This window comes from Periplaneta americana, chromosome 14 (genome assembly GCF_040183065.1).
Source record: "Periplaneta americana isolate PAMFEO1 chromosome 14, P.americana_PAMFEO1_priV1, whole genome shotgun sequence".
In the NCBI taxonomy this organism is placed as follows: domain Eukaryota; kingdom Metazoa; phylum Arthropoda; class Insecta; order Blattodea; family Blattidae; genus Periplaneta; species Periplaneta americana.
The window spans coordinates 79831975-79976153 of record NC_091130.1 but is presented as its reverse complement, the minus strand read 5'-3'; positions in this window follow the sequence as shown (position 1 = coordinate 79976153).

The window sequence follows — 144179 nt, the reverse complement described above, 5'->3', positions numbered from 1 at the left end:
TACAACTAAAAACCAGAAGTACTGCACAAAACGAAAATTACATAATCAATTCAACGACTCTGAAACAAAAGATACCGATGGAAGGTTATGATGTCATAGATGACGTCACAAGGTAGTTATAATAGTTACGTACCACTATGTTGTTTTTTTTTAATTTACGATTTCGTTACATAGGCCAATTTATGGAGTTAATTGCATTAAATTAAGCGTACTATATAATATTTCGTACTCACCATTCTGTTTTATTCATCATGCACTTCGACTATTCCTTCATTAGCATAACCTGTAACTAAGCTTAAATTAGTTTCACTACTAGCTATTTCTGAAGTCATGCCATGAAGCCAACATTATTAAGCACGATGTTTTGCACAATTTAAAATTTACAGTCTTTAAAGCAAGTGAAGAGTCCACTGCAAAAATGATGGTTGTCAGTGAGATGTAGTTTTCCAGGAAATGAAGTTATAAAAGCAAAGACTTATTACTGCTATAAGAAGGATTTTAATTATTAGGTAGTTAACCCATTATTTTTTAGCATTATTACGAATTATACAAACATAACATCAAATAAACCAGCAAGATTTCCAATTACTACAGTAATATTACTAACTTAAATGCAAAGACTGAAGGATAAGAATCCTGAATGTCACGTATCATTTGCATACTCTGCCACATTAATTCTTGCTGCACTAATGCACGGGGTAAGGTTAATGAATAATCAACTCCAAATATTTCATGAATCATTAATGTCATCATTAATTTAGTCTGAAATATTTAATACATTATCTTAAGGTATAATGGGACCGGACTTGACATTTTCTACAGTTTTGGGTCAATTGTTTTCAAAATTTGTGGGTTGGTTCTATGTATGTGTGTGTACGTGCGTGTGTGTGTGTGCATACCAAATTCCAACAAATTTAACGCAATAGTTCCTTCTATATTAATTATTTTCTTATTTTATCAAACTTAATCATGCGTAAATTCAAAATGCCCCTTGCGGGACTATAACTGAAATTATGTTTTAAAATTTTTTGTCAGGAATTTACATTTCATAATTATTAAAAAACTACGCATTGATTTTAAAATTTGAGCACTGGTGAAAAACATACAAATTTTCTTAGGAGTGGAATAATGATTACTATCACGTGTTAATAGAACTAAGGTATTCTTAAACTAAGTTCTACTAACATGTGAAAGTAATCATTATTGCTTTCCTAAGTTATATAGTGTTAAAAGTTACGTAATCAAGATGTATAAAATTTTTTTCATTTGGGATAATTTGTTTTCGTCATCTGTTCTTTTTAAGTTAAAATTAATTACATGAGAAGTATTTAATCAAGAGTCAATTCCATGCACAGTTTTGTGTATTGATATTCGTCCCTCCTCTGGCAAACTAGCGAAAGTTAAAAATTAGCGACCCTGCACTTAAGGTCTATATTGCACTATTCAATAGTGCAATATAGACCTTAAGTGCAGGGTCGCTTATTTTTCACTTTCGCTAGTTTGCCAGAGGAGGGACATTATAGAGAGTATTCATCCAAAATTGCATGTAAATTGGAGCAAATTGAAACGGCGAGGGACCATTTGTATGATGAAAAATGTCGTTTTAGAAAATGCAATTTATTAAAAAATGTTGTTTTTTTTTTTTCATATTGATTGTTTCAGAACTCCCCAGCACCATAACTTTTCTCTCCCTTCTTCTTCTTCTTCTTCTTCTTCTTGGCTTCCTCCGCCGTTTTCGACATCCTCGCCATCCTCTTGGAATCAGTATTTCACCTCTTAATCTCATACAGCCTCCTCTTGTTTCTCCTCACTGCAATCTCTTGTGTTCCTCTTGGAAGATTCTCCTGTTTGACAGTGGTCTTGCGGTGTTGCATGGCACTGCATCCCATATTGCACTCTTCAACAACATTGTAGGTTGCTATGTCCAGCCTCTTTTTTAAAACAAAATTTTCCTTTGGACATTTTCGCAACATTGAAGCGTGCAAACTTTCATTTTCATTTTGGATTGATTATGGTGATATTAGTTCCTACAAACATCAAAATATGACAAAAGAGACATGCTTTGAAGCATGTACAGCGAATACTAAGGAAAATTTGAATATAAGGGTCGAAAAATAAAGACATTACTTACAATTGAGAGAAAGTGGGCGTTGCATGTTTTAACCCCTTAACGCAACATTATATAAACGGCCGACAATTTTAAAAAATGGCGGATAGAGGCAAAATATACAAGAAAAACATAGACAAATATGTAAAGTCATCTTTTATGTAAAAAAATTGAAATTTTTTACCATTTTGGTCAAAAATTCAGTCCTAGAGTTCCTTAACAAAACAAAAAAGTTAGTTAATTCCTTATCAAATTGAATTCCACCTGGCATTCTGTCTTCTCATTTATTTTCAAGTTTGCTGTAAAAATTTGTATATTTGGCCCACAAAATTGCATAAGGTGTTGAAGATATTTATATTTTCTCCACTGACTATCATCATTCTTTTGGTCTAGTCGAACGACATCCAGAGTTCTTGTCGTGTACAGCATTTCTTCCTTTGCCTGTAACTCACAGACTAGCGGCATTCTTGCCTTCACATAATGACTAAATAATTCTATGTCATCTAATGTATATGATGTTATCATTAACTTATTTTCGATTAAAAAAAAAGTGACAACCATCAATCTTGCAGTGGACTCTTCAAGTATTATTTGTAATAGCAGTCATTTTCTTACACTCACTACATTATAATTCGAAACGAAAATTCACTTTTGATGATAGTTTATAAGTTTTAAATTTCACTTGTTTTTCACTATGGACACAATGCTTTGGTTCTTCCGATGGAAGTAAGTTTTATCCTCTATAACAGCGGTTCCCAACTTTTTTCGACTCGCGAATTCCTTCCACAACGATCTGAGTTGGGTGAACCACTGACTTTTAAATATACATACAGTAGACATGCATAAAATTTAATTCTAAGCAAAAGGTTTAATAACCTTAAATTAACTTAATCCTTACCGGTAACGGTTAAAACCTATAGTTACTCTAGTTAGGCTTAAAAGTTACATAACATGTAGGCCTAGCTGCAATAATAAATACAAGTTTTCATTGTAATTACTCACCTCTTCCTTGGTATTCAGTGAGAAGGTTGCGCCTGCTTTACATGGCACAGAGCTTTGAAGTCAGGAACCACAGAAGTTAAATAAAGTTTCAAATCACTTTCAGCACAAAGTCTGTTTCTGTATTTATTTTTAAATAGGCATATGAAGGAAACGACTTTTCGCACAAATATGTGGATGAAAAGGGTAATAAAGCCGTTATGGCTTTAATCGCTAACACTGGGAACTCCTTTAAACTCAACCAAAAACCAATTAATGACAAAGATTTATAACTTTTCTGTAACTGAAAATCAGTGAAAATTTCAAGAAGCTGCTCTTTTTTATCTACACTTAATGTGGATTCTAAAATTGTTGACTCTTCGAAGGGATTGCGAATCCAATTGTTATTATTGGACATAGCAGGGAAATATTCTCTGAAGGTTTTCCAATTCCCTTCAAATGTTCTTTAACCATGTTCTTGACATTTTAGTCCAAAGAAAGATGATTTTCCACCAGGAAGTCGTGAGGGGTATCAAAGCACTCAGTTTGATTGCTATTGAAACATGTTTCCCAAAAATTAAGTTTTTAATGAATGATTCGATACGGTCTTGCACAATATAAACATTTATATTTGACCCCTGAAGAGATAAGTTTAAACTGTTAATCTTTGAGAAAATGTCTGCCAAATAAGCTAAAGTCTGAAGCCAGATTTCATCTTCCAGGCACTTTTCTTGGTGAAAGTCATGGCTGGTGAGAAAAACGTAAACTTCGTCTTTAAGCTCATACAGTCTGGAAATAGTTCTACCTCGAGATAACCATCTAACTTCAGTGTGAGACAATAAACACTTATAAATGCTTCCCATTTCCTTACAAAGCACTGCAAAGATGCGGGAATTTGTAGGCCAAGCCTGAATAAAATTAATTATTTTCAATGCATCGTCCAGCACACATTTCAATCCATCAGGCATGCGTTTAGAAACAAGAGCCTGTCTATGAATGCAACAATGTGTCCAAGAAGCGTTCGGCGTTACCGATTTCACTTTGGCAACACAACCCAGCATAACACCCTGTCATAGATTTCGCACCATCTGAACAAATTCCTACACAGCGAGTCCAGTCTATTGAAATTTTCGCGAAAGTATTCGTCGGTTAACTTAAATGTATCTCCTTAGTTCTCTCTTTTAAGGGTTTGCAGAATAGTAGATCGCTTCTCTTCTACAGACTCTCCATTAATATAACGGACGAAAATTAACAAAATGACTAAATTGGCAATATCAGTGGATTCGTCAAGTTGAATTGAAAAAGGACTGGTACAAACTCTTTCCAAAATTTCAATTTCGACATAATTTGCCATGTCTTTAACCCGGCGGTTGATCGTATTGTCGGACAACGGTACCATATTGACTATTTTGTGAAAGATTCTGCAAGCATGCAATGTACTACATATTTATACATGGTCGCACTAAATCTTCAGCTATTGAATGAGGTTTTGCAGTTTTAGCAATTCTGTACCTAACGCGATAAGACGCTTCAAGAGCATTCTCATTGTCACTGTTTGCAGCGTATACGTGTAGGAAGCCATTTGGTGTTGGTGGCTTGCAGTTACAGATCTTTAATTGCTGACATCTTTTGTAGCACTTCGTTTGGAACTCTGCCCCTCAGTGATAAGCCTAATATCCTTCTCAGCATCTTCCTTTGGCATATTTGGAGACTGTTACGAAGTTTGGCAGTGAGAGACCATGTCTGACACCCATATAACAGTACAGGAGTTACACAAGTCTCCAATATTTCTATTCTGAGATTTTTGCTGAGTGTTCTCTCCAGTATGATGAACTTGAGAGTCCAGAATACCTTCAACGCGAGAGAAATCCTTCGTTTTATTTCCTTCTCTGTCTTCTGCTGAAAGGAGACTAGCTGTCCTAGGTATACGTATTCAGATACGTATTGTAGTTCTGCACCATCAATTATTATGGGTGACTCCGGCCCATTTGGCTTTACTTGTGTCTTGGTCATATTCATCAGGAGGCCTGCTGATCTGCTGGCGTGCATAATTATTGGAGCATTGACTGAAGTTCTCTGGGTGATTTGGCGAACAATACGATGTCATCAGCAAACCTTAGATTATTTAGTCTGCTGCCGTTGATGTTTATTCCACAATTCCTGTTCCAGTTCAGTTTGCGAAAAATGTTTTCCAATACACGTGTGAATAATTTTTGGGAAATTGGGTCTCCATGTCGCACTCCTCTTTTGAGACTGAATGATCGTCCTTCGATCTCCGTTTTCACTTTGGCACAGCTTCGATGTTACATAACTGTAAATCAGGCATTCGCGGCAAATATTAATTTACTGTGGAAATAATGTGATAAATTCTCGATGTTACACGTAGTAACAAGGGTCATTAAAGAGTTAATTTAATGTTAAAATAATAATAATAATAATAATAATAATAATAATAATAATAATAATTATTATTATTATTATTATTATTATTATTATTATTATTACAATTCAGCCGAAATGAAGGAAAAAATAATATTCCAAAACTCGAAACCCGCCATTACGGAAAAGTTTTGGTGAACCCCTTCAAATATTTTGCGAACCCCCTGGGGGCTCTATAAAACCAAATATTTTTTTCTATAGTAGCCTACGTAGTGATGATGTTATAATGTGTATCCACGTTAATGTGTGTTGTATATGTTGAGCATGTTGCACAGTTTCACTAGTACCGATACTTTCTGCCACAATATACGCATTAATGGAAGTCTAGTACTGACAGCACGTAGGAATTTAAAAGTTTTCGACCAATTTCATAGTACTTATAGTGCCATCTATTGTTTCGTAAAAAAAATCGACGTAAATAGGTGATTTTGACGATCGCTTTGTAACTTGTCTATTTGACTTAATGGTTAAGGTATTGGACATCTGCTGAAATATAAAGGTCCTTGGTTCGAATCCCAACGTCGGAAATGGTCAGTGAATAAAATGTAATATATATATATATATATATATATATATATATATATATATAAGTAGAGTGTAGGCCTAATTGTGGATATGTAAAAAAAAATGTAAAAACAGAGAAGGTAAGAAAGAGAGAAAAGAAAGATAGAAGGAAAGGAGAGAGGTTAAATAGACAAGGATGAGAAGGAGAAAATAAGAGAATAATTTTAGTTAAATACTCGTAGGGCGGTAGTAGTGACGTCATCTATGATATCATACCTCTCCATCGTATCTTTAAAATTACACAAAAGTGTTCACAGATGCTGTCTAACTTCTGTGCACTTTGCTATTATAATCCACTGCAATATGATGACACCTAACCGTTACATAAACCTGATTAAATGGTTTTCTAGAAAGCTTTATCCAAGAAATGATCTGACAATTCTATAAACACGTTACAATTAGAAACTGCACTAAGAACATTCTTTCAAATAATAAGAAATGCATGCTTTCCTGGTCATGTTACAATAGTAGCATATGTTCGAAAAATTAGTTGCGGCGCAGTATTTCACCATTTTCTTACTATTTCCTTTCAAGTGTACTTATATTTATTCATACTCTTCCAATAAGTACGAACTACTCGCACTCACGGCGAAGCATCAATTTCCTTTACCAAACATCAGTTCAATTTTGTACGCTACACTAGCGCCGTTGATGTCTCTAGTTATATATTACAAACTCTTTGCGCCAGACCATAAACATTTCACATTAAAAATGGAAGAACGGGGATTCAACTTTTGATTTTAATCGGTTATTGTTAGTTTCAAACGGCTGAACTTTGTGTGGGCAGGTAACGAGGATGGCCACAAGCTCCTTCATCCTGCTCCTTGTGACGCTCCACATATGTGCAGCAGATGAGCGCGTCATTGCGTCCTGCGTGAGGAATGTGATGGTACGCTACTTCACCCCTGACAACCCCACGATGCTGCTGATGCCGAGTGTCAGTATGAGCATAGTCAAGCGACCTCTTGCACCTCACGTCCCCGTACATCCTGCGGACGTTCTCCTGCCGCTCATCCAAGATGCAGTGCACGGGTCCGTGTACATTTACAATCCTGATGACAATGACATCACCAACACATTAGAAACTCCTGATCCACGTGTTATAGTTCGTCAATACATCGCTTTAATCTGCATCACTCCGTCGAAAAAATATTTGACTTTCTCAGAAAGCAATGTATTACAACATGCACTAAGCATTACGCAGATGGGTATTAAAGTAGACAAGGGAGCACGTTTCGTTTTTGTATTCTACGGACATTTTGGTCCTACACACATGCCAAATACTATCTATTTACTTGGAAAGTGGCTTGAAATTTATAAACTGTTCAATGTAGTGGTCCTAGTTCCGAACTTCGAAGGTGAAAAAGCCTTATCAAAGGGAAAGGACAAACGAATATCCTCAATCGATATTCTGACATGGTTTCCATACGATCGACTTCAGAGCTGCGGAAAATACCGAGAGTTTGTTATATTGGATCGTTGGGTTTACAAATACACCAAGAGATTTTTGAGTGGAACTGACTTGTTTCCAAACAAGATTCCTAGAAATTTTTATGGTTGTACTTATAGTTCTGGATTCCATCTTGCGATGAATATGTCTCACATTGTTTTGAAACACACAGAGATCATATTGGAGGAAATAGCAAGGAAATTGAATATAACGATAGGCCCAGGATTTCCTGATGTTAGTTACACAAACAGGATGGAATCAGTTATCAACTCAGTCTTGCAGGTCACTTACCCTCATTTCTTTTCTAGATTGAGGTGGTATGTGCCTTGTGCTCAACCTGTTCCTCGGAAGGGAAATTTCATAAAAGTCTTCACACTTCCCGTATGGATTGGAATTTCTTTGGCAGCAATATCAACTGCAGTCGTTACAAATATGTTACGTAAAAGCATCGGGCATAAACAGGAATGGGGTTGTTACGTGGGATATATAAACTGTTTCTCCAACATTTTGGCAGTAGTTGCAGGAGTGGCAGTTTCAAAAATGCCCAAGACTTCCAAAATAAGATATGTTCTCCTCGTTTGGATTCTGTATAGTTTTGCTGTAACTACAGTATTCCAAGCATTTTTCACGACTTTTCTAGTTGATCCAGGATTACAGAAACAAGTGTCTTCTGTACATGAACTTATCAAATCTCGATCGCTTCTGAGTTTCCTGGTGCTAGATTCGTACCTAATGTGGTGTGACACGAATATGTCTATCCCAATTGACAGATGCTATAGTATGAAAAACACGGGAAGCTCGTCGATGTCAGAAGAATATAATCCTGTCTCTTTCGTACTGCGTCCTGACATTGATGCAGTGTATGTAGACGAATTCGATGTCAAAACCGCGCTGTCGCTTTTACGTAAGGACGAAAAGTTATGCAGTACTGACGACGGATCTCATTACAATTACATAATGATAACTGTTACGACATACAGCATTTATCTGCAGCCTTTGAAGAGAGTGCTGCTTGGTATGATTGAAACAGGACTCACGGATAAAATAATCACAGACGTTATGTACAATTATACAACTGTAGCCTATTCCAACAAGAGTAACGGACAGTTCGAACTTGTTAAGACATTCATACAAATCGTTTCAGACAACGGCAATTATACCACGACACTTAAGGACCGAAATGAGTATTTTGTATTTGACTTGAGTCACATGAAACTATCATTTATATTCCTGTCAATAGGACTTGGCGCAAGTGCCGTGGTTTTCATCGCTGAGTTTGCATGTCGCAAATGAATAGTGCTTCCACTTATTATTATTATTATTATTATTATTATTATTATTATTATTATTATTATTATTATTATTATTATTACTTTCTCGCTACTGCAAGTACAGAGAGAGGGAGAGAGCATTACAATGTAAACAAAATTAATTTCGAAATATTTACGGAAACACATTATTTTGATGATATCTGAAACCAAAGACTTAGTTTTTGGAAATTAAGCGCTTGTCTTTCTGCTTTCTCTGTGCTTCTCGTAATGTCTGTGTATACTATCGTGGCGGGATGAATTACAGGTGGACCCATGCGCATGTTCTACGTCTCTTTCCACTAGCTATTACGTCAACTGGACTGCAAAATAAGTGGCGGACGTTTCTTTTGTATCTCTGCTCAATCTTATAACCTGATTCATTATTTGGTGAGACATTAACATTGCATTGTATTGAAATCAGTTGGATACACAAAATGTCACTATGTAACATTGTACTGTTCACGGTTGTCAAAATCACGACTGTAGAAAAACCAAAGCGAGTGAGATAATATATCTCAAGTTTACCGAAAAATGAAGAGTTTTATGCTTGAAAATGCCAGTAATGCTTAATTTTGTAGCCTTCTGGGACGAAATACGATTCCTAGCCATTACGGTACTCCTGTATGAATCGAGGACAAATGCACCATAAGTAGTAGGCTATATTACGTCATATTGATATACTTATTGTTTTCAGCAATAAAACTGCGTGACTCTTTTGTTTGTCACATTTTGATCTTTATTATTACTTAGCTGTTATAAGTAAATTATGGACAGGATTAATGTTTTCAACAGATTAATATCTTACAATTTATTGTTCTACTCAGGTCTAGAATTAAGAAGTATATTATCAAATTTGTGTTATTTCGAACTCGCTTATTTTGTGGTGTCATAAGCTAATATGCAGGCAAATAATTGTACAACAGATTATCTATAGTAATTTAATATATTATAATGAACTGATTTTGGTATGTCATTGTTATAATTTTGAAGTTATTTTAAATTAATGAAGTACATTTATTCTACCATGTGTGGTGTGGGAGAATATCGAAGTAACATCCAAAAATGCAAATATAGTAACAATTAGTACTTTATATGGACCCAAATAAAATTTAAGTATGTATTATCGTGGCTCAACCAAATTTGTAATACAGAGTCTTTCATAAGCAACAAGTCTATCGAAAAATCAACTACGTTGGATACTTTTTTGAAATGATGTTTATCCCCACGAGAAAGAACTCTTTCCGGTGCCGTAAAGTCGATTTGGAAACAAACACTCGCTCCCCCCGCTACCAGAGGGAGCTACTTATCCATGTGTAATGTGCATCTAATGTCAACTTAAAATGATCTGGAGCATGACCTTCTATACGCCAAGGACTTAAAATGACTTGGAGCATGATTTTCTATACGACAAGGATAATGGCACACGGCCATGCCTATATACATTGTTGTGATAGACTGGAATGATAAAATGCCACGCAGCCGCTTAACCTCATTGCAGAATAGGAAAATTGCTGCCTGGTTTGAACTTGGAAACAGTGTCGCTCGAATTAAGTGTTATTCCGTAGACGAAATGTTTCCAGGCAGGTGGATCTGTCGCACAGGCCCAATCCGTTGGCCTCGCGATCATCTGATTTGACTCGCCTGGACTTTTTCTTGGAATTCATTAAGGATCGCGTCTATTCGACTAAGCCACACACCATTTCTGATTAGTTGAACGAACTGAATACACGATACAAATGGTTATGCCTGACATGCTCACCAGAGTCCATGAAGAGTTGATACGTCGCTTACATTTGTGCATTCTGCAGAAGGGAAGACATTTTGAAAATTGTACACCAAAATTTGTCAACAATTGAGGCTCTTTTTTACATTTATATGCTTGATAAAAGTTTAAAACACTAACCATTGTTTCGTTTAATAGCTCTAGCGACGAGGCGAGGGGAGGGGTTTGTTTCCAAATCGACTGTACGGCACCGGGAACAATTCTTTCTCGTGAGGATGAACATCATTTCAAAAACTTATCCAAAATAGTTAATTTTCGATAGATTCGTTACTTATTAAAGACCCTGCAGTAATTAAGTAATAGGAATGTGTACCTTACAGAATAATTAATATTTAATAAGTGCAGCGTCTATATCTGTAAAATTATTTCATCTTTCACTTTCATTTGATGACGTAATAACGCAAAGGAATTAAAGACATCAGTCCCGTGTTTGATGTGGGAAGATAACATTTAACTTTCAATTATTATTATTATTATTATTATTATTATTATTATTATTATTATTATTATTATTATTATTATTCTCATCACAGTTGTTTCCGTGGAACAGAATCGTATTTTCATGAGTTTTTTTCGTAAATGACGAGTATTTTTTCTGAACTAAACATATAATATAAATGGAGTAAAAATTAGTATTTGATCTTGGAACTCACTGGAGCTGTTCATTTTCTGTGTTATCTGAGTAATTTTACAAAGTGTAAAGTACACGAAATGGCGTTCCTGTGTTCTTCATTCTGTATTTCTTAAAATAATATTTGTGTGTCACATTAATTTTCATTTGTTTTTATTTGTGTAAACCAGACGTGGGCATTTAAAGAGATGCGCCGTACTACTCTGATTGCTGCAACACGCATCACCTGTTAACGTAATACTCAGCGGTGGATCGCGTGAAGTATTGAAACACGGAACGTTAAGTAATTAAGCAGGACATACACAGTTTTCTACAAATGTTATTTTTATGAATAATGACAATGAAAGAAAACAAATTTTCCAAAACAAATATAAACTAGCACTGGCGCCTATGATGGGCACCCCTACAGTGATGGGCACATTAAATTATTTATGGTTGTAATAAGGATATGCGGCTTACAATTAAATTATTCTTTGTACCAAGTGATTCGCAGTGCTGTTGGCTTACATTCTCACACATAGTCTATGTCCTGAGAGGGTGTGGGAAGCTTCAGTTTAAAATACACTGTCCCCATGTGCATGTTCATGTTTATCGCAGCTTAAATTTAATAATTTTTTAGTGTTCACTGCTGTTGTAAATAATGTTTATAGGTTTCGTTGTTCTTTGTATTGTACTGAAACCTTGATTATTAACTCCGTTGAATGTATCTCAGTAGATATAAGTGGTTTTAATGTTGAAATAACGCATTTTAGTGTCTTAATGACCCATGCCCATCACTATGTACTAAAAATCGCATGATATATAATTATGGGCACGGTATGCCCATCACTATTTCTTGCAATTTCATATAATACAACTTCTTTATCATACATAACTGTAGTACTTGTTGCGACAAATATAATATTTTAATTTGAATATTCTAGAACTATTCCAAACAGTGATGGGCACAGTGCCCATCACTATATAATTGTAAGTGCCCATTACTAGTGCAATGACATAAAACTGATAGACATAGGCTACTAGTCCTTCTTATTTAACCTATTTTTAATCACACGTTACAGCCTAAGTCGAACTCTATATTCCTATTTTTCTTTAAATCTCAGAATGCCTAATCTTGGAAAAATTAAGTACTGCAACTGCTGGCATCAGTTGATGCCAGCAGTTGCAGTAGTTCGAGATGATGAGAGGATTAAAACATCTGAGAACAAGTTTGGTGTATCAAGATCAACACTCCAACGGTACATTAAGGGGCAGGATAAATCTACATTTGGTCCCAAGTCTGTTCTCTCTGTTGGTGAGGAGATGATGTTAGTAAATAATTGCCTAATCTTGGAAAAATTAAGTACACTAAAGATCAGTTGATGTCACCAGTTGCAGTAGTTCGAGATGATGACAGGATTAAAACATCTGGGAACAAGTTTGGTGTATCAAGATCAACACTCCAACGGTACATTAAGGGGCAGGACAAATCTACATTTGGTCCCAAGTCTGTTCTCTCTGTTGGTGAGGAGATGATGTTAGTAAATAATTGGTTACTGAACTCTGGTAGAAAAGGTTTCCCTAGAAGAAGAGGAGATATTTAATTAAGTATCCAGGATTCTTGAATTCAAATAATAGAGTTAGCCCTTTCAAGAATAATTTGCCTGGAAAAGAATGGTATGAAGCTTTTCTCCGAAGGCATCCTGTTGTTTCGTAGCGAACAGTGGAAGTTGTGACGATGGCGAGTTCAAATTTGAGTGAAAACAGTATAAGAAAATGTTTTCTAGAAACCTGAATCAATATTAAAGGAGGAAAATATGTTTGATATATTGTAAGATCCAACAAGGGTGTTTAATGGCGACGAAACTAATTTCCAACTTTGCCCTAAAACTCAAAAGATAAAGATAGTGATAAAGAAGCCCTTACAGGCATATTCACCTTTTCAGCTGCTGGATTTATGCGCCCTCCAATGATAGTGTACAATTACAAAAGGCTGTCACATGAAATAGCAAAGTCAATTCCTGATGAATGGGGAATTGGCCTCAGTGAATCCGGATGGATGAAATCTGAAGTTTTTTTTATGAAGTTGTGGGCAGTATTTTTCACCTATTTCTTTTCAGAAATAAAATAAAATTACCTGTTATCTTATTTGTGAATGGGCACAAAAGCCACATGACATTCCAGTTAAGTCAGTTATGCATTGAACTCAATATAGTTCTTATGGCTTTGTACCCCTAATGCAACTAGAATACTACAACCTGACGATGTTGCTGCTTTCCGGCCTATCAAGGAGGAGTGGAAGAAAGGGGTTTTAATTTGGCGGCGGGAGCATCCTTGTTAAGCCCTCTCAAAGAGAGACTTTTCACCAGTACTAAATGAGGTACTAAAGACTTGCGTAAAACCTGACACACTCAAAAATGGATTCTGAGCAGCTGGTCTTTTCCACTGGAATCCCAACAACATTGACTTCACAAAATGTTTAGGAAATGAGCACAGTGGACCTGAAAATCCACAGTTAAGATATTCTGAAGGAGTTATTGAAGATAGACCTAATCAATCTTTGACTTTTAGAGAATTCTGAGAATTAGAGAAGTTGTAGGAGATGAGCGAATGTCCAAATTCAAAAATTTTGGAAACATTGTTGAACAGGAAGAAAACAGCGAAGAGTTCTATGTTCTCTTTAGACTGTACGAACTATCTGCTAAAAAGAATGAAAAAGATTTTGAAAGAAAGGGGAACCAGAAGAAATAGCGGTTGGTAGCATGAAAGTAGTGACAGTTAATGAAAGAGATCAGTCAGAAAATAACGAATAATTAATTGAAAGACAGTTAAGCTGTCAAAATCAAGTGGATGCAGTATAAATAGCATGTAACGAACATTTCCAGACAGAAGAAGTAGGTGCTAATATGGATATTCAATGAGATAATTTACTGAAGACACCAGAAAAAAATCTCATTCGTAAAATTGAAAGAATGCCATACGTTTTAACATCGAGGAAATGGAGCGTTCTTTTTAGGAATAAAGAAAAGAAGAAAGGAAAAAGGAATAAAGAAAAAGGGAAAGGAAGATGGATAATGGAGGAAAAATAGCTAAGCCTAAAATAAGTGTTGATTCAACAAAACACGTAAAAGACTGAACTGTCAACATTGAGCTCTCAAGAGAATCCAAAAGACAGTAGTTTAATAATTGTGAGCTTTTCATATGACTGAAATGTCATATTAGCAACTACAAGTTCTGGTACTGTACAAACATATTAGAGAAGAGTAAGGACACTTCAGAACAGCCGAATAAGCTGCATTCATCAGGACTCTGTTACACATGCGGCGGGTGTTTAAATAATGAGTGGCTTGGTATTTCCTCTAAAAAATGTCTTAAAGTATTTCACAAGAAGTGTCTTCAAAACGAAATCAGTGATAAGGATTCAGAAGATGAGAATGTATACTTTTGTAATAAATGTGTAAGAGAATTAGACGACAGTGAAAGTGATTAAACCTAATAGATTGATGTAAGAAAGAAAAACATTTAGATTCATAATTAATAGAGGCAAGGGCATCCTAGAAGTTTAAAAAGAAAAAAATTAGCTTTAATTTCAAGGTATATGTCTCATTTTTTTATTAAAATATTAAAGTGCCCATCACTGTATACTTAGGTGCCCAAGTGAGATGCTGGAGTGCCCATCACTATGTTTTTCTTCTATTTCAATATTGATGTAATTTAAAAATAATCAGACACATTATTGTAAGTTCTTTCTTGTGCAGAGGAGTCACAAATATATTCAGGTATTTACAGAAAAAAATTAGAAAAATATCTCAGTAAATTAGATGTTCCCAACCAAATACTTGTTGTAATGTGCTTAAAGTGCCCATCACTATATACTTTACCCTATTTTACAAAAAGCTGAAACATAACTGTATTTCTAATTTAAACAATTACTGTAAAAACCTTATAAAATGATATAAAACGCACAATTCCACCACAGTTAAAAAGTAATGCCATAATCTGAACCTATTTGTTTTGAAAGGGCATTAGTCACTAATTTGCATCCTTTGAAAATAAAATTAAGAAACTAAGGAAAAACAGATTCTTAACAAAATATCAAGCAGATTACTAAGAGACAGAATAACAACAATTAGGCTATTTTTTAAACTTCTTACTGTAGTTCTTTGTTGTTTTTGTCAATTTACGTCAATTGACTCATGCCCTTAAAAGAAAGGATTCGTTTATTCTTCGTCACGTAAATCAGCAAGTGTTTCAAAATTTGGAGTTATGTCAGACATTGCAATTGTGAGCTGATAGAATAAATTTTCGTCTGAAATGCGTGATCTTGATTTGGATTTTACAATGGCCAACTGAGAAAAAAATGTTCACAAATAAAGGTTGAGCCAAACACAGAAGCAATTTTCATAACAAAACTCCGAAGATGTGAATATTTTACTTTGCAAAGTTGTTTAAGCTTATATACATCTAAACCAACCATATTTGTGCACTTGCACTTCGGGTTTCGCGGCCAGACGCGCTAACCGTTACTCCACAAGTGTGGACTACTATTGTTATAAAAAATAAAATAAAAAAACTTTGTTCCATTAAAACAAGTCTTTTCATAATGTCGCTCAACGTGCTAGTAAAATTTTGTAGCATAATAAGTACCTAACGCTTTCCCCTTCTTCGCAACAAAAGAATTCATTTTTCCATTCTTTGTGGAAATAATATTTTTGGACTTTTTTACTTCAGGAGCTTCCTTAGTGAGCGACATTTTTTTTAGTGAAATCCACCGCTGACCGCCAGTGCTTCAACCGGTCGGACAGGTACCCCAGCTAGGGGTGTGGAGGGAGGGAGATCACGTCCTTGCGTTCGACTCCGTTCGACATGTACTACTGATGCCCACGTCTGGTGTAAACAATTATGCACAAGGGGTAAATACAAACAATAAAATTATCTTAGTACACAATCCACGCTATATTGACATTTGTTTGGAGTGATTTATTAAAGAATGTATTCAAGACGAATTTATAAATATGATAAACAAATTATCCTTGCACTAGGAACGGATGCTCTCTGGACCAAATGATTGTATTTTAATTGTTTTGATATAACAGAAATTAAGAAACTTGTTAGAAGAAATATCCTTGCATTCAATGTATGTCCCCTGGAGCAAAATAATAATTTCAAATAAGAAACATGTTAAACGATTTATCCTTATACCAAAAACGGATGCTTTCTGGACAAAATGATCGTATTTTAATAATGTAATTACTTCATAGTGCCATCTGGTATTGTATGAGGTTATTTTGACTGATATACCCATTGTTAATTGTTTTTATTTATAACAATAGGCCAAAACTGACCGAATAAATGACTAACGCCCCGAAGGGTGGAGGTTGGGGTTTGAGATGGCCCGCAAGCCACAAGTTGTGCTGAAGATGTTACTTCGCTAATTATCCAGTATGGAGTACTGTGCACTACACAGAACTTATATCGAAATTAAATATATAATCTTCGCAGTGATCACATCATGTCTCTAGAGTAGTGTGTTTTAATTTGGAAATTATTTTCAATAATTGAAGACCTCCCTCGAATAACGGTGTAACCAACAAAATACTACTTTTATGTTATGAACGAAAAACGTCTGATAGGCTCTTCTTAAGTTATGTAACATTACAGCTACCAGTATAATCTTGTTTGAGGGTTCATTCAATTATTAGATAATAAATAGTAACATTTCAAGTTCATAGTTTTGAAATAACAGAAATTGTTTTGAGATTACAATGGAATAAGGGTGTATCATCAATTGAAAAACAGATTAAACGTATGAAAAAGAACAAAATGAAAGATTCATTATTTCTAAGGACAGTACAATCTCATGCTCATAAAACATAGGTATCACGTGCTCAAAATCACTGCATAGCAGGAAAAAAACTAAAATATTGAAAAAAGTTATGAACGAAAATGAAAGATTCTTTATTTCTAATGGCAGTTCAATCTAATGTTCAGACAACATAGGCAGCACATGCTCTACAAAGGAGGAAAAAAAATATAAGAGAAAAGTTATGAACAAAAATTAAATATTCTTTATTTTTAAGGGCAGAACAATGTAATGTTCATAGAACATAGGCCATCACATGCTCAAAATCATTGCAAAGTAGAAAAAAAAGTAAAATGTAAGAAAAAAGTTATCAAAGTACAGCATATGTTATGACACTACTCCTTATACTGTAGTTCAGTGGTAGTTAGCACTCGCTGAAATGTGCAATGGGTACGTCGTGCAACAGGGAGAGATAGAGAGCATACCCGCTAGCAGCTACGAGAGCACTATAGTGCACTGCGTTTTCAGCGGGTAAGAGAGGCTAGCCCCAGCGTGCTCTGTGCTGACGACCACTGCTCTAGTTGGAAACAGGTAAATCTATGTAGAACTTGCGGTGCTCAATATCAGTAATGAACTCACACATGTGTGTAAGATCTAGTTTCTTCTCTTTTTTGATGGGTAAGGGACCTTGATACGCTGTTTCTTGTGAAATGGATACACAACCTATGACTGTAAAGTCCCATGAGATTTTCGCACATAAACGGAAAAGGGATCATTTTGTGAACATTTAAGCCACATTGCTTCTGTTATTTTAAATTCTTTGGGATAAGTGACATTCTTGTCCATCGTATCAAAATTTTTGAAGTCCTCTGATTGCATATAAGTAACCTGGAATGGATTTGTTGGTCTTGCGGCCACTATCACTTCAACCCATTGGAATGGTACATAAACTTTTGCAATTCTTTTTTGTTTTTCTATTAGTGCGAAATGTGTCGCAGGGCAGAAAACTGTGTCCACTGCACAGAAATTTTTGCTCTACGGTAGAAAAATATCTCCACAAAACAAAATGCCTCAGAAGTGACATACATCTATCCGACCACACAATAAGACTTCTTGTTTCCCTAGCAGATAAAGGTTTGAAATTTTGCATGATATAGGAAAATGAACAAGAAGCAACTTCAGAGGCTCCTCGATCTGCAACTCCCTCATGCCATAAATGCATAGTTACTTGACCAGAGCCAGCATTACTAACACAGTAGTTGTAAGTTGAGAACTGTCTCTGATAAAATACATTAGAGTGTGTTAACATAGGTGAAAATAAAACCTGCTGCATGTCTGCGCATAAGACTACGACACTAGTATTTTGCCTAGCTATTTCTATGTCCTCCCTCAACACAGCGTAGGCTTGTTCTGCTTTCCTGTGGTGTAAGTTTGTTTCAAATTCAATCCTTCTTGTCTCTTCAGCACTTGTAGCATTAGAAAGTTGTACAAAATATCTGTCACATTTTTGACATGTGTCTGATCGTGGAAGCCCAAATTTTAAATTGAATCTAGATCTAAACACATCTCTATATTGGTGAAGTGATACATGGGTGTCTGGATACTTTTTCTCAAACATTGAATGCATTGTCGATACATTTAAACCTGGTGGAAGGTAACTGCATATAATTTTTTATGATATAGTGACTTTCCTGAGTAGGAAATGACTGAATATGTTGAACAATCAAGACAATAGTTTAATTTGTGGTACGATGAGGGCGATTCATATCCTTACCTCTTTGATCCGTTAATGGTCCATTGTTTTTCATTTTGGCTTGCAATATTTGTATGCGTTTCGAGCTGATAGCATATACCTGAAGAAGAGTCTTTAAACACACTTGCACTCTCTTACTTCGAATGAACAGAAAATACTTGAAACTACATTGCCTATGTGAGAGATTTTCTTCTCTGTAACGTCTTCCAATGTCACACAATTCAGTGCACTGGTGAACAAGAAATGATGACTGCTCATCGTGTGTCTTATTATAATAATCCGTAAACAAGCATAGTTTTGTGTCATGGTTGAGAATTTTGCATCCTGCATATTTACATTTGCAAACAGTTTCCTGAAATATCAAATATACCATACAAACTTAAACTTTTCAATATATGTATAAATTAAGACAAATTTATTTCATTTTCACTTAAATTTATACAATGAAATGCATTAACATTTCAATCTCACCAACATTACGTCTAACTTACAGAACTAATTTTTTGTATTGTAATAATAATGAGTAGAATAATTACTACATTATGCATTTGTCTGTATGTTAGGAATGACATCGGAAACTTTTGTATACAGTGCGGGTATTAAACATAAATGAAGACTTTGTAATGATGTTACATCTTTATTCCACTTAAACAATTTGGAGGTTGTTTTGCACGTTTCACTATACCATTCCTTGATGAATACTCCTTCCCATGCTCCTTTAATGATTTCCTCATGACATCCTTCCATTCGTCAATGTTAATCTTACGTTTACATCCTTTATTTATAGTTTTTTTTATACACTGGAGTTACCACAACAGAGTAGTTGGCTGCCATCTCGACAGATGTTACATCTTTATTCCACGGACCGCTATTTTCAACTATCTCTAGCTCATTTAGTATTACGAGTATGATCTGCAGATCGCAGCATTACATAACACATCGATGTTGCGTACTGTTTCACCTATAATCCCACTTAAGCAAAATTTGATGTTACACCATTATTCGAGGGAGGTCTTCAATTTAAGTACGTTTTTCTCCCCGTGTGTAGTGTGGAAGGATATCAAAATGTTACCCTCTATTGTAGTAATAAATATTGTGAACCATTTTGTAAGTTTTACCCTTATTATACTACCTGAAGATCACACTACACAATTGTACCTTGCTCTACCAAAAAGATTGGCAGACAGCTTCCAGATTCCGTTGCCTGCTAAAGGAGCGGAGTGCGGTAGGTATATGAATTATATTTGCTCTTCGTTCATTTTAGTGGATAAGTACAAGTTGAACATGAACAATTTCGGGTAGTATGCTCTGAAAAATGTACTATACGTTAACGTTAGGTATTCCTTTTCATACAACTTACTTCAAATTCCAAAAGAAAAGTCTCATTTATCCCGAAAAATTTCAGCCTCAAGGCGAAATGAAATACGCAGACTTAATATGAATAAGAAAGAACGAAGTAACAATGTAAACATTTCAGCGGCTAGACTGAGAATCTAGCATTAAACGCTTTAAGCGACTTTCCGATAGTAGAGTTCGAATTTACCAGGCTCGAGAAAGAGAAATCAGTGCTGAACGTTCTCAGAGAATTAACGAACAACGAGAGAGTATTACTAGAACTAGAGCGTAGTCGAGAGATAATGCGCAGGAATAGTATGTTAGTATTCCAATTAGGATTCAAATATTCATTATGCTCATTTAAATGGTATTCTTTCTTTCTTCCTTTCTTTCTTTCTTTCCCTTAGTTTATCCTCTCCCTTTTAGGTTCATTTACACGACCCTCGCCACACGGGCCTTACACGGCCGCGACCTGTTGCGAGAGGAATTAATCTATGGATCACATACATACTGACCACACAAGGACATGGAGGGCCTCCCCGGAAGAGGGATCAGCACAACATTTAAGACATTACACATCATTCACTCATACATATGAATGGATTAAGGGAAGGATCGCCGTCCATGGCCGGACTTTCAAGAGGTACAATCCCGGCATTTGCCTGGAAATAACTGAGGAAACCATGTAAAACCTCAGTTAGGATTGCCGGCCCCTGGGATCGAACCCCGGACCTCCCGAATGCAAGGCCAGCCCTCTACCACTCCGCTAGCCCGCTGGGTAAATTGGATAAAATATCGCAATAAATTCAATGCAAAGAATGTGTTAATAAGTCAAAAGGATCACGCTGCGCTGCTGGAAAAGCCGTTTTTCCTGAGATACAAGATCCCCGGAACCCATAAAAAACTTTCTTATAGAAGTACCCCCGTTATCAACACACTTCTAAATTAACATAAGACAGTGCACCACGTTATTATAAGCTAAACGTCATCATTTGGTGTAAAAGATATACATAATGGAATTTTGTGCCAACATTTGAAGTCAAAGGACAGGCTTTTCATTTAATTGGAAGCCTTCTTCCAGCTTTTAGTTCTTGTAAATATATTTTGCTGGCCAATTGTCTGTTAGATCAATAAATATAGTACCAAACTTAAAAGTAGAATTGACTGAAGAACTCCAAAAAGCATTGTATTAAAATCACAATTCCATTCATAGTTTTAAATACAAATTTTAAAATAATTGAGGAGCAAACGGTTTACAATAATTGAGTCCTCTAGAATCATAAGTTACAATACCCCCCAAAAAAATAATAATAATAATAATAATAATAATAATAATAATAATAATAATAATAATAATAATAATAATAATAATCCTTTAACAATTCATAAACTTATAACAAACAAACGATTTTACTTAAAAATAGCCATTAATATTTAAAAAGCTTTCAGGAATGTTCGTCCAAGACATTTGGTCCAATATATATTTTCGTCCAAAATTATTCGTCCAAAGTAATTAAGTCCAATAAAGTAGGCGCAAAACATTTCCGTCTAGGTCACCTAACGCAAATCCAGATGAAATTAGGAGACAAGGTATGGAAGAAGTACAAAATGAAGAAGTTTTAGTACAAATGACCGACAGGCGTAATGTTAAAAGACAACCTACAGGAAAACAGAGCAAGACCGGTAATACCACGGACAACGTTAGAAGTTAAACCTAATCATCCATTTTGCTGTAACTAAATCAAATCAACAGTTTCTCTGTATGTTAGTGCGAGAAACTGTCCCGAGGGTTATTAATATTTTCAATTGAAAGCAATATGCGACTACTTGCAGCTAGTGACAGCACATAGAAAAAAGTTTCCAGACAATTAATGCAACTCTTCACCATACAAAATATGATATTTATACGTAACATATGGGTTGTGTATTTCCTATGTTATATGCGTTGTCTTAAACTGAAGAACTTTTCAGCATAGAACAATTTTGAGTTACTCCCACGTTATGTTGTTTGAGACTTCGAAATGGATAATATCAATGCTCTCAGGAATTCCCTCCCCAACTCAAAATAAAAGGATACCTTTTCCATTTCGACCAGTATTACGGAGAATACGTTTAAGAAAGCAGTAGCCCTACCTAACTACAATGAGTTCAGAATAAGAAAAAAAGTTGGCATTTATGGGATTGTCTTTTGTAACCATAGAAGACATAACTTCTACTTTTGATGAACTTCTAGAAGATCTGGATGAAGCAGTGATGGAATTTGCTACATACATAGAAATATTCTACATTCGAGGGAGACCAGCAAGACTCTTCCGCCTATGTTTCCCCCAGATTTATGGAATATTTTTCAGGTAGCTCTAAATGGGGGACAAAGAATAAATAAGTTTGTAGAAGGCTTTAATTCGGGGCTGTGCAGCAAGAGGAGATTCTACTCTCTCACGGGGAGCCATATGATTTCTCCTCATCCCCTTTCTTCCCCGCCGAACATCGCACAGCGTTGATTCAGTAACGGATGAATATTAAGCATCCCCGTTTGGAGACTGGTTCCGCTTCCGATGCCCAGCCCTGCTTTAATTCAAAGCTGGGAAAAGTAATTGTATCATTCGAGAGCAGGTAGTCGTCGAGAACAGGTTGTCTTAGAGAGCAGGTAAAATGGGTTGTGAACTAGCAGTGTACCGGGCGAGGATCGGTACCTGGGCGGCGCGGACGGTGAAGTGGATCCCGGCAGCTTCGGACCAGGGGAGTGCGGAACCGACACTGAGCAGTTTTGTGATCCTTATACTAGCCATGCTGCTAGTAATTGGAGGAGTGGAACTGAACCCAGGACCTGTAGAATCTGTGAAGTGCGGAGTATGCAGAAACAATTTGAGGACTGGCCTTCTGTGCGTCACTGTTCGACGTGGTTTCACTTCAGCTGCCAAAAACTCAAGAGGAACCAGCATATTGAGGAGAACTGGCGGTGTAAGGAATGTATGAGGGGCATAGCTGTTGAGACCACGGACACAGAAATTGAGTCACTGAAGAAAGAGGTGGTGGAACTGAAAGGAAAGCTGCAACAGACGGAAGAACGACTGAGAGAGATGGAAATGGAGAACAGGCGACTACGCGAGGAACATGGGGAGGCGAGCGAGGAGAAGCAGATATTGGTGATAGGAGATTCCATGGTGCGACATGTGGAACAGGAAAATAAGGACCTCGACGTGCTGTGCTATCCGGGGATACGAGTCGATGAAGTGAAACACAAATTTGAGTAACAGGAGAAAAGGGACAAGAAAACTGTAATATTACATGTGGGGACCAATGACCTGAGGCGACGATTTGAGTACGTTATGGGAGATATGTACGACTTGGCGGTAAGGACGAAGGAGCTGTACCCCCAGGCTAAGATAATTATCAGCGGGATAGTGCGGCGAAGAGATTTTCATTGGACTTGGATTGGGCGACTCAATGAGGCATTTGACTGGGTGGCAGATAGAACGGGAGCAACATTCGTGGACCCAAATTCGTGGATCGGTAACGAGGACCTGGGACGTGATGGAGTCCATCTAAATCGACGAGGAGCGACGGGACTAGGAGCGCTGTTCTCGAGGGCGGCGACAACGCAGAGATGCAACGACCGGGAATGACGGCGGAAAATAGTATGTACGAGTACTATTACAACGGCGGAGGAAGCGGCAACGGCGACGGCAACTGGAGAGACGGAGACGGTATCGGCGGCCACAGCGAAAACAACAGGGATCACCAATATTATGTCATGTAATGGTAAGTCTTTAGTAGTGCTGCAGGTAAATTGTAGAAGTATTTATAATAAATCAATTGAATTCTGGAACCTAGTAGATTCGCATAATCCTGACGTCATAATAGGAACGGAATCATGGCTTTCCAGCGAAGTAACAGACTCAGAAGTATTTAGAAACGATTATGTAACATACAGACGCGACCGTGTAGGAACATGGGGGTTTTTATATGTGTAAAAGAGTGCCTGCAGAGAGCTGAAAATTGTAAAGACTCGGAGTTCGAAATGTTGGGTATAGACATAGTGGATGATTATTCGCGAAACATATTACACATCATCGGTTTATACAGGGCCCCGAAAGAAGGCTTGAACGTACTGAGTAAAATAAGAGATATGTTGGAAAATAGACAAATTCGCGGGCAGTATGTTATCGTTGCGGAAGACCTAAACATGCCCCAGGTATACTGGCAGGGTACAATACAGGGAGAGATGAGTCAAGCCCAGTCATTAGTAAATTCACTCATCTGGAAACATAACTTAATTCAAGTAACAGATAGGGCGACAAGGGGAGATTCCTTACTAGACATATTTCTTTTAAGACCCTCAGAAATAGTCGCAGGTATTGAAGTGATTCCAGGTATTAGTGACCACGACGCGGTAATTCTTGAAATATTATGGAATGCTAAGTACGAGCAAAGCGGAAAAAAGAAAAAAATATCTTGCAATATAACAAAGCGGACAGAGAAGGTTTCCAAAATTATCTTAGAGAAAAGTACTCATTATGGGTAGTAGTTACTTTTGGAGCACTATTAATCCGATCCTGTTAAAAATATTAAAACTATCAATACCATGGGAAATAATAACGTTAGAAAGAAGAAACTTGGTAATTTATATATTAATACCCTTAAAAGTGTCTGGTAACAATTATTCCAGTAGTATTTTAACATTTAAGCTACGAGTACCCTTAAAAGCCCAAAGCACCGTCGTGGCATAGCTTAGGAGGTAACTTGTTTAACTGCTGATCTACAGTTGCGCTTGGGCGTGGATTCGATGCCCGCTTGAGCTGATTACCTGGTTGGGTTTTTTCGAGATTTTTCTAACCATAAGGCGAATGTCAGGTAGTCTACGGCGAATCCTCGGCCTCGTTTCGTCAAATACCATTCGCTATTTCTTCGACGCTAATTGACTTGGTACAGCGTTGTTAATAACCAAGTAAAAAATCTAAATATCATAACAACACCCAACTGAGAGCAATTACGATCCTATGAATCTGCTTTCACTCTTAGTAATTAGATTTTCTAATTCCATAACAAAACGCGTGTGTGAAATATAGTCTTGAATTAGGCCCTACATTGTATTCCGTTCATAAATTCTCTATGTAACGTTTACTCCTATATGAAATATTGAGCTACAAGTACGACATAATCATCTACAAAACATACTAAAGGACTGAAGGATTAGACAGGATTTCGTTCAATTACATCCGTTTTCATGAATGTCCTCATCAACAGATATTATAAGAAAGGCAAAAGAAATGAAGTCATAAAATGATATGTGAGAAGAAATCGCAATCTAATTATTTCAGAAAAGAAGTAGATAGTTTTGGTTGACAAGGCGCACTTTACAGTAATGTGATGGAAATCGATAATAAACACACGACTCTACCCCATCGTAAAGAACATCACACGGTCGTTACTATGTCTGCGGAAATGGTTGTCAATTTGGTAGAAGGTTTCCTGTTAACAATATTGCATCTTGATATGTAGTAATGTGTTATTTTCTAGACCTGGAAACGTGGTCTTGAAGCACACCACAAGGAAGGTTTCTTCAAGCTTATAGGAAGATGTTTGAGGGAATTGAATTCATCCGGAACTCTTCATTTTTAATTTGCATTTGTTGCTGATGATGATTGTTAGAGAAGTATAAGGCAAAATATCGTCATCGTCTTCGTCATCATCATCATCATCAAAATCGCTTTCGCCAAACCAAAACCGACACTACCAACTTCTACATTGAGTAAATCTTTAAGGGCTATACTGTTCACAATCAATGTGAATTATGTTCCCTTCTGTCTTGAGGAAGGCCAGCACTTTTTGTACCACGATGTTTTGAAATTATCTAGTAGGTCATATGTGTATGCGTAAGGGTAAATTAGGGTCTATTGGACAGTCGGGCATGTTGGACACTTTGTACTTTAACGTGTTACCTCGCCACTTGTGGGCACCAAATTCTGCTAGAAGTAAATGACGGAAGTAGCCCCACTCGTGGCGAGGTAACACGTTAAAGTACAAAGTGTCCAACATGCCCGACAGTCGAACAGACCCTAATTTACCCTATTTAATATTTGTTTTTCTCGTATCAATTATAGGTCTATAACTTATTATTAAAACTTCCTACAATTGTAGATTATCAAATTTGACAAAGTGTTCCGCACATAACATGATGTAATGTAAACAAATGTAGCTTTATTCAAACTGCTTGGTTTCATGAGGAGGGAAAATGCGTACAGTGATGTAATTTATATTTTACATATTGTATAAAGGATTTCGTATGAAATATAGAGATATTTAATGGTCGAAATGACTAAATCGGTGTATTCATTATAAGGGATTCCTAGTTTTTTTAAGGAAATTCAGTACAGATTTTGGTATTGTCCACCTTGCTTGTATTAGCGTCGTGCATTACGGGCGCAATGTTCGGTTTGCGTTTCTCAAGAATGTCGAAGTTCGATATTCGCCAATGTTCGCTCTACAGAAGGAGGTCTACCCTGTTTGTCCTATCTTCTTATAAAAATATTCGCCGTCCTTCACTCTCACCATTTCACACTCAAGAATTTCAGCACAGATCTTCCAGTTAGTTTTTCACACGAAATAAGAAGTTTGTAATGAATTGGTTGCCTCTCTCTTGTTCGAACATTGCAGGACACTTGCTCCTGTACCATGTCGCTCAAGGAGGGAAATGAGTATTATGTTTTACACTTGTGTCACATGAATATGTCATACATACTGCTCTCAATAGGACTTGACCAAGTATCATGGTTTTCCTGGCCAAGGTGGCATGTCACAAATTAATACTATTCCTTTCAAAATTATGTTGAGGTCATTAAAAATGTTAACTATTGGTATTTCGGTTCACATGAGGAAGGAATTTCGATATATGGGTGTGTATGTGTGTATATGTATGTATGTATGTATGTATGTACAGTATGTATGTATGTATGTGTGTATGTATGTATGTATGTATGTGTGTATGTATGTATGTATGTATGTATGCAATAGCTTTAAAAATGTTTTTCTTCTTGTAAACGAAAGGATTGTGTACAGAAGTACCGTTTCAAGATTCAAGAAAACTGATCGGAGCATTAACGTTTTCACTAATAAAAGTGACAGGGGATTCATAGGTTCCCTATAATTGCGTGAAATGTTTACGTCCTCGGTTGTGTGTTATTGTGACATTTAGATTTTTAAGGAACTAATTATTTTAAAAGGATTGTCAATGTGAGTGGGAATGAATTAAATTCAATACAATTTATGTGTTGTATTATTAACGATTATTTTTCATTTATTTCTGTATTATTTATATAGGCCTACAACATACAAGGCATTCATTTGAAAACGTTCCAGTCTAAAGAACTACGTATTTAAATTTAATTTAATTAAAACATAAAACAAGTCAATTTAGATATTTGTGGGGGAAATTTAAAACCAGTGTTAATTACATTTTAGGTTTCATGCTTTTACCCACACGCCCCTTTGAGATTTAGAATGGCACTACTGTATTATGACACTTAAATCTGAAAGAGTATTCAATTATTTATACACCTTCTTCATTTGTTTCACATTTTTTCACTATAATTATTTATTTACTGTGCCACCTTTGGTTATCTTAAAAGTTAATACTTTACATTATCGTTTTCGATACATGTGTATCATCTTCAGATGTAGAGTATTAGGTAAACATTTATGATGAAAACCTTGCCTTATGGTATGGAACTTATTATGATTTTCGGATCTTGCTAAAGTGAATTGCTCTAACTTAACCTAATTTGGTCTATAATACACATGTTACATTAAGTTAAAATCATTTGCAGTCCATATAGTACAATTTAAAAGAATTAAAAGTATTTAAAAGTGATATAAAACTATAAATAGAGAAATATAAAAAACGTTGTAGAACACTTTAAAACACTGTAAGCACTTGTAGGCTGTGTGTGCCAGTTTTTAACATCGTTAGATGGGGCTGCTTCTGTTGATCTTGATTTTAACAGCGAACTGAAATGGAGTACTGTTTATATCACTAACATGTACAGCTGTCAAAAGAAAAAGTGGCCGCTCTCCTGAAACCAAGTTCCCTTCGGGTATCTTCGCTACAATTCGGAGACAGGCGATGTTACATGTTGTTGCACCACGTTGCCTGATACCTACAGTTATAATTGAATTATACTGTGTGTTATTCGATAGCATAATGGTAGCGTTTAGGCCTCTTATTCATGAGGTCCTGCGTTCGACTACAACCTCGTGCTTTTTATGTCCTTTTTTGTTCTGTTTTTGAGAGAGACAAACTAGACATAATGGCTCCTTTCTCTTTTATGATTATTTAAGTAATTAACATCAGCTTCATTAATATATTATGCCATGACTTTATCATTATCATTATGATATTGTGGCTGCAAATGGAAAGAAAAAAGATTTTATTCTCAATAAAAATATCTTTCGTGGCATAAACATAACAAATTTACTGGCGTAGGCCTTAAAACATTCAAACAATTAAGCGTTCAAAAAACCAAACAAAAAGCCACAATTCAATATTTAGTCTATCTTCCTCTTATCTCGATCATCTTGCAGTCGAGTGGGCATGGAATTGATTAGTCTTTGCAAATAGCGACTGTTCTTAGACACGATATTCCAGGCATTCTGAACATACATACATAAATGTTCTGTCCATGGGCAGGTCTTTCATTGCAAACCCAGCAATCTCCAATCTTTCCTATTTTCTGCCTTCCTCTTAGTCTCCGCATATGATCCACATATCCTAATGTCGTCTATTATTCTTTTCAACCAGAGACCCAACCAATTCCTTTTTCTCTTTCTAATCAGTTTCAGCATCATTCTTTCTTCACTCACTTTTTCAAACACAACTTTATTTCTTATTCTGTCTGTCCACTTCACACGCACCGTTCTTCTCCACATCCATATTTCAAATGCTTCAATTCGTTTCTCTTCATTTCGTCGTAATGTCCATGTTCTTTCCCCATACAATACCACACTCCACACAAAGCACTTCACTAGTCTCTTCCTTAGTTCTTTTTCCAGAGGTCCGCAGAAGATCCTTCTTCTTATATTAAAAGCTTCCTTTGTTCATGTTTGCAGTTTTTCTTGGGAAGGATAGGCCTAAATGCGGTAACATCCCGTTGCATTCCGCACACCACTATCTCTTTCGCATCTTATTAAATTCCAGGGGGCCCAAGCGTGGAGATGAGGAGAGTGGATTTGACTAATTGGGCCCTCCGGACTTCACCGAAAGTCACGGCAAGGGTTAAATATTAATTCTATCAGGATGTTTGACCCGGTCAGAGACCGGGAAATCTAAATTAGCCTTTGCCCCCCGCATCCTGGACTAGCTGCTACGAATCATCAGAAAATCTTAGAGTGTGATTAGGCCAATTTTTCCGAAAATGTTTCCACACTTTTGCTCTCGTAGCTCAGCGGACGAACGTCGGAATTTAGATGTCAACGTCTCAGGTTCAATTCCTCGTTACTCCTTTTCATTTTATTGTGGTTCAAGATAGTATAATGTAATAATACAAAAAGAAAAAGTAATACCAGTATTATGCAACTGGATTTTTCCAAACCTAATATTAAATTTATGTTATTTATATCGCTAAAGAACGATTACAATATAAATAACTTGAATATTATTTATACAGTATCACTAAAGAACGATAACAGAATATAAATGATAAATATCGGTTTGTTTAATTAATATATTGTGAAAGAACAAAACAATATAAATAACTTGAATATTGTTTTATAATGCTAATGAAGGAGAACAGAATATAAATGATAACTTGAATATTATTTAAATCGCTAAAGAACGATAACAATATAAAAAACGTGAATATTATTCATATCGGAATTTCACAGATTTATTACAGATGTATTTAAGAAATTGTAAAAGAATATTAATTAGTAACAGTGTCCTATTTATTCTTCTTGGAGCCAAATTTGTAACTTTTAAAAGTGTGGTTACTATGTTGAAGTGTATGTGTTGTAACGGATGCTTGATTTGTTATGTATGTGAGTCAGTTATGGGATACTTGATGTCGTCGCAATGTCGTAATTATAGTTTGATTGTGTTTGTGTGACTATTGTGTATTAATTTATGATGTATGGTATGGAAAGCTGCATATTTGTGTTATAGAAGTGTTACGTATGTGTGTTGTTAATGTTTTTGTATGTTTCAAATTGATACCTGATATTTGTTTTGCAATCGCAATGCCTAATTTACGGATTGTTTATGTTTTGTTTACATCGCGTAAGCTAATTTAATTTTCTTTTCCATTTCTCTTTATGCCTATCTTTTTTGTGTATAAAACTATAGCCCTAACATACATATGTAAAATAGGGCTAACCCCCATTGGAGATACAATAATAAAAATTGTTATTCATATCGTTATAATACGATAAGAGAATACAAATGATGACTTGAATTTTATTCATATCTCTAAAGAACGATAACAAAATATAAATAACGTGATATCCATAAAGAACGATAACTGGATATAAATGATAATTTGAATATCATTTACATCGCTAAAGAACGATTAAAAAATAAAATGAAAACTTGAAGAAGGCCCGAACCCACGACCTTTAAATCATTAAACAAGCACTCTACCGCTGGTCTACGAGGCGTAGATATGGAACACTTTCATAGTTCCGGAACTCCTTGTACAAGCACATGCATCGTGTAACATCGCCGCGACCCGAAGTGGACTTTGAAAATATTCGCTGTTCACGAGTGCGGCCACTTTTTTTTTGACAGCTGTACATAATTATTAACGATGTGTATTATTAAAGCATTTCATTCGATTTTGGTCACTAGATTGATGTGAAAATCATAGATGTATGTTGCTATGCTGCTATGTGTCGGTGGTTTGACGTTATTGGTACAAAATGGATGTTTTCGAGTCCATGAGTTTAATACAGCCTTGCGTGTCTGTAACAATATGCGTAAATATTAATAAATTGAATTGAAATTGGCTGGTGTTGTTTTAATTAAAGTTTGGTTGAAACTGCTTCTGGTAGAAACTATTGCAAGAGAATAACTTATGATTTGACGTGTGTTGAACTACTCCTACTTGATGCTTGGCTGATATTATACTGGTGGGCTCGCTCACAATATTTCTTAGGTTACGTCGTCTGATACCGGAAGTGGAGGGGGAGTTGGTGGAGCCTGTGTGTGTGTGTTTGTTTGGGCGGGAATAATTTAAATAAGTTGAAAAGTGGATTGTTTGTGTTAGCTATTTGTTCGTTTAGAAGGGGTTTTCCTGAGTTGAATTCTTTTTGATGTGGAATTGTTCAGCTGTTTCTATTGTGGGATCATTTGTGATTTTTAGTATTTTCAAAGTTTCGTTTATGTTTGTTAATTCATGATTCTCGTCTATGAGGTGTTGTGCGAATTTGGATATGTTCCTATTGTAAATGAAATCGGAGGTATGTTCGCGGAATCTTATTTTGAAATTGCGCCGGGTCTGTCCTATGTATGTTTTAGTACAATTTTTACATCTTAATTGGTATATGCCACTGTTTAGGAGGGGTTCGTTATTGTTGGTTTTATTGGGAATTATGTTATTTAATTTGTTGTTGGTACGGGGGGCTCGACAACATCCATTTTGTACCAATAACGTCAAACCACCGACACATAGCAGCATAGCAACATACATCTATGATTTTCACATCAATCTAGTGACCAAAATCGGATGAAATGCTTTAATAATACACATCGTTAATAATTATATACATGTTAGTGATATAAACAGTACTCCATTTCAGTTCGCTGTTAAAATCAAGATCAACAGAAGCAGCCCCATCTAACGATGTTAAAAACTGGCACACACAGCCTACAAGTGCTTACAGTGTTTTAAAGTGTTCTACAACGTTTTTTATATTTCTCTATTTATAGTTTTATATCACTTTTAAATAATTTTAAATCTTTTAAATTGTACTATATGGACTGCAAATGATTTTAACTTAATGTAACATGTGTATTATAGACCAAATTAGGTTAAGTTAGAGCAATTCACTTTAGCAAGATCCGAAAATCATAATAAGTTCCATACCATAAGGCAAGGTTTTCATCATAAATGTTTACCTAATACTCTACATCTGAAGATGATACACATGTATCGAAAACGTTAATGTAAAGTATTAACTTTTAAGATAAGCAAAGGTGGCACAGTAAATAAATAATTATAGTCAAACATTAATAGCTTATCGGCATACCACAATATGAAATTCACATTTTTTTTTTCTTTCGTCGCCTGGCAACCTGTATGCTTGTTATCGTTGATTAGAGCTGAAGAGAACAAAACTACAAAGAGTATTTTGTTACATATTATTTCAGGTAGTAATGTAAACAAATATTAAAGAATATTAGGGTTGTGTAATATAAATCTATTCTTTGAAAATTTAAACCAGGATAGACGATAACAATGCGTAACAAATTTTAATTTATTTGTACGCTCGGCATGTGATACATGTTTTATAGATAATTTAAACCTACTGAATACAAATATGACAATAAAATTAGTTGTTAGTTATGGTTTTTGAGAAATTTTAGAATTTATGTATTTCAGAATACTGCTTTATATAATGACAATAAGGTTAAATACTCACTGTTCAGAAGATTACAGATTTTTTTTCTGCATTTTCTTTTATATTGGGCATCAGGTACATCACGAGCTAAAGTCCAACAATAGTATCCTAGCATATTGATACTCCACTGATTTTGGTACCCTTTTTTCCATAGTTGAAATTTCTTGATGAAAGCGCTCACCATGCTAATTACTGAAATCGTCACAATTCTCGGAGAAAAACTCAAGATGGGAGTGAAGGCAGTAAATATCCACTGTTGAAGAACTGCTTTCGTATTCGAAGGCTTCAGAAGGACCAGCTTCTTCTTCGGCTGATGAAGAAGAATCATGAACAAAATTAGTTGGAGGTTTTGGCACAGGCAATTCAGACCTGCGAGGGACTGGTCGGATGGCTGATGGAATGTTTAGATAGGAGATTGTATGTTTGCTTTTAGATGTCATACTCTGTACTAGAAGAATCAAACAAAAGTAACAATCTATATTATCATTTGCTAGTTCCCTCCAAATCATTGGCACGAAAAACGTCGTGGCACGAATTTTTTTCCCCTTTAAGTGGTATTGTAAATTTGCGGTACAAGTTTTGCAACAAATATTAGGAGCTCATTTTTTATCACAAATCGCCTACTTTGCACTAGAAATACAATTCGTATCCTTTTTGAGTTAATGGGAGTTAATTTTCATTTTTGTTTAAGTGAAACGAACTCACCACAAATATAGCAGAAACTCTCGGTTTTGTTAACACACTTACAAGATATTTTGCACTTATCCCGTATAACATAATCTATTAATTATCATTAAAGCACACTTTAAAGAAATACACGTCTTGTACAGAATATTAACATCACGGAAATCTCCTGGTAAACTGAAGCGATTTCATAAATGGAATCGAAAAGGGGAATGAAATAATTTCAGCTTCTAGAAGTGGTTTTGACAGGGTGGTCTATTGGAAAATATAAACTACAGAATTTTATTAAAACGTACAGTGAAAGAAATACACATTTCAAGTAAAATCAGGTAAACTGAAGCGAATTCATACAGCGAACCTGTTTCACTCCGTTCAAATAGACTGGTAAAAGGGCAATAAAATAACTTTCGTTTCTACGAGTGCTTCTAACATGGTGGCCTACTTATACTAATTTTGTTTTCACATAATGTGTCGTCACATATATAAAACAAAATAGTTACACAAGAAATACGGTCTTTTTTTTTAATAAAATGAATAGAAAATTAATTATATTTTGCATCTCGAAAACCCTACTGATTGAACATTTTGCTTGCTATTTTTTAATTCATGAGGTCGAAATTAGTAAGAATATATTAGTTTTATGTCTGGCGCAAAATGACTGTAGACCAGTGTAATTAAAGCGGAAGTTTGGATTTATGTTATTTATATATGGTTTTAACGCTGTGTTATGTAGAGAGTTCCGAAATACGCTGTGTTACTGACTAGCCAACAATGGAGCATATTTTGAACATTAATTTAGTAAATTAACTAAATTGAGGAAATTACCCAATATACAGTGTTTGTCCATTCCATAGCCAACTGATAATAACAACAATCCCCGTTGCCAGGCGAGGATAGAAAAGAAAATATGTTAAATAAATGAATGAGGTATATAAACAATTGAATACTCTTTAAAATGTAAGTATCATAAAATATGAGTATCATTTGAAATGTCAAAGATGTCCGCGTAAGGGGTGAGAGAGTGAAACCTAAAATGTAATTGACACTGGTTCTAAACTTCCAACTCGGTATCTAAATTGAGGTATTTTTTGTTTAATTTAAGTTTACTTGAAATAAAGAAACTGGGTAGATTTGAAATGAAAGTCCGGTATATATATATATATATATATATATATATATATATATATATATATATATATATATATATATATATATATGTTTACAATGGAAGTACTGTGTTTCATTTGAAAGTGGTTTGTTGAAGAGTGCTTAATAACATAAGAGAAATAAGAAATATAATGCATGCATGCATGAAAATAAGTCTGTACCTAAGAGCCATTAGTAGGGGTCTATAATAAGACAAATGTGGAATATACACTAAATTCATGCGAGAAAATTAGTCTTTAGTTCTCTCTATCAAATACCATTTGAATTCAAGACAGATCCGTTGCTAAGAATATGACGTCAGAATACTGTGACGTAACATATTGCCGTTGCTAGCAAGTGACGTCAGATGTTGAAACTTCCGTAACGTTTTATCCATTTGACCCCGACCATAAACTTCTCACATTCAAAATGAAAGAACGAGGATTCAACTTTTGATTTTAATCTGTTATTGTTAGTTACAAATTGCTGAACATTGCATGGTCAGGTAACGAGGATGGCTACAAGCTCCTTCATCCTGCTCCTTGTGACGCTCCACGTGTGTGCATCAGATGAGAGCGTCATCGCGTTCTGCGTGAGGGATGTGATGGATCGCTACTTCACCCCTGACAACCCCACGATGCTGCTGATGCCGAGGTCAGTATGAGCGCAGCCAAGAGAGCTCTTGCACCTCACGTCCCCGTACATCCTGCGGACGTTCTCCTGCCGCTCATCCAAGATGCAGTGCACGGGTCCGTGTACATCTACAGTCCTGACGACAATGACATCCCCAACACGTTAGAAACTCCTGACCCACGTGATATAATTCGTCAATACATCGCTTTAATCTGCACCACTCCGTCGGAAAGATATTTTACTGCCTCAGAAAGCACTGTATTACTATATGCACTAAGCATTACGCAGATGGGTATTAAAGTAGACAAGGGAGCACGTTTCGTTTTTGTATTCTACGGACATTTTGGTCCTACACACATGCCATTTGCTATGGATTTAATTGGAAAGTTGTTGGAAATTAACAAACCGTTCAATGTAGTGGTCCTAGTTCCGAACTTCGAAGGTGAAAAAGCCTTATCAAAGGGAAAGGTCCAACGATTATCCTCAATCGATATCCTGACATGGTTTCCATACGATCGACTTCAGAGCTGCGGGAAATACCGAGAGTTTGTTTTATTAGATCGTTGGGTTTACAAATATACCAAGAGATTTTTGAGTGGAATGGACTTGTTTCCAAACAAGATACCTACAAATTTTTATGGTTGTACTTATGGTTCTGGGTACTATATTGCGATCATTGTATCTCCTATTGTTTTGCAACACACAGAGATCATATTGGAGGAAATAGCAAGGAAATTGAATATAACGATAGGCCCAGGGTACCTTGAAGTAAGTTACACAAACCGGATGGAATCAGTTATCAACACAATCTTTCAGGTCACTTACCCTCATTTCTCTTCTAGATTGAAGTGGTATGTGCCTTGTGCTCAACCTGTTCCTCGGAAGGGCAATTTCATAAAGGTCTTCACGCTTCCCGTATGGATTGGAATTTCCTTGGCAGCAGTATCAACCGCAGTCGTTACAAATATGTTACGTAAGAACATCAGGCATAAACAAGAATGGGGTTGTTACATGGGATATATAAACTGTTTCTCCAACATTTTGGCAGTAGTTGCAGGAGTGGCAGTTTCAAAAATGCCCAAGACTTCCAAAATAAGGTATGTTCTCCTCGTTTGGATTCTGTATTGTTTTGCTGTAACTACAGTATTCCAAGCATTTTTCACGACTTTTCTAGTGGATCCAGGATTAGAGAAACAAATTTCTACTGTAAATGAACTTATCAAATCTCGATCGCTTCTAAGTTTCATGAGCCCAGATTCGTACGGAAAGTGGTGCGACACGAATTTATCTATCCCAATTGACAGATGCTATATGAAAAACGCGAAAAGCTTGTCGATGTCAGGAGAATATAATTATTTGGCTCTGGGATCGCGTCCTGACATTGAAGCAGTGTATGTAGACGAATTCGATGTCAAAACCACTATGTTGCTTTTACGTAAGGAGGAAAAGTTATGCACTACTGACGACGGATCTCATTACAATCACATCATGATAACTGTTACGGCTTACAGCATTTATCTGCAGCCTTTCAAGAGAGTGCTGCTTGGTATGATCGAAACAGGACTCATGGATAAAATAATGACAGACGTTATGTACAATTATACAACTGCAGCCTATTCCAACAAGAGTAACGAACAGTTCGAACGTGTTAAGACATTCATACAAACCGTTTCAGATAACGGCAATTATACCAAGCCACTTACGGACCGAAATAAGTATTTTGTGTTTGACTTGGGTCACATGAAACTATCATTTATATTCCTGTCAATAGGACTTGGCGCAAGTGCCGTGGTTTTCCTTGTTGAGGTTGCATGTTGCAAATAAACACTGCCTCCACTTATTATTATTATTCTTACTTTCTCATTACTTCAAGTACAAAGAGAGAACATTACAATGTAAACATAATTAATTACGAAATATTTCAGGAAACACATTATTTTTATGGTGTCTGAAACAAAGATGTTGTTATGAAATTAAGCGCTTGTCTTTCTGGTTTCTCTGTCCTTCTCGTAATTTCTGTGTATACTGGGACTCCTGTGAAATTATTCGAGGGTTATTGTTTAGTTTCTGCCAGTGAATTTCATTATTAATCTACGTATACTAATACTAAAACGGTAATCTAAACGTTTGCGATAATTTTCGCTTTCATAAAAATAATATTGGTGTTAACATGTATAATCAACTAACCTGAGACAAAATCGCAATTTTTACATTTTGTGTTTATATGTCTGTTCTTGAAAACAGCATTTGATTCGGTAGAACGTGAAGTATTGTTGTAGATGCTGTGAGAGGAAATAAATGTCGTTATGAATGATTAAAGCTTTATCAACAATATACGAGAAAGTAGAGTTTTGTGTAATGTACGGTCGTGACAAAGTTTCGGAAAATGTGGCTACCTGTAGAGGAGTTAGAAAAGGTGCATACTCTTACTCCTTCTTTTTAATACATTCGTAGACGACATACCAGATATGGTCGATAAAATCGAATCTGAAGCTCCAAACGTAGACAGGATCTTCATACCTGCACTGTTTTATGCAGATGATCTTATTTTGATATCTCGATCAATTAATGGACTGGAACAGGAACTTCATTGCTTGGAGAGTTATTGTAGTCATTAGGGTATGACAGTTGATATAGACAAGACCAAAACAATTCATTTTAAAAATGGATCTTTATATAGCAGGGATAAGACATGGATATACGTTGGGCACATATTGAAAAATGTGACATATTTAATATATTTAGGGGTTACTTTATCATTGAATAGAAGACAGACTAAGCATATTGACATAACGAAACGCAAGTGCGGGATAAAGAGTGCGGAAGTACTGAAATTGATGATTAAAGTGTCAGATATTCCTACAGTAACATTAAAGTCATGTATATTGTAAAGGAGAGAACTTTGGGGTTGGGAAAATGCGGGAAAATTAAATAAGATACAAACGGATTTCCTGAAACGAACACTTGGCATTGGAAGAAGCATAGCTAATTGCGGGGTGTTAAAATAGTTTGGGCTTCAAAAGGAATCAATTGTCATGAAAGTCAGGGTGGTAAAATAATGGCTAAGAATTATATTGGGGACCAATCGCTTTTGTGGGTGATTTGTTGTTACAAAGTTCAACAAAGAGAGTAGTGGGGAAAAGAATAGTTTTATAAACTGAGAAAATTTACAATCAGACCTCATGCTTAACTGGGGGAGGAGTGATTTTGTAAATTTTTGTAGCAAAGATAGTAGAGCAGGCTTGACGTGCCTAAAATTGGCGGAATGGAAGGGAAATAAAATTATCAACCAAGAAGGAGACCGCATCTTCCATTAGACTATGTGTGGAAAAGAATTCTTGGGGACACATTTTAGGCCAATGTGAAAAATTAGAACATCTCCGGAGAAAAAAATATCTACCACCTTCGATGCTAAGTCGGAATAGGGGTTCGCTTGCATGTCTTGACCTCACGGGGAGTAGAGTATATGAACAAAAATCTAGATTGTTCCTCTTGAATTCTTAGAACATCAGCTGGTGAAGTGTATAGGCTAATACGAACTGACGAACGGATTATGCTAACTATTGAATTATACACTTTTATGCCCGTTTGTATATTAGGTTCGGGTAATAATAACAGTTTTATTTTCCCTGGCAGAGTTAAGGCCATCAGGCCTTCTCTTCCACTCAACCAGGATCAAATCACATACGGGTATGTGATATAATTTGTTTTGTTCATACAATTTTCATTTCTGTGTGTTTTATGGAGAGTGGTTGGATCTAATAATAGGCGAGGGATGAAACCTACGAAGTAGAACTTGTTTTGTACAGCAACTATGGTCAGAAGACCAGTGCATTGGTTTGAAGGGCAAATTCTGGCAAATGTAGTGCATCAGTATGTATAATATTGCTGAATAAATCAATGTGTCTGACTGTCCGTCTGTCTTGTCACTCAGTAATAGGTGAATCGATTTGTATGAAAATTGGTATGTAAAATTAATCAGTTTCCGCTTAGATTTTAGGCTGTGTGACGTTTGAAACAGTAAAGTTTCATACGGAGCCTTATGCAAATCTCTCTTATTATTGATTTATTAGTAAAACGTTACATACCGGTAACAAAAGTTCCCTTAAAATGTTTCAAATAAGTTTCATCTCTTGCAAAATGTTGATAGCATCAATATTTAACGAGATCAATTAGTTTTAAAATAGCAATGCCTTTCAAGTCAGTGCCGCCTCAATCAGCCTGATGTAATAAAGTGAAAACGAATCTGCGTTTATTTAAGGCGGCCTTCCACAACAAACGGAACATAATATTCATTTAACACCATTTTTATATGAATATAATTGTATTTCATGATATATTTATCGGGGGTTTCAGACCACCCGTATCAGCCTTTTTTCTCGAAAACTATATGATACTGGTTGTTCATAAAAAAATTGATAACCGAAACCTATGTAAAGAATCGATTGGTGACAGTACCATTTCCCGTAACAAACCGGCAGTAGGGGTACTTGTGGTCAACTTTGAAATTTCAAATGGGAACGTGGGTCATTAAAGGTGCCATTGGAAACTACTTTTAAAAAGAAACAACTTTTACTGAAACTTTTTTTTCTAACTTTTATTGTTTACTCACAAAGCAACAAAAATGGTATTTTCCGAGAAATGTTGTATGTTGTTAATGCACAGTTTCCCTAGAAAAGATTGAGACGATTGAATATTCTTAAGTCTCAGATGTAAGACACTGCGCATGATCGGAGACCAGAGCACTGATACACAATATAACGAATATCGAGTTACTTAGATTCAGGCTATTTGGTTTGTTACGAACATCGTTCCGAATTTCACTTTAAACACTGCAAAAAATATGGTAATATGACGTAAATAATAGATAAACATATAGGCCTACATAAATCGTGTAGTTAAATCGACATTGGATCATCATGACTAGATCGACAATCCGCACAGAAATCAAAACTTTCGTGTCGTTTCAATAGCTTAGACGGTAAAACTTCTGTGTGATGTGTAGAAGAGTGCGAGCTCGATTCTTAGTCTACACAACGATTATTTTTTGTCTAAATAACGTTGAAATTAGAGACCTGCGAAACTGCGCACACAACCGGTTTAGATTCGACCGGTTGGAGCTCAACCGACTACGATGAACATCGGGCCGAATAACTCGGTTGTCGAGCGATTACGCCTGATGTATTGCAGAGTAGACAGAACATCAGGCGCATTTACATGAAAATAACGTTTTTCGCGTACACAACCGGAGTAACAAGGAAATTTACGTTGTCTTGTTGAAAAAAAACTGTTTGCAAGTATTCTTGCAGTTCATTCGACACTATAACACATATATTTTCTTTATTATTCTGAACTTGCAGTAACTTTATAAGTATTGTTTATATTTTAAACTTTTAGAGTTTTACTAATGAAAGTTGCGTATAGATATGTTAAACAATGTTATAGTTTTTCACAGAACAAGACGTCCACAAGCCATGTATATTTTTCTTACCAATAAACGCTATATAGCTGGCGTTTTTCTATACCAGTGTTAAACAGTATACGTCATAACTTCATCATTTGATTACGTCGTAACTCTTTCTCTACACATATTGACTGAATCTTGTTCGATTTGTATAACCCAATGATCGATATTACATAAGTTCATGTAAGATCGCGAATTATTCAGAACACAAATCTCACACAGAAAGAAATGGTAAGGAGGAAGAAAATACGATCTCCAAATAACACCAGGTACATTTCATCATACAAAAACTCTTTAACATTTTCTCAGTAGGCTATACAAACAGAGTAATAATATTGAAGGATATTTATTTTGTTTAATTACAAAAATATGTGTGCTTCAAATAGGAATACAAATAATTTGACACTTTAATAGATTTATTTTTGTATTTCCAACTTGCAGTAATTTGACTAGTAACAAATAAATGAACAATGGACACAGTGACATCGAAGGAAATAGACGTAATGTATCATGTGAAATATCATAATGTAAACATATTCAAAAATATAATTACAATTCATTATAAAACAAAATAAGAAAGAAGTACATACAGTCCATTCTGACCTTTGTACTTTAAACTAAAAAGAAAATGTATAGGCCTACCTCTAAAACAATAGTTGTATGCTTTTTAATTATTCTAAGCAGTTTCAATAATATTTATTAAGAAATAAATTTAAAAAGATAAACAGTAATGTTATTTTCAACAATAAGATTACTTTGGCTCCCAATGGTTGTTGTTCTGTACAAAATAAGTATAATTTACACATTTCTAAACTACGAATAACAAAAGAATAGCAAGGTTTAGAAACAAATCATTCTGTATAGAAAATATCTACTTCAGAGAAAACAAGTGTCATTCAAAGAATTATTTTATTACACACGTGCTAATACCAACTATTTGATGTTCACAATTATTATTAGGGCCTATTATCATAGACTACGTGATCAGAGTTGACTTCTTGTGTTTATGTATTAATAAATCTCTTTTACTAGTCTGAAGTTACGCTCGGTGGAAACACTTATTCATGGAATGGCCAATATTCGTTTCACAAGTGTTGCTAGAGAGGCTAGAGTTGTTTGGTGATCTTTCCATCAATTTAGTACGTAGAAAATGAAATGAGCATAATGTATAATGTGAGATATAATACATAAATAAATCCAACATAGAATTACAATTAATCACAAAACATAAAATTAAATAATTATTAACTCTAATGCATTCCTCCAAAACAGTAGCTATTCATATACAGGGTAGAAGTGAAATAACCCTGCAGATTGTACGTGGCGATAAGGTTCACTTAAATGAATGGAAAACCTATATTACGTTTAATTCGCTAGTCATAGTAAACATACTAAAACATTGGTTGTAGTAGGTTTCAGAAGATATAAAGTTATATTTTTTGTTTTAGTTTTACTATTGATCGAGTTTACTGTTTTTAAGTGTGTCATTATTGTAATATTATAATTCAGTTTTCTAGTGTAAGCAAAAATTACAACCTTGGTAATTTCTGGATACCGAAATTTTTTTTCTGCAATTTACGCTTTACAACGTCTGTAGTTTCACGCTGCATGCTGTTTGTTCCTCTTGATGATCCGCATCTATAATATCTGGATGGTTCACTGTGATCTTCATTTTATACGCCAGAGCCGTCCACCCACAGAGAGATCGAATCAACTCGAATGCAAGTTAAACCGAATACTGAGGCAGTATGCAAGCAGATGTACATCGCATACTGCCTATAAAGCCAGGCGTTCAGTAGCGCTATGTAAGTTTGTTCGGTTTTCAACCGGTTTTGCAGGACTCTAGTTGAAATAGAGTTTTACAAAGTCCTCAGATTAAATGTTAATGATCGCAAATAATACAAAATTACCAAATTATAATATTATAAACGTTATTTTAACGAATGCATTTACACCATTTATACTACATTCGATGTACTAGTCATGATTCTATTAATAATAATAATAATAATAATAATAATAATAATAATAATGATAAGTAAGAGCAAACAATTACAATTTAATTTTAAATAAGACAATTTGAATGGAAGAATGATAAATATAGAATGAAGAAAAATTGCTACATTAAAAATGAAATAATGATAAATATAATGGAGAAAGTTGCTACATTAAAAATAAATATTCTACAAAGGTAATATTTGAAGAAAGATCATATTCTAGAGACAAAAAGCAGTCTTTCTGACAATTAGCTTTTGAAAGGCTGTCAGACATTGACTGACAGCCCTTTACACTATGAACACTAAAATACGCTATTTTCACTATTACACTATCATAAAGAATGAAGGCTTACAATGATTAAACATTATTTACACTATTGTACACAATTTACAAAATAAGTAGCCTATAGTATTATAAAACAAATTCTCTTGCTTTTCAATACACAACACTGTGTATAAGTTCAATACTTTAAATAATGTTTGATCATTGTATGCCTACATTCTTTATTATAATGTAAATAGTAAAAATAGCGTGTTCCAGTGTATATAGTGTAAATAATTTAAATTGTAAATATTAGTGTAATTGTTAAAGAGTCCACGTTTTATTCTGCCACACTTAACGGAACAAGAGTCGCGTCAGCCGAAAGTGGAGTACCTCGCTTGCTATAGCACAAGCGTCGTCTACTTACAAACTACAGTAATACCGTACTTAATCTTGTAGACTCCTGAGACAAAGTACGGTTCCTAGTCATTACGGTACTGTTGAGTGAATCGAGGACTGTGTACAAATGCGCCATAAGGTAGAATTGAAACAGATTCTTATGCAGAGAAAGTTTCATATATGGAGTACAGTCGAAACCAAAGATAAATGGGCGATACGTACTAGTTAAATTTAATGATATTTGAACATAATAAAATTTGTTATGAATAGTTTTAAAAAAATTGCGATTAATATGGTGTCTTAAGTGAATATTTCATACAAGATTAATACAAAGGCTGATATTATATTAATATATTGCATATTGATATACTTATTTGATATCAGCAATAAAACTGCGCGACTCCTTTGTAATATTTTGGTCTTTGTTATTGCTTAGCTGTTATAGAATTTTATAGACAGGAGTAATGTTTTCAATAAACTAATATCTTGCAATCTATGTACTATTCAGGTCTATAATTAAGGTGGCTATTCTCAATTGTGTTAATTCGAACTCGCTTATTTTGTAGTGTCATAATATACAGGCAATAAATTATGGAACATTAAGCAAATCTAGCTTTCAGATAAAACTCCCTGTGAGCAGACTTGAATGATTTGACGGGAAAAATTGTTCCGGCCAATTTGAAGGGAAAAATTGTTCCGGGCCCGGGTATCGATCCCGAGACCTTTGGCTGAACGCACCAAGCTCTACCGAATGAGCTACCCAGGAACATCACCCGACACCGTCTCAATTTTTACCTGAAAGTTAGATCTGCATAATATATTTATTACTGTAGGTACTTTAACAGAAAACCACAATTTCAAGTCACACAGAGTTTGTGTGCAGTCGATGTGGGTTTGTGACATCTTGTCAGCCTACTCGATTTATGTGAATATAAAGGGAAAAATGGAGACGGTGTCGGGTGAAGTTCCTGCGTAGCTCAGTAGGTAGAGCGTTGGTGCGTTCAGCCAAAGGTCCCAGTATCAATACCAAGGCCCCGCAACAATATTTTCCTTCAAATTATTGAAGTCTGCTTCAAAGGGAGTTTTACCTGAGAGCTAGATTTGCATAATATATACGTTACTGTAGGTACGTTAACAGAAAACCACAATTTCAAGTCACACAGAGTTTGTGTGCACTAGATGTGAGTTTCTGGCGTCTTGTCAACCCATTCGGATTATGTGGATATAAAGGGAAAAATTGAGACGGTGTCGGGGAAAGTTCCTGGTTAGAGCATTGGTGCGTTCAGCCAAAGGTCCCGGGATCGATACCCGGTCCCTGAACAATTCTTCCTTTCATATTATTCAAGTCTGCCTCACACGAAGCTTTGCCTGAAAGCTAGACTTGCATAATATATACGTTAATGTAGGTACGTTAACAGATAACCACAATTTTAAGTCACACAGAGTTTGTGTGCACTCGATGTGCTTTCTGGCGTCTTGTCAGCTCACTCGAGTTATGTGGATATAAAGAGAAAAATTGAGAGGGTGTCTGGTGAAGTTCCTGGGTAGCTCATTCGGTAGATCGTTGGTGCGTTCAGCCAAAGATCCCGGGATAAATACCCGGCCCTGGCACCATTTTTCCCTTGAAATTATTTAATTATGGAATAGATTACACTGTGCAGCAATTAAAAACTTTTTTCTATCCTTTGAATGAAACTATGTGATTTTAACTAAATGAGATACGCTGAATTCATTTCTCAAATACGAAATGTTTTAATAGATACCATTTTCATTGTACAAACACTTCTTTACTTATATAAGTTTGTTTCACTAACAAACAAGAAAAGTGAAACATTTGAAAAAGCATTTGAACATGGCTACAGCTTTCTTCCGTGGCCACTCTGGAAGATTGCTGATTTCAGCCGACCATTGGCTACTCTGGGATCGCTGACTCAAGAGTTGGGCATGTTCGGTGTGCTTAGTATATATTGAAACATTCATTATGCTAGGTAGGCCACCTCAAAGAAATTGCAGCGGAAACTAAATAGAGATTCTGATGATGATACTGATGGTAACAACTATTCACTTGAATAGGCTACTTTCATTAGTTTAAATCCTGCTATATTGTCAACACATCAGCTGAAATTGAAAATAGGAACAACAGGAATGCTAATTCATAATATTATAAACATAAAAAAGGACTGATAAATGGTGCTCGATTCCTCAGTCACCGAATAAAAACACATTACACGCGGAGATGTTAAATGGAGAATCCAAATGGATAAGAGTTAGAAGATTGAATGACATAAAAATGAAGATTGAGAACACGAAACAGCAGGGAACGATGAAGGGCCACAAAGGAATTTTCCATTCGGATATTTTGTACCCTGAAATATTCTAGTTTGAAGAAATAGAATTTGTGGAACGTAAAGACTTAACACAATAACATACCGGTAGTGTAAAAGGCCGTCTTTTTATTGTGGACTTATGAGCTTTTGTAAGTATACGATATGCTATTGTGTTTTCCTTATGTGAAATTACAATTTAGAAAGGTAGCTGTAAATGACCGTGACACAATATTAGGTTAAAATTTGTCTTTTCTGTGCAAATGTGTAATATACAATATAGAATAGAATACGAAAGCTACACATAATGTAACTCAATTTATGAAATAAATTATATTAGCGTTTTGAGTTGCAATGGAAGAATTCGCTTACGTTTTTCATTTCATAAAATAGCTCTAACGCTGAATGTCATGTTATGTATTATTCCGTTGATAAGTAGTATACAAAGTGGACTGTCGTCAAGGGTTTGAGGGTATGGAGGCCCTGGAGGGGCGTGGCCAAAGGAGGGGTGGGGGAAGTAGGCGTGGCGTTGCTTCGTCATGGGTTGAAACAGAAGTGGGGGAACTCAATTTTGATTGGTGCATGGAGGGAGGGTCTCAAATGCGATTGGTTAATGGGGTTGGAAGGGGATTGTGATTAGCGAATGAGAATGGAGACCTCATGTATGTAAGTGGTCGTAAACGGTGGTTGGGTGGGGTGATCCGCGTGTGCAATTGGATAATGGGAGAGAGATAATTTTGGGGGGGGATGGGAGTGTTGAATTTCGATTAATTGTTGGTATTACAACATTTGATTGATAGTGAGGAGAGGGGAGGAGTTGTGGTTGCCCCTGCGTGATAGTAATTCACCTTGAAAGAACTAGGTCACACGTGTCAAAAGGAAGGCGATGTTTCGAATACGCATGTTCCTGTGGGTCTTATTTGACACTTGTATTATTTTTTTTCGACCATCGCCTGTTCCCTGGCCAGTTGAAAATAATTTTCTGTTGTGAAATATGTATGAGTATGTATTACGCAGTCGGTTTAGCCATCTGTGTGAGAGGTGAATCCCGCACGTGGAAGTGAAAGTGAGTCCTCGACTATATGACATTGACTGGACGCGGCTGTCTGAAGCACGCAAACAGTAATTGAAAGAGAAAGTATATCACCTTGGTGGAAGTAAAACAATGCATCAAATCGAATTCAAAAAGATGAAATAGCGGAAAGGTTAGTAGAAATGAATAAAATTACTCAAATATGTGGAGAAAACTCAATTCTCACTTCAAAAATGACCTATGATTATTAGAAGTGAATAAAATGTATAACATAATAACAATGGAGAAAACTCACTTCAACAGTCACCTGGTTGCTGTATTTAAAGAGGCATAAATACATAAAGTTAGCATGATTTATACTCTATCTATGGCTGGAAGTAAAATCTTTTACCTGATTCCAGACATTCGCGGAGAAGACTGTAATTTCTCACAGCAGTTGTTAAAAGTACAAAGGGATATACATAAAAAGACTTGGACTTTTCACGATAGATTGACGCATAACCACAGTCAGAGAAAGGTTTCAGTAAGGCAGAAAAATCTTTCACCTTACTCCTTCCGCAGAAAATTAATAATAATAATAATAATAATAATAATAATAATAATAATAATAATAATAATAATAATAATAATGATCAATCTTTTTCCAAAAATAAATGGTGTTTACATTTATAATTACACATCGTAACGCATAAATCTAATGCATGAGTCTTATCAAAGTGCAAAATGCTCCATGCACCATATTGTAAGAAACTTTTAATATTTCTTTTTAATTATATGTTCGGAGAAGGTATATAAATAATTATAAGTATTAGTTTATTATGGGGATTTTTGAAATTTTGCTCAACAAATATGTTAAATTCTAAAGCAGAGTACTCACTTAAATGTATCTTTAAAATGTCTTGCATTTCATCAGTAATGCATTCTCAAATATCTTTTAATTCACTCTCATGATTTGTTAGATTTAGAGCACATTCACGGAGCAGACTGGTAATTCTCACATCAGTTGTTAAAAGTACAAAGAGATATACAGAACATGTATAATTAACCATCCTGAGACCACAAATCGTATTTTTGACATTTTTGTTTGTTTGTATGTCTGTCTATGTTACCTTTTCACACAATAATGGCCGAACCAATTCGCATCGAAACTAAAAACAAGTTTATGCACAAGCATTGTAAGTTTATTATGAGTAAATAAAAGTATATAAAATATACTATTCTTATTATTTAAAGACGCTCATGCACACATCTTCTTTTACATGGAGGTTCATAAAATCCAAGTAAATGCTCACTTGAATAATTACCTATAATTACTAGTCAATCTCCAGAATTAATAATAATAATAATAATAATAATAATAATAATAATAATAATAATAATAATAATGGTGTTTTTATAGGTACATCTAACATTGAAACATACGATTAGCTGTGTGTGTTTTAATGTCACAATGAATAATATTCCCTATTTGTTGTGCAAGACCGCCTTAAATAGATGGAATCATTTTCGTAATACGCTGGATGGGTACAAACAGACATACCCCATTTCTTTATTTTACTTCCGTATTCAGACTACGAAGAGTGATACAAATGTGTTTCTTATAAGTGAAGCTAACATTGAAACATACGATTAGCTGTGTGTCTTTTAATGTTGCAATACTCTATCAGTCATCTCACGTTACAATAAGCTCAGTGATAGTATGTGAAAACTACATCACAATAATTCTCGTTATGTTTAATATAGTATTTTAGTTAAATATAAAAAGAAGTGGATCAAATTCTCCCTGTTGGCTTAAAATATAAGTCTTTAAGTGGAAATTATTGATTTATAAATATATTATGATACACAACCGAGAGAGTTTGAGATTCGCTTCTGGGAGATCATGGGTTCAAAGTATCTGACTGAACTTTTTCATGGTTTCCTTAGATGCATATTACTATTGGCTCACTGGAGCGGAGTTATTTTACAAAGGAGCAATTTTATCTATATGAGTCGGATAGAAGTGAAGATTGAATTTACAGTACGTAAGGTACTCTTTTATAGAGTAGAATTATTTCAACCTGAGTTACTAGTACGAAGGACGAAACTGGTAATTAGAATTAGATGCAATAGTCTATAGTGCGATAATATGCACATGATTTATAAATAGATTATGATACACAACCGAGAGAGTTTGAGATTCGCTTCTGGGAGATCATGGGTTCAAAGTATCTGACTGAACTTTTTCATGATTTCCTTAGATGCATATAACTATTGGCTCACTGGAGCGGAGTTATTTTATCTATATGAGTCGGGCAGAAGTGAAGACTGAGTTTACAGTACGTAAGGTACTCTTTTATAGAGTAGAATTATTTCAACCTGAGTTACTAGTACGAAGGACGAAACTGGTAATTGGAATTAGATGCAATAGTCTATACTGCGATAATATGCACAAAAGAACTGAAGACTGTATCGAAATGAAAGGTCACAATTTTAAAAAAATTGTTTAAATACCGGTATACATATTATGATTATTTTTCAATTTAACTTCATATCTGTCTATCGGGATGTTTGTTACCTTTTACACACAATAATGGCGGAACCGATTTCTATTAACATTGGAATATTATTTCGTTTTTTGCACTGTCTTTGTTGATTACTCCGAGTACACATATAACATATTAATGACTGCTGATTAGATGTAATGAACTTACATTAGCCTACTGCATAATCATGTTGAAGCTCACATCCCAGCCACTCGACTGTGAAAGAGACACGTGTGAGAATACCACATAACTCATGAACTTCCTTTAGATTTCTCAGTATGGTATTGAGTTCTCAAGGTCCATGTGTGCGTTGACTTTTACTTTCACCGCGCTAACCATGATCGAGAAATGGATAGAGAAAGTAAAATAACGAACTGTTGCATTAGCGACAATTTTGAATGCTATCGTTAAATATAAAAAAGAAGTGGATCCAATGCAACAAGTTGTCTATAGCAAAGAATAGTTGGTTTGATGAGGATGATGTATTGAAATAAAAACAAGTTTATGCACAAGTACTGTAAGTTTATTATGAGCAAATAAAAAGTATATAAAATATACTATTATTATTTAAAGATCTCTTGCACACGTCTTCTTTTACATGGGGGTTCATAAAATCCATGTGGCACTCTATTAACACCATATTGTAATACAACACAATCACATATCCAACTACCACAATTTAAATCTGATTATTGTTTCATGAAAATAAAGTCCCCACCTCTGTTTGGGGATTTTTTGTTAAGACTAAAGTACTTTAAGTAATTACAGTCACATTTCCAGCTATCACAACCACAATTTATCACAGTTCTGGAATTTGACGTTTCTTCTTTCTCATCCTCCTCCACATTCCAAGTACGTATAATCATATTACCCTTTCCTACATTCCAGGTATCTGATACAACATTCGCTTTTCCTTTCAATGCTTCTGGTTGACACCGACTGTATCTAACGCTACTGAAAACACTGTGGTAGCTCCTTTATTTATTGCTCAGGTGTTTCCTTAGATGCATACGATAATATATATGTACCTAATTTCATTTTAATTTATTTTATTTACATAAAAATGATGCAGAACCGAGAGAGTATGAGACCCGCATCGAGGAGGTCACGGGTTCAAATTCTGTGGCCGAGTATAAAGACAACTGCCCTTCCGCTCCACTCCTAAGATGTTAATTCCAACATTATCGAATACAACCATCATCTACACCTTATTACCTATGTTAAAATAAAACATGTCTGACACCGATTGTATCTAACGCTACTGAATATGTACCTAATTTCATTTTAATTTATTTTATTTACATAAACAATGATGCAGAACCGAGAGAGTATGAGACTCACATTGAGGAGGTCACGGGTTAAAATTCTGTGGTCGAGTATAAAGACAACTGCCCTTCCGCTCCACTCCTAAGATGTTAATTCCAACATTATCGAATACAACCATCATCTACACCTTATTACCTATGTTAAAATAAAACATGTTTGACACCGATTGTATCTAACGCTATTGAAAACACTGTGGTAGCTCCTTTATTTATTGCTCTGGTGTTTCCTTAGATTCATATGAGTAATTTAGCATTGAGCTCACTATTTTAAAAAGTGTCACGAAATAACGTTCCTGCGCTTATAATTTACCCATACTATTCGTTTCCCATGTTCCTTAAAATAATATATATGTACATAATTTCATTTTAATTCGTTTTATTTACATAAAAAATGATGGTTATTGCTCTGGTGTTTCCTTAGATGCATAAGAGTAATTTAGCATTGAGCTCACTATTTTAAAAAGTGTCAAAATAATAACGTTCCTGCGCTCATAATTTACCCACACTATTCGTTTCCCATGTTCCTTGAAATAATATATATGTACCTAATTTCATTTTAATTCATTTTATTTACATAAAAAATGATGGTTATTGCTCTGGTGTTTCCTTAGATGCATATGAGTAATTTAGCATTGAGCTCACTATTTTAAAAAGTGTCACGAAATAACGTTCCTGCGCTCATAATTTACCCACACTATTCGTTTCCCATGTTCCTCAAAATAATATATATGTACCTAATTTCATCTTAATTTATTTTATTTACATAAACAATGATGCGCAACCGAGAGAGTATGAGACTCGCATTGAGGAGGTCACGGGTTCAAATTCTGTGGCCGAGTATAAAGACAACTGCCAGATTGGAATTTACATGTCATGATTCATCACCACCTCAATTACCAATACGATAAACATTAATCAAAATCTATAATTAGTTATGGTTACGTCACCTTTCTCGGGGTTGATTGCTATCCCAACATGAACATCTGGCATGGTTGCACAACCGACCTCTGGAGCGGATGCTGTCCCAATGGTGGCGCCAACATCCAGTCAAGTATGTTCCGGATCTGTGTTTGCGTTATCGGAGAGAGCTTTCAAAAATCGTTTGAAGACTTATATTGCTCTAAATCTAACAAATCATGAGAGTGAATTAAAAGATATTTGAGAATGCATCACTGATGAAATCCGAGACATTTTAAAGAGACATTTAAGTGAGTACTCTGCTTTAAAACTTAACATATTTGTTGAGCAAAATATAAAAAAACCCAATGATATTTCAATAAATGTTTTTGCACTTGACGAGAATGATTATGTATTTCCTCTCAGGATGTGCGAAATGGAATTACCAAATCATAGGGCTTTGTTATACATTAGTAATGATAGAGAGTTTTGGATTTGAAATACACAAGTTCATTATATGTTTGTATGATGAATGGTATAAAACCTGAGGATATGGAAGCATGATTGAGAGTCATGAATGTCACAATTGTGTGAATGTTAATGATTAAACTGAACCTAGTCATTGTGGATTGAGGATGGGGATGTGCTTGGTAAAAGAAAATAGTAACAAAATAACATTATATGTATATATTGATTCATAAAAAAAAATAATAACATGTAGTGAGTATTCAAATACTTTTTCAGTTAGTGAATTCCAAGACAATCCACTTCTTCCAAATTATACACATGACTGGTGATAAATTGTTCCAAGAATTCTTTCTTTTCCACACCCTTTGTATAAATACACTGAATCAGCATCATTGTAATTAACATAACCAATACGATTAGTTTCACGGCGTCCAGTGACGGGGTGGTTTCAGCACAAAACAGCTTCCTTGCTGTAAATTCCCGTGGAGACGGCAAGTTCTTTTCAAATACAGTGTTGTTTATTCAAGCTTCTTGGAAACCTTGTACGTCAGTTATCATAATGGACGTCCTGAAACAAAATAAAAGCGGCGTAGCATGATACCTATTGTAAATTGTATAATGTCACAGAAAAGAAAAACGCAAACACATATACTTACATTTTTAAACATATGATATGAGTAAAAGCACTTTATACATAATCCAATAAGACACTTTGAACATTGTGTTCGAACAATGCTCTTACACCCTTTTTGAGCACATCTCTTCCTCCCTTTCAATGGGATATATTGAACCCAATGATTTATACAATCATATCGAGATACTCCATCATATGTAATCGGGGAAGAAGTTAGTTGCACACCCAGTTTCTCTGTCCCCATCATTGCAAATGATGCGAAAATGTGACCTATATGTAACAAGAATTCCATTTTCGCATCATTTGCAATGATGGGGACAGAGAAACTGGATGTGCAACTAACTTCTTCCCCGATTACATATGATGGAGTATCTCGATATGATTGTATAAATCATTGGGTTCAATATATCCCATTGAAAGGGAGGAAGAGATGTGCTCAAAAAGGGTGTAAGAGCATTGTTCGAACACAATGTTCAAAGTGTCTTATTGGATTATGTATAAAGTGCTTTTACTCATATCATATGTTTAAAAATGTAAGTATATGTGTTTGCGTTTTTCTTTTCTGTGACATTATACAATTTACAATAGGTATCATGCTACGCCGCTTTTATTTTGTTTCAGGACGTCCATTATGATAACTGACGTACAAGGTTTCCAAGAAGCTTGAATAAACAACACTGTATTTGAAAAGAACTTGCCGTCTCCACGGGAATTTACAGCAAGGAAGCTGTTTTGTGCTGAAACCACCCCGTCACTGGACGCCGTGAAACTAATCGTATTGGTTATGTTAATTACAATGATGCTGATTCAGTGTATTTATACAAAGGGTGTGGAAAAGAAAGAATTCTTGGAACAATTTATCACCAGTCATGTGTATAATTTGGAAGAAGTGGATTGTCTTGGAATTCACTAACTGAAAAAGTATTTGAATACTCACTACATGTTATTATTTTTTTTTATGAATCAATATATACATATAATGTTATTTTGTTACTATTTTCTTTTACCAAGCACATCCCCATCCTCAATCCACAATGACTAGGTTCAGTTTAATCATTAACATTCACACAATTGTGACATTCATGACTCTCAATCATGCTTCCATATCCTCAGGTTTTATACCATTCATCATACAAACATATAATGAACTTGTGTATTTCAAATCCAAAACTCTCTATCATTACTAATGTATAACAAAGCCCTATGATTTGGTAATTCCATTTCGCACATCCTGAGAGGAAATACATAATCATTCTCGTCAAGTGCAAAAACATTTATTGAAATATCATTGGGTTTTTTTATATTTTGCTCAACAAATATGTTAAGTTTTAAAGCAGAGTACTCACTTAAATGTCTCTTTAAAATGTCTCGGATTTCATCAGTGATGCATTCTCAAATATCTTTTAATTCACTCTCATGATTTGTTAGATTTAGAGCAATATAAGTCTTCAAACGATTTTTGAAAGCTCTCTCCGATAACGCAAACACAGATCCGGAACATACTTGACTGGATGTTGGCGCCACCATTGGGACAGCATCCGCTCCAGAGGTCGGTTGTGCAACCATGCCAGATGTTCATGTTGGGATAGCAATCAACCCCGAGAAAGGTGACGTAACCATAACTAATTATAGATTTTGATTAATGTTTATCGTATTGGTAATTGAGGTGGTGATGAATCATGACATGTAAATTCCAATCTGGCAGTTGTCTTTATACTCGGCCACAGAATTTGAACCCGTGACCTCCTCAATGCGAGTCTCATACTCTCTCGGTTGCGCATCATTGTTTATGTAAATAAAATAAATTAAGATGAAATTAGGTACATATATATTATTTTGAGGAACATGGGAAACGAATAGTGTGGGTAAATTATGAGCGCAGGAACGTTATTTCGTGACACTTTTTAAAATAGTGAGCTCAATGCTAAATTACTCATATGCATCTAAGGAAACACCAGAGCAATAACCATCATTTTTTATGTAAATAAAATGAATTAAAATGAAATTAGGTACATATATATTATTTCAAGGAACATGGGAAACGAATAGTGTGGGTAAATTATGAGCGCAGGAACGTTATTATTTTGACACTTTTTAAAATAGTGAGCTCAATGCTAAATTACTCTTATGCATCTAAGGAAACACCAGAGCAATAACCATCATTTTTTATGTAAATAAAACGAATTAAAATGAAATTATGTACATATATATTATTTTAAGGAACATGGGAAACGAATAGTATGGGTAAATTATAAGCGCAGGAACGTTATTTCGTGACACTTTTTAAAATAGTGAGCTCAATGCTAAATTACTCATATGAATCTAAGGAAACACCAGAGCAATAAATAAAGGAGCTACCACAGTGTTTTCAATAGCGTTAGATACAATCGGTGTCAAACATGTTTTATTTTAACATAGGTAATAAGGTGTAGATGATGGTTGTATTCGATAATGTTGGAATTAACATCTTAGGAGTGGAGCGGAAGGGCAGTTGTCTTTATACTCGACCACAGAATTTTAACCCGTGACCTCCTCAATGTGAGTCTCATACTCTCTCGGTTCTGCATCATTGTTTATGTAAATAAAATAAATTAAAATGAAATTAGGTACATATTCAGTAGCGTTAGATACAATCGGTGTCAGACATGTTTTATTTTAACATAGGTAATAAGGTGTAGATGATGGTTGTATTCGATAATGTTGGAATTAACATCTTAGGAGTGGAGCGGAAGGGCAGTTGTCTTTATACTCGGCCACAGAATTTGAACCCGTGACCTCCTCGATGCGGGTCTCATACTCTCTCGGTTCTGCATCATTTTTATGTAAATAAAATAAATTAAAATGAAATTAGGTACATATATATTATCGTATGCATCTAAGGAAACACCTGAGCAATAAATAAAGGAGCTACCACAGTGTTTTCAGTAGCGTTAGATACAGTCGGTGTCAACCAGAAGCATTGAAAGGAAAAGCGAATGTTGTATCAGATACCTGGAATGTAGGAAAGGGTAATATGATTATACGTACTTGGAATGTGGAGGAGGATGAGAAAGAAGAAACGTCAAATTCCAGAACTGTGATAAATTGTGGTTGTGATAGCTGGAAATGTGACTGTAATTACTTAAAGTACTTTAGTCTTAACAAAAAATCCCCAAACAGAGGTGGGGACTTTATTTTCATGAAACAATAATCAGATTTAAATTGTGGTAGTTGGATATGTGATTGTGTTGTATTACAATATGGTGTTAATAGAGTGCCACATGGATTTTATGAACCCCCATGTAAAAGAAGACGTGTGCAAGAGATCTTTAAATAATAATAGTATATTTTATATACTTTTTATTTGCTCATAATAAACTTACAGTACTTGTGCATAAACTTGTTTTTATTTCAATACATCATCCTCATCAAACCAACTATTCTTTGCTATAGACAACTTGTTGCATTGGATCCACTTCTTTTTTATATTTAACGATAGCATTCAAAATTGTCGCTAATGCAACAGTTCGTTATTTTACTTTCTCTATCCATTTCTCGATCATGGTTAGCGCGGTGAAAGTAAAAGTCAACGCACACATGGACCTTGAGAACTCAATACCATACTGAGAAATCTAAAGGAAGTTCATGAGTTATGTGGTATTCTCACACGTGTCTCTTTCACAGTCGAGTGGCTGGGATGTGAGCTTCAACATGATTATGCAGTAGGCTAATGTAAGTTCATTACATCTAATCAGCAGTCATTAATATGTTATATGTGTACTCGGAGTAATCAACAAAGACAGTGCAAAAAACGAAATAATATTCCAATGTTAATAGAAATCGGTTCCGCCATTATTGTGTGTAAAAGGTAACAAACATCCCGATAGACAGATATGAAGTTAAATTGAAAAATAATCATAATATGTATACCGGTATTTAAACAATTTTTTTAAAATTGTGACCTTTCATTTCGATACAGTCTTCAGTTCTTTTGTGCATATTATCGCAGTATAGACTATTGCATCTAATTCCAATTACCAGTTTCGTCCTTCGTACTAGTAACTCAGGTTGAAATAATTCTACTCTATAAAAGAGTACCTTACGTACTGTAAACTCAGTCTTCACTTCTGCCCGACTCATATAGATAAAATAACTCCGCTCCAGTGAGCCAATAGTAATATGCATCTAAGGAAATCATGAAAAAGTTCAGTCAGATACTTTGAACCCATGATCTCCCAGAAGCGAATCTCAAACTCTCTCGGTTGTGTATCATAATCTATTTATAAATCATGTGCATATTATCGCACTATAGACTATTGCATCTAATTCTAATTACCAGTTTCGTCCTTCGTACTAGTAACTCAGGTTGAAATAATTCTACTCTATAAAAGAGTACCTTACGTACTGTAAATTCAATCTTCACTTCTATCCGACTCATATAGATAAAATTGCTCCTTTGTAAAATAACTCCGCTCCAGTGAGCCAATAGTAATATGCATCTAAGGAAACCATGAAAAAGTTCAGTCAGATACTTTGAACCCATGATCTCCCAGAAGCGAATCTCAAACTCTCTCGGTTGTGTATCATAATATATTTATAAATCAATAATTTCCACTTAAAGACTTATATTTTAAGCCAACAGGGAGAATTTGATCCACTTCTTTTTATATTTAACTAAAATACTATATTAAACATAACGAGAATTATTGTGATGTAGTTTTCACATACTATCACTGAGCTTATTGTAACGTGAGATGACTGATAGAGTATTGCAACATTAAAAGACACACAGCTAATCGTATGTTTCAATGTTAGCTTCACTTATAAGAAACACATTTGTATCACTCTTCGTAGTCTGAATACGGAAGTAAAATAAAGAAATGGGGTATGTCTGTTTGTACCCATCCAGCGTATTACGAAAATGATTCCATCTATTTAAGGCGGTCTTGCACAACAAACAGGGAATATTATTCATTGTGACATTAAAACACACACAGCTAATCGTATGTTTCAATGTTAGATGTACCTATAAAAACACCATTATTATTATTATTATTATTATTATTATTATTATTATTATTATTATTATTATTATTAATTCTGGAGATTGACTAGTAATTATAGGTAATTATTCAAGTGAGCATTTACTTGGATTTTATGAACCTCCATGTAAAAGAAGATGTGTGCATGAGCGTCTTTAAATAATAAGAATAGTATATTTTATATACTTTTATTTACTCATAATAAACTTACAATGCTTGTGCATAAACTTGTTTTTAGTTTCGATGCGAATTGGTTCGGCCATTATTGTGTGAAAAGGTAACATAGACAGACATACAAACAAACAAAAATGTCAAAAATACGATTTGTGGTCTCAGGATGGTTAATTATACATGTTCTGTATATCTCTTTGTACTTTTAACAACTGATGTGAGAATTACCAGTCTGCTCCGTGAATGTGCTCTAAATCTAACAAATCATGAGAGTGAATTAAAAGATATTTGAGAATGCATTACTGATGAAATGCAAGACATTTTAAAGATACATTTAAGTGAGTACTCTGCTTTAGAATTTAACATATTTGTTGAGCAAAATTTCAAAAATCCCCATAATAAACTAATACTTATAATTATTTATATACCTTCTCCGAACATATAATTAAAAAGAAATATTAAAAGTTTCTTACAATATGGTGCATGGAGCATTTTGCACTTTGATAAGACTCATGCATTAGATTTATGCGTTACGATGTGTAATTATAAATGTAAACACCATTTATTTTTGGAAAAAGATTGATCATTATTATTATTATTATTATTATTATTATTATTATTATTATTATTATTATTATTATTATTATTATTAAATTTTCTGCGGAAGGAGTAAGGTGAAAGATTTTTCTGCCTTACTGAAACCTTTCTCTGACTGTGGTTATGCGTCAATCTATCGTGAAAAGTCCAAGTCTTTTTATGTATATCCCTTTGTACTTTTAACAACTGCTGTGAGAAATTACAGTCTTCTCCGCGAATGTCTGGAATCAGGTAAAAGATTTTACTTCCAGCCATAGATAGAGTATAAATCATGCTAACTTTATGTATTTATGCCTCTTTAAATACAGCAACCAGGTGACTGTTGAAGTGAGTTTTCTCCATTGTTATTATGTTATACATTTTATTCACTTCTAATAATCATAGGTCATTTTTGAAGTGAGAATTGAGTTTTCTCCACATATTTGAGTAATTTTATTCATTTCTACTAACCTTTCCGCTATTTCATCTTTTTGAATTCGATTTGATGCATTGTTTTACTTCCACCAAGGTGATATACACCGTGTTCCGCTTATAAGTATAACAAAAGAAATAGCTATAACTTCTGAATTAATACAAGTATATAGTTGAAACCAACTGCTACAAAGAATGAAAACTTGGAATTTTTGTTACCTTATGTTCCATAAACCTCAACATGGCTTCCATTGGTGGCACGGGAAATATCCAACCGGTATTCAACCTCGACCCAAGTGTTATGAAGCATCTGTGGTGTAACATTGTTGACAGCAGCATAAATTCTTTCTTGTAAGTCTGCCAAATCACGTACTGGCGTCCTGTAGACCTGGTCCTTAACAAACCCCCACAGGAAAAAATCAGGTGGTGTTAGATCTGGTGATCTGGCAGGCCATGTGATGTACGGTGATCCTCTTCCGATCCATCTTGCAGGGAATTGTTCGTCTAAGAATGTGCGAACCATGTTGGCAAAGTGTGGTGGAGCCCCATCTTGCTGGAAAATTGCTCCATCTGGGAGTTGTGGCACAGCATACAGTTGCAACATATCCAGGTACGTGTTTGCAGTGACTGTCTTTTCAGCAAAGAAATAGGGACCAATGATTCTGTCACGCATGATCCCACACCAAACATTCCATTTAGGGGAATCCCGTTGGTGTTCAATTACGACACTTGGATTTTCCGACCCCCAGATGCGACAATTGTGTCGGTTTACTTTTCCACTGACGTGGAAGGTTGCCTCATCTGAGAAACAGACTCGAGTTAGAAATGTGTCGTCATCGTCCACTTTATCCAACATTGTTTCTGCAAAGCGTTTTCGTTCCAGTTTATCATTCGGCGTAATCATCTGATGAAGTTGCAGCTTGTACGCTCGCAAACGCAATCTTTTATGGAGCACTGTATGCACTGTTGTTGGTGGGATGTTCAACTGCACACTAGCCTGTCGAATGGATTTCCGCGGGCTTCTCTGAAATGCCTCGCGAATGCGTTCGACATTTTCGTCAGACACTTTACGCTTGGAATGTTTACCTGCATTAGACAACAAACTTCCTGTTTCTCTGAGCTGCCTATCCCATTTCATTATTGAGACGTACGTCGGTACAGCTTCCCTCGGTCTAAGATTGTACTGACGGCGAAACAAGCGCTGTACACAAATTATGGATCTATGTTCTGCTAATGACAGCACACAAAAGGCTTTCTGCTGTGGCGTCCACATGCTGACTGACTAAATATACGATACGAATTCCCTTATTTAATGATCTGCGCATGCGTGAGTCTTCTAAAAATAAGTAACAACAATGGATTAAAACTTCCCAATTTCCTCTTTACAATGGTACCAATCTTAACCCATTTGCATGCATTGTTATGAAATTATAACTATTTCTTTTATTATACTTATAAGCGGAACACAATGTACTTTCTCTTTCAATTACTGTTTGCGTGCTTCAGACAGCCGCGTCCAGTCAATGTCATATAGTCGAGGACTCACTTTCACTTCCACGTGCGGGATTCACCTCTCACACAGATGGCTAAACCGACTGCGTAATACATACTCATACATATTTCACAACAGAAAATTATTTTCAACTGGCCAGGGAACAGGCGATGGTCGAAAAAAAATAATACAAGTGTCAAATAAGACCCACAGGAACATGCGTATTCGAAACATCGCCTTCCTTTTGACACGTGTGACCTAGTTCTTTCAAGGTGAATTACTATCACGCAGGGGCAACCACAACTCCTCCCCTCTCCTCACTATCAATCAAATGTTGTAATACCAACAATTAATCGAAATTCAACACTCCCATCCCCCCCCCAAAATTATCTCTCTCCCATTATCCAATTGCACACGCGGATCACCCCACCCAACCACCGTTTACGACCACTTACATACATGAGGTCTCCATTCTCATTCGCTAATCACAATCCCCTTCCAACCCCATTAACCAATCGCATTTGAGACCCTCCCCCCATGCACCAATCAAAATTGAGTTCCCCCACTTCTGTTTCAACCAATGACGAAGCAACGCCACGCCTACTTCCCCCACCCCTCCTTTGGCCACGCCCCTCCAGGCCCTCCATACCCTCAAACCCTTGACGTCAGTCCACTTTGTATACTAGTTTGATATATTGACGGTTCAGAATGACAAGGTTCTATCTAGAGTTTTTTTTTTTCATACACAACGTAGGACAGACACATATTCTAAACAAGGACAACAATAAACATGCAGTCATCATCATTTACTAGCACAGATACATAGACATACTAACACTATACAATGGAAAAAAAGCACTATACAAACACGTGAACAAAATACATCCAAAACTACACTACACACCAGAAATAGAAATCGAAAACAACAAATTCATAAATTTCTTAGACATCATAATAGCAAAAACAGACAACGAACATAATTTCAAAATACACAGGAAACTCACTACCACGGTAACACACATACACAACACCTCCAATCGCCCCACACAACACAACACGCAGTATTTCGATCAATGATACACAGACTCATCAACATTCTTCTGAACGAACAAGGCACACCATCAAATACATAGCACAGAAATATGGATATAGGGGAGAGTCGGGTAGTATCGGACGTCGGGTAATATCGGACAATGAGTTTCTTTCATCTACCACACGATGATAGTACCTGATTGACATGGTTACGTTTCTGTGATGTCGCATAGAGAAACGTAACCATGTCATTCAGGTACTACCATATGGTGGTAGATGAAAGAAACGCACTGTCCGATATTACCCGATGTCCGATACTACTCGACTCTCCCCTAATCCCAACATTATAGACAACATCATAAGATAGGCTAACGCAAACAAGAAAACGCCACACTAACACAGAACAAAACAAATACATCACACTAACATACGAAAACAAGAACACATACAAGATTGCATCATCATTCAAGAAACTAAAAATATAACATTGCATACAGAACACAGAACATCTTAACAAACAGACAAAACGCACAAACAAATATAATTTAACAGGTGTGTACAAACTATCACACAATAATAGCAACGACTTCTACATTTGACAGACTGCAAGATCATTTCAAACACTTTACAAGGAACATATCACAACCATAACTACATCACACAATAATTCAACTTACACAGAACACATCACAAACTTTAATCACAACTACAGCAACATAGACACTGGCATGAAAATACTACACATCCAGCCAAAAAAAAAAAAAAAACACACACACACACAGAATCTTGACACTTTAGAAGTGTATGAAATTTACGAAGATACAAAAACGTACCTATAACACATCCTGAACCCTCAACTGAATTTCAAAAGACACCATTTTCGACAAAATCATAAACACACCTCACCACAACAGGAAACCAGAAGATAGACTTCGGACAATGATGGACATCACGCCGAAACTAGTCAGCCAGGTAATTTTTATAATACTAACACAGTATAGAAGTTATGACGTTAATCAGTTTTTATATATTCACTCTGACTTACTAATATACTGGCACCAAAAAGTATTGCCGTACTCAATATTTTTCCTATAAGATCTGTATAAAGGGCAAGTTTAAGAATATAATATGTTTATTCTTTAATATGATGTAAAACTAAAAATCTTTCACTGAAATTACAGCAACAATAACACAAACTAATTATTTAAAAAAGAAAATCCATTTTCTGATTTCAAAAAAGTATTGGCACATTATACTAATACGTATAATAGGTCTCTTAATGTATTTTCAGTATCTTAATGCAAGCCATTAGCACGGATGACAGCTTCCAGACGTCTCGGTATTGAATGAGTCAAATTTATCGTCGTTCCAGGGGAAATTTCAGATCATAAAACCAAGAACTCTCTTAAGCTCTTCTTTATTAGATGGGCAGCGCTTGGCGTTTTCTCTTCCAAGATAATGCTACAAATACACAATGAGACTTAAATCTGGGCTCTATGGTGGAGTAAGAAATCTTCTGCAGGCATTATATAGTAGCCATTCTGTTGTTTTTATAGCGGTGTATTTAGGATCGTTATGTTGTTGGAAACGGAAACCCCATCCAGGTCGAACTTGTGCACAATGTTGGATAAAATATCTCGCAACACACCAATGAATTTGTACTGATCCATTTCTTCATCAATAAAGGCCAGACTTCTAACTCTAGAGGACGCCATGCACCTTCAAACCATAACGTGTCCACCTCCATGTTTTACTGTTGGAACTATGTGTTGTTGTTGCAATTCTGTGTTAGGTTTTCGCCACACTTTCTTCCGTCCTTCAGAACCGAACAAGTTGAACTTCGACTCGTCTAAGAATATGACAGTGTCCCAGAATTCCAATGGTTTTCCACAATATTTATTGGCAAACTTAAGGTGTTTCTTCCTGTTTACCTGAGAAATATTTGGTTTTTTGCTGGAAGACCTTCCATGAATATCAGTACTATTCAAGACATTCTGTATTGTCTAAGCACATATCGTCTTTTTAGATGTTTTTGAGATGTCAGTAGCTAAAGAGACAGCACTTTTTGTAGGTTTCTTTTGGGCTAAACGTATGATGGCACTTTTCTCTCGATATGTAAGTTTTAATGGGCGACTAGATCTCTGCTGGTGTCGTGTGGATTCTTGTTCTCTGTGTTTATGTCTTATAGATCTTATAGTAGAGAGGCTTCTACAACGAATTCTACCTATCTCTCTAACTTTTTCCTTGTGAGTGTAGTAACACAACTTTATCTCGAACACAGGATGAATGTTCACCTTTCTTCGGTCCCATTTAACAGTAACCACACCAGACTTACGACTGACTGATAGACAACCCTTAGTGAAGGTATAGAAACATGGCCTTGTGTTTAGTGCAATTTAAATGACAGAAATGTACGATAGCGCCACTGTGCCAATTCTTTTTTTTTTTTTTGTGATTCTAATACTGTATTTTAATTTCTGGAAAGGTTGTTTGTTGTGTCATTGAAAAATTTCGTAATTAAATCGATTAAATACATTATATTTCTCCATGTATATAAACTGCACTTTCAATTGTTTAAAAGTGAATCCAATACAAGACTTTTGGAGCCAATGTATGAAAGAAAACGCTGTACATCGTACAGTACATAAATTTTTCCTATAAAATTGCTTTAGAGTAATATAATTTTACTTTACCGTGCTTTATACTTCTGGGAATTTAAACATTAACGTGTATACATATAAATGAGGTAAAGTATTGTAAACTTTGCACTAGGAAAAACTAGTAAAATGAGTAAAAAACGAAAATGAGATAAAAAATGTGGAAAATCTTCCAGGATGAATTGTTAGTGCTTTTATAGACGGGCGCGCTTCCATTCGTTCATTAGCGGTATTGGAAATTTAACTCACTCGTCTCGTATTTTTTTTTCTGATTCTTAAGGTCCATTAAATTTCCCTCTTACATTTATTCCAGAGATTCTCAGGTCCAAACGCTGGTATAGAGGTTAAATAAGTATTGTACATTACAGTACAACGGTAAAAAAAAACATTGTTTTCTTTAACTCAAAACTAAACTCTAAATACATAATTTAGACATGCTTATAAAATGTATTCTCAATTACACATTCACTGAATGGATTAAAATATGTCCTGTACCCTTCCTACTAAACTCAAATAATAATAATAATATAGTCGAGTGCATTGATAGTCGGACGGTATAAACAAATCGTTGTTGTTCCTGCAATAACTCCTATGTGACATATTTATCGATTTTCAGATTTTTGCTCTATTAAATAACTTAAATAGTGATACAGCATATAATAAAATCTCTTATATGTAATCATATTTCTTTCTTTCGAAAATGTAAGAATTCACAGTCTCCTATGTACGGCTGCCATAGGATGAATAAATGCGTTGTTCCTACTGAAAATTTGTATATTTTTGCACATAGGAGTTATTGCAGGAACAACGACGATATGCTACCTACCATATCTCCTCCCCAATGTACGAGTGTCAGTCACAGTCTCTAGGTTTAATGGGTGCAGCATTAAATATGATCTTTTATTTTGGAATCGACGCTGAAATATAATTTATATTGTTTTCTTTGTCACTCCATATAAAATATGCATTATTCATTATCCGGAAACATTTAGCGAGTAAGTGTTGAATTGCACCATTGACGTTATTCAGTTCCACAATGAACACAAAGTTCGCTGTCGGACATCTCACTGGTTGTTCTTGTGCTCGAAGAAGAAAGAGAAAGAGAATTTCTTGTTTACATTCGCCCTCGGTAGCGTAGTTGGTATAGGCCTTCTATGCTCGAAGTTGCGGGTTCGATCCCGGCAGAGGTCGACGGCATTTAAGTGTGTTTAAATGCGACAGGCTGATGTCAAAAAATTCCTGCGGGACAAAATTCCGGGACCTCTGCAGTCGCGAGCGTCGTTAAATAAACCATAATTTAATAATTTTTTGTTGTTTACATCTTCCGATCATCAATGAGACCTACGGATTGCAATTGCCACTCATACATTTTGGAGGGGATGTCCGATAATTAATGCACTCGAGTGTGCAAACCCTAGTATTGGAATGGAATTTAACTGAGGGGGCGACGGATGGTCCAGCACTGCGACCTATTGAGATATATTGCGCTAACCCTCGATATGGAATGAGTTGTATGCCACAGATCCCCTACGCGCACCGCCCTAACCACATGACTCCCTTAACGATCGGTCTTCGAGTGCCATTGCAGAAGCCATCTAACATCGCTGAACTACAATCCACGGAGGCAGGTCGAGAAAGTCAGCAGCTTCGGGAGGCAGCCGGTAGAGTGATCTGAAAAACCAGAAACGGGATGATGAGGAAAGGATGATGGGTTAGGAAAGGAAGTGTCGAAGATGAGTGGGGTTCCAATCGCCTCATAATGTTACCTGGTATTCATCCATAGGAATGAAGGATAAACCCCGAAAAAACCTCACCCAGGCAACTCGTCCGGGACCACAGGGTTCGGAGTTAGACTCGTTAACCCCTTCAGCCACAACGGTGGAAACCCTATTGTTGTTGCCCCATTTCGACTATTTCGAATTTCTATGTTGTCTATAATGCTCTTATTCTTTAACTGCTATCGAAACGTCAACATGTTCGTAATGTTTGCATCAGTTTTATTTTTAACAGTCGTCGCTATGATTATATCTCTCCTACTTCCTACAACTCGGTTGAAAGTCAGACTGATGTGCAATCCATTCTCTCCGTCTGCTGTCTCAAATTATAAATATTATCTGGCTTCCCGCTTCACATTCATAGCTTCCATCACATCCGTGATACATAGTCAGTATAATCCACTTAACAAATCATCAGACTGCGGTCTAGGGTCACCTATTTGCGAGAATGAAGTTACGAACGCAAGGAGTATACATCACGTCATGATTCATGGGGTGCGATGGCATTATTAGAGTACAGGTAGTTTCGTAAGAAATTACATTACCGCCTTTCTGACTCTACTTGGCATTGGGTCCGTGCAATCACCATACGTACTTGAGATTCCTTTTAATTTATTTGATGATTTATACATGCATGTTTTGTGATGGTCTTAATTTCCCTGTTTTATAATTCATACTACTGAGGAACATGCCGAATATTAACCCTAGCAATACCACAGGTTTAGTTTTTCATTATAAACTCATTAATTATTTCGAATCAAATTTAACAAAATAGTGTAATTTGGACCGTACACTGATAAACTGTGAAATATTTTAAAATTATTTTCATAAAAAATAATAAAAAAAAATTGCAAACTTGTTACGCGCCTTGGTAAAAGAAAGGGACGAAAAATTCAAGTTTTTTTTTATTTATATTTTATTTTCAATTATTGTTTGAACGTTTGAAATAGATATTCCTCTTCAACAATGGTATTAACAGCTGTCGGGTTTTTATTACAATTTCCTGCTTGTTATGAGAACTTGTCTTTCTCATTTTTTCTGTTAGTAGACATAGTCAGATAGTTATGTCGGCGTGTGCAATTCGTGAAACCTCTATGGAGAAGATAGTCAATGATGTCTTAGACCAGCACCGTGCACCCTCGGGCTAGCGTCTCTTACCCACGAAAATTCCGATGCACTCCTTACCTATTACCCATTTCAGCGAGTGCTGACGACCACTGTCTTAGACGAATCAGATACAGAAAAAAGTGCAGTTGAGGAGAACATCGAAGAAGTTGGATTGCCTGATTCTGAAGTTGAAAATGAGGATAAACACAATGTGTCAGTTAGTGGAGAAATCTATACATCAAAATCAGATGTGCATATGTTACACAATCTCCAGCACGATCCTCACGCCAACTGTGCACAATATTTGAATAATTTGAAAAGATAAATTGTTCCGGGGCCGGGTATAGAACCCGGGAGCTTTGGCTAAGCGCACCAGTGCTCTACCGACTGAGCTACCCAGGAACTCTATCAGAGACGGACTCAATTTTTCCCTTTATTTTTACATACCTCAAAGTGGGCTGACATACCGTCCTGGGTAGCTCAGTCGGTAGAGCGTTGGTGCGCTTAGCCAAAGGTCCCGGGTTCGATACCCGGCCCCGGAACAATTTTTCCCTTGAAATTATTCAACTCAGCTTCACAGAGAGCTATACCTGAAAGCTAGATTTGCTTTGTGCAGAATATTGTACGTGAAAAAATGGGACTTCGTAGACAGGGGAAAGCAAATTCTATGACAGTAGGCCTACAGTTGTTCCTTACACCACATATCATGAATCTGATAAAATTCTACCTCAATGAGGCACAGCATACAGTTGTTTTGCTACATTGGTTTGTTGTTGGTAATGGCACAAACCACGACACGGCCGTACCAATCCAAGATCTGTGGTCTTTCCTGCATGGTCGACAAATTTATTACGGAGCATGAGTCGAACTCGGTTCTTTGAACTAACAAGAATTCTTACATTTAACGACAAGAACACAAGAGAATTACGCCGCCAGAATGACAAGTTTGCACCACTGAGGAAATTGTTTCAAAACCTCGATGAACTTTTTCCCAACTATCACGTTCCTAGTCCTCATAATTTATTATGATATGAATACTGAGTCGTGTATGTAGGTTAATGTTTCTTGAATTACAGCAAATAAATAACATTTGAAATCTTTATTAATGGATATAAAAACAAAATAGCATAATTGAAAAAATAAAATAAATATTATATTTGTGGGCCTGAGAGCTCCCCTGTTGGTAATGCACATTACAGATTAGGGGTTGGTATTTCTAGGGTTAAGAGCACAAAGTGTTTCCTTCAGATTGAACTTATAGAGAATTTCGGAAAGGAATATTTTCTTATTAAAGGAAAAAAAAACTCAATTTTGCAAATTGTTAAAAAAGTATAAGTAACATAGAACTCGGTTCTTTCAAAAGCAGTGTAATAGCATAAGGTACATGGAAGATATTTAATTATACAATCAAAACTGTCCTTGAAGTCAGAATCAGAAATAGAACATCAAAACGAATTCCTCGAGATTTGTGTATAATTTGGTACATGCCAACATACCATTCAACAATATTTCAAAGCGTTTCTTGAAAAAAGTTATTTGAGAGAAAGTAGGAGATACTTTTCTTTTGATACATTGCGAATGTATCTTGTAATTCGGTGCTTTGAATTGTGTAGAAATGTAAGTAATCATTTTTTGTACTAGAAGTGCACTGTATATATTATATTTGTAAACGTGAACATTTATTTTGTGTCCTACTGTGACTGAATGTTTACATGTTGAGGCAAGGAGTAACTGCACTTTAAATCTGCCATTCCCCTCGATCTACACAACACAGTGGTCAGTGCGTTCGTAACTTAATGCATTTCGGTACCCTGGGCCGCAGTCTGCTAATCATGAAACAGCTCTATATTCCTTCTCCTTCACAATAGCCACAGCCCGGTCCTGGAATTCTTTGTCACAAGACGTCAGGTGTTGTCGGGTCTGAAAGTTTCTAAATTTTTGCTGATGAAAAATAGTATTACTGGACTAGTCCCTTGTGAAATAAAAGTTGTAAATAATAAATGTTCTTAATTTGTATTTATTATTCCTTGCTTACATTTCTATATTAACTCTACATAACTTTCTCTACTATGTTTAATTTTATGTAATATTTATTAAAGTCCCTCATAACTTTTTCTTCCTCCTGTTTTTTCATATTGCGTATTTCGTATGTCAATAATAATAATAATAATAATAATAATAATAATATTATTATTATTATTATTATTATTATTATTATTATTATTGGTGCGGTACTTGTAATTGAGGCGTTCTCTGAAATAGAAACTTAACTACAAAATCCTAAATTTGAGATACAGAACGACAAGCATTTTAGATCTCGTATAACAGCATTATGCAGAACGGCATTTAAATGTTTCTAGACAACCCTATGTTTGTCGGAGAGAAATATTTTGTCAGGAGAAAGATGAGTTATTAAGGATTCTGTATATCCTGGAAACGGAAAAACGATATAACGTACGTTAAGTTGTATTTTAGAGAACACCTGAATTGTTTAGTTCATTTCAGAACCATATAATCTGAGGTTTCACGCAACTTGCTTCCACTGTCTGTGTAATTTTGTAAGATTTATAACTATTTTGAAATAGTCAACAGCTGTGGAATAACGTTAACTTGTTTGATCGTGAAACGAGCGGGTCCGGTTTCAAATCCTGGTTGGAACGATTTACCTGGTTGGGTTTTTACCGAAGTTTTGCCTCAACTACTTGAAGCAGAATTACTGGGAACTTTCAGAGTTGGACCTCGAAGTCACTTCACCTTCTTAATAGTTTCAGGTAGATCAGGAGATCGCATCAGACGTGGTTCCAGGATTCGCCTACATGTGTCATCTGTCTGGAGGTGTTGTACAAATCCTAGAAAGCTGTAGGCTTTTCTGCAGTGGACTACGGCAGGCCAGGGAGTGTAGTTCCCTCGGATAGATGGCACCTTAGTGCGTCAAAGGATGCAGAAAGGTCAAAGGATGCAGCAAGAATGCAATAACGTGAATTGAGAACAGATGCCTTCCATCTGAGGAAGCGACATATTAACAGGGGCGTTTCTACGAGGGCACGGACTTCGTCAGAACTGAATGCTATAGCCGAATTGATAAAATGGCACAAAGCAGAGAATGGCATACTTGAAGAGCAGTCCTAAGGACTTCAATAATCATTCCAATATAAGAGGGTTGCATAATAAGCTTACGGTTGCGGTGCTTGACTACGGGACCTCCTTCGAAAAAAAAGTTTTGAAATAAGCTATTCAATTAATGTATTACATGTATACGCTATACTTTATAATTAGGTTGAGTGGAAGAGAAGGCATTATGGCCTTAACTCTCCCAGGTAAAATACAGATTTTAGTAGGCACTGCTGCTACATTTCTTCAGAAATTTTCAGCCTATGATATACTATTAAGTAAGGGATTTGTATTCAATTATATTTACTACTTAATAATAAAAAAAATTGCCAAACGAGGTCTTCTGTTTTTACTATTATATAATTTTCATGATATTTTCTAGCACAAGAAAGAAATAGCAGGCAATACGTCAAGATAATTGAAGCGTCGGCTGGAACAACGTTGTAAGTTACAAAATTTTCATTCGGCGTGTTTCCGTGTAATAATGTTGTATGTCATGTTACCTTGTTATATGCCTACTCTTTGGCTTGCAAATGTCCATCAATGCAGTACGCGAAATTTGTCCACTCAAAAGTTTGCTACCCTATAAGAACAACGTTGTACGTGTACACATTTTTGCAGCTCCCGTAAATTTTACCAAATGTAACTTATAACGTTGTTCCAGCCGACGCTTCAATTATGTATATAAATTGAATTCTGTATAGTAAGAAGGACTTCAGTAGCAAGATTTTATAAGCCGATATCACAATCTACCAATCACACAGTATAGCATAGCATTACTACAAAGCCTAAAACGTGTATATCAATTTAGTAGTCAATTTCCTATAAAGAATATTACATCTTGATAAGCCGCTCTGAGTTACTACACAGAACTGGAAACAGCGTGTATCATCACTGACGTACTACATCGCAAGGGAGGTTTGTCCGAGCATTGCATTTAAACTGCAAGAAAAGACTTTGAATTGAAATCATCCACATTGCTTCATTCGTAATTCGTGACAACTGCTAATGATGGTTGCCGATGAAGTAAGTACATGACAGCCATATATCATAATTATCATCACATTTTTATTTTTGTTAGGAGCGAGGGAACATCCCATTGTACAACCCCCTATATGGGATGAATTGCGTGCCCACCGATCCTCTACGCGCACCGACCTAACAACTTGACTCCCTTAACGACCGGTCCCTACAGCCAACAGAGTCCATGTACTGTATAATAACACTCCTGCTTCGGCAATCCTCCCCACCCCGCCCCAAGGCTCCCTTAACGGTCCGAGGCGGAAGTCCTCCTCCGACAAGGTCAGCCCCGGGTTTCCTTTGCAGAAGCTATCCATCATCACATGAATACAATCCACGGAGGACGGTCGAGAGAGCCAGCAACTTCGGAGGACCGCCTGCAGAGCGATCTGAAAACTAGAAGAAGTAACGGGATAATGAATGAAAGGATGATAGGGGAGGAAAGGAAGTGTCGAAGATGAGTGGGGTTCCAATCGTCTGATAAAATTACCTGATATTCATCCATAGGAGTGAGGGGAAAACCCCGAAAAAACCTCACCCAGGCAACTCGCCCCGACTGGGAATCGAACCCGGACCCGCTAAACCCTCAGCCATAACGGTGAACTCATCACATTTACGGCCTAAACAAACCAACACAGCACCTTGTTCTTTGTTCATAGAAGAAATTCTCAAGATCAAGGACTGTCCTGCTCGCAATGAATATGAGTCTGTAATTTCCCATCTATTTTGGAGATGTCATTAATGAGCTTCTTGCGCGATAACGTTTTGAACTGATTCATTGGGGAACAGGCCTATTCATATGCATTTTTTAAATTTGCTTTCCGTCTAGCAATTACATAATTCATTTTTTCTATTCGTGGACCAAAATACTAATAGAATTGACAGTAAACCTTGATACCTAGAGTTTGATGAAAATATGTACGTCTTCTATTAAAATTACTTTTTAGGTATAGTGACCTTTCGATGTAGACTTATTTACGTCAAAAAATTGTTCAATACGGTATCGGTATATAATATTTAACTATCAAAGTTTGAACCATAATAGTTTACAAATTAAACTTATCAATAATATTACATGAAGAATAGAGTGAGACAGACCGAATGGAAAGCCGTAATCAATCAATCAATCAATCAATAAATCAATCAATCAATCAATCGGTGGGATTAAGATGGGGGAAGAGTGAATTTGTAACGACAAGCAGAATTATCTCATATCTTCATGATAATTATAAAATCAGTGCACTTATTGGAATCAGGTACACATCAGCTGTTGTAGCAATTAGCTCTGTGAATGAACAGTTTAACAACACGGTACATTATACAATAATAATAATATTTATTATTATTATTTATTTATTTATTCTGACAGACTCATGGCTGTAAGACCTTTCTTCAAGTCAACCATAGGCTGAAAAAGCCATAATAATACGTTATCACAAAAATTATATAGCCTACGTAAGTAAAAAAGGAAGTAGCAAAATATGAATAAGCTATAATAATAATAATAATAATAATAATAATAATAATTATTATTATTATTATTATTATTATTATTATTATTATAATCCCTTGAGCTATAGCTCTTCAAAGGCCCAGACCTGCCAGCCGGCTGCTGGCCTCATGCCCACATGCCGCAGAGATGATCATCCAACCAGAATGGAGGTATCGTGTCGTTAGCACGATAAACCCCCTAGAACTTATATCTTAGCTCCTCAAGTGCAGCACGATTCGGGTGGTCACCGGTTCCATACACTGGTCAAAATTTTATTTCAAAATGTCTTCCCTCGTGAGAACTCGAACCAACGCGCATGCCGTATTGCGACTCCTAGGCGTAATTCCTTTGACCACGACGCCATAGCCCGAGACAACTTCGAAGAAAATCAAACTTAAAAGTCTACTTAAATTAGATGACGAATTAAGTGGTAAAATAAATTCATAAAGCTCTGTGCATCAGTGGTGAATTGCAGAAGATCAGCTAAAGCCGAAAGTTCGTAAAAGTTTGATACAATCCGTTACTGACCTTCGTGTCTTCTAGTACCGCATCAAAACATAACTGTCCCAGATTGGGAAGGTGGAGTAGGGAGTTAAGAGGTGGTCTGCAACGAGGCAATCGACCTAATAGCGCCCCGGTTATACCCTGGCACACTGTGCAATATAAAATAGTAAAATAGGAGTTTTAACTTTGGACCTGAAATCGTTTAAGATAGGGCAGCCCCTAACATTTGTAAATAGTGAATTTCAAGAACGGATAGTGTCTATTGTAAGAGATAAATTCGTAGCTGTTCTGTGGAAATATGGTGTTCTGTTGTGACAGGGAATATTACAGGTTATAATACTGTATGTGGATAGATTATGGAATCGTGAAGCAAGTTTTTCAGGGGTTGGTGTGTGCAAAATCTGATACACGAAAGAGAGAAAATGCAAACTACTTCTGTCAGGGAGCTGGAACCAAGACAATTTATTGAAGGCCATTGAGGTGCGATCACAGAGACGAATATTGCATAGAAACGAAGGCAAGCATTACGAATACGCTGTAGTTTTTGATCTGATTATAGCTGAGATCACCTAGATACAAGGTAACCGTGCCAGCTCATGGTGCTTGAAATTAACAAATGAAAAAACATTGTCAGCACAAACTTGAATTAAAACAAACTAGTGGCTTGTGCAGCAAATGCTGCAAACTAAGTTCATTAGACGTTTAAATAAAAATTTTTCAGGTTTATTTTCAATGAAAAATACCAGACATTTTGAAAGTTATTTGCTTCCATAACAATGAAACATACTCCCTCTGAATGATTTTTATTCCAAATACTTTTTCTTTAACCTATGTTTCCTATGTATCCTGAGTTTCAACGCGAAAACGCAAGTAACAATGTCAGAGCGATCAGTGGGTTTTTCATGTGGGAGTAAAGCAATAGCTATTTCAGGTCATTGTGGATTGTAAAAGTCAGGTTTGCTATGCTTTCGAACAATAGACATAGCATTTTCGTATAGCTGCTGCATGTAGAGCTTAAAATGTAGAGCGTAAAATCATTTTATCCTGCTTAGAGATCTTGCTGAAATGATAGAGAGACTACAAAATTTTGTAAGCCTCTTATTTTATCAGTACGTAATACCGTCTTTCCTTAAGAACTTTAACTTTTGCGCTCTCTCGAACTAATACCGAAGAGAATGACGCATATAAGTATCTACATCACACCGCCATTAAGTATATGAGAAAGACCCAACCCCACTTGATTAATAACTATAAAAGTATTTGATTTTTAATAACAATATTATTATCTTACGTAAGTTTTGTAGTTTTTTTTATATGTAAATTATAGAAATTAGGATCTAATTTAACACATTCTCTATATGTACTTATATAACTCCAAAACGTTTCACATTCATATCATCAGTACAGCATTAATATGTATAATTAATGAAAAATAGTCACATAATGGCATTAACTGTAATGAAATTTCATTTTTAATGGTAATAATGTTATCAAGCCATCTCAAGTTTTGTAGATTTCAATATCCAATACACAGTTGTACTCAGAAAATCACACACAGCAGAATCAGACCCGTAAATTATCTTTAGTGAGTTCGTGTAATAGATATTGTTTATTGTAGTGTGTGTTTTGTTTTATTCTGAAATCACAGCCGTGCTGAAATGCAATTAGTTCTCAAAACTGAAGGAAGATGGATTTTGGAAAATAGGAAAATAATGTAGTAAAATTGATATTTCACTGAAAACTACCATTTTTCTGAAAAATTTTGGGTTCCAAGCTTCAAAATGAGAAGTCATTTATTAAAATCCGTTCAGCCGTTTTCCCGTAATTTCCATTACCAGTTCAAATTATATATATAGATGACTGCCTACTTTACGTTCTTTACATATTGCAATGAACATTGTAAACATTTTCAGTTTATAAATGAAAAATGTGTCCTTTATGATAAAATACATATTCTTCTTTCATAATAAAATGCTGGCTACAAAATTCGTCTCTTAGAGCACTGATCTTCAAGCGCCCAGCTTTGTTTTTTTTTCGCGTGTTCACTGAACAGCTGACCTTAAACTGTGCAGTACGGTTTGGTGCTGCAGATCTATAGTCCATATCTATATACACTGTTGAGCGTCGCTTGGAAGCTTAAGATAACAAAACGCAGGAATCTAGTAATAAGCCAGTGCAAGAATTTTTAAGATTGTGTAGAACAGACATGCCCAGCCAGGGTAACTCTAGCCTTCAATCGAGATGCGACAGTGATGTAGAATATCTTTTATACGTTTGCCTGTATGATATTCTGACATTCTACGTCACTATTGCATCTCGATTGAAGGCTAGATCTCTGTTTTGGGCATGGCTGGTGCAGAAAATGAAGAGAATACGAGCAAATAAAGTTACCTCTGACTTTTGGAAAGGCCTACATAATAAAAGTAATAATTAGAATATTAGGACTAGCACCTGACAGCTGAATAGCTTCTGTTCTGTTTCTTTAACTACGGATCGTCGAATGATTTGTGTTGTATCTCTAAAGGACCCCATACACGCAGAGACTTACCTTCAGGAAAGTCTGAAAAACCTAAATCCACAGGCAAATCTTCTCGCGTATGGGCGAAACGTATTTAGACCTTTGGCTTTAACCCTCCTACTTCCGTGGGGTCAATTGTGACCCCAGGCATTAAAGAAATTGTTCGTATCTCCTTCAAAAAATTTTATTTATTTTTTCCCCTCTTTGACTTTTATTTATTTTAGGTTAATGACACTCATGTAAAATATTTCTCGTCTACTATTTTAAGTTTCTGAAATATTGATTTAATTCCATCTAGCACCGCGGGGTCAACATTGTTCCCAAAATGACATTTTGTGTGGTTCGTAATTTACTGCGGACAAACCACTCGTAATTAACTTACATGCTACCTAGTGGCAGATTATGACACTCTTTAGTCCAGTTCTTAATTTTTCACCAATATTTCACTTATACTTCCGCAATTAACTGCCTTTGTTTTGCGGTCTGAGCGACTACACTACAGCTGCTGTAGGTCTAAATCTGCCCGATCATGAAGTATGAAAATTTTGTTAGAACAAACTGATGCGATTGTGATGCTACGTTGTTGACGAACGATGACCAGAACCTTTCTGATGACAATGCGGAGGTCGACGCCATCGAAAGTCTTGAAGACGGTGATGCTTCGAGTAGTTATTGTGCATCAGGTATCGAGTCCTTGTCTGACGGAGAGGATGAAAATTTCGACTGCTGCTGTCCAACCCATTTTCAAGTCATGGTCACTGGCGTAGCTCAGGAGGTAGCGCGTTTGCCTGCTAATCCAGACTTGCGCTCGGGCGTCGGTTCGATTCCCGCTTGCGCTGATAACCTGGTTGGGTTCTTTCCGGGATTTTCCTCAACTCTAAGGCGGATGTCAGTTAATATATGCCGAATCCTCTGTCTCATCTCGCCAAATATCATTTCACTATCACCAGTTCCATCGACGCTAGATAACTCAGTAGTTGAATAATTTCAACGGAAAAATTGTTCCGGAGCCGGTATCGAACCCGGGACCTTTAGCTAAATGCACCAACATTCTACCAACTGAGCTACTCAGGAATTCTATTGAGTTCCTGGGAGCTCAGTTGGGAAAGCGTTGCTGCGTTTAGCCAAAGCTTCCGGGTTCGTTACCAGGCTCTGGAACAATTTTTTTCTTTGAAATTATTCAAATCATCTTCACCTGAAAGCTAGATTTGCACAATTGATAATACACGTCACTGTTCATTAACAGAAAATCACGATAAGTCACACAAAGTTTGAGTGCACTCAATGTTGGTTGCTTCACGTTTGTCAGCCCACTTTGCGGTCTGTGGATATAAAGGGAGAAATTGAGTCGGTGTCTGGTAGAGTTCCTGGGTAGATCAGTTGGTAGAGCGTTGGTGCGTTTAGCCTAAGTTATCGGGTTCGATACCCGGTCCCGGAACAATTTTTTCACTTGAAATTATTCAAATCAGCTTCACAGGGAGCTATACCTGAAAGCTAGATTTGCAACCCAGTAGTTGATATAGCATCGCTAAATAACCTAGTACAAAAAGGAAGTCAGATCTTTACTGTATAATATCCTAAGATAGAATAAAGCCTTCCAGTTTATCAAAGCTAGTGCGTGTCCCTATCACTATGTGCTCTCGAGTTTAATTCCGAATGTTGACTGAAATAATAATTGTGATGGATAAAATCGGAAGATTAGAACTTTTATCGGGGCACTTCTGTTGAACGAAAACATTGAAGCAGGTGCTCAAGTTGTCCAAAGTTTACATGCCAAGACCATTTGATATGTAAACAATACAGTAATTGATTGGAGAAGTCCTTCGAAGCACATATGAAAATTAAAAAAAAAAAAAGTATTATTTCTCTACACATCAGCATCAATAACTGTATAAAAATGTTCATATTTTAGTTAAATAATTATTTTATGAATAACTTATGATGAAAACAATGGCTGAAGACTAATTTTGTGCATAAATGTGAGTATTGAAAATGTTAGTATTTTTTTTTTCAATTTTTTAATACTGGGGTCAACATTGACCCCATGATATTCAGTGCCACAAAAATGTCTGGTAGTACAAGGGTTAAAGCAGCTCTCCAGGATTCAAGAACTGCTTGAATTTGTTCGATTGTATCTGTGTCCAAATTAAGCGGGATAAAAGGTGAACATAGCAACAAACAATACTGCCTGCATAAGGTCGAGATGTCGTAATTGTCTCAAGCAGTTGTCTGTGGCGCAATGGCGGCAAGCTATGAACTATTCTCACGTATTTATGAGGATACAGAACCATCAAGGAATAGTATTTCTGGAGTAATCGCATTTCTCCATAGGAATTATTGACTTCTTACTACTTAATTGTAAACTATAAATCTAGGAGAAAAACCTTAGCGTGTATGGACAGTCATCTAATTCAGACATAATTTCTTCATGTAGGGTAAGGTTGCCTATATCGCACCACTTTAGCATATATAATTTTTATTGAACAATACAGTTTTTATTTTCTGCATTCCTTTACAGAGATACATTCCCAGAACATTTACCTTTCATGTAAAAAAGAATCCTTGAATTTGATTTAATATTTTTAAATTAAAATGACATTTTCGAAACACATGTCAGTTGTGCCATTTAGGCAACTAGTTTCCTAAATAGCACCTGCGGTTTCTTAAATCGCACCTCTTTAGCTGCAGGGAACAGGATGAAGGAAAGCTTTTAATATTGAACATAGTGAAGAGTATTTGAATGAATAATATAATAAAGCAAATAACAAGTTTATTAAAATTAATGAAAGAGAGTAACGCATCTTCAAATGAAATTGAAAAAAATAGAGTGTAAATTACCTAACATTTAAACTTTCTGAATGCGTTTTTTATTGTTACACATTTGCCATGCGCTTCACCAGGCAGTTCAGATTGTAAACTGCGTCACCTTTTCTCCACGATTATCTCGAAGACACCTAAGAACTGCTTCACGATATAGCTGTCTGAAATGGTTTGAAGATAGAAACAAGTAAAATACTTAGGTGTTGTCACTGATCAACATTTAAGATGGAATAAACATGTCACATATTTATGTAATAGGTTACGGAAAACATTTCACAACTTTGTAACCCTTCGCGCATATATGCCTATCTATGTTCTTCGTGTTGTTTATCTACCCTTGTTTCAATCAGTCATTCAATACGGAATAATAGGATGGGGTGGAATGACAAAGACTGCCCTAACTCCATTAATATTACTACAAAAACGTATCATCAAAATTTGTCTGCATAAACCACTTCATTATCCGACACAATTTATTTATTCTGAATTCCAAGTGCTAAAAATTGAGCAAATATATAAACATGCAGTACTAATTTATTTTCACAAACATCGAATGAATTTTATAACTGAATAACATATACATAACACCAGAAGAAATGTCCCAACTCTTTTGGCAGAACCTAAATGCCACACTACAGCTGGATTAAGACAGAGTAGGAATTATGGACCAAGACTATACAACTCAGTATTGAAAAATAATCCAGACCTAAGCAATCTACACATTCTTAAGTTTAAAAATAAAGTGAAAATGTTTGTATGATATTTGATAAATCTTATTATTATTTTAAGTGTTACTAGCGTTATATGTTACTAATATTTATTGTATTTATCTGATGCTTGTAACCTATAAGATTAAAAAACATTGTAATATATATATATATAGATCATTTTCTTAATTAATAACAGTGTATATCTCCAATAAATGATTTCTTAGCATCGCCACAGATACACTTGATTGTACTTTTCATTATCACTCTCACTAGAGAGTTCTTGAAATTTATATTTTCCCCGCCATTCATAAAATATTTTGATATGATACCTCTTGCACAAAAGGAGATATCTATAACTGAAACTTGATTAATATATTTCAGTATTATTTGTATTTATCCTGGTAATAATGAACAGTTGGACTCTTGGACATTTTGTTTTTCAGCATTAACTTCCCATGATTGCACGAGATTTCGAAGAGAACGGCAGTTACGTAGTCCTTCGACCCCCCCTACTACCATTAATGCATAGCACAATGTCAATACGGCGGTTGCTGTCGTCTGCGATACATCGAACTTTTCTGTTGATTTTCGAGTTCATTTTTTTTTCTGGTTACTATATGCTTATTTAAGTTGTGTTAACTCTCGCTAGTGGTTTTATATTTTATTTTATCCGTGTTAGTAATTATTTTATTATTGTAAATATTTTTGTATTATTATTATTATTATTATTATTATTATTATTATTATTGAATTAATTTGTATTACTATCTTTGTATCATCTCCGTGACGGATAATATATTATTATTATTATTATTATTATTATTATTATTATTATTATTACAATTATATCTAACATCAACATTATTATTGATCTCTTTAAAATTTATGTAGACTACTGGACTGTACCCGAGCACGAGCATATGCTCATTTCGGGTATATCATACGTATCATTTCAAATGTAAATTGTGAATAAATTTGAATTTGAATTTGAATTTGAATCTAAAGGCTGGGCCTCTGAGTATTATGACGAGGAAGCTGAAATAGGTGCACATCATTTTCCCCAGATAATCTAGCTTCTAAACTTTTGGAATAGTTCGTATAGGTGGACATACAGAAGCAGCACTTTTTTCTATGGCAGGTTTGACTGGCAAATAAAATGTTTGAGCTATTCGACAAATAGTTCACTGTTGATGTAACCTGACTCAGAGCAAACAAATAACGATCCTGGAGGAGCACAGCTGATAAAGAAGGATGCACTGTTTGACGTTTAAAAATTATCACAGGTGGCACAAAATACCCGGTGCGCTTGTACAACACACACTTGTATTAACTCCCTTTTCACCATTTGATATTGCACCCACCTGATGCATTCCTAGTTCAGTTAAAATGCTTGGGGCCTTCTTTTGTACGGTTAGAATTGCTACAGTTGCTCATATTGCACCGGTGCGAATTAGGCACCTACAAAGTGGTGCGAATTGAGAACCTACGCCATAAGTTATTATTTCCTTCATTCTAGCCTATAATTACCACATGTTCGAAAATCCTACTAAGTTAAATGTTCTTCAATATCTCTTTAAACGAATAACATCTTAAGATTATGGATTCCTTTGCATACAAATCCGTTATTCTGTTACAAAATGTTAGCTAAATATACATCCACCTGAGGGATTATATTAGCTACACTATCACCACGCTGCTGACACAAAGAAGTGGCAGAAATCAAGTGGCATGGTGGAAGTTCATATGGTAGATTGTAACAATACCACTTGATGCCACACTACTATAGTAATTTGTCTTAAACTAGCAGTGGTGCCATTTACGAAGCGGTGCGATTTATGATAATCTACCCTAAGTCTATACATATAAGTCTCGGATAAGTCTTGGAGTACATGGGGCGCTTTAACAAATAACTAACGAACACAGCTTAATTAAAACCAGATTGTTCTTGTCAATAAAATATGAGTGAATGTAATGAATTCATTATTTATCTCAAGAAATTCTTGAAAGAAATAATAATAACAAAATGCTTCACAAGAGAATAGGCAAGAAAATTTTACTTTCTTAAGTTTTTAGTCATGTCCAACATGTCTTCCATATCTCGGAACTTTAATACTTGAAAATAGATTTCCTGAAGCGTCATAATATTCTCACCTCATTTTTCGTGTAATGAGAAATTTAAAAAATAGGGAACAGATGAAAAATTTAATTCTATTGTCATATTTCATAACGGCAGTTGTCTAGGACATACGTAGTTGCTTATAGCACTCTGCACGGATTTCAGATTTACGTGTGGAACAACAAAGGGAACACTTAGTCAGAGAGCAAGATAGGATCCCCAGATAGATATTTTATAAAACACTGGAGGTATTAAGCAATACGTGGGCACAGGAAGAGCACTTGGAAGGATTTTCAAAAATTTTCACTCCAAATTTTAATTATAGTGAACTGAAAGAAAATAATCCTAGTTACTTGCTGTGACTATCAATCAACTCACTAGGATCTGTTTTATGATTGGTGAAAATTTTGTTCGTCTATCTGCCACAGTTCTGGAGAGAATTCCATGTTTTTTGTGACAAATTAAAGCACATGGAACAGCTGGCAACCTCTACCAAGTGTCCTAAGTCTCTGGAGAGCCAAGAGAAAAGGCTCAGAAGAGAATTAACCACACTTCTACATTATCATAACTTCTATTCAATAGATGAATTGTTTATGTATATAAATTGAAATAATATGCTTGCTATGTATTGCATATTTTTGTAAAACCACTAGCCTAGCTCAGTCGGCAAACTCATTTGCCTGCTGATCCGGAGCTCCGCTATGGTTTGGGTTAGATTCCCACTAGGGCTGATTATTTGCTTGTTTTTTTTCTTCCGAGGCTTTGCTCAACCATAAGGCGAAACTTAGAAAATCTATGACGAATATTCGTCCTCACTTCATCTTGCCAAAAAATTTGTAACTCTTGACTTTTTCTACATCTTAAAGCTTCAATGCTTATGTTACATATATGAAATACAATAAGTGAAAAGAAAAAATGGAATAATGCTAAGCTTGCATACGTAGTGTCCCTTTCAAAGCGTACGGTGAATAACCGTGAATTTTTTTCCATTTAATAGACTGTGTTAGAATCTCCAGAAGATATGCAACACAATTCCTTTGAGCTTCTCAGACTTTGTGTTCTGGACCGTAGCTATAACCAGGGTAGTAGTTCCATACGTCGCAAGTCGGATTACCCCATTCATCCCTTCATGAGCCCAATTGGTTATTCACATGATAAAGTAGAGCGGGTATGTATTCACTGTCTAGTGATGTAATTCAACACTTTCGGAAAATAACAGTTTAAATTACTAACAATGAGAAAATTAATACTTCTGTATTCAAAACAATCACAAAGCGCGTTTGGGTTCTGAGTTCTATTTTAGAAGCGTAAGAGAGCAGCAAACATTCTCGAAAATGAACTTCAATAAGAGGGACGATCGCTCTAAATTGCCAGTCAGTATAGCATTAATATAACGAAACTGGTGAACAAAAAAGAATGCAGAGGTCTGGCGCACGTTATAATTATAGCAAAATTAATTACAGAAATGATTTTCCTTTATATTTACATGATAAATTAGATTTGTTTTAACTTTTATTATGAGAACGATATAGTCAATTCCACTTAAACTAGAAGTTTTGTACTTTTATACTTTTAAAATTGTTATGAATGATTAAATTTTTACATACTTACTTAATGGCTTTTAAGGAAATCGGAGGTTCATTGCGGGACTCACATAAGCCCGCCTGAGCAAGAGCAAGATTAATCCAGTCTCTATCATCATAACTCACCTCCCTCAAATCCATTTTAATATTATCCTCCCATCTACCTCTCGGCCACCCCAAGGGTCTTTTTCCCTCCTGCCTCTATATGCATTTCTGGATTCGTCCATACGTGTTACATGTCCTGCCCAACTCAAACGTCTGGATTTAATGTTCCTAATTATGTCAGGTGAAGAATACAACACGTGCAGTTCTGTGTTGTGTAACTTTCTCCATTCTCTTGTAACTTTATCCATCTTAGCCCCTAAATATTTTCCTAAGCATCTTGTTCTCAAACACCCTTAACCTATGTTCCTCTCTCAAACTGAGAGTCCAAGTTTCATAAGCATAAAGAATAACTGGTAATATAACTGTTTTATAAATTGTAACTTTCAGTTTTTTTGACAGCAGACTGGATGATAAAACTTCTGAACCGAATAACAGGCATTCCCCATATTTATTCTGTGTTTAATTTCCTCAAGTGAATCATTTATATTTGCTACTGCTGCTTCCAGGTATTTGTATTTTTCCACCTCTTCAAAGGAAAATTTCCAATTTTTATATTTCCATTTCGTACAATATTCTGGTCACGACACATAATCATATAAGGTAAAGTACCCAAATAAGAGACAGTGCCCTAATAAGAGATACCTTGTTAACTTCTCCGGTATAATTTGCCATCTCTCGACAACTATGGTAAATCAATGTTTGTGCTTCTAAGGTATCGTGTTATTTGTCTAAACCTCAGTTGAAAGTAAGCAACGATGTTGAGAGAAGGAAAATTAATTTTTCTCATTTTCAACTTTTTACTGGTATTTGTAGAGGAAGAGAACGCCAGGTAATGTAAGCTACAACAAATTTATTATTAATTTTATGAAATTTCTGGCAAAATGTTACATATAATAAGGTAGATTCCTAATAAGGAAGATAATAATTTATGACCTTGGGTAGCTATTTGAGTTTTATTTACTCCGTTCTCTAATAAGAGATACCTAGGGGTCCTATTAAGAGATACAGTAGTATCTCTTATTTAGAACCCTTATTTGGTATTATTATGATGCTCACCTTTGAGAGTTTACGAAAAGCTTTAATGCTTCTAGTCATGTCAGTTTGTCTGCCAGCAAGTACATAAGAACCAATGAAAGATTAATTGAACTATTAATTAAAATTAATTACGAATTAAGTCAATCATTTTATTATACATTGTCCTCAATTATTCATTACAGAAATTACTAATTGAAATGATTAAGTTATCATTATTAATGACTAAAATTAATTATTCATTGAGATGACAATAATAATATCAATAGCTAAAGTCAATTAAAATCAGCTAGTCCGACAATATTTACCTTACTTAAAAATTGAACATAGTGCTTAATTCGTAAAATATTCTCTATACATTTCAAATAAAAATCTTGTGTAATTATTACAACTATTAAATTTAATTGTGATTCCTGATTTCGAAAATTTCGTTGGACCTGTGTAAATATCGCCACTACAGCCAGTGCCAGCGCTTGTGGCGCGTGTTCTTGAGTAAAAAGCCAGTCAGTGAGCACTTGTTGCCAGTTTAGCTGAGAACGATAACATCCAACACGTCACGTAAGCAGTCTGCCAATCACAGTTGTTAGTCTTGTTGCCCACTGACTGCGTCAAAGGCAAGACACTCGCACTTTGCGTTTCTGGGATGTGTCCTCAAGGATCAGTGGCATCTGTTGCCACCTCCTAAACAGATGTGACGTAAGCAATCTGCGAGTCACAGTTGTCAGCTTTAATGCCCACAGACTATGGCAAAGATAAGTTACTCGCGCTCAACGTTCTCATTACTTATTTCACGCGCCAGAAACGGTGACTTTGGTTATACCACAGTTAGGCCTACAGAAGCAGCAGCAACAGCAGCAGCAACAACCACCACCTCAAGAGCCGTAAGCTTCAAGCAGTGGGTAGTCGCATGTAAAGTTATCCAGGGCAGGAAAAGGAGCTACAATAATATCAGTTTTGATCAGAAAAAAAATGAGAGAGAGTTTAGATAAGGAAATTGAAAGAAAAGACGGAGCTCGCAAGAAATTGTTCGAAAAATAACAAAAATCACAGAAAAACTCAGTCCAAGAAGCACTGCTTGAGTTCGTCCAGTGATGAAGAATCCGATGTGGGATGGATTAATTAACTCTAGTGATTCGGAATATGGAGAAAATTATGAAGATGGAGAGTGCTTGTTTTGCACTGAATTTTTTTCAGAGGACACCAGGGCTCAGGAGGGAGAAATAGATTCAGTGTTCAAAATGTCGTCGTTGGGCACACGAAGACTGCAGCACTGATGATGAACCTTTCATTTGTCTGACTTGTGTCAATTAAAGGAGTCGGCAAAATAACTGCAATAAACTTAAAATTAAAATATGGAGATCGAAACTTAATATTCTATCATTTTTCTTTCTCTAGCAAAATATTAACGTTAGCAATAGTAGCCTAAATAAAATTAGTACATTCGTGTCCGATTTGACTGACTTTGTGTTCTTTTCGTAAACCATCTTAATTCCACTTGGAAAAATGCCAAATAAACAACAGAATTTCTGTTGAGGAGATAGACCAATGTTGCACTGACCTCTTCAATTTTAAAATGTTCCTGAATTTATTAAAGTATCTGTATGACTTCACAATGTTATATATTGCTTCAATTTTCAGCCAAATGATGATAATTTTTGTCCATGTTCAAAAATAAACGTAAACAACACACGTATCTCTTATTTGGAACCCCTTTTCAAAACATCAGTATTTCCCAGTCTTACTTTTTTTTATAATTTAATGTAATAATAAAAAGTGACTAAAATTTGTATTGTCAATTCTAAAAATAGACGAAATGCTGTACGTATTCCACTCATTCAGATTAAAAATGTCTATTCCCATCCTCATTTACAAGCAGTTAAAAAAAACTCTCTTATTTGGGTACTTTACCTTACACTATCTACCAAAAAGTAATTGGGCACTGCTTTTGCCCCTTTTAGAATCTCGTGGTACCACTTCTTGTTGCTATAACAGCAGCCACCATGTCAGGCATTCCCTCCACTAGTTTGTGTAGGATATCCACTGGAATGCGTCGCCATTCCTCTTTCAATAGGACACTCAGTTGGACAATGGAAGTTGGCCGTATCTCCCGAGACCTCAATAGCCGGTCCATTCCGTCCAAAAGGTGCTCAATGGGATTGAGATCAGGACTCTGTGCAGGTCAGTTCAACCGGTGAACATTATTGTCTACATACAACTGCATAGTAGCCGCCGAAAAATGGGACCAACTTCCATTGTCCAACTGAGTGCCATGTTGCAAGAGGAATGGTGACACATTCCAGTGGATATCCTACACAAACTAGTGGAGAGCATGACTGACAGGGTGGCTGCTGTTATAGCAACGAGAGGTGGTACCACGAGGTTCCAAAGAGGCAAAAACAGTGCCCAATTACTTTTTGGTAGATAGTGTACTTTGTCTTTTCGGGATTTACTTCCAAACCTATCTCTTTACTAGCTTCAAGTAAAATTCCCGTATTTTCCCTAATCGTTTGTGGATTTTCTCCTAACATATTCATATCATCCGCATAAACAAGCAGCTTATGTAACCCGTTCAATTCCAAACCCTCTCTGTTATCCTGAACTTTCCTAATGGCATACACTAGAGAAAAGTTAAGTATAGGTCATAGTGCATGTCCTTGTTTAGCCCACAGTGAATTGGAAACGCATCTGACAGAAACTGACCTATAAGGACTCTGTTGTACGTTTCACTGAGACACATTTTAATTAATCGAACTAGTTTCTTGGGAATATAAAATTCAATAAGAATATCATATAAAACTTCTCTCTTAACCGAGTCATATGCCTTTCTTAAATCTATGTACCCTTATACTCCCATTTTTTCTCCATTATCTGTCGAATACAAAATATCTGATCAATAGATTATCTATTACACCTAAAACCATACTGATAATCCCCAATAATTTCATCTACATATGGAGTTAATCTTCTCAAAAGAATATTGGACAAAATTTTGTACGACGTCAACAAAAGTGATATTCCTCGAAAGTCCAATATATGCAATAAGAATATCATGTAAAACTTCTCTCTTAACAGAGTCATATGCCTTTTTTAAATCTATGAATAACTGATGCATTGTACTCTTATATTCCCATTTTTTCTCAATTATCTGTCGAATACAAAATATCTTATCAATACGTGATCTATTATGCCTAAAACCACACTGATGATCCCCAATAATTTCATCTACATATGGAGTTAATCTCCTCAAAAGAATATTGGACAATATTTTGTACGACGTCAACAAAAGTGATATTCCTCGAAAGTTACTACAGTTAGTCTTGTCCCCCTTCTTAAAGATAGGTACGATTATGGACTCCTTCCATTATTCTGATACAATTTCCTTTTCCCAAATAGCAAGTACAAGCTTATAAATTTCGTTAGATAATGCGCTTCCAACCTCTTGTATTAATTCTGCTGGAATTTGATCGATACCTGGAGACTTATAATTTTTCAGATCTTCTATCGAAATTTCGACATCAGAAAGTGTGGGTTCGGGTATAAATGGCTCAGCAGTTGGTATTTCAATTTCGTTCCGATCATTTCTGTTTGGCCTATGTATATTAAGTACTTGCCCAAAATAATTTTTCCATCTGTTCAGGGTTGAACGAGAGTCTGCAAGGAAGTCACCATTCTCATCCTTGATCACATTTATCCTTGTCTGATATCCATTCTTAAATTCCCTTCATGCCTTTATACAAATCTCTAACGTTTTTATTTTTACTATTTGTTTCTACCTCATTCAGTTTTTCCTTCAAGTAATCACTCTTTTTATTCCTAAGTTTACGATTTGCTTCCCGCCTTTTATTGAAATAATTATCTCTATTGGCCTCAACTGTAAGAATTTCAATTTTGCCTGTTTCCTTCTTTCTACTACCACGCAACATCAAACCACGGTTTTTTTTTTACATACAATCCTATTATAAAAGCCTAAATACTAACAAAGGAACAAGGTATTTAATAGGATTGTTTAGAGCAATATGTTGGAAAGGATATTCTTAAGTATTTTATTCATGACTAAATTTTCCCTAATATCCTAAGATTACAATAAGATAATGTTTTGTTTAATCATTTAGTATCATCAGTTCACTATAGCCAATAGAATTTAAATTAGAAATTGTGCATTGAAGTGCAGTATTTTCAAATGTATTTTTATTGCATATAAACGTATTGTATTGGTTTACATACCATTAGATATGTAATGCATTTAATCCGAATTTGTTGCTTAATGTGTGGCCATAAATAGTTTCATCATTTTCTTAGTTTGTAATAATCCGTCACATAGTTGTGGACGAGTCACGGGGATATCATTCAACGCCCATGAACTATGAAAGGGGAACCAATGCTTTCTTCATGCTTCCACCCCTCTCTCTCTCAGTTCTGCATCTCTGGCTATAACTGTCGTAGCTATATTGCGCCTTTTATTGTGCGGTAATTCCGTTTCCAGCAGCACCAGCACCATATTACATATCATTTCAGACTTAATGGTGATAATCTATGATAAGCTATGCAAGGAAGGGACCTTACTGGAGACAAGTTGCAAGATATCTCCATTGCATTGGTATATTCATATGAAGAGAGTCAGCTTTTTGTTGTCATCCATGATTTGTCCTTAGTTTATTCTCCATACGTGATGAAGATATAAGAAATCTATTGAAAATGTATTCATTTAATCAACAAATAAATGTGTCATAAAGCTATGTTCCATTCAGTGACCTAAAAAAGACACGAATTTTGAAATAACCAGGTCGCCAATAGCAACTACACGCCAGTTGCATATTGTAAGTTAAGTTCCGAGTTAACGGAATTTCTTTCGAATATCTTGATATTTCAACTGCAGATATATTGTACAGTATATGAGCTCTATTACTCTAGTCAGAAAGCAATGCCTACATTTTTCTCAGTAAATATTTACTCCATAAAAATGAAGAATAGATACAGGATAAAGGCTTGTCCTTTCCACACATCCTATACTTCCACATAATGTCCATTAACTTCTATTGCCTTACGCCACCGAGAAAGGAGAGCAGGTATATCTTCCTGTATCAGTCCTTGCTCTGAGTACGCAGCAAAGTTATCGTTTCTGGTTCAAATTGATGAATCCAGGTTTCATCACTCGTCAAGATACGTGTTAAAAAACTCCATTTCAGCTTCAAAACGTACCAACAACTCAGAAGAAATGTCTTTTCTCTGAGTTATATTCGACTGTGAAACTTCACAGAACCATCTTGCATGCATATATATCTTCGAATACTTGAGAGCAATGACATGTGCCTTTGAATACCTAAGAAAAATGACAATTGCATGTACACTTTACTTTCTGATCGAAATCTTCAGCGCCTATTGTCGATCTTAACAAATGACAGCATAAACACGCTGCAACACGGCAGGGCTAACAGGCGTGGATGGTCGCCCAGACCTCGAAAATTAGTTGAATTCTGTTAATTCTCTCCCAAAACCATCACTCTTTTTGGCCTGAGACCAACAGTGCTCCTCTCAACTGCAGATATTTCATGGACTTTACATAAATGATTATGAATGTTCACTACTATATTTTTCTTCCGCAATAAGGAATTCTATTACACCAAGTTGTTTTTAATGATTTTCAATAATAGACTCCATTTTGCATTGTTACAACTCATTCGCTATCCCTCGAAACATTCTGAAACGTTGCGTGTACTACAGACACATTTCGTGTTTCTAAAACAATGTTTGGCTGAAACATATGTGGCACATTAATTTAATTATGAGCAATCACGTATTTTGTGTCGAAAGGAGACCGAATTTAACCATAAAACAAATACAGCAATAGCTTGAAATGCTAAAGTCAACAAAATAGGGAAGAATTCCGATTCAGGATTATGAATTCAACCTGTTTTTGGTAGTATAAAACTCAAATTTCTGTACAGGTAACGAGGAAGGCCACGAGCTCCTTCGTCCTACTTCTTGTGACTCTCCACTTGTGCGCAGCAGATGAGCGCGTCATCGCATCCTGCGTGAGAGACGTGATATGTCGCTACTTAACCCCTGACAACCCCACGATGCTTCTGATGTCGAGTGTCAATATCAGCACAACCAAGCGATCTCTTGCACACTACGTCTCCGTACATCCTGCGGGCGTTCTCCTGCCGCACATCCACGACGCAGTCCACGGCTCCGTCTACATCTACAGTCCTGGCAATAATCACAAATTTCCCATCGTGTTACATCCTCCGGACCCTCGTGTTACGATTCGGCAGCATATCACTTTAATTAGTGTCTTTCCATCAGAAGAATTTTTAACTTCCTCAGAAATTGACTTGATAAAACATGCAGTAAGCTATACGCAATTGGGTACATATATGCCCAGAATAATTTTTTGTTTTCAAATTTAATAAAATTGAATTCCTGAATGCATTAGCATTTATGAACGTAGAATTTTCAGAAATTTTTGTTATCGCATTTCTAGTTCCTGAGATATGATGTGTTGCGAAAACGCATCACCGGGCACATAGGGTAGCAATTATTACTCACATTGTGTTTTTAATATGATGAATTAATAATTAAACAAGACGACATATTTTGACCTAACCTACTTTATTACCATGCACAGAATGTATTTTACATGATCTGAGACATTATTTCTGAAAATTAAATTCTTGAAAATATTTAACATTGGAAGAAACAAGATGAAAAGTTTTCATTTTATCTCATTATTTCTGAAAAAAAAAAATCTTGGAAATATTTAACATTGAAAGCAACAACATGAAAAATTAACATTTTACATCATTAGAGACATTATTTTTGAAAAGTAAATTCTTTGCAAGCAACACCTTCAAAAGTTTATATTATTTACATCGTTAGAAACATTATTCCTGAAAATGAAATTCTTGGAAGCATTTATAATGCAAAGCAATGTCACATTTTAGACATCGTTCAGTTTGACACAACAGTCACGACAGAATTGTCATTCCAGCGACATATCAGTAATTTAGAACCTTCATCGTACTTCATATCAAAGGAACCTCTCTGTTTTCTTCATATCAGCCAGATTTGTTAGTGGACACTTCTGTCCCTGTAAGGCTCATACCTATTTCTGTGAATATATCTACAACGTTCAGTGCATTTCATTAAATGAGGAAAATGAAAATTATGCATATAGTAGGCAACACTGTGAGACAATAAATCCAGTATTGACGAGGCTATGATACTTTATTTTGGAAGACATGGACTAAAACAATTTATGCGAGGAAAGCGAATTAGGTTTGGCTACAAAGTTCACTTTTTCACATAAGTTCATCCAGAAAGGGCCTCACCTTAGACAACCTATCGCTCTTGTCAAGTTGTGTGTTGCCATTTAGATGAAGGTTTCTTATTATTTCATCAAATCTATTGCGTCTCATAGCTCTGACTAAATTGAATCATTTCTTGTGTCGCTGCTCTCTTCCCAGTATATTCGACAGAGTGGGACTTTAGTATATCCACTTACAAAAAGAATCCCAAGGAATGTTTTGAAATCATTTGGGGAAAAAATAAATTTATCCCTGCCTTTCTGCACCGCATACGCAACACTTTGGTTTACAATATCAAGTACAAAATTTTCATGGAAAAATAATTGAAAAATATCAATTGGCAATAAGTTCTTTTCATGGTGGGATTCGACTCACAATTTTCAAGTTCCTCATTTACTTTTCTTTTCAGTGAACAGTAACTTGGTAAATCACTCTTTTTCCATTTTCTTACAATAGTCACTTTATCCCCTGACAGGCTCTGATATTTCACGTATTTCTGCACCTTCTAGCATCTATTCATTCTGTGCCTGATTTTATATTATTATATATATTTTTCCATATAATCCCTTCGGCCCCCAGTTGATGACAATTTAGATTATTTATGTTTCCATCGAAGTCCTCGTCAGCACTGTCTTCATCGATATCACTTCTAGCTTCCGGTGGAGATATAAAAACATCTGTAAAATCTGCCTGAATTTTTGGTTCTCTTCCATGATTGTCATTATTTCATGTTCACTCAGGCCCCTTGTATATAAAACATGAATAGAATAACTATTTCATGCGAAAAATCGAATTCCATAAGTAAATATATGTAATTATTTCACTAATCTCAGAAAGACAGTTTTGATATTCCATGTGCCCGGTGTTGCAAAAACGCAACACCAACATTCAGGCATACATTACAGAAGTAACGTTTCATGCAATGTCCAGCTACTTTTACAAGACGTGTCCTAAGAGTCTTTAGATTGTAATGTATACAAGAAAAGGTATAATGAAATTATAAAAATAAACAAAAATTGCATTCATTTATGACAGTCTGCAAACATTTCAACACTTGTAATAATCACTTCATTTCTTCTCAAGTATTGCGCCAACAATGAATCAGTTACCAAATGTTTTCAATAAACCAGGTCTACCAACATCAGTATAATAGATAATATGTGCCATAAACTTAACAAATACTAAAAACCATATTTCACACACGTTTAATAGCAAAGAAGTAAAATGTTGCGAAAACGCATCACCGGGATAATATGGGTGTAGACCGTGGAACACGTTTCATTTTTGTACTCTGCGGGTGTTTCGAATCTTTATTTATGTCACTTGCTCTCGATTACATTGGGAAGTTGCTGCAAATCAGAAAATTATGTGGCGGTTATAGTTCCAGACGTCGAAGTCAGGACTGACCCATCACGGGAAATAGTCCGACGAATATCCTCAATCGATATCCTGACACGGTTTCCTTACGATCTATTTCAGAGCTGCGGGAAGTACCGGGAGTTTGTTATGTTAGATCGTTGGGTTTACATTCATAACAAGAGATTTTTGAGTGAAACTCACTTGTTTCCAAAAAAGGTGCCAACAAATTTTTATGGATGTCCCTATGGTTCTAAAAGCTTTATAGATTCCATTACCTCTCCTATCATTTTGAAAGACACAGAGATCATATTGGACGAAGTAGCAAGAAAACTGAATATAACGAATGGCTTGGGGTATCCTGAAATAACTTACACGAATCGCATAGACATACTTATGCGAGGCGCCTTTCAGATAACTTATCTTCATTTCTCCTCAAAATTCAAGTTATACGTGCCTTGTGCTCAACCTGTTCCGCGGAGAGGCAATTTCATGAAAGTATTCACATTTCCCGTATGGCTTGGGATTTCGTTGGCAGCCGTATTAACTGGGGGTTTTACAAATCTGTTACATAAAAACTCAGGACAGAAAGAGGAATGGGATTGTTACATGGGATATACAAACTGTTTCTGCAACATTTTGGCAATAGTTGCAGGGGTGTCAGTGTCAAAACTGCATAAGACAAGAAAACTAAGGTGTGTTCTCCTCGTATGGATACTGTATTGTTTTGCTTTAAGTACAGTATTCCAGGCATTTTTCACGACTTTTCTAGTGGATCCGGGACTACAGAAACAAATTCGCACCGTAAATGACCTCATAGCATCTCGGATGAGTCTGAGTTTCCTGGACGCTAATTCATATTCCAAGTGGTGCGACGCAAATTTTTCTATTCAAAATATGGATGCTATAAAGAAAATGAGAAAATCTCTAGAATACCAAAGGGATATAATGGCTTATTTTTCGGACCGCATACTGACATTGAAGCAGTGTATATGGATGAATTCAATGTCAAAACCACGACGTCGCTTTTACGCAAGGACGTAAAGTTATGCACTACTGACGACGCGTCTCACTACAATTATATCGCGATATCTGTTATGGCTCACAGCATATACCTGCAGCCTTTCAAGAGAGCGCTGCTTGGTATGATCGAAGCAGGACTCAAGGATAAAATAATGATAGATGTTATGTACAATTATACAATTACACCGGATAATAACAAGAATAACGTATACTTCGATCTTATTAAGACATTTATGCAAATTGTTGCAGACAACGGAAATTATACCATGCCACCTAAGGAACAAAATGAATATTTTGTGTTTGACTTGGGTCACATGAAAATATCATTTATATTGCTTTCTGTATGAATTGGCGCAAAGTAGTAGTTTTCCTAGTTGAGATTGCATGTCACAAGTGACAACTATTTTCGTTCTTTTACTTCCCCACTACACGAAGTTAAAAGACAAATTGCAGTGATGTTGCTAAATATTAATTTACAACTATTCAAGGTAGTATTTTTTGTTGTGTTTTGAACAGGAGAATTAATTTGTAAAATCGTCTGCAATTTATCTGTAAACTTCTGTCTGAATGTGTGTATACAGTATCTGAGAGTCAATTTAACTTGTACAGGAGAAGAAATGTCAGAAGGAAGTGAAATTGGGAGAGGAGTACGACAAGGATGCCTTTTATCAGCTATCCTGTTCAAATTTACTTCGAGGATTTAGTAAAGAACTGTCTACAGAAAAAGGAAGGGGTGAGAGTAGGAGGAAGAAGAATAAAGTGCTTAAGACCTTCTGATGGTATGGCGTTGTTACAGAGGAACAGATGATACTAAAGGCTCGTTTTCTCGATGCCACTCATGTCGCGGCATTGCTGTCATGACAGTAAATGTTGTAGTAGTGTCATCATATAAAGAGTTTTTTATGCTAACGTCACAGCGTTGTTTGCGACACTGCGGCACTAGAGCTTCCGTAACACTGGGATTTTGAATTTTTAATTCAGAGGATGATTGATATAATATCTAAACTAATCAGTCAGATAAAACAACATAATAATTTAAATATCAACTCAGTGAAGTTATTTATATAATTTAAATAATTTAATATTCAAGTTCCCCTATGGAGTCATTGAACTCTTTGCGTCAATGAATTCAAGAAGATAAAACAAAACAAGTTGTTTCTATTCATTCTTTGCTCATTATTTAGAATTCGGTGCAAGTCTTTTCAGTGTTGTCATGCCTACTTACATAGACATAGACTTAGAGTAATATTTTAAGCGGTTTCAACCATCAATTCTGCTCTATACTTTATTTCTCCTCTTTTTCCTATTCCATGGGTTTTCATCGCACAAAACTATAGTAACTGAGAGAAAGTGTAATCCTTTGCTAAAAAGTATACAAAAGTTACTTTATGTTATACTGTAACCACTATTTGATCCAGAGAATATAAGAACTCTTTTTTTCTCTCTTCGGTTTAAAAATGAACTACCTAGTTCTGTTAATCTCTGAAGTCTTATTTTGTGAGTAATGATGTAGACCTGCATCAAATTATTTAGGAAATAAGCTATATTTGCATTGAAATTTTTATTTCATATTTTCATATTTCGACAAATTAAATTTCATATTTCTGCAAAATTTTCTCCGGTCTCTATCATCAATATCCCTAATTGCGGAACAAACCCTTCCCAGACTTAAGACTCGGTATCATCTCTTTCCTGTCTTCTCTTAAAGGACGCTTTACAAGAAAATCTTGGAAAAGCTATACAAGATAAGACGAGGTGCAATCTTTTCTGTTTCCGATATTTTATTACACACTTTACATAACTTATGTGTATTATGTACCATTTTTGCACGACTATATATATTTAGGATTGCAAATACAGTACAAAATTTACGATACTTTTACTATTGAAAACGCATTTTCGTCAATGTAGCTATTATAGGAGTAATAGTTTCCTAAAAAGGTTAGTAAAATGTTGGTTTTGTTTTGTTATTTCAATATCTTAATTGAAATGAACTTTTTAGTTTTATTTTAACATTATTTTAATATACTATTTCAATTAAATTTCAAAACTTACGATTAACTCAAAAACCTTAGGCGATGGAAACATTTTGTTAACGGATTTGAAATCAGCACGAAGATTTCTGTAAGGCGCCACATTTGCTTCTCTTTTGAGAGATGAAAGGTTGAGTTTTTACTTATCTGCCAAGGGAAAACGCTCATTTCTTTAACTCGCCCTAACTCCGAAAAAAGTCAAGATTTTGAATAGCGGTAACTTTTAAAAGTAATATACATTCTATCACCACATTCCTCTCACTTCAACTAACGTGGAAAATAAAACTGTTCCGCTCACCAACGTTTGAAGTTGTAAATGTCTGTTTTCAACATATCACTTCTCACTTATTTTCATTGCAAAATTTTTCTCTACGCCTTCCTTAGACACTGAACTATTAATCATAAGAATAACAGTGTGATTCATTGGCTATAATAGGAGCTTTGACATGATGAATGTTTAATGGAATTGTTCTTATTTGCTAGCTATAACCGGCGGACGATTATACCTACTCGTTAGATTAGGTTAGGTTAGGTCACGGTGACTACGGGCGGGTTAGAACGACCCTTTTGCACATCGGCCATACTGAGGCCTATTGTGCACTCCAAATGTTATGGGATGAAGATGAGGGTGCACTAGCCAACCGGCAGCATGTGACCCTCACCCGCTCAACAAATGGGGCCCCTACCCTCCCCCGCTTTGAGTTCATACCGTAAATGTGACCAAGCTGCACATGATCCATTCCAACGGCATTTCCAAGGAATGAAGGAATGAACCCTGACAGAGAGATTGCGGAAGGCTGGGAACCCAGGAACGGTTGCGGAGAGAACGACCCGTCCCGTAAGCGGATGAAGACATTCGTCTTGACTTGAATATGCTATTGAATGAAACGATTGGCTATGATATGAAACCTAAATTCTTTTTCTACACGGGAGGGCAAGGGAAAATGACCGTAGCAATGAAAATTCCAACTCATCATTTACCTAAGTAACTGTGGAAAACCACAGTCAGGTTGTTCGGTCCGGGAAACGGACCAAGGACCACCCGAATAACCTACTCGTAGTCTGTAGATAGCACTCGTGTGAACTGGTAACTGCCGTAAAAATCGTAACATTTCATGGCAGCAATGTCGCGGCATCAGTGCCATCGGGCGAACGAGCCTAAAGGGATATGCTACTGGAGCTAAAAGACAGATGAGAACAGTATGGCATGAAGATAAATGTAAATAAGACGAAGACCATAGTTACCGGAAGAAAATGAAAGAAGGTAAATGTGAGAATTCTAAATGAGGCAGTAGAGCAATTTTATTGGACAGCTTCAAATACTTGGAGTATATTACTGTCCAAATTTCACGAGAGGATCCCTGTGAGGGATGTATGATCCTTGCGCGGTAAAGGGAGAGGTAAGCAAATAACTCAGCGTCTTTGAAGGAGGAGGTGCATGGGGGTGGATGTCATTAGCCGACTTGGAAAAAACAAGACTCAGCCAATGACCTACTAGCACAAACAAGGCTCAGTCATTGGCCGGCCGGTACCGTGTCGGCAATTGGTTGTAAGAGTGAAGAAAACTTGCATTCTCTACTCAGTACTCTTGGTTTCATAAGTAAAGAACCTTCGTTGCAGGGTTGGGTTCAGGAAGCCATAAATCTGACTGACACGCTCTCCCAATTAGTGAAACTGTGGACACAGATACAGCCAGGAGACCGCCGAGAATGCTGTGTTGTGAATTTTCCATTTTTTTAAAGAATCCAACCAGTTGCAAAAGAAAATACATTTAAAGAGTCCATCAAAGAGGGAACGTGGCAACAGCTGAAAGTTTTAGCAAGACAACTCCCCTAACTGGCCTGTCAATCACTGTCATTTATGCAGAAGTGGTGTGAGGCCACGGTTCTTTACTTGTGGAGCCTAGAGTAGTTCTTCTCCTGAAATGCGAACAGTATAAGCCAGAGCTTCTCAAACATTTTGAAAACGCGACCCACTTTTGAGCGAGACTTCTGTATGTTGCCTCCTTACCGAACTGGAAAGATACTTAACCCCATTCGAAAAATACAAATCCATGTAAAATCGAAAACAACCATAATTTTACTCAAAATTATTGGATGGCACCCAAAAAAGAACGATCAAAATAGATGAATATAGTGCAAAAATGAAACAAAATATTACATGAACATCATTTTTTAGCAACCTCCTGAGCTAATATTTATAAATTCTTCAACACTTTGAATAGTAATTTACAAGGCCGAGATGTTAACATAATAAATTTATAGCTAGGGACAAAATCAAAGGATATATAAAGGAACTTGATTTTCGGCGCTTCAGACAGTAACAATATAAATATGAAGAACCGATCAATCAACTTAAAAGAGGACATTAAATTTTAGCACTTGGATTGCTCTGTGCTTCATATAAGTAAAGAATGTGAGTGAAACCATTTTATCTGTGTGTAGTGTATATTTTATTAATGGGATTTCATGGGCTGTTCTTATTTTTATTCTTTTAATCATAACATTTTAATAAAAAAATTAAATATATTTGGGATTAGATGAAAGCTTTAGAATCATTAAGATCTTATCAGAAAATTGAATTCATATTACAAAAAAAGATAATTTTCTTAGTGAACCTTGCAATATTAACATTAGTATCCCTCAGGGTAGAGTTTTGATTCTATTTTAGTTTAAATAAAGCATTAATGATTTATTAATAATTGATTTTAAAAACCATAAATGTGTATTGTATTCATATGTAGATGCTACAGTATTATTGTTTGGGCGAAAATGTTGGCACGGCACTTAATTTAAGCCAAATAATAAATTGAAATTAATAAAAGAGTGGCTTGATTGGAACAGTCTTTCTCTTAGCACTGCTATTCCTTTTTCATTAATAATTAAATGTTATAAATTGCCTCATTTTTTCCTAAACATTAAACTACACAATTGGGGTTGTTCCGCAATTGTCCTATTTCAAATTAATGTATTTACGAATCATTATAGATAAAAATTTGAAACAGAACAAACATATTAATATTCTTTGTAGGAGACCGGAGGGAAAAAGACCTTTAGGGAGGCCGAGACGTAGATGGGAGGATAATATTAAAATGGATTTGAGGGAGGCGGGGTATGATGATAGAGACTGGATTAATCTTGCACAGGATAGGGACCGATGGCGGGCTTATGTGAGGGTGGCAATGAACCTTCGGGTTCTTTAAAAGCTATTTGTAAGTAAGTAATAAATTACGAAGAATTATAGGCTATATTATTTTGTTCAGTCACGAAATTACTAACCAGCAGATATATTACGTACACTTTACCTTGCCTTATTTCAGTCTATAATCCAGTATGGAACATTAGGATGAGATAGCACTTTTAAAACTAACCTTAATACACTAGATTTATTATAGAGAATTATAATTGAAATGTGTCTAAAAAACCTATGTATTATTCTATCAAAAATTGTTTTTAGAATTTATATCAATGTACCATTAAATTTTATACATAGAATTACATATATTTCAGATCATATACGCACAAACACCAACCCAAAGACATGACTACAATATGTTTGTTTGAGCCCAAGTTTTAACGAGCACTGCTTTTAGTCATAGTAGTAATATCGGTTCTAGAATTTATAACATATTAATAAAGAAACACCCTCATCTATTTAACTCGAATAGGTAAGAATTAAAAATAGTACATTTTTAAATCTTGCGTAGACCACTTTTAACACTTGAATATAATTAATTGATGAACTAGTGGACTTACTCGTGTTAAATATGTAATATTCGTCCGGCTTACAGCTGTTTCAGTGCATCACGCACCATCATCAGAGCCTACTAGATCGCGGCGTCATCTCGAACTTCTCTGCCTGTTAGGAGGGTGTGTTTTATTGTTGGAATGTGTTGGATTGTGGAGTCGAATAGTGTGTGTGTGTGTGTACTGAAATTGTTCTGTGTGTTGAGGATTTGATCAGGGTGTGTTTTAGTGTGTTTGTACATTTCATATTGTTCTAGTGTGTTGAGTTTTTGGTTCTTGGGTTGTGTGTGTAGGATTTCCATGTCCGTATTTATGTTATTGTATGTATGGTTGGCATTGGTGCATTGGTTATGTGATCGGCGTATGTAGATGTGTTATGTCCTCTTTTTTTTTTTGAGTGGTTTCTTTTGTAATCCGGCAGAATGTAATTTTTTTTACACACTATGTTACATCATATACATAGGTATTTACATACAAACTAATACTATGATACAAGTTTGTTGGTACTTTTCTTCCCCCCCCCTCTATATACAGCAAAGATAGTGTATAATTCTTGCATTGTTCCTGCTCACTTGTATTCGACTCTTTTTATATTTCATGTACAATTCATAGCCATCACAATCACATATTTCATTTTGTAAAATATAATGCACCGTGTTTCCAAGAATCCAAATACAAGCGTCCTGTTTAAACTTAGAGACTACTTTAAAATCTGGCCTCGTTAGTATATAAGAACTAAACCATGGGTATCGATCAATTTTCAATCCCTGTAAATAGTATTCCATACGTTGCCAAATAGCATGTGTTCTGATGCATCGTCCAAAAATGTGAGTCAACGTTTCAGGTTCACCACAAAACTCACAATTTGGATCATTTAACAATTTTATCCTATAACGTCTGTATCTGGTGGCTATTAAATCGTGAATAACTAAGTACCACGATGATTTGACCGGCGCATCTAGTATTTTATTCGTGATATTTTCCCACAATTGCACTAGATTAACTCCTACAGGAAGGATGTTGACTACCCGCATTGTTACCAACTCCCCATATTGCTGTAGGTGTCCATAGATTTCCCTTTTTGTAGGACAAGTATTTCCCACATCCAACGTATTTATGTAACTCCCTTCCTGCATGTATAATCTTAAATATTTTAACATGGAAGGTATGTTTCGTAAATCGGGTGGATTCCTAAGGTCGACCTTTTGTCTCCATTGTTGAAACCACACCGCTGATATTGTATCTGTATTATTTTGAAGAATATGATTTCGATAAAGAAATAACGTTGTACATTTTTTAGTTACATTCCATAACCCTAACCCACCTTCGTCAGTAGCACGATACAAGGTGGATAGTGGTACTTTAAATATACATCCTTTCCATAAATACCATAACATGACACTTGTGATTTGTCTGCTATGACTCACCATAATTGGAAATACTTGTGCCAAATACCATAAGGCAGATAAAATAAAAGTATGAATAAACCATACTCTTTCATAAAGACAGAAATCCCTCCATTTATATATCTGTGTAAGTCTTTTTATTTTTTGGACAACCTTACTCCAATTTATACTCTGCATAGTATTGGGAAGGCGATGAAAATATATACCAAGTATTTTTTGTTGATCAACAATTTTTATATTTTCAAAACTTGGTTCCTCTGTCCACATCCCTATGGGCAAGGCAGTCGATTTCCTTTTATTGATTTCTAACCCTGATACTTCTGCAAAGGGTTTCAATACTTTCTCCAATTTAGCTTTATCCTCTTCATTATTAATAATTACACTTACATCATCAGCATACGCTGTCGCTACTAGCCTAGAATTTCCGATCCTATATCCTGAAAGTTTTTTATGTAATAAATATAGGAGCGGATTTAGTGCAAGAGCAAATAGAATCATAGAAGCCGGGCATCCTTGTCGAATAGATCTTGTAATAGGTAAAGCAGCAGTAAGAAACCCATTAATTTGTATAACAGCACTGATATCAGTATATAGACATTTCAAATAGCCAATAAATGTTGGATTGAGCCCATGCCAAGCTAAGACTTCAAATAAATACTTGTGCCTAACACAGTCAAAGGCACGTTGTAAATCTAAAGAAACGAGATATCCTTGGGATTTACCATGTAGGCTAGCTGCTACAACGTCTCTTAATTGACATATTACGTTAAATATTGATCTCCCAGATACTGCACAATTTTGAGAGGGGTGTATTATATCCGAAAGCAGAGGTTTAATTCTATTTGTTAAAACCCTTGCAAGTAGTTTGTAATCATAATTTAACAAGGATATCGGTCTATAATTATTAATTTCCGTTTTATCCCCTCCTTTGTGAATAAGTACTATAATTCCACGTCTTTGAGAAGGATCTAGTTTTTTTTTTTACATAACATTTGATTGAATATTTTTGTCAGGGTGGGTCCTATACACTCCCAAAAAACCGCATAAAACTCATGGGGTATCCCATCCTCTCCTGGTGTTTTAGATCTTTTCCCTTGCTGTAAAGCTATAAAAATTTCCTTTTGTGTTACAGAACTTTCTAATTTTTTATTCTCAGTTTCTGAAATCTGTTTTTGTGCCGGTAGCTTCAAGTTAGAAATAGACCCATTTAACTGTTTATGTTCTACAAAAATGTCATTATAATGTTCTCTCACTGCTTTACATATTTCAGATTTATTTGTAACAATCCGGCCTGCTCCATTTGCTATCGCAAGAATCGTCTTTTGTTGACGTCGTTTGACTACCTTGGACAGAAAATATAAGTTACTTCTTTCATTGTTAGTGCAATTCGTTTCCCTACTCCTAACCATAAGGCCCTGCATACGTTTTCGATAAATAGACAATATCTTAGCTTGACATCTGGATATCATTTTCTTACTCTCAGGATTAGGTATATAATTACTTTGAACTTCTAATATACAACGATAATAAAAATTAATCAGTCTTTCCTCATCCTGATGCTTAAGGTAGGTATATTGTTTGAAAAATGTACGAATCTTTGGTTTAACATAAAATTCCCACCAATCCACTAAGTCATCATATTTAGTTTGCCTTGTCAGCCATTGATGCCACTGTTCTATAAAGTTTTGTTGTAGTGATTTATCACTAAGGCAGGAAACATTTAGCTTCCAATATGACCTTCCAAATACAGGACAAGGAACATCTAAACGAATACGTAATAACACAGCAGAGTGGTCGGAAATAGGAACCGGAACCGTTTCTATGGAACTAATGTGCGATGTTAATAATGGTGTTACATACATTCTGTCTAATCTAGAGGCCGAATTCCCAGTGAAAAAAGTATATTGAACCGTATTGTTTTTTAATATCCAAGCGTCTGAAAGTTTAAAGTCGGTAACTAATGTCTGTAAACTATTACTGGGAAGAAAATGCCCTGTCGTATCTACTGGTCTTAAAACACAATTATAGTCTCCACCCATGATTAGAAATTTTGGTAGGGACCGAAGAAGATATGGCACATCTTGGGCAAAGAACAAGTTACGAGCCTTCCTTTTATTAGACCCCGAAGGTGCATATAAATTTAAAAACATATAGTCTTTATACATACCACTGATATCTTTCCCTGATGGAAGTTTTTCAACAGAGTGAAGATCAATCCCGTTCCTCGTTAAAATAGCAGTGCCTAAAGATTCTGATCCAACATTGACATAAGCTGTATAACCATAGATCTCTGAGAAATCATTTGTTTTAACTTCCTGGAGGAAGAGCACACCAACATCATTTGTTCGTAAGAAAATATTCAGCAATTTCATTTTAACAGGCGAAGAATTTCCGTGAAAATTTAGTGTTCCGACTATAGCTACAAGTGACATTTGTAAAGTAATAATAGCAAGTAACATATTCTTATATAAAACAATATATACAATATTATAACAATAATCTATAATATCTCTACTCTTTTGTGCTTAATATGCAAAACTTAATTTGACATCTGTTGTACATAGATTGAATCTATTAAATTCTTAAATACGGTAAATACAACATCGGACAAAATCTTAACATGATATATTAACAGTTAAATTACTCATTGTGTTTTAACAAGGGGAACCCCAATTTACTACCTTCCCCCTTATAAGGATGTGTACGGTGTCTAGTAACAGTAATTGTTTTCTTTACATTTTGCTGACCTTTGTCTTCAAACTGTGTGTTAGTCGTGTCATCCTGCTCCATTTGTTGATACCAATCCTCCGTATGCTGCAGGTTCTTCGAGGTGGATGTTGGTATCGAACCAGATTGTAGGCTACTGATGATTTGAATATTGTCAGGAGAATTGCTCAAATCACCGGACTCTTTCATTGTGTTAACTGTTGAAGCACTGTTGTCTTGTTTCTTCTTAGGCATCTTTCTTATGGCAGAGTTATTCAACTTGGTTCCCATTTGCTTTTCTGTTCCTCTCGTGTCCTCTGTCTTCTGCTTTCCATGCATATCAGCTGAAGGAAGTTCTTCAGCTGAATCAGTGTCCGAATCAGGTATTGGTTGAGTTACAGTCCCATTATCTTTCTGCGTTTTATCCACGTCATATGTTGTGATGACTCTATTTGTAACCTCTTTGCCTACTGGTTTGTCTGTAACTGCATGCAATTCATTTTCGATGTTTGTTTTCACTGGTTTATTTTGATTATCAGCGTTCACTAATCTTGTAGACATGTTAGATGGCCCAGGTACATCACATATTTCAGGTGGGATGCCATCTTCACTCACATCAGTAGTTACATTAGCATGTGTCTGGAGTATGTCACTAAATGTCAGTCGCGTACGAGGTACAGTGTTTATCGGCATTTTGACACTTCTGTTAGGGCAAGTATGCCGCAAATGACTAGAACTACCACACAAGAAACAAGTTTGTTCTTGCCCAGGGTAAGTGATATACGCTTCATAATTGGCAATTGTTAGATTCGTGGGAATAGATTGTTTGATCACCATTTGCACTACTCGTATGCCAGTATCTATTTTGTATCGATATCTATGAGACCATTTTTCATTTTCTATTTGAAGCACTTTCCCAAAATTTTGTAAAGTATTACGGATCCTATCATTGGGAACTTCTGGTGAAATATTTAAAACCCGGACGGAAACATAATCATCTTCAGCTGGTGTGATTGTCACTGTCGTCGTAGCACCATTAAGTAATTCCACTACTGATGTACCGGTATGTCTCTGTACGTAGCGTTCGTAATTTGCAGAGGATGTAAATTTTAAATATGCTGCATTTTGCTTACCAACAAGCTGAATGGTTTGTAGTTCTTCATCCTTTATCTTCAATACTTCGTCTATCCAACGGTGCACATCTAAAGCTGTAGGTCGTTGTTGTTCTTTGTCAAATGTTGCTCTCAATGTATGTTGACGCACTATTTTAGTTGCCATTATATTGCTATTACCTATCGAACTATAACTTATCACAACAACCGCTCCGCTTCCTAGTCACTCGGAACGATGTACACTGCACGGCTGCTGCCGGCGAACTGTGCTGGTTATAGCTTTAATGTGTTCTTTGTAGCAAGTTTGGAATGATCTGCCTGTCTGTCCTATGTAGAACTTGTCGCAACTATTACATGTGAGTTTGTATACACCTGTGTATTTATTTGTTTGTGTTTTTTGTGTGTTGAGATGTCTTTGTAGTGTGTTTTCTGTTCTGTATGTTATGTTGTATTTCTGTTTTCTGAATGAAGATGCGATCTTATGTGTGTTTTTGTTTTCATATGTTAGTGTGATGTATTTCTTGCGTTCTTGTGTTTGTGTTGTGTTTTGTGTATTTATGTGTTTGTTAAGTTTTTGTTTTGTCTTCCTTATGATGTTGTCTATTATGTTTGGATTGTATCCGTTTTCTTGTGCTATGAATTTGATTGTGTTCACTTCTTCATTGTAGTGTTGTTGGTTCATGGGTATGTTGAGTAATCTGTGTACCATTGTCCTGAATGCAGCATGTTTGTGTTGTATGGGGTGGTTAGATGTGTTGTGTATGTGTGTGGTGGTGGTGGTTGGTTTTCTGTATATTTTGAAGGTGTGTTTGTTGTCGATTTTTGTTCTGGTGATGCCTAGGAAATTTATGGAGTTGTTGTTTTCAAGTTCTAGTGTGTATTGAAGTTTTGGATGTAATTTGTTTATGTATTGGTGTAGTTTGTGTATTTGTCTTTTGTTTCCTGTGTATAATGTGAGTATATCGTCTACATATCTGTGCCAGTATATTATGTTGTCTGCATACTTGTTGTGTTCATTGTTGAGTATGTATCTTTGTTCTATGTTGTGTAGAAATAGCTCTGCTAGTATGCTGGATATGGGTGATCCCATTGGCAATCCTTCTGTTTGGGTGTAGTATTTGTTGTTGTGTGTGAAATAGTTTTGCTTTGTTATGATGTCTGTGATTTCGATGATTTCTTCGATGTATTCTTGTGGTGTGTTGTTATCTGTGAGCATTTGTTTTAGTATCTGTAATGTGTCCTGTATTGGTATATTAGTGTATAAGTTGGTAATATCGAATGATGCTAGTGTTGCACTGTGTGGTATGTGTTGTTGTTTTGTTTTGTTGACGAGGTCTAGTGTGTTCTTTATTGTTGTCTGTTCTCTGAATTTTATGTTGTTTCTGATGATTTTGTCCATGTGTGTGGCTAGTTTGTGTGCTGGTGCCTGTCTGTAGTTGATTAGGGGTCTGATAGGTATGTTTTCTTTGTGTATTTTGGGTAGTGCATTGAGTTTAGGTGCTGCTGGTTTGATTGGTTTGAGTTGGTGTTTTATGTTGTGTGGTATTACGTGTTTGCTTTTGTTGATTGTGCTTTTTATTGTTTTGTGGTATTGTGTGATGGGGTCTTTTTCGAGTTCTGTGATGTTCTTTTGTTTGAAGTATGTTTCTATTTTATTGTGTAGGTCTTGTTTGTGTAGTATCACTGTGCAATTGCCTTTGTCTGCTTTAGTGAAAATGAGGTTATGTTGTTGTTGTTTTGCTTTTAGACAAGACATCATAAGACACGCAAACAAAATACACGAACCCAACACAAACAAAAGAGAACAGATAACAATGAAAACACTAAAAGCAAAACAACATCAACATAACCTCATTTTCACTAAAGCAGACAAAGGCAATTGCACAATGATACTACACAAACAAGACCTACACAAAAAATAGAAACATACTTCAAACAAAACAACATCACAGAACTCGAAAAAGACCCCACCACACAATACACAACACAATAAAAAACACAATCAACAAAAGCAAACACGTAATACCACACAACATAAAACACCAACTCAAACCAATCAAACCAGCAGCACCTAAACTCAATGCACTACCCAAAATACACAAAGAAAACATACCTATCAGACCCCTAATCAACTACAGACAGGCATCAGCACACAAACTAGCCACACACATGGACAAAATCATCAGAAACAACATAAAATTCAGAGAACAGACAACAATAAAGAACACACTAGACCTCGTCAACAAAACAAAACAACAACACATACCACACAGTGCAACACTAGCATCATTCGATATTACCAACTTATACACTAATATACCAATACAGGACACATTACAGATACTAAAACAAATGCTCACAGATAACAACACACCACAAGAATACATCGAAGAAATCATCGAAATCACAGACATCATAACAAAGCAAAACTATTTCACACACAACAACAAATACTACACCCAAACAGAAGGATTGCCAATGGGATCACCCATATCCAGCATACTAGCAGAGCTATTTCTACACAACATAGAACAAAGATACATACTCAACAATGAACACAACAAGTATGCAGACAACATAATATACTGGCACAGATATGTAGACGATATACTCACATTATACACAGGAAACAAAAGACAAATACACAAACTACACCAATACATAAACAAATTACATCCAAAACTTCAATACACACTAGAACTTGAAAACAACAACTCCATAAATTTCCTAGGCATCACCAGAACAAAAATCGACAACAAACACACCTTCAAAATATACAGAAAACCAACCACCACCACCACACACATACACAACACATCTAACCACCCCATACAACACAAACATGCTGCATTCAGGACAATGGTACACAGATTACTCAACATACCCATGAACCAACAACACTACAATGAAGAAGTGAACACAATCAAATTCATAGCACAAGAAAACGGATACAATCCAAACATAATAGACAACATCATAAGGAAGACAAAACAAAAACTTAACAAACACATAAATACACAAAACACAACACAAACACAAGAACGCAAGAAATACATCACACTAACATATGAAAACAAAAACACACATAAGATCGCATCTTCATTCAGAAAACAGAAATACAACATAACATACAGAACAGAAAACACACTACAAAGACATCTCAACACACAAAAAACACAAACAAATAAATACGACCACACAGGTGTATACAAACTCACATGTAATAGTTGCGACAAGTTCTACATAGGACAGACAGGCAGATCATTCCAAACTTGCTACAAAGAACACATTAAAGCTATAACCAGAGGACACAACACATCTACATACGCCGATCACATAACCAATGCCAACCATACATACAATAACATAAATACGGACATGGAAATCCTACACACACAACCCAAGAACCAAAAACTCAACACACTAGAACAATATGAAATGTACAAACACATTAAAACACACCCTGATCAAATCCTCAACACACAGAATAATTTCAGTACACACACACACTATTCGCCTCCACAATCCAACACATTCCTACAATAAAACACACCCTCCTAACAGGCAGAGAAGTTCGAGATGACGCCGCGATCTAGTAGGCTCTGATGATGGTGCGTGATGCACTGAAACAGCCGTAAGCCGGACGAATATTACATATTTGACACGAGTAAGTCCACTAGTTCATCAATTAATTAAAAATAGTAGTTATGTGTAAGCAATTTGTTATGAAAAATATTAATTTTTAGATGTTACTTTACTGTAATTTGTGCATGTAACTTTATTATGTGTTGAATCCTCCCCTGAAAACAAAAGATCGTTCTCTTTCAGAGGAATGCTAGAATTTTGTAAATTCACACTTTCATTGTATTATTTTTTTTCTGCCAATGAACAATAGAAAACTGTGCAAGGAAAATGTGCTGTGTGCTGCTGCTATTTTTGTGACAAGAGCAGCAAAACCACTCCGCACGAGAAGATTTTGGATGAGAGTTACATCTGGAATACCCATGCAATGGTAGTTTCAGAATTTTTTTCGGGTGTCAAGTACTGAATTTAAATAGTTGTTGAATCTAACTGGACTAAAATTCAACATATTCGACAGTAAGAGAAATTGCAAAAAAGCTTTTCCTACAAGAGAACGTCTTCCTTGCGCTTCTATGCATCAGACGATTCGTACCATTCTTTAATGCAGCGGTTCCCGAACGTCTTGAACGTTGGACCCACTTTCGGACGGGACTTAGTTTGCGACTCCACCACCGTGCCGGTACTTGGGCATAATTCCATTAAAATACAAATCCCTCTCAAATCTGAAACAAGTATACAAATTTAATATTCAAAACCAGTAGATACTACTCAAAGAACAACCAAAATAACAGTATATGGTGCAACAATGACACGAAATATTACGTGAATATAGAAACTCTTACCGTCGTAAAGTGTGCAATTTTCTGCATTTAGCTTGAAAATATTCATTTTTATAGTTCTTGATTTCACTATATATAGTTTTATGAATATATGTCCCTCAATGTACGAGGCATCTTATGAAGACACTGCTCGGTATTTGTCGCGGGAATTTGTTTTAGAGTACCGTCGTGACGTTACGGTAATAGTTCAATCGTATTGATGAGAGACAGATGAAATACAGACTGTACGAGCTATTCGCATTTTATTAAAGACTGATACATGAACCTCAGTGTTTAGTTGTCACAAGAAAATATGAAGCCATCAAAGTTTTACGACATTTAAATACCAAACATCCAGACATAAGTGATAAACCTGTACAAATCTTTGAAAGAAAAGTAAACCTCTTCCACAAGAAGTAAGCTGTTTTACTTCGGCAACCAGCACTAATTAAAAATATTACTAGCACGTTCGCATTGCACAATCCAGTAATCCATATACAATTGCTAAAAATGTGTTTTTACCTAAAAATGTGGATGTGGTGCAAATAATGGTGGTAAAATGGAGGCTGACAATCTCAAGCAAATTATCTCCAATAACACGGTTCAAGGAAGGATAAGAAACATGGCTGAAGAAATTGACATGCTAGTTCTTGAAAATATTAAGAATTGCATGTACGTCTAATTGCAGATGGACGAATCCACAGAATATACAGGCTTGTTTCCGATCTCTGATAACTAATTTGAATGACGTCATGTACGTCAGGAATCATACCGAGAGCTGAATTGCGGCGAGAAGTGCCAGATAAGTAGTGAGTGATTTTATAACCAGAGTGCACTTTGTATCACAATAGTAATGTCCAAGAAAATCGTGCCTTTTTGGGAGGGGTACATAACTGTTTCCGATGCCAAGTATAGTTACGTGAAAATCATAGGAGCCTCCAAAAAACGTGGTTTCGTTATTTCCAAGAAAGGCATCTTGTGTGTACCTAATAAGACTGGCAAAGCTCGGATGGGATTAATTCCAGAGCGGAAAAAGCAAGAAAATCCACCCCCCCCCCGTCACAAGTCGCCGCATCCCACGAGTTGATACAAATTAATTCCACTGAAGCTTTAACAATCTTAATAAGTACACAGAAGATGCCTTTCTTGAAAATAACGAAACCCCATTTATTGCAGGCTTCTTTTATTTTCACTTAACTGTACTTGGCATTGGAAAGGGTTGTTATGTATCCCTCCCAAAAACGGTTCGATTTTCTTGGGGATTTCTGCTCTGAGGTGCCGTGCACTCTGACTAAGGAATCACTCACTACTGGTGTGCCACCTCGCGCCACAGTTCAGTTGTTGTGTGACTCCTGACGTACATGATGTCATTCAAATTCGTTATCAGAGATAGGATGTATTTCCATCTGAGTTCAATTCATAGTCTTTTTAAGATGTGATACAGAGAATTGTATTACGAAAGAGGCTTTATTTTGTAAGCCACTAGAAGCCAATACTACTAGAAAATTTGTATTGAACACTTTAATACGGTGCACTATTAGGTACAGTACGTACGATATTGATTGGACGAAATGCATTGCTAGATCTATATGCACAGATCGCGCCAAGCAGTGGTGAACATCATCATCATCATCATCATCACCATCACCATTTCCACTGGAATACTTATGGAATGTCAGACGAAAATTTGAATTTAGATGTAGAGGTTGTTAGGCTTACGAAGTAGATCTCACTAAGAAATTGTTGAAATATGAATAAACTATGACTTTTCATAAACACAAAATTTGACAATATTAATGCAATTTGAGTACCAATTACTAATCTTAATAAATAATAACATATAATTTAAAGATGGCTCTGTAGTACCTAATAATGTAAATAATAAGTGTCCAGCAATTATATTGGCAGTATTTTAAAATCATAGAAGTGCACTGGCGCTACCCGGTCTCGAATAATAGTCATACATCGAAGTGGTCTCATTGTCTGATTAAAACAGATAGTGACTAATGGCTACACTGTTTTTACATCGATAACCTCTTCCATCTAAATAATTACTGTGTAGTATGGATAGTGTTTTAAAATCTGTCACTAAAGTAGTAAATTCCATTAAAGGAAGAATGTTGAAAACTCTGCTGCTTGGCACGTCTCCACTGCTTGGGTGGACTTGGCTTTCTTTGAGACAGGCGGACAACTATAGATTTCAAGACGGCATGCCACCTGGCATATTTTGTAACGCGGAAAAAGCCAACTGAACGTTCACACCAGACGCTTGGCAATGCCAGGTGGTGAAGCAGACTCAGTGAAAACGCACATTTTTAAGATTGCATGCAACCTGGCATAATTTGCAAAGCAGCAAAAGTCAACTAAGCGTCCATACACAAGCCGCTTGACAATGCCATTTGGCACAGCGTCCTCGATATGGACAAACCTTTACTCACCTCAATTTATTTCAGAGAACATCGCAATCTAACCAGAAAGGATTGTTTCAATTTAGTAAAGCATTTCCAGTGTTGTGTCCCAGGCTATAAATACTCTGAAGCACTTTCTCCACTGGTCTACTATGATCTATGATAATTTTAGGAAATATTTTAGAAATATTGTTACGCGTTATAAAAATGTAACAAAGGGAATTATTTAGTTGAAGGATATCTCCCTATTAACTGGAAAGTAATATTCAGATGTAGTATTTTTTTTTTTGCAATAGACTTACAGGTTGATGTTTTGCCTCTAACGCAAAAAGAAAAATGAGAGTATCTAGAGAAAACTTGAAGAGAGCCGGAGAAAAAAAAAGAAAGCTAAATAAAAAGACTGAATTCGGAAGAAGATTCGTATAAAGATAGTGTCTCAAAACGAGAAACACAAATTAACGGAGAATGGTCAGAAAACAGAGAGAAGCAAGAAAAGAACTCAATGGAGTCACATGGAAGGCCAAATAAATTATCACTTCAAGCTATAAGAAAAGCTAAACAAAGAGACAACTTCCCAAATCACCAAGGAAGGGGAAAGTTGTAATAAAATTTCTAGCTGACGAAGAAGGAGTAATAATAATAAAAAAAATAGTGCTGCGAAACGCAAATGAAATGAAAAATGACATATCATTTCTACCATAGACTGAAGTCAACCAACAAGGAGATGTTCTGCCTTTCAATGTATCTTTAGTTAATTATAAATGAAAATGAGATGTTCTTAAGTCAGTTCCACATTATTACACTTATTTTCAGTAAATATAATTGTTGTTGAGTCATGAAGCTTGAGAAGTTTCCTTACTAAATGTAATTCCGTTACCAGGATTTTTACCACAATTACATAAAATAGTAAGAATGATTCAGAATTTCTTGAATGATCGTAAGATAGAGAAAAAAAATTCTGTATAATCTTATGCTTTTCGATATTACAATAATTACTAATAAGCTGTGCCAATTGCTGTGCATGGAATATGAAAAATACCCAACCCATTGTAATTCCGTTATCGCGGAATTGCCCTACAATGTTACATGTAGCTACACCCGAAGTTAATATGAAGAATGTGCCCGATTCTTGCGGCAGAGTTTGTCAATGTCCGGTGTCACAGAAGTCAGTTGAAGAAGCATATCGTCTTTTGGGTCCAAACGAGCTCGATAATACGATTTTGTAGCCATGTACCTAGAAAAGGCCGATTCACAGAGGTACGTAGTAATTACCAAAATCCAATAAGAGCAAATTAGATTTTGAATTTAATATCGAAAGATGCTCTCCCAACTGAGCCCAAAATTCGTGAAGTGGTTTGTTTAAACCATGTCTCACAGTGGCCTGACTTCGTATTCTGCTGCAGTGAGGGCTGGTGGTTTTGACTTCACTGAAAATGGATCTAAAATCTATTCATACTTCTTTCAAATCGATTCCTGAATGTCCCTTGGAAAGTATGAATTTTTATTTTGAAGTAAATTGTCAAAGTGTTATTTTATTTTTGCTATGAATGAGTCCCTCATTGTTGTATTATTTTCTTCTATAACGTTTGAATAATTCAGAAACATGTCACATCCTTATTCTCGATGCTTATCATGTACAACGCTGTCTTTTTCTTGAGCGCAGCAATTTTGTCATTAGCATCGAATATAGAGTCTTCTGTTTCCCTCATTTGCTGAATTCCTTCAATTTCTTTTAATATCTAGCAAGTAACATAATTTGCACAACCATTCCTGATCATTCAAATAATCTGCTAGCTTAAGTACTGGTTAGGCCATTCAAAAGTGAACAAACTTCCATTTGAAAGTTCAAGTATATGGGAAAACGCTTTACCACGCGACAACCATTTAACTTCTGTGTGTAATAAAACTAATAACAATGACTTCTGTATGCTTCCCATATCTTCACACAGGATTTTGAGTATCCTACACTGCAAAGGTCGTGCCGTAACAAAGTTGATAATTTTGACGGCGTTGTATAGTACATGTTTTAATAATGCTGGTATTTTTTTCGTTGAGAGGGCGTGTCGGTGTACGAGTAGTACAAAATGACAACCTTCGCTGTTTCTTTTAAACTTTCTTGATCCTTGTAACAGCGCCAGTAACAGGACTAGATGGAAGCAGAAATTATTGTCATTTCTATACGGGGCCACTGGGAACTACTTACGGAGTACACTTTGGGAACCGCTGTTCTACAGTGGACTAGGCCAGGCCGGGTAGTGTAGTTCCCTCGGATAGATGACACCTTAGTGCGTCGCGGAATCTGCGATGCCACGATCTTCGGGTCAAAGGACGCAGCAAGAATGCAATAACGTGAATTGCAAACAGATGCCGTCGATCTGAGAAAGCGACATATTAACAGGGAGATGGAAGGGCGTTTCTACAAGGGAACGGAATTCGTCAGAAGTGAATGACATAGCTGAACCTAAAAGATGGCACAAAGCAGTGAATGACATGCTTGAAGAGCGGCCCTAAGGACTGCTATAATCGTCCCAATATAAGGGGGTTGCACAATAAGCCTTACGTAAGCGGTGCTTGACTACGAGACCTACTTCGAAAAGAAAAGTTTTGAAATGAGCTATGCAGTTAATGTATTTCATATATAGGATATATTTTATAATTTGGTTGAGTGGAAGAGAAGGCATTATGACTTTAACTCTATCAGACAAAATACAGTTTTTACTACTACTACTACTACTACTACTACTACTACTACTACATTTCTTTTGATATTTCCAGGATATGATATACTATTAAGTAAGAAATTTGTATTCAATTATATTTACTACTTAATAATAAAAAAAATTGCCAAACGTGGTCTTCTGCTTTTACTATTATATAATTTTCGTGATATTTGCTAATACAAGTAAGAAATAGCAGGCAATACTTCAAGATTGTTATGTATATAACACTGAATTCTGTATAATAAGAATGGCTGGAGTAGCAAGATTTTATAAGGCGATATCACGGTCTACCAATCACAAAATATAGCATAGCATTACTACAAAGCCTAAAACGTGAATATCAATTTAGTAGTCAATTTCCTATAAACAATATTACATCTTGATAAGCTGCAATGAGTTACTTCATATAATTGGAAACAGCGTGTCTCATAACTGACGTACTACATCGCAAGGGATGTTTGTCCGAGCGTTCCATTTAAACTGCAAGAAAAGACTTTGAATTGAAAGCATCCACATTTCTCCATTCGCAATTCGTGACAACTGCTAATGATGGTTACCTATGAGGCAAGTACACAACAGCCAAATATCATAATCATCACACTTACGGCCCAAACAACCAACACTGCACCTTGTTCTTTGTTCATAGAATAAACCCTCAAGATCAAGGACTGTCCTACTCCCAATGAATATGAGTGTGTAATTTCCCGTCTATCATGGAGATGTAATCAGTGAGCTTCTTGCGCGATGTCGTTTTTAACTGATCCAGTGGGGAACAGGTCTATTGATATGCATTTTTTTAAATTTGCTTTCCATCTACCAATTACATAATTCATTTTTTGTATTCGTAAACCATAATATACATTTTTCGACGGAAAACACTAATAAAATTGACAGTAAAACTTGATACCTAGAGTTTGACGTAAATAGGTACGTCTTCTATTAAAATTATTTTTTAGGTAACCTTTTGATGTAGGCTCATTTACGCCAGAAAATTTTTTAATGCGGTACCAGTATATGATATTTAACTATCAGATTTTGAACTGTAATAGTTTGCAAATTAAACTTATCAATAATATTACATGAAGAACTAGCTAGATATAGAAAAGACTTCGTGGGAGTACAAGAGGTTAGGTTAGATGGGAATGGCATATCACAAATAGGCGATTACTTGTTGTATTATGGGGAAGGAAACATTAATCACCAATTAAGAACAGGATTCTTTGTATATGAAAGAATAAAATCAGCAGTAAAAAAGGTCAAATTTATCAGTGACAGGTTATCGTATTTAGTATTTAAGGGTAGAGGGTGCGATATCGTAGTTATAAATGCTCACGCCCCTACAGAAGAGAAACACGACCATATAAAGGATAGCTTCTATGAGGAATTGGAACACATTTTGGTCAGTTACCTAGATATCAAATAAGGTAATTCCGGGAGAGTTGCCCCACTTAAAGTTTTTATCGTTTAAAAATTAAACAAATCAAAGCAGATATTTTATTCATGTGTTATAGCAAGTGAAATACATTAAAGTTTTATGTAAAATATAAAACAATCGATAATTCGCACACAATAAGTGGTAAAATAAAAATTAATCAGATACGATATCATTGTAATATACACACATATAGGGGAGAGATGCCCCGTTGTGGTAATTCCCAAATTAAACTATTAATTTGATAAATAACACTCTAAATAATGTTGCTTATTTAATTTTTGCAATAAGTTCATTTTCTGAGCTCGTTTTTAAGTGCGACCACACATATGGCACTTAGCCCACATGTTATGCAACTTCTTGCAGAAAGTCACTGAATCCAATCAAACACTTCCTTCATTTGATAAAATGTTCAAGACACTCAACAAAGTAGGAACTATCTACTTTGTTTCATTTGACGACACTCTCTTCATATGTTCCCCAAAAGCGTCTTCTATATCTACTAGATTTTGAAGAATTTGACTTTGAGCTTTTTGGAACTAGGAGGCTTTCAAAGATGGTGTTTCCATTTCTATCTCCACCTGTAACGCGTTCTACCGATCGCTTACTTTTCTTCACAGCAAAAGATATTGCTGGCACATAGTTTATTTCATGAAGGGATTTGAAAGGAGTCGTCGCTGAATTTGCCATTGTGGCACTTGAGCCGAAATTACAACTTCTTATCCCGTTATCATTAGAACTTGTAGCCGATAAAGTTTTCTCTACTTTGAGATTTCCTGAAGAGGCACAGAAAGGAATTCTTACAGCTTTGTTGTTGATTAATGCATCATAAATACTGAAGAAGTGCTCAGGAACTGCATCTGGATTGAAAGGATAGAAACCTCTGGCTCGAAATCCAAATGACTTCTATATTACTACCAACGCAGCTTTCTACATGGATAGTCAGGCTTGCTTTTTATAAGCTATCCATTGCTGTGATTCTGTTCTTGAAATAATGCTTGAGAGACTTAAAATGTTAGCGATCAAGAGATTGAATTGCCTGAGTTGCAAACAATTGTGATTCATTATCCCCATTCTAGCATTTTATGTTATCTAAATGTGCTGAATGTTCATCCAAAATTAAGAGAATCTTGCCAGGATTCTTTTTTGGAGTAAAATTTTCCTTCAATCGCTTCATAAATAATTCTGATGAAACATAGGACGATTTTGGATTCATATAAACCCCCGTTTCTGCTAAGAATCCGTCAAAAAACATCCATTTTTCCTCTCAAACATTGCCAGTGGAAGAAATGTTCCCTCCGAATTGCAACATGTTATGACAGAATCACTTCCACCTTTTTCGCTTGAAGTTAGGACTTGAACATCTTTGGATCCCTTTTTCTCAACCACTTTTCCTTGTAGATTCGTTTAGTTGGATGCCACTTTCCTCTATGTTATTTGGCTTTCCTACAAATTGCCTTCACATAGAGTTGTTTCCAGTAGTCAAAATACTACTTGTCTCAACATGCCTTGACCTCTTCAGAGAGATGGATGATCCTTCTGACTGCATGAGAGGTAACTCAAGGTTTCGCTCTAGGAAGAAATGCAGCCATTGGATATTTCTTGAAGACTCCACAAGATTTCAGTCGGTGGATTGTTCTCTAAATGATTCCATAACAATCCGATGCTTCATTAATTCCCAATTCCCCAAAAAGTTACAGTAAGATCGAAGAAATCTCTGGGATTGCATTGACTAACGTTTGGTCGTGAAATGTGTCTTTCAAACACAACTTTGGACATCCCTTAAAATTTTGAAGGCCCTCAACTTTGGGCACCTATTGAAAATGTCGCTGCAACAAATTTAGAATACCGGTATTCCTTAAAATGTTCATGGATTTCAACTTTGGACACCTCTTGAAAATATGTGATCCTCTAGCAAGTTTTGGTCACCCTTTAAAATTATTGGCCTCTAATATACAATAATTCTATACTAATATAATAATTCAATTAAAATTCCAATAAATTCAGCAAGGACACTAATAATAATTAGTTATGTACGGTAATATCACTCTTAAGTACATGGGGCGTCTCTCCCTCAAACAGGTGGGGCATCTCTCCCTTTAGCATGACCATTACGCCTTATGTATTTAAGGGTAACCGTAATGGACAATTACTTAATTTTTTTTCTAGAATGGAGTACAATGCATGTACTTGTCAAATATATTGGATTAAGCAACATATACATAGCCATTATCCCAATTACGAATTTTGAAAAAATATAAATATTATAACAAAGCCTACGAAAAACAGCATTTCTTTTTCCTATTCACTTTTCACACACAAAAAAACCGTCACAAAGATTGCACTGCTTGCCTTCGAGGGTGGTATACGAACTAAACAAATGGTCCCAAGGTCGATTCCTTAGAGGTTTTGAGATAAGGAGAAAAGGAGGGTGGGGCGACTCTCCCCGTGGGGCATCTCTCCCGGAATTACCTTAAAAGTTTTATTGGGGGATTTCAAAGCTAAAGTAGGACGGGAGGATATTTTTAAACCAACAATTGGAAAAGAGAGCCTACACTTAAGTAGTAATGACAATGGAGTTAGGTTAGTCAACTTTGCCAAATCAAAAAATTTAGTTGTCAAGAGTACAACATTCCCCCATAAGGATATACATCAATATACTTGGACTTCTCCTGACGGAATAACACACAACCAAAGAGATCACATCTTGACAGATAAACGAAGACATACTAGTATAGTAGACATTCGAACTTTCAGAGGGGCAGACTGTAATTCTGACCATTATTTGGTAATTGGAGAATTAAGAGAAAGGCTATCAGTAGCCAAGCGAGTAGAGCAACAAGTTAATATTAGTAGATTCAATATTTTGAAATTAAAAGACGAGGAAACTAAGCAACGTTATCAGGTTGAAATTTCAAATAGGTTTGCTGCTTTAGCAACTTCCGACGAAACTGAGAAAGATTTAGATGTTAATAGCGTGTGGGACAATATCCGAGATAATCTCAAAATTACAGCAGAGCAGAGCATAGGTTATCATGAAATTAGGAAAAAGGAACCATGGTTTGATGAAGATTGTTGCATTGCAGTAGATAGAACGAAACAGGCAAAATTGAAATTCTTACAAGATCCAATTGAGGAGAATAGAGATAACTATTTCAATGAAAGACGGGAAGCAAGTCGTACACTAAGGAATAAAAAGAGAGATTACTTGAAGGAAAAACTTAATGAGGTAGAACCAAATAGTAAGAATAAAAAAAAAACGAGATTTATACAAAGGTATAAAGGAATTTAAAAATGAATATCAGGTCAAAGATGAGAATGGTGACTTGCTTGCAGACTCTCATTCAATCCTTAACAGAAGGAAAAACTATTTTGGGCAAGTACTAAATATACATTGGCCAAATAGAAATGATCGGGACGAAATTCAAATACAAACTGCTGAGCCATTTACAACGGAACCCATACTTTCTGAAGCCGAAATTGCGATAGAAAATTTGAAAAAGTACAAGTCTTCAGGTATTGATGAAATTCCAGGAGAATTAATACAAGAGGGTGGAAGCGTATTATCTAGCGAAATTTATAAACTTGTACTTGCAATTTGGGAAAAGGAAATTCTACCAGAACAATGGAAGGAGACCATAATCGTACCTATTTTTAAGAAGGGGGACAAGACTAACTGTAGTAACTTTCGAGGAATATCACTTTTATTGACGTCGTACAAAATTTTGTCGAATATCCTTTTGAGAAGATTAACTCCATATGTAGATGGAATTATTTGGGATCATCAGTGTGGTTTCAGGCGTAATAGATCGACTATCGATCAGATTTTTTCTATTCGACTAATATTCGAGAAAAAATGGGAGTATAGGCCTAAGGGTACAGTATATCAGTGATTCATAGATTTCAAAATGGCTTATGACTCGGTTAAGAGAGAAGTTTTATATAATAATCCTATTGAATTTGGTATTCCCAAGAAACTAGTTCGATTAATTAAAATGTGTCTTAGTGAAACTTACAGCAGAGTCCGTATAGGCCAGTTCCTATCTGATGCTTTTCCAATTCACTGCGGGCTAAAGCAGGGAGATGCACTATCACCTTTACTTTTTAACTTCGCTCTAGAATATGCCATTAGGAAAGTTCAGGATAACACAGAGGATTTGGAATTGAATGGGTTACATCAGCTGCTTGTCTATGCGGATGACGTGAATATGTTAGGAGATAATCCACAAACGATTAGGGAAAACGCGGAAATTCTACTTGAATCAAGTAAAGAGATAGGGTTGGAAGTAAATCCCGAAAAGACTAAGTATAAGATTATGTCTCATGATCAAAATATTGTACGAAATGGAACTATAAAAGTTGGAGATTTATACTTCGAAGAGGTGGAAAAATTCAAATATCTTGGAGCAACAGTAACAAATATAAATGACACTCGGGAGGAAATTAAACGCAGAATAAATATGGGAAATGCGTGTTATTATTCGGTTGAGAAGTTTTTTGTTATCTAGTCTTCTGTCAAAAAACCTGAAAGTTAGAATTTATAAAACAGTTATATTACCGGTTGTTCTGTATGGCTGTGAAACTTGGACTCTCACTTTGAGAGAGGAACAGCGTTTGAGGGTTTTTGAGAATAAGCTTCTTAGGAAAATATTTGGGGCTAAAAGGGATGAAGTTACAGGAGAATGGAGAAAGTTACACAACGCAGATCTGCATGCATTGTATTCTTCACCTGACATAATTAGGAACATTAAAATCAGACGTTTGAGATGGGCAGGGCATGCAGCACGTATGGACGAATCCAGAAATGCATATAGAGTGTTAGTTGGGAGGCCAGAGGGGAAAAGACCTTTGAGGAGGCCGAGACGTAGATGGGAAGATAATATTAAAATGGATTTGAGGGAGGTGGGATATGATGATAAAGACTGGATTAATCTTGCTCAAGATAGGGACCAATGGCGGGCTTATGTGAGGGCGGAAATGAACCTCCGGGTTCCTTAAAAGCCAGTAAGTAAGTAAGTAAGTAAGTAAGTAAGTAAGTAAGTAAGTAAGTAAGTAAGTAAGTAAGTAAGTAAGTAAGTAAGTAAGTAAGTATAATATTACATGATGAATGGAGATAGATGGACCGCGTGTAAAGACGCAATCAATCCATCCATCACGTTGGGGTCGGGTAAGAATGAATTATTAATGACAAACATAATAATTACTTCATATCTTCATGTTAATAATTATAAAATCATTGCACTTATAAAGAATCAGGTACTCATCTGTTAAAGCAGTTAGCTCTGTGAGATAACAGTGCAACCACGAGGCATTATGCAATAATATTAATTTTTTCTGACAGACTTACAGCCTTCTCTTGCACTCACCCATGCACTGGTGGCCATAATTCTGGAAACATTTTGTTTTTGTAGCGAATTATTATAACTGATTCACAGATTTATACAATTGAAAATGTTACTCGTGACTGATTCATTAATTATTGGGTTAAAGAAAAGGTATTGTATTAAATCCTGAATAATTTAACAATAAATAATAATTACTATATTCTTGTCGTTTATGATCTAAATATTAATTTCAAATTTCATTATAATTTCCCATTATTTCCTGTAATAAAAACCGATCCATTGTTGATTTTAAGATTATAGTTGATCAGTAGAAGCTTTGTTGAACACTGTTAGCATAAAATATGGACGTTATTTATTAATGTGTTTCTATCATTAGTCTGACTTAAGATTTCTTTCGATTAACACCTGATTGCTTTACGACAAACTTTATTGATCATTTTATCACAATGGCTCCGCGAAAGGGCTGGTTACCTTCTAAACGTAGTAGGGCAGTAACACTTCGAGAAGAAGGCTACACATTCAAGGAAATTGCAAGAAAACTTGCTAATGGTGCTACAGTGTCAGGCGTCCAGAGGCAGGGTTACCAGATTTTAGATCTATCAAGGAGGAACATTCTTTTTCTATCATGATATAGGGAACTGTACTTACATTTTGTCTTAAAGAAATAATGATATGAATATGGGCAGAGTTGATATTTTCATGACTACAAAAAAAGAATAAAAATATTCCTTTATATACAGTAGAAAAAATTAATATGAATCACAAAATTGCAATTTTAATAAAAATAACATATTGTAGATACGTTTCCAAGCACAAAACAATATTTATCTGGCCGTAAGTTACATCACGTTTGTCTGGCGTCTTTCTGAAGGACTTTTCGCAATAATAATGTTATACCAAATTATTAACTTAATGACTTAATAGTACTTCTGTCTGAAATTTCCCCAGCTGTTTTTTCATCAAATGTAAAGCATAAATTCCAAAAATATGGCACCAGGTGTGACAAAATATTTAAATTTCAATGTTTATTAATTGATAACAATGACATAAAATTTACTGATACCTGAATTCATATCCATGTTGTGCCTTAGCATATTACTGCTCCAAATCAATAATTTAACATACCGTACAGAACACATTTTCAGAGCTTCCTACATATTTATTACTGCACTTTAGCATTTTTTACAAGCTTTTTTCCATACTCTTTGCCATGCATTTGTAATGAAAGTCTATTTTTACATGTTTAAAAATATCACATTCACCACAGAATTAGCTGGTACAAAACTTACACTTACTAAAATATTCGTTTTTTTTTTCAATATGAAAACCTACATTGTTAAGAAAATTAATTTAAATCTGTTGTAATTATTTAGGCCTAGGTCCAAATACTTACTACGTAACGATAAAATTATACAAATGACGTTACTTTTCTAAAGGAGGGACTTTCTACGTCTCCTCTCGAATCGAAGAGGGACTCAAGACTATTATGTGAAAATCGGGACATGTCTCGCCAAATCGGGACATCTGGCAACCCTGACCAGAGGGTATGGCAGAGGTAAAAATCCACAAAATCTTGCAAAACAACACCTAGGACTGGTACAAAACCTAAAGTAAGTCCAAGAGATGTGACGCAGATTTATCGATTAGCATTGAAAGATCGAATGAAATCTTCTAAAGAGATACAGAAAGTTCTACACAGCAGTGGACTTAGTATTTCTGTGAGGACACTTACTATTGTAACGCTCATACTTTAAACTCAAAATACATGGGCTACCTCTGAAAGAGTAGTTTTAATATAGCCTATGTCTTTTAATTATTCTAAGTGAATGTATTATTATTTCTCTAACAAATCGTTTTTACGGAGATAAAAAGTTATTAACAAATACAAAAGCACTCTCAAGTCTAATTATTGTAGCTTCATGATGCGTGCTTTTGCATTACCTGAATGAATGAATGAATGAATGAATGAATGAATGAATGAATGAATGAATGAATGAATGAATGAATGCATGAATGAATGAATGAATCAATCAATCAATGTGAAGAGAGGTTTCTTCTTTTCTAACGGAATGCTGGATAGTGAATTCTTCTATTAGAGCACTGATCTTCAAGCGCCCAGCTTTGTTTTCTTTTCGCGTGTTCACTGATCAGCTGACCTTAAACTGTGTTGTATGGTTTGGTGTTGCCGGACTTTAGTCAGAAATACCTACACTGTTGTGCGTCGTTTGGAAGCTTAAGATAACAAAACGCGGGACTCTAGTAATAAGCCAGTTCCAGAATTGTTAAGATTGTGTAGAACAGACATGCCCAGCCAGGGCAACTCTAGTCTTCAATCGAGATGCGACAGTGACGTAGAATATCTTTTATGCTTGTACTTGTATGGTATTCTGATATTCTACGTCACTATTGCACCTCGAATGAAGGCTAGATCTACCCCGTCTGGGCATGGCTGGTGTGGAAATTGAAAAGAATACGAGCAAATAAAGTTACCTCTGACTTTTAAAAATATCAATATATTAAAAGAAATAATTAAAATATTAGGACTAGCATCTGACAGATGAATAGCTTCTATTCTGTTTCTTTAAGTACGGATTGTCGAATGATTTGTGTTGTATCTGTAAAGACCCCAATCACGGAGAGATTTATATAGAGGCAAGTCTGAAAAACCTAAATCCACAGGCAAATCTTTCATGTGTGGGCGAGAAGTATTGAGATTTTTGGCCTTAAATAGGTCTCCAGGATTCAAGGACTGATTGAATAATTTAGATTGTAGCTCTGTCAAAATTAAGCGGGACAAAAGGTCAACATAGCAACAAACGATACTGCGTGCATGTGATCGAGATCAGGTCATTGTTTCAAGCGGTTCTCTATAGCGAAATGGTGGCAAGCTATGAAAGTACAAACTTGAGAAAACTATTCTCACGTACAAAACCATAAAGGAATAGTATTTTTCGAGTGATCACATTTTTCCATGAGGAATTATTGACTTCTTACGACTTAATTGTGAACTACACATCTAGGAGATAAACCTTGGCGTGTATGGACAATCATCCAATTCAGACGTAAGTCCTTAATGTAAGTCTATACATATAAGTATTCGATAAATCTTTTAGTACATGGGACGCTTTAGACTGCAAATAAATAACGAAGACAGCTTAATTGAAACCAGATTGTTCTTGCCGTAATATATGAGTGAATTTATTGAATTGATGATTTATCTATAAATCCACGAGCGAAGTATTTATGAATACTTAACCTATTCAAACATTGTGAAGTAGAAATAGATAAATAACGATTACTGCAATAAAGAAATTAAATGTTATTCAGTAATGCCAATTGAGAAAAGCGAAATAAAGGTTTTAAAATGTTAATTATATGTACTGAGTTTTTCTCTTGTTATTAGCTTATATCAGAAATAAGTTTTCATTATCTGCTGAATTCATAATTTAATTTAAACATTTCTAGTATTTATTACAAGTAACCAGATTAATGCATTAATTAAATGACCAATTGTTATAAAAGAGTGTCATTTTCTTTACATACAATGGACATGGAATTAGAAGATGTAGATGTAGAGGTAGATTTTTATTTTATTTTATTGGATTATTTTACGACGCTGTATCAACATCTAGGTTATTTAGCGTCTGAATGAAATGAAGGTGATAATGCCGGTGAAATGAGTCCGGGGTCCAGCACCGAAAGTTATCCAGCATTTGCTCGTATTGGGTTGAGGGAAAACCCCGGAAAAAACCCCAACCAGGTAACTTGCCCCGACCGGGATTCGAACCCGGGCCACCTGGTTTCACCGCCAGACGCGCTGACCGTTACTCCACAGGTGTGGACTGTAGAGGTAGAATTTCGCACTTTATTTAGTATAATGGATTCATGCTCATCGATTTACGAGGAAACAGTTGGCAAAACTAACTAAAGAAAAGAACGATCATGCGATAAATTGATAGTCATAAATCGAGCTGCAGGAATTATCGCGATGTATGACTGTGATTGGTTGGAATTCAAAATTTCATCCCTTTTACGTCACAAACGTAATAGTCTCAAGAAATTCTTAAAAGAAATAATAACAAAATGCTTCACAAGAGAATAGGAAGGAAAATATTACTTTCTTGAATTTTTAGGCATGTCCAACAACACCTCTTCCATATCTCGGATCTTTAATATTTGAAAATTGATTTCCTGGTCATTCACATGATAAGGTACAGCGGGTATGTATTCAGTGTCTAGTGATGTAATTCAACACACTGTCTTTCGGAAAATAACAGTTTAAATAACAATGAGAAAATGAATACTTCTCTATTCAAAACAATCACAAAGCGCGTTTAAGTTCTGAGTTTGATTACGTGCCTATGAGAGCAGCAAATATAGTCAAAAATGAACTTCGATAAGAGGGACGATCGCTCTAAATTGCCGGACAGTATAGAATTAATATAAACGAAATTGGTGAACAAAAATAGAATGCAGAGATCTGGCCACGTTGTAATTATAGCTAATTTAATTACAGAAATGATTTCTTTTATATTCACATGAAAAATTAGATTTGTTTTAGTCTTCATTATGAGGTCAATATAGTCAATTCCACTTAAACTACAAGTTAATTATATACTTTTATACTTTTAAAGTTGTTATGAATGATTTAATTTTTACATACACTCGTATTATAAAGGCCTAAATACCAATAAAAGGAAAAGGCAATTAATCGGATTTTTAGAGCAATATGCTTGAAAGGATATATTTAAGTATTTTTATTCATGACTAAAGTTTCCCTAATCTGCTAAGATTAAAATAAGATTATGTTTAGTTTAAACATTTAGTATCATCAGTTCACTTCAGCCAATTGAATTTAAATTAGAAATTGTGCATTTAAGTACAATATTCCAAAATGCATTTTTCTTACATATAAACATATTATATTCGTTTACTATCATTAGATATGTAATGTATTTAATCCCAATTTGTTGGTTAAATTTAGTATTAAAATTATTGTAGTCGGAAATATTTCCGCCATTTTCTTCCTCAGCATCCAGAAATATTTTTGTCATTTTGTTCGTTTGCAATAATCCGCCACATAGTTGTGGACGAGTCACTCAGTTCTGCATTCCTGGCTGTAACTGTCCTAGCTGTATTGTGCCTATTATTGCGCGGTAATTACGTTTTTTTGCACAGTACCAGCACCACATTAGATGTTATTTGGGTCTGAATGGAGACAATCTGTGATAAGCTATGCAAGGAACGGACATTAATGGAGACAATTTGGAAGACATCTTCATTACGTATGTATATTCATATGAAGATAGTCAGATTTGGCCTTAGTTTATTCCACATACGTGATGAAGATATAATAAATCTATTGAAAATACTTTATATTCATTTTATTAACAATAAGAACTTTCTATCATGAAGCTACAGTATGTTTCAATCAGTCAATTAAAAATGACACGAATTTTTAAATAAACATGTCGCCAATTTAGCAACTACACGCCAGTTGCATATTCTGAGTTAAGTTCCGAGTTAACGGCATTTCTCTCAAATATTTTGATATTTCCACTGCAAATATGTTGTATTCCTACAGTATATGAGATCTATTACTCTAGTCAGAAAGCAATGCTCCACATTTTAGTCAGTAAATATTTACTTAATAAAAATGAAGATTAGATACAGGATAAAGATACATTCCCTCTACACACCCTATACTTCCACATAATCTGCCTTACGCTACCGAGAAAGGAGAGCATGTATATCTTTTCTGTACCAGTCCCTGGTCTGGGTACGGAGCCAAGTTCTCGTTTCCGGCACAAATTGATGGATCCGTGTTTCATCACTCGTCAAGATACGTGTTAAAAAGATCTCACTTTCAGCTTCAAAACTTACCAACAACTCAGAAGGAATGTCTTTTCCCTGAGATATATTCGACTGTGAAACTTCCCAGAACCATCTTGCACACGTGTACTTTTGAATACTTGGGAGCATTGATAATAATTGCATGCACACTTTCTTTTCTGACCGAAATCTTCACCGCCTATTGTCGATCTTCACAAATGACAGCATAAACACGCTGCAACATGGCAAAGCTAACAGGCGTGGGTGGTCGCCCAGATCGCAGAAAACAATTCAACTCTGTTAATTCTCTCTCGACGCCATCACTCTTTTTGCTCAGAGACCAACAGTGCTTCTCTCTAATGCAGATGTTTCATGGACTTTACAGAAAAGATTATAAATATTCATCAGTATATTTTTCATCCACATTAAGGAATTCTATCATACCACGTTGTTTGTAACGAGCATCAATAATAGTAGACCCCATTTTGCATTATTACAACAGATTCGCTATCTCTCGGAACATTCTGAAACATTGCGTGAATAAGCAAGAAACTTCAAACAATTAGTAACGATAACTTTCGTGTTCCAAAATAATGTTTGGCAAAAAAATTTGGCACATTAATTTATTTAAGAGCAATCACGTATTTTGTTTCGCAAGGAGAACGAATTTCACCATAAAACAAGTAGAGCAAAAGTTTCAAATGCTAAACATAACAAAAAATGGAAGAACTCCGATTCAGGATTATGAATTCAACCTGTTATTGGTAGTTTAAAGATTCAACTTTCTGTACAGGTAACGAGGAAGGCCACGAGCTCCTTCGTCCTGCTTCTTGTGACTCTCCACTTGTGTGCAGCAGATGAGCGCGTCATCGCATCCTGCGTGAGAGACGTAATGGGTCGCTACTTCATTCCTGACAACCCCACGATGCTTCTGATGCCGAGTGTCAATATAAGCAAAACAAAACGACCTCTTGCACATCACGTCTCCGTACATCCTGCGGACGTTCTCCTGCCGCTCATCCACGACGCAGTCCACGGCTCCGTGTATGTCTACAGTCCTGACAATAATCACAAATTCCCTATCGTGTCACATCCTCCGGACCCTCGTGTTACTATTCGGCAACATATCACTTTAATTAGGCCCACTCCTTCAAAAGTATTTCCAACTTCCAGAGAAATGTATTTTATAAAACATGCAATAAGGTATACGCAATTGGGTATTAATGTAGAACGTGAAACACGTTTCATTTTTGTATTCTACGGGCGTTTAATGTCTTCAATTATGTCAATTGTTGTCGATTTAATTGGGAAGTTGCTGGAAATCACAAAACTCTACAATGTGGTGGTTCTAGTTCCAAACTTCGAAGTTAGGACTGTCCCATCACGGGAAATAGTCCGACGAATATCATCAATCGATATTCTGACATGGTTTCCTTACGATCGATTTCAGAGCTGCGGGAAATACCGGAAGTTTGTTATATTAGAGCGTTGGGTTTACAATCATAACAAGAGATTTTTGAGTGAAACTCACTTGTTTCCAAAAAAGGTGCCTACAAATTTCTATGGTTGTCCCTATGGTTCTAAAAGCTTTTTTGAAACCATTACCTCTCCTATCATTTTGAAACATACAGAGACCGTACTGAATGAAGTAACAAGGAAACTCAATATAACGAATGACACTGGGTATCTTGAAGTAACTTACACTAATCGCATGGAAATACTTATGCAAGGAGGCCTTCAGATAACTTACCCTCATTTCTCCTCAAAATTCAAGTTGTACGTGCCTTGTGCTCAACCTGCTCCGCGGAGGGGCAATTTCATGAAAGTCTTCACATTTCCCGTATGGCTTGGGATTTCATTGGCAGTCGTATCAACTGGGGGTTTTATAAATCTGTTACATAGAAACTCAGGACAGAAAGAGGAATGGGGTTGTTACATGGGATATGCAAACTGTTTCTGCAACATTTTGGCAGTAATTGCAGGTGTGGCAGTGTCAAAACTCCCTAAGACTATAAAACTGAGGTATGTTCTCCTTGGATGGATACTGTACTGTTTTGCTATAACTACAATATTCCAGGCATTTTTCACGACTTTTCTAGTGGATCCGGGACTACAGAAACAAATCTTCACCGTAAATGACCTCATAGCATCTCGGATGACTCTGAGTTTCCTGGACGCCAATTCACATTACAAGTGGTGCGCCGTAAACTTTTCTATTTCAAAATACGGATGCTATAAAGAAAATAAGACGTTCTGCATAATACCAAAAGGATGTAATGGCTTATCTGTCGGGCCGCGTACTGATATTGAAGCAGTGTATATGGATGAATTCGAAGTCAAATCCACAATGTCGCTTTTACGTAAAGACGTAAAGTTATGCACTACTGACGACGCGTCTCATTACAATTATATCGTGATATCTGTTTTTATTTACAGCATATATCTGGAGCCTTTCAAGAGAGTGCTGCTTGGTATGATAGAAGCAGGACTCACGGATAAAATAATGACAGACGTTATGTACAATTATACAGCTATACCAGATGACATCAAGAATAACAAACAGTTCGAACTTATTAAGACATTCCTACAAATCGTTTTAGACAACGGCAATTATACCATGCCACCTAAGGAACAAAATGAGTATTTTGTGTTTGACTTGGGTCACATGAAAATATCATTTATACTGCTTTCTGTAGGACTTGGCGCAAGTGTAATAGTTTTCCTGGTTGAGATTGCATGTCACAAGTGACAACTGTTTTCGTTCTTTTTTTTTTTTTTTTTTTTTTTTTAATTCCCCACTACATGAAGTTAAAAGAGAAAGTGCAGTGACGTTGCTAAATATTAATTTAGAAATATTCAAGGTAGTACGTATTTTGGGTGTGTCTTAAACCGGAGAAATTGTTTTGTAACACCGTTTGTATATTTTCTGTCAAACTCATTGTCTGAAAGTGTGTATATAGTATCTGCAAGTCAATTTAACTTGAAATGTCAGAGGCGAGTAAAATTAAGAGAGAAGTACGACAAGGAAGCCCTTTATAACCTATCCTGTTCAAATCTACCTGAGGATTTGGGCAGGGCATAGTTGCGCCACACGGTCAGATAAAATGCAGCATATAAAAAGGGTCCCTGTTTTGTGGGCATAGTGGCGCCCCGTTCCCATCAGGTAGTCAAAAAGGCATGGCATAGTTGCGCCCCGTTCCCTTCAGGTAGAGAAAAGGTCATGGTATAGTTGCACCCCGATGAAATAGGTAGAGAAAAAGACACTATGGAAACTCGAGCCTCGTAATCAACCAACCTTATTGATTTCTTATTCGATTTATATTCATTATGGATACCGTTAAAATGAACACCATGAAGTTGGCAGTATTTTATTAACTGTTTTTCTACTGTTTATGCAGTGATTATCGATAGCATACCGTTAAAATAGACACGTTGAAGTTGACAATACTTTATTAACGGTTTTTCTACTGTTTATGCAGTGATTATTGATAGCCCACCGTTAAAATGAACACCATGAAGTTGCCAGTACTTTATTAACTGACATATTCAAATGAGTGCGCCGTTGGAATATGGGGCCTTAGCAGTCTTGACACTTTATTAGTGATTTTCACACCGTCTGTGGCGTATAGTGAGGTTAATTTAAAATGAATGTTAAGTTTAGTGAAAAGAGTGAAGAGTTAATAATTGATAATGGTTCTAAGTTTCAATTTTCGAAACCCTGTACCGTAGGGTTAAGATATCTATGTAGAAACAAAAAATGCAGTTCATTTATTGTGTGTGATCAATAAAAAAGTGTTATTTTAAATAGCAAAATTGATTATACGCTAGGCCTACCTGATTTCAATGCAGCTATCACTGCAATATTTTTAAGTAATTTATTTTTTTATGACAATCACTTTCGTGTGTACTATGCTCATCGGGGTGCAACTATGCCATGTCCATCCTGCTATCTGATTTCCTCGGGGCACAACTATGCCATGTCCCATCTGCTACCTGATTTCTTCGGGGCGCAACTATGCCATGTCCCATCTGCTACCTAATTTCTTCGGGGCGCAATTATGCCATGCCTAGGCCTCCCAATTGACCGCGGGGCGCAACTATGCCATACCGGAGGATTTGATTAGTAAACAACTGTCTCCAGAAAAAGGAAAGGGTGAGAGTAGAAGAAAGAATAAAGTGCATAAATTTTCTCAAGATATGGCGTTGTTACAAAAAAAAAAAAAAAGAAGAGATGATCTAAAGGCTCGTTTTGACGGTGGCGCTGATGTCGCGACATTGCTGTCATGACAGTAAATGTTGCAGTAGTGTCATCGTATAGAGAGTTTTTGATGCTACAATCACAGCGTCGTGTGCGACACTGCAGTCAGTACTAGCGCTTCCGTCACACTATGATTCTGAATTTTGAATTCAGAGGATGAGTGATATAACATCTAAACTAACCAGTCAAGTAAAATAACATCATAATTTAAATATCAACACAGTGAATTTGTTATTTCTTTAGTTTAAGTAATTTAATACTCCACGTTTCTCTTTAGAACCATTGAACGCTTAGCGTCAATGAGTTCAGGGAGCCAAAAAAAAAAAGTGATTTCTATTTATTCTTTGCACATTATTTAGAATTTGGTGCAAGTGTTTTCAATGTTGTCATACCTACTTATATACATCTAGACTTAAATTAATATTTAAACGGTTTCAACCATAAATTTTGCTCTATATTTTATTTCTCCTCTTTTTCCAACTTCATGGGTTTTCATCGCACAAAATGTAATGTTTTGCTAGAAAGTTTCGAAAAGTTACTTTATGTTATACTGTAACCAACTAACCACTATTTGATCCAGACAATATAAGAACTCTGTTTTTCTTTTCGATTTAAAAATGAGCTACCTAGATCTTGAATTCAGGTAAGGATTTAATTATGGGGATGGAGGTTTATTGTATTTCATTTATACTTGGCTCGGAAACATGACGGCCTCTCTTCTTGGAATTGGTAATCTCTCATAAACCCCCATCCTCTACTCAACTCCTAGCCGCGTGGCAGAAATACAATAGATCCCAGCATTGCCAAATCTAGTAGTCATTGCCTCTATCTGTTGGGTTTCACCCATTCTCAGTGTCTTTGTCGACGTGTTGTTTTATACCGTTGTGCGCTTCAATATGTGTAATTTATTCCGGCCATGATTAATGAGTGTTGGAGCAGATGATCCGCAGTCAGGCCTCCTGATACACCTGAAGATCCAGGACCATCACGACAAGAACAACAAATAACACCGTCGAAGGAAACAGAATATTTTATTTGCAGAGGAGCGTAGCTAAGAAAACAAAGTGTTAAAATTGTGTCTAACGTCAGAAATTCTATCCATAAAGTAATCGAAAGTTCAGGCAGTTTAATAAGTATAAATCTTAATCACTTAACATCGGACGCAACCGGCGGAGTTGGATATATGGGCATAGAAATTAAGAATTACGGTTCACCAACTAAAGAGAAAATAAACGAATTAAAACAGAATTCGGTACGATAGACGATTTTATACGTGATTTACTTCACCGAACAGTATGTGAACAGTACGCGAAAGAGATATCGCCAACAGCAACACCGTCCTTAGCAACCTAAATAATGATATTATTCACAGCAGTACTTAAAAGTTTTCTAACTTACAGCAGTGAATTAAATGTTTTTAAATCACTCTCTACATGACAACCAACATATTAGCAGCAGTAAAATGAATATATATGAACTTCCTCACCAACAACACAATACAAAGAAAAGCCCTACAATTTAAAATTAAATTTACATACCAGTAATGAATAAAATATTGTATAGCACACTAGAGTAAACAGATTTTATGCGTTCGTGGAAATTATCACCCAAGGCGAAGCTGATAAAATCTAACTTTACTTTTTTGTACTATAAATTCTATAACTATTCAATGATCACAGTTTCAGAAAATTTTACCAGCGCAACATTCTTAATTAAGTATAAAATTCCGGAACTTCTATAACATGAGAATTTAACACTTATTATAGAAGTCTGTATTTTTTTGTTTATTTAGGCAAAACATGTTAGTGAAAATATAAATATGAAGTGTTTTTAAAATAAGTTTGTTCATTTTTATACCAATTTTGTTTTAGTAATTATAAATTAAGGTATATTTACCAAGATAATATAGTCTTTCTGAAAATCGCGGTTTCACGAAACACAGTTTGAAAAACGTTCGCAAATCACAATGACTTCAAGAATTGGCAAAGGTTTATCCCTTGCGCGTGCCTGCAGTTAACTGGTGAAGGGGATGAGGGAAGGTCGTCATGTTTTCGTGCGAAGTATAGTAGCATAATAAAATAATATAGGCTATACAAAACTGCTAATCTCTTAAGTCTTATTTTGTGAGTAATGATGTAAATCTGCATCAATTTAGGAAATAAGCTATTTTTGGATTGAAATATTTATTTCGTATTTTCATATTTCGACAAAATAAATTTCATATTTCAGCAAAATTGTCTCCCTACTTGCGAAACAAACGCTCCCAGACTTACGACTCGGCATCATCTCTTTCCTGTCTACTCTTGAAGGACGCATTACAACAAAATCAGGAAAAGTTATCAAAGAAGACACGAAGTCGATTCTTTTCTGATTCCGATATTTTGTTACGCACTTCATACATATGTATTGTACGATTATATATATATTTGCAAATACAGTACAAACTATACGATAATATTTGCATTGAAAACGCATTTTCGTCAATGTAGCTATTACGGGAATAATCGTTTCCTAAAAATATTAGTAAAATGTTGCTATTTTTGTTATTTCAATATCTTTATTCAAATTAATTCTTTAGCGTTATTTTAATATTTAATTACATTTATTTTAATAGTCTATTTCAATTAAATTTAAAAACTCTCGATTAACTCAAAAAACTTAGGCGATGGATTTGAAATCAGCGCGAAAATTTCTGTAAGGCGCCACATTTGCTTCTCTTTTGAGAGACAAAAGGTTGAGTCTTGACTTATCCCCCAAGGGAAAACGCTCATTTTTTTAACTCGCCGTAACTCGGAAACCAGTCAAGATTTTGAATAGCGGCAACTTTTAAAAACAATGTAGGCCTATATTCTATCACCACATTACTCTCACTTCGATCCCCCCATTTAAAGTGAAAAATAAAACTGCTCAGTTGACCAAAGGTGTAAATGTCTATTTTCAACAAATCACTTCGAAGTTATTGTTTTTTTTCTCACTTTTTAAAAACGATTTTGATTTCAAATTTTTTCCTATACTTTCCTTAGACACTGATCTATCAATCATAAGAATAACAGTGCGATTCATTGACTATTATAGGAGCTATGACATGATAAATTTGTCAACGTTCTTCATAAAAGACCGTCAAACTTATCTGACTTTGATGTAATAGTACAATATTTTTATTTAATTTCTTGATAAATGTTTTCGGTTTTTTAAAAAACAATCATCAAATCATCACTACCTCCTACGTTGAATAGTTACATTATAAACATTGAAAAAAAATGGGTTACATTAAACCAAATCATATTAAAAGTGTAAAATCATGCAAAGAATATCATAAAACATCAAATGTATATACAAATTTAAAATTGTTGAAATTTTAAAATTAGGAGTAGGTATAACGTGAAAACTATTATGCGGAGTGAACAGCGTGCGCTTCCTTGCAAGTATGAAAAGGTATCTTATAAATCGATTTATAACTGCACAGTAACATGTATCTTGTAAATGCAGAAATCATGACATCTATCATGTACAATTATAATATACCTTTTCATACTTGCAACGAAGCGCACGCTGTACACTGCGCATAATAGTTTTCACATTAGACCTACTCCTACATTTCAACAATTTTAAATTTGTATACAGGGTGTTTCAAAAATTCGGGGCATAATTTCAGGTACGTATTTCCCACACGTAGATAATCAAAATAGTTCATTACAACATGTGTACGGAAATGCTTCATTTCCGAGTTATGGCCTTCACAACATTGAAATTCACCGGAACGTTTTTCTTTCCGCAGGTCGTTGTCATTACAGAAAATGTTCAAAATGTCCACCTCCTGCTTGAATACAGACCTCACATCGATGTCTCATTGACCTGCGAACACGACCCCAAACTCCAGGAGTATTGCGTAAGTCCTCAGAACATGCCACAATTCGATTCCGAAGGGATTCCAAATCAGGCACCGGAGACGAATAAACCAATGATTTTAAATGGTCCCACAAGTAGAAATCGAGAGGGTTCAGATCAGGTGAGCGTGGAGGCCAAGCAATTGCGCCACCTCTACCTATCCATCGATCAGGAAACTTTCGATCCAAGTACCGGCGAGCCGTACGACTGAAGTGTGCAGGAGCGCCATCATGCAAGAAGTGAATGTGTTGACGATTGATCAGTGGAGTGTCTTCTAAAACATGAGGTATGGTGTTTTCCAGGAAGTTTGTGTACGCCTGCCCCGTAAGTCTGTTTACAAGTACATGGGGTCCAACTAATCGATCACCAATGATACCGGCCCACATGTTGAGGGAGAACTGCACCTGGTGATGAGATGGAACAGTTGCACGTGGGTTTTCATACGCCCATACATGCTGATTGTGGAAATTTGTTATGCCATCTCGTGTGAACTGTGCTTCATCTGTAAATAATACTAAGGCAGGAAAGTTCGGATTTACACCACGCTGCTGCAAGAACCACTGACAGAACCTAACTTATGCAGGGTAATCTGCTGGTGACAGGGCCTGTACACGTTGCAAATGATAAGGATACAATTGATACTCTTTCAACAGTCTCCAGACAGTCGTATGAGGAACATTGACTTGCAACGTTACCCTTCGTGTGCTGATAGAAGGAGTCATGTTCACAGCCTCCAGAATCTCCTCCTGTACTTCTGGAGTTGTAGATCTTGGTCGTCCCCTTCCCAAACCAGGAGAGTTAAATTTTCCATACTCGCACAGACGGTAATGGAGACGTACAAATGTCTTCCGATCTGGACATTGTCGCTGTGGGTACCTCTCCTGGTACAAACGACGAGCCAGCGCAGCATTGCTGTCCGCCTTACCGTACATGAAGTGTATCTCTGCCAGCTCTTGATTTGAATACATGTCGCACAGTCTAACGCCTACACAACACTGAATGTAACCTAAGCCTCGGAATGAACTGTCGAGTGCCCTCTTAATATCTCCTTTGACGGCAACGACCTGCGGAAAGAAAAATGTTCCGGTGAATTTCAATGTTGTGAAGGCCATAACTCGGAAATAAAGCATTTCCGGACACATGTAATGAACTATTTTGATTGTCTACATGTAGGAAATACATTCCTGAAATTATGCCCCGTATTTTTTAAACACCCCGTATAGACTACATGTGATGTTTTATGATATTCTTTGCATATTTTTACAATTTTAACATGATTTGCTTTAAGGTAACCCATTGTCTTTCAGTGTTTATAATGTAACTGTTAAACTTAAGAGATAATGATGATCTGTGATGGTTTTTTAAAAAACCGAAAAAAAAATAAATTTAAAGGAAATCAATGCAAAATAGTAATAAATATTCACGCGAATAACCCAAAGAACAAACGTTTATCAAGAAATGAAATAAAAATATTGAAGGCCTACAATTACGTCCAAATCAGATAAGTTTGACAGTCTTTTATCTAAAACATTGACAAATCAATACAGCTTATCGGATCCAAGATGGGTATTAAAGACGTGATAAATGATTAACGGTATTGTGCTTATCTTCTTCAGGCTGGTGCACAGTGTGCAATATTCCCAGTCTAGCTGGACAAAATTAATTTCTCACTTTCCTTTGGTCAGATTTTGATGAAGCTTTATATTCAAGTTTATATCAACCATAGAAAGATGTGTTTCAATTTTGATTTAAATCGGGTGATTAAATCAACCCTTTCACATAAGGGTGGGAATGATGTATTTGTTTTTAATGAACATATTACACTGAAAATAAGTTCTTGGTATGAAATATTTGTCCTATGTAGAATTTAATGTTTAATGGGATAATGATATTTATAAATTCCCTTAAATAAGAGTGAAAATATTATTTTCTTTTCCACAGGACACAATGTAGGCCAAATTAAAATTAATATGTGTATTAAATATTGAAATATTTGAAGTGTTGTAACAGGACAGAATATATTTTGAACCACTTCAGTTAAAGAAATAATTGATTTTAATTAATTAATTAATTTATTTATTTATTTTGACCCAATGCCAGGAACATTAATATTTAAATTAAATATTTAACTGAAAGTTAATTTACATATTATAACATAATTCTCAGTTTCATAATTTCTTGTAGAGAATTATCTAAGTTTTACTTCACTCAAAGTGATATGGAAAAATAAATAATACACAAATGTGCGAAATGATTTGAATTTACAACAATTTCTTTAAACAAAAGATTTGTTTTAAATCCGTCATATTATTTTATGCCGCAATGAAGAGTGTATATACAACTGAGACAATAGATTTGCTGTTATTTGTCTAGAATACAAATTATAACACTAATAAAAATACAGGCTAATTTACAGGCGTGCTTTATTCACTAACCGTTTCACTGGAAATATCGCCAGATGCTTCTGACGTTGCCGAGCTGCTTACTGGTGGACTGGGCAGTAGAGGATTAATCACTTGTGGTGATAAGCTCCCACGTTTCTTCACGGGCAGTTTTCTTAATGAAGAAATGAGGGGATCAGATGACACCAGCAAGATTGATAAAAGATCTTGATTTGTAGATATTCTTGACTTTTTTCTGGTATGTCCTTCCCTAAACTTTATCAAATCTTTGTTCCTTGCTTCTTGTGTCTCTTCAGAAAGTTGCCCAATGGGTAATATGCAAGATTTTATTATTTCTGTGCTGTGAGCTAAAATTTTGTGAACTGTTACTGGCATGAAATACCAGGGATATAATTACATATAGAGTGTTTTTGTTTCTGCTTTGTATAATCTGAATGCTTCTAAATTTATATCGTAACCACTTGCTATTGTTTCCAACATCACACAGAATCGTCGTATAAGTTCTTCATTAATTCCAGTAATATCACTATTATGTTTTGAATTTCTGAAGAATCTTCTTGCAGTATTACCATCATTACTGGTGCCACTACCTGGCTGAGGTTTGTCAACTATGGGACCCATATCAGTTCTGAATTTCTCTTGTAATACTTTTTTTCCTTTCGTTACATACGGATTTGTCCACCGTTTGTTGAGATTGAATAAAAATGTGTCCAATGTATTTTTAATTTGAACTTCAATGCCATGTGAACAATTTTGTAGGCCTAAAACACTCACACAATGATTAAAAAGTTCCTCATTTCGTGATTCTTTACTGCTTAGCCAAACATGGAATAGTTGCCGCCGCGTTACCGTGTGCGCCGCCACTGAAAACAATTAATTACTGATAAATGCGCAATAACGCGCAAACTTTGAAACAAGGATTCAACACTCTAAATGTTGTTTTATTAAATGCTAAAAGAATTGTCGTAACCGGACGTGACCGGAGATACTAAAACTCCAATTATAAATGGAGAACTTGAAAAAATATAATTTTTCAATTGTAATATTTACATCCTATTGTAAGGAGAATAATAATTTACAAAGTAAAAATTGAAGTATCATTAGTTAGAACATACCTGTCTGAACAGAGTCCATGTCTCAGAATACAAATAATAACTATCAGCTGGTACTTTTTCGCCCACACAGTAAGCTACTTTGCCTACGACTGAACCGGAGAGAGAAATGCAAGGAAGAAGTCAGTGTTCCCACCCTTCTAAAAATAGCTTGCTCCTGATAAAACAGTAAAAGCTATCCGTCACAACATTCTCCAAACATTAAAGAACATGAATTCATATTCATCTATGCCAAACTAAACGAGCCGAAATTTGATTTTTGTCCACCTAGATTGGGAAAATTGCACACTGTGCGGTGGTGAGGAAGGACGCATTTTTACGCAGTGGAGAAAAGGTTAGAACAATGGGCTGTGAGTTGGAGTTATAGCGGGCAAGGATAGGCGGCTTGGCGGCCAGGTCGAGGATACAGCGGAGCGTGAAAGGGACAGGTTTGGCAGGTCTGGCTGAGTGTCTCTTCTTTCACATAGTGATCGCGATACTACTAATTATTGGTGGTATCGAACTGAATCCAGGACCTGAAAGCGACACGTGACGACCAATGTCAAGTGTGGAAGCTGCAGAAAGAACCAACAGTCGATGACACAGCTCATCTGCCCTGAACCTCGGGGAAGTTAGGGGTGGTGTTTATAGGGTGTGAGGCTAACTTCGGAGCAAGCGGCTGGCTAACGGTACTTTTGGTGTGAATGCACTCTGCTTAATCCCCTTTCTACTTTCTTAAAAAAAACATTTCTCTCTTTCCATTTGTACTTGGAAGACGGAAGTGAACGTTTGCTTAATAGAATTGCTGGTGTAAATATGTATTCAAAGTTAAGACGTAGCAGTCGACCTGGTTGGCGAGTTGGTATAACGCTGGCCTTCTATGCCCAAGGTTGCGGGTTCGATCCCGGGCCAGGTCGATGGCATTTAAGTGTGCTTAAATGCGACAGGCTCATGTCAGTAGATTTACTGACATGTAAAAGAACTCCTGCGGGACAAAATTCCGGCACATCCGGCGACGCTGATATAACCTCTGCAGTTGCGAGCGTCGTTAAATAAAACGTAACATTTTTTTAAGACGTAGCATTATAACTTTCTTTCTATATATATATATATATATATATATATATATATATATATATATATATATATATATATATACTAAGTGTATATAGTAGAATAATTTCTTGCGTTTGTGTGTATATATAGAGACTAAGTGTATATAACAACTCTTATAGAATAATTCCGTGCGATAGACTAAGTGTATATAGTAATTGTTACAGAATAATTTCGTACGTAGTGTTCGTGTGTATATAGAGACTGAGAGTATTTCTAAGCTTACCTGTATATAGCAACTAAATTTATTAACTTAAACTTAAGTGTGCCTAATCATGCCGCCTCCTAAGAAAAAGAAAGTAATTCATTCCCAAGCACGTGAAATAATAGCCAAAGTGATAGAAACGTGTGATAACGAAGCCAAGAACAAGTGTCTCACGCATTTAGTTACTCAGGCCACTAAACGCGCGGCATATTACACTGGTGTGTCTGAATTTACGGCAAAACAAATTAGAAAAGAAAATTTGGAAAGAAACCGAGATCGCCCCAATGAAGTTCTCTCGACTCCTGGAAAAAAACGACCAACTCGGCCACAGCATACGCGTGTTGATGTTGATGACTTTTTTCATAGGTGTGTAATTAAAAATACTATCCACGACTTTTATATTCAAGATAAGAAAGTGCCAACTGTGAGCAAGCGTTTGCCTGTAATTAGAAATAAAATTAATTTTCCATGGAGTGGTAGGTCACTAAATAGACTGTTGAAAATGATGAATTACAAATGGAAAAAAATCCCAGTCGAAGAGAAAAATTCTAGTTGAAAGGGCTGATATTGTTGCTTGGCGACATAATTATGTGAGGAAAATTGAGGAATTCCGTAATCAAGGGAGAGAAATTGTATATCTCGACGAGACCTGGGTGGACAGCAACCTAACTTTTAAGAAATGTTGGCAACATTCTGATGAGTTCGGCATACAGGCAAACCATAGTGCAGGAAACAGACTTATCGTCCTACATGCGGGTAGCAAAAATGGTTCCTTAAGAAACGCAGAACTCGTTTATAAAGCTGGTTCTGCGAGCGGGGATTACCACGGGCAGATGAACCAGGTAAATTTCGAGAAATGGGTTGATGAGAAATTAATTCCCAGTCTTCCGCCAAGGTCAGTCATGGTCATGGACAATGCCCCCTATCACTCCGTTCAGGTTGATAAGGCTCCAAATAAGTACGTGCCAAACAGACACATGATAGAGTGGCTGAGAAGAAAAGGAGTTGAAGTCAGTGAAAAACTTCACAAAGTCGACCTTTTCTCCTTAATCGAGAAACACAGGTCTCAAGAAAAGACTTTTAGGGTTGACCGAAGGCTGGTGGAGTTCGGACACAACGTACTGAGACTTCCTCCTTATATGTGTGACTTATCCCCGATCGAATTAGCATGTAAAAAGATGAAACACAAAGTGAGAGAAAATAACGTGACAGGAGATTTATCTTTGCAAAGATTAAAGGAACTTACAGAAATGGCTTCATCGTCAATAACTAAAGAGGACTGGGAGGGTTATTGTCAATATACATTACAAGTGGAGAGCCAATACAGATTTCGACATAATACATTGCCTGCAATAGTGGATAATCTAATTATTTCTTTGGATAGTGACAGTGGTAGTGATAGCGATAGTGATGAAAGCAGCAGTAGGAGCAGCAGTAATGATGATGATGATGATGATGATGATGATGATGATGATGGAAGTGATTCAGAATTAGCTACTCCATTGTAACGCGGTGCAGAATTGGTAAGTCAATGTTTTTATAATGCACGCTGCATTGTATTTCTAACTTTCTCTCCATCCACCCCATCCACTACTAGTGCGAAACTGCTACCCCAACTCCGCATTCCTTCCAGGGCAGATGAGCTGTGTCATCGACTGTGCAAGTAGGCGTGCTGTGCAACCAGTGCGAGAAGTGGTTCCATCCGACTTGTGAGAAGATCAAGCGGGAACAGATAGTAGAATAAACGTGGCTGTGCAGGTACTGCGGAAACGAGGCAGGCAACAGGGAGCTCATCGGTCTTCGGAACGAGGTGAAGAAGCTACGGGAGATGCTAGAGACGGCGGAGCAACGGATCAAGTTTCTGGAGGAAGAAAATGAGTTGTTGCGACGGGAAAAGGAAAATGGCGAAGAGAGGGAGAAGAAGCAGCATGGTGCGGCAAGTGTTACAATCGGGGACTCCATCATTCGACACGTAGGAAATCTACAACCGGAGCTGGCGACAGAGATGAAAAGCGTGATCGAGAATCAGGAACGAGGGAACCCGAAAAACATCGTTCTCCACGTAGGAACAAACGATTTGCGAAGAGGTGTTGATTATATCATGGCAAATGTATATGACTTGGTGATGGAAACGAAGAAGAAATATCCGGCAGCTGGGATCGTCATCAGTGGAATCGTCAGACGAAGAAACGTGAACTGGAGAAAAGTGGCTCGTGTGAATAAAGCTTTCGAGTGGGTAGCGGAGTGTCTTGGTGCGCGTTTCGTCGATCCAAATTCCTGGATAGACATCAGATGCTTCGGAAGAGACGGAATCCACCTAAATCGGAGGGGGGCTGCAGACATGGGATCCCTCTTCGCGCGGGTAGTTACTACAACATGGGGCGGCGCGATCGTGGACCCATCAGCGGGAAGCGGGATCGAAGGACCATCAGAGGACGGCGGGGCCGAGGGACTACTGGTGGTCGGCGAGGGTGAGAGTCTACCAGCTGTCGGAGGGGTCGAGGGACTACCAGCGGGCGGTGCGGTCGAAGACCTATCAGCAGGCGGCGGAGACCAGCAGTGACAAGATGCCACGGAGATTCAGAATGTACAAGTAAGGACAGGCCTATTAAGACTACTGCAGGTTAATTGCCGAAGTATTAGAAATAAACTTATTCCGTTTTGGAACTTGGTCGATGTTTATAATCCAGATGTAATAATTGGGATGGAATCATGGCTTAGGGAAGACATAAATGATTCGGAAATTTTTAGGGTGGATTATAGAGTCTTCAAAAAGGATAGAAGTGAAAAGGGAGGGGGAGTTTTCGTTTGTACTAAGATAGAAATAAGTAGCAATCTTCTGTGGATACATGAGGAAGTTGAAATATTGAATGTTCAGATAAGAAATGGGCGGGAAACCTTAGTTGTAATAGCATGTTACAGACCACCCAGTGAATTAAACAATTTAACTTTGCACAAACTATATGAATATCTTAATACAGTATCAGAAGACCGAAACGTAGTAATTGCTAGGGATCTAAACCTCCCGAAAATTAACTGGAACGGGAATTCAGGTATAAATTCAGATGCACAAATCCTTGTTAAAGAATTGTTCTAGCGTGAAGATTTCACGCAGGTAGTAAATGGTCCGACGCGTGACAATGCCCTCTTAGATGTTTACCCACTAAGACCTCTCTCTCTCTTTGTCAACTCTGAAAGTCTTCATAAAATAAATGATACAATAGCGTCTTATTAGAAATCTTCTGGGAAAACACAGTAAATCCGAGTCAAGTCCAGTGTCTGTCTGGAACTTCAACAAAACCGATTTCCATGAATTTCAAACGTTTCTACGACAAAAGCATGATGACTTTCTAAGGACGGAAGGAAATATGGAAAATGTGTGGCATAAATTTAAGAGTATAATTTTCGAGGCATTAGTAAATGTGTACCTTCTAAAATAATTAAGAAAAATGCGGACCCAGAATATTACACTAATTATATTCGCTACTTACAGAAAAAGACAAGGCGCGCAATTAGTAAACGTAAACGAAGCCATGGGCATTGGGAAAAATATGTCGAATTAATTAAGAAACTTGAGTATGAAAAATGGTTAGCTTAGGAAAATTTTGTAAAAACCATATTAAAAGAAGGTGAAAGTAACAATTGGAGACAGTTTTGTAATTATGTACGCAGGAGAAAAGGAAAAAGTGAAGGAGTAGTGCTTTTACGAAATCAAAACGAAGAAAGTGTAACTGATGACAAAGAAAAGGCCGACTTATTAAATTCCTATTTCATTTCGGTTTTCAATAATAATAATAATAATAATAATAATAATAATAATAATAATAATAATAATAATAATAATAATAATAATAATAATAATCCCACTGATTGGAGTGGTTGTGTCACAGACCGTAATGTGAACCAAATTCGACTTTCAAAATAACTTCCAAAGGGGTTAGAGAGAGAATAACGAAATTAAAAAATTGGAAGTCTAGAAGACCAGATAGTATTGCCACAGAGATTCTTAAATTAGGTTCCGAGGCCATAATTCCATACTTAATGCGTATATTTCATGTTTCCATAAACAATGCAGCTATTCCATGTGACTGGAAATCAGCTATAGTGGCACCCATACATAAAGGTGGAAATAAATTAGATGTCGGAAACTACAGACCGATTAGCCTTACATCTGTCGTATGTAAAGTCATGGACCGTTTGACATCGGATTATATTCGTCATGTTCTAAATGCGAAAGGCTGGTTTTACAACCGCCAGCATGGTTTTAGGGAAGGCTTCTCATGTGATAGTCAAATTACGGCGCTGGTTCAGGATGTGGCTAAGGGGTAGATAGAGGCGGAAGAATCGATGCAGTTGTGATTGATTTTTCGAAAGCATTTGATTTGGTGCCACATGATATAATAATAGATAAGTTAAGTAGGCTAGGAATAGATAAAAGAGTGGTGCTATGGATCCAAGAATTCTTAAAAGGTAGAACCCAGAGAGTTAGAGTAAGTCATGAAATATCGGAAATTGGAAATATAAGTTCAGGGGTACCACAGGGCAGCGTTATGGGTCCATTACTCTTTATAATATACGTAAATGATCTAT